A 142,174-nucleotide genomic window follows, 5' to 3' on the forward strand; every position below is an offset into this window, starting at 1 on the left:
GCAACGCCGCTCTGGGCGACCGTGACTGGATGCGCGCACGTGACCGATGGCGGCCCTCGGACACAGACCCGGCGCAGTCCCCTGTCTGCTGTCCTGTGGTCCCCGGGCCTCCTCCAGGGCGCCCCGTCCCCCTCCTTCCCGAATCCTTCCTCGCCTCGGGGCAGGGGGCGCGCCTCATCCCAGGCCGTGGTCCTGACCTTGTCAAACAAGGCCTGTCTCCGCGTTGCTGTTGAAATGCTAGGGATATAAAGGTGTAAACAAACCAAAACCCACATGTTCCAAGCTTCCAGACCGACCACTAGGACTGGGGTACATAACAAGCATTAGTACCACAGATGCTGGGGAAGCAAGTCGCTGGAACCGGATCTTCAGCAAAACGAACACACACAACACAACAGAACCTCGTGGGCACAGGCAACAGGTGGTGATTCCCGGGGGGAGGGGTGTGGAGGTGCAGGGGGTGAAGGGGGTCATGGTGATGGAAGGAGACTTGACTCGGGGGATGAACACGCAATACAACATACAGATGATGCCTTACAGAATTATACACTTGCATCCTTTATCATTTTATTAGCCAACGTTGCCCCAATCAATTCAATTTTTTTTTTTTTTTTTAAAGAAAGAAACGTTAGGTCTCTCCGGAACAAAATAATTCCATTGTCCTGCCGTACATGCCGGGCAAAACTTTCGGATGGTAAACAGTAGGACGATCCATTTCAAATAAATCTGCTTTTCTAAATACCTTCCAACATAACGGTCATCTAACTTTTACTGAGGCCAGAATTTCTGAAAGCTCATGAGACTTCTAAAGCTATAGGTATCCTTCATTTTCCCTTAACATTTAGAGATTAAAGTTAATTGTATACATAAATACGTGTTCATATACTCTACGCACAGGCTTCAAGTTGTTCATCCGCGACCCACATTCCAGCATCCTAAACTGTGAAAAGTCCGTCTGCGTGGACTTTCTTAAACTTTGACCCAACACGATTCTTTTTAAAAATAAATTCGTAACAGCAGCTTTAAATAGTTGTTGTCCTGTAACGTCAGCAGTTGTCCTGACCCGTTGCTGCCCTGCGGGTGCATCTTCAAGGAGGTGGTTTTCTAAACCGGCCTGACGAAGTGTCAGCAGTTTCCGGCATGAGAAACCTACCTTAACAGTAGGACGATCTGTGAACATCCACCGGTGTTAACGGAAGAGGGAGAACCATCACGTCCCTCTTTACAATCTACCTCGTTTGCGGAGAGAAAGAAACCGTGCCGACGTAAGTCCACAGAGTTTGAATAATGTTCGGTGTGTTCTAAATAATACTGATCGTGATCACCCTCCCGTCAATAGTGGGAACGTATCAGCATCGATTAGTGGCAACGCAGAGGGTCCCGTGTTCATGTCGCGTTGCCTAGGTCAGGATTCGCTGATGCTTCTTAAACTGTATTCTCTGTGCCCCGGGGGCGACGGCGGAGTCCCGCCGGCCGTCACGTCGTGGCAAACGACGCCCGGTGCCTTTGCTCACACACGTTGGCCGCGGATGGACAGGTTGGTGTGCACCGGAGGTGGACACGCCCCTTCCTCCGTCGTGCATGTACACGAGCGCACACACGTCCGCCACGGAAGGCGCACGGCTCACAATTGTCCCTCTGCGTGCAGCTAACCCTGACGTCTCCCCGGGGTCACCGTGGGCTCTGGTGGGGCCTTTGGGTGATAAGATTGAGAAAGGGTGCCGGTCCGAGGTGCTGGCCACCCTGGCTGCACAGTGACCCTGCCGACACCGTGGTGCCGAGGGAGGGGGAGCGGACACTGTGCGCCCCTCCTGTCCCCGCCGCGGCTAAGGGCTCCTTCCTCGGTCTGGCTGTTCGCGGGGACACTGGCAAGACAGGCCGGAGGACGAAGCACAGCACATCTGTAGCCAGGGCTTCCAGAGCAGGTTGCGCAGGGACAGCTGGTTGGGCACCTCCTGCACGGTGTGCGCGTGGCGGTCGGCGGCGTCCTGCATGGTGGCCACGATGTCCCAGAAGCGGGGCTCGGTGCTGGGCGTCACGGGGCTCCTCTCCCTGGGGTCTCGGGACAGGTCGAAGAGCAACGGCGGGTGATGGCGGGTGACGAAGTTCCCGTGACAGAAACACACGTGTGTGGGGAAGCAGCCGTTGGCGCCCTCGGGGCTGAAGTTGGGTGTGAAGAAAAAGGCCTTCCAGATGGACGTGCCTGGGTGGACAAGGACAGAGCCGTGTCACGGGGAAAGCGTCATGAGAGCCCCGCCCACCCGCTCATGCAGCGGCATCAGGACGGCCGGGCTTCCGCAGGGGACGCGGCCTTTCGACCACGGGCGCGATCTGGGCGTTTCTTGCACGCCAGGCGCAGGAGAGAAAACCCAGGCCTGCGATCCGGTGCAACCGGCCAGGAACGCAGAGGAAACAGGAACGCACAGCTCCTGCGGTGCACACCGCGCACGCCCTGGCTGCCGCATCGCTGCCTTGGCCCCGCTCACTCCCCCCTCCCTCCGTCTCTCCCCCTCCTGACTGTCCCCACTCTCTGATTTATTAAGCAATGCTTCGGGGGAAGAGGGGAAAATGCCTATTTGTTTCCCCGTAGAACTCAAACAGGATTGTCATTTCAGTGCCGTCAACTCTCCGCTCGGAAATGTCGAGTGGGCACTTGATAAACACACAGTGATTAAGAGGCTACAAGCTCCCGGCTCGGCTCCCAGCGGTACTCCAACGTCCTCGTCCTCAACGTACAGCCTGGGTTTCTGCTCGAAACAAGACGGGAGGAAGAGGTAGGCTCACTGCTAACGCGTACAACCGTGGATGTGCACACACGCACGCACACACGTGCACACACATGCACACACATGCACACCTGCATGCACACAAAGAAACACACGCACATGCATACATACATGCACACGCAAACCTGTGTGCACACACACGGAAATGCACACATACATGCACACCCGTGTGCACACGCCCATGCACACACACATGCACACACACACACATGAAAACACATGCACATGCACACATGGCCATCAGGAGCAATTGGACATGCAGGACCTCATTGAGCATTTCATTTTCTCAGCCATGAGAAAGCCCCAAGGTATCCAATCCACACCCTTGTGAGTCTGGGACTGTGGATGGGGGGCCCGCCCACTGCCCACCACCCGTGGGGAACAGACATGACCTTTGGGGGTGACACAGATGTTCTAACCTGAGATTTGACTACACTTGCAGAACTGTGTATGTTTACTGAAAGTTACTGAATTGGGCCTAACCGGTGTGGCTCAGTGGTTGAGCGTCGACCCTGCACCAAGAGGTCGCCGGTTCGATTCCAGGTCAGGGCACATGCCCAGGGTGTGGGCCCATCCCCAGTGGGGGGCGTGCAGGAGGCAGCCAGTCCATGTTCTCTCTCATCGATGTTTCTGTCTCCCTCTCCCTCTACCCTCTTCTCTCTGTAAAATCAATTAAAAAATATATTAAAAGTTACTGAATCGGAACTATATGGTCTGTATTTTATACCTTAATAAAGGTGTTAAAAATTCCAAATCAGGGGAATTTACTAACCCCAGAGAAGGACGGTTAAATTGTTTAGAAAATACAAGTTCTGTGTTCCGTGAAATCCCCGAATATTAAAATTCCAGAAAGATGTTCCAACCATTACGCAGTGACGGACTCATTTCCTGCATGTTCCCCGAAGTCCTGGCTTCCTGCCGAGCAGACCGCTCACCGAACACCCCGATGCGGGTGTGCACGCCGTGCCCGGGTGTGGAAACGTGGCGGACCACAGCAGAGGACACGCGTGGGCTGACGGCTCAGGGGCGGGGTGGAGTCTCTCCCACGCTGTCCTGTCCGGTTCCCACACACGTGCGCGGCCCCGCCTGCTAGTGCGCCCCACACCTAATTAACTCGCTTATGGCCACGGTGACTTTTATAATTACGGCTACGTAGCCGCCCATTGCCCCCAACACAACATGCATTGAGAGACTCAACTCCAAGCAATTGTCATGAGTGTGTGCACGGTCCCCAGACAGCCACTGGCCTCCCCCACGCGTGGAGCCTGTCTGGGGGTTTGGGGGAGACCTGGCCGGCTTCCAACAAGCACTGCGGATATTTTGCACGTGACTGCACCATGGGAGGCCCCCGGTCTGTGCCGGAGCGGATGGGGAGGCAGGATGGAGCGTCTGCGTCCATTTACGTGTTCAGCATGTGTCTCTCCTTCACACGGAGCCAGCGTGGCTCCCAGGCACAACTCCTGGACGCGGTGACCGTCCCCAGCAGACTTTCAAAGAGAAGCGGGTACCATTAACATTCCTATCGAAGCCTCTCGTCCCCCCCTGCCCCCACCAGGTGGGACTGATGTCCTCCAGGAGCCTCTTCTGCGGCGTCGCGGCAGCCACTTGGACTGTCCCTGGGTCGGGGTCGGCCGGGACACACCGGCACGCAGCTGCACGCGGGGACCCGCTCTGCCCTGGCCGAGGGCACCGCAGCCTGAGGGCGCTCGGGACTGGGCATGCATCACGTCCCGCTGCGTGTACAAGCCCGAGAGAGTCCCGGCTGCCGGAACAAATCCGTTTTAAGAGCTACTCTTTCCCTGTTGCTTTTGCAAGCGGTGCCCACGGATGCCCCCTTATCGAGTTAGCGCCCTGCTGCCTGGAGGGGACCTGGGGGGTGGGCTTCACCGCCAGCCGGAGACCTCAGGCACCCCGGCCCGGGAGGGGCCGGTGCTCGCTCCCTCGAACGTGCACAGAATGAACATCGTTTTCTGAAGAATCGTTGGGAAGCCACACACAGGTGTCGGCCTTTTGCATCTGCTCATTCGGGTTTTTAAAACGCTTTATAAAAAGACACAGTGCGGATTGTCTGTACGAGGGCCTCGGACCACTCGGGACGCGCTCGACAAGAGGAACGGGGCTGTGTTTTATTTTCATAGGGACCCCCAGAGAGGCGTCCTGCGATTCACCCGGAATCCCGGCACCCACGTCTTCAAAGGTGTTATTTCTAAGGAAAAACACCAAACCCCAGTTTTCGGATGAAACTGGACACGCCGCCTAATTCCGATAGACAGATTTAGTCCCAAAACTCTTTGCAGAACTTATTTCGCCCCGGGTTTCTCTCCATCAACAAGAAAACTGATTCCAAACAATGTACTTTTCTCTGCTCTACAAAGCGTGGCTGGCTGTTGGGTGGACACTGCATTTCCCTGCCCGTTGGTGTCCTCGCGGGTCTGGGGCAGTGACCAGCGTCCTGTGCACCGTGGCTCAGTGGCTGGTGTAGTAGAATGTGCTTGAACTCTGCCTGAGCTTTCACTGGCCTTGTACTGAGCTCCAGGGTCTGACAGTTTGGGGTCACGCCCCAGCTCTGCGATTTTCCAGCCGTGACGCTGGGCGTGCTATTACCTGCTCTGTGTTCTCGTCCCCTCGTCGAGGTGAGGACAATGGTACCGACCTCGGCGCACGGCTTAGAGGATGCACAAGCCCTTCCTGCCCCGGGCGTCTCGGATGGGGGCCAGGCGCGCAGGGAGACCCCCGAGCTGTGCCGCGTGCGTTCTCCAGGCCCGAGCGCCCGTTGCCGTGGCTTCTGTTCAGTTCGAACGGCTTCCACACCCTGCTCGGAGTGGACCCCTCAGATTCGCGTTTTTCTGGGGTCCGTGCTGGGAGCATCTCCCACGACAGCGCCCCCTGAGGTGCTTTGTGAATCCATCGAGGACTGTGGTCTTCTCCCTTTGCGAGAGACCCACGCCCCGGGACCCGAGGCTCGCCTCCCGTCACGGTGACCACTGAACGGCCGTCTGGGAATCCACGCCGTGGCCCCCCAGCCCAGGGGCCCTCCTTGCTTTCAGAACACGCCTCCAGCATCACCCTACGAGATCCCTTATCCTCAGGCAGCACCGCACACCGACACCCCAGGTCCTCTCTGAGACCCGAAGATCTGAGGCAGGGGCCCCACCCGGGGCCGCCCCTTCTCACCGGCGTCTTCTACCTCAGTGGCCACGGGACCCAGGGCGCTGTGGGGCGGCCCTCGTCGGGAGCCCCAGGCTCTTCCTCCCTGTTCCCGGGAGCCCGGACCCTGAACCAGCCAGCAGGGCCTCCTGGATCAGACCCCAGCTCCTGAGGCCGGCTCGGCCGGAACTCACGCCGCCGTGGTGTGGAGAAGCCGCAGGTGCAGGCGGCTGCGCCAGGGGCCCCCCAATGCACCCCCCGCGGGTCCCCCCACCCTCGCTGCCCCTGGTGCCAAGTGTCGGAAAACCCAGCACGGCCTTGGTGCGGGCTGGGCTTGCACACCAGGGAGCGGCAGTGTGCAGCCTGGCACAGCGTGGGTACACAACGCGGACCACACTCTTCCCTCCCCTTCTGTGTGTGCTCGGGTCCCCCCCGTCAATGCTTTCTGTGCACGCGATGGTCACTGGCAGGTGCTGGGTAAGTCAACAAATGAATGAGAGGATGGGGTGAGCAGGTGGGGCAGAAGGACAGGAATGGGGGGTCCTCGTGGGCAGACAGGACGCCACGCGCACCCCCTGCCGGTCCTCGGGGCCCAGCAGGACGGGGACACGGCCACATGGTGAGGACAGGAAAGCAGGCTGCTTGGAGGCGCCTGGTCATGGCAGGTGGAGGAACAAGGAGGTCAGAGACCTCGGAGACACCCTCCCCTCGGGGTCCCTTGCCATCGAAGCAGGGCAGGTGTAAGGCGGTAACGTGTGCGCACAGGGCATCTGTGCGTCCGGGCGGAAAGCCATTGGGGGCGCGGGGCACAGCCACGCCCAGGCGGCGGGCCGGGCGGCGGGAAAGCCAAGCTCGTGTCCCCGACGGCCGTGTTCGGAAAGATGACGTGGAGGGTCCTGCTCACGGTCCCCCGAGGGGCGGAGACACCCAGGCGGCGGGTGGAGAGCGTGTCGGTGACGGCAGTCAGAGCGCTGGCTGTCTGCGGGGAAGACGCTCTGACGAACCAAGGGGCCCACGCTGCAGGCAGGCGGTGCTGGGTCCAAACCCAACTTTGCCGCCGGTACCTGACCTCCAGCACCGGTGTCCCCCCGATGATGGGGACCTGCCTTCGGAGACACTGGGCCCTGCTCCCGGCCTGTACCCAGGCACCGAGAGCTCCCGGACACACGGGTCCTATAAAGACTCCACGCCCCTGTCCCTCTAGGCTGGGTGGGCGCAGCTGCCCGCGCGTGGGACACCATCGGGAGTCTGTGCGTCTTCCTCGGCGCATAACAGCCACACACCCTTCCCGGCTTCATTTCCATCCACTCGCCCGCCCTGCTGACCCCAGGCGGACACCATCATCACGGACCGCGAAGAAGACACGGCCGCGCCCTCCAGGGGTCCAGACACCCCTGGGGTCCGCCTCCCTGAGACTCCCGTCCCCGCCGGACTTCGCCCAAGAGGCCAGACACCAACTTCCCTCCGAGGTCAGCGGCTGTTAGTCTCCGTCGCCTGTTCCAGCCACAGCCGTCATCGGAGTCTGTTCCCGGGGCGGACGGGCAGAGACCCAAGGCCAAGTGCCCAGGGGTGACCTCAGACATGGACGGGCTGCGCCGTCCGGAGCTGTCTTCCAAGGACACACACGGCCTCCCCGAGGAGGGGACGTTCCCCAAGGACAGGTTTACGACGGCAAAGGGGGTGATGCCGATGGAGGGAGAGCTGGGGGGGCACGCAGGCGGCGGTGACTGTGACAAGCCGGGGTGAGAACAGAGGGAACACCGACCCGCACCTCGTGTCGAAGTCTACGACCAGAGCCGTGAACCCTGTTGTGGAAACACCAGCACAGCAGCACAAGCAGGGACGTGTACGGAGAAGGGCCGGACGCCTGACGCTCGGCAAGACCAGGGGACCGGTATGCTGAGCTCAGATCGAAACGTGTGCAGCGTTGGGGCACGCGGTGGCTTTTGTGTGTGTGAGTATTCAAGGAAAAAATTCCACGTTGATTATTTTTTGCTCTGTAAGGAGGGAGCCTCGCTTTGGAAAATTAACAGAGCCACGGCCGGCCCTGATTTCATCCACGATCTTCACGCCACGTTCGCGCAGACACGTGAACACCTCCGCAGAGCGTGGATGTCTATTTCCAAAGTGGTCTAATGCGGTTCACAAGGTGAAATGAGGGGTCATATGAAAATGTATGCGAATAAGGCCCTGGCCGGGTAGCGCAGTGGGTGACAGCATCATCTCGATATGCCAAGGTTGCGGGTTCGATCCCTGGGCAGGGCACATACAAGAAACAACCAATGCTGGTGTGGCTCAGTGGTTGAGCGTTGACCCTGCACCAAGAGGTTGCGGGTTTGATTCCCGGTCAGGGCACATGCCCAGGTTGTGGGCCTGATCCCCAGTGAGGAGCGTGCAGAAGGCAGCCACTTGATGTTCTCTCTCTCATCGATGTTTCCATCTCTCTCTCCCTCTCCCTTCCTCTCTCTCTAAAATACATTAAAAAAAAATTAAAAAAGAAAGAGAAACAGCCAATGATGCATCAACCACGAATGCATGAATAACCGGGACAACACATTTCTCTCTCTTCCCTCCTTCCCAAATCAATACAATGCAAAGAAAATATCTGTTAATAGACAAAGTCGGAGCAAACACAATCCAATTGTGAGCTTTTCCCATCGAAGGCAACGGTCGCCGGGTAGTTCAGCCGTCACTCAGAAGCTGACCGCGCCTGATGATGTAACCATCCAGTGCGTACGTATTTGGGGACTTGAGGAAAGCCCCCCAGTGGCACCACAGAGCAGACGTCGTCCCTCCGGAGTCCCTGTCATCTTCCTCTGTGCGCGTGAATCCCCGTTGATCCTGCTCAGGGGCCCAGAGGACAAGTCAGAGGCTGAAAGGGAAAAGCTGGGGATCACAGCACCTGGTTGAGATCCCAAAGGAATAGGAAATCCTAAGGCCGAGATCACCCTTGAACTGGTGTACACGTGTCCGCATGCGCCTCCTTAACTGCTACGGGAGTCATGGGGGGGCCAGAGCTGGTCTTTCTTTTTTAAAAAAACATCGACGTGAGAGAGACACATCGAGTGGCTGCCACCCGCACGACCGACCAGGGCCGGGGACAAACTGCAACCGAAGCACGTGCCCTTAGCGGGAACCGAACCCGGGTCTCTCTGGACCACAGGCCGACGCTCTATCCGCTGAGCCAAACCAGCCAGGGCTGGAGCTGGTCTTTCTTAAGGTCAGCTGCTTGTATTTGAAACCACGCAGTCCCGTCCAGCTTGGCATCCGCCTATTTCATTTCCGACCCTTCAGGCCAAGTTCAGGTCATCCGAGCAGGAAGGACGTCCAAGGAAACCCCACTGAAGTTGCAGACAGGACCAGGGTCCGGCCCGGCCCCGCCCCCTCACGCTGGCCCACCCAGCAGACATCAGCTCACGTGTTCGCATCGTCTCTCTTTTCCCGGGTGCATCTTAGAGGCGAAGTGAGCTCTGTACCTGACTGCACACGTCCAGCGGTCAGCACAGCCGGCCTTTGTCCCGCTCGCCAGGCCGGCGCTGTTCGGATCCGCAACCGCCTTTTCTCCCGTTTTGCAAAGACGGTGACTTTGAAAAAGTTGGGCGTGAACGCTGGTCTTTAGAAAAAATTCTTTCCTGGGCTGCTTTATCTTCCGACGGTTTTAAGCGATTTTTGTTTTGGTTTTTTAATCACAAGAAAAAATATATGTTTCCAACACACTCGATTCGGAGACAGGATTTGGGAGGTTCTGTGGATCCGGCACCAGGACGGCCACATCCGTGGACTTTTGTGGACCAGATGGTTGGCAGACTCCCACATTATTGTGAGCATTTATTTCACCGTATCGGTTTCAGGTGTGCAGCTCTGCAACACATCATCTGTGTATCGTCCTGTGCGTGCACCACCCCAGGTGAAGTCTCCTCTGCTCCTCCGGGTCCGTTTCCACGGGAAGGAAGAGATCCCCTCCTCCGGAATGAGGTCATCGGACCTGCTCAGACCGGTCAATTGTAGAATGACCGTGTGGCGGAGTTATCAGTTAGAGAGGGGACACTGCCCATCGGCGCGAAAAGGGACTCGTGTTGTAAACGGGTCCAAACGAACTCTGGCGACAGGCTTTGGAAAATACCTACATGATGCGCCTGCAGGTGTAATGTTAGGCCCCGAGCTGGCCCTGACGAGCTGCCACTGGGCCTTGGAAACATCTGCAGGCCCCCCGGCTCCCGGTGCCAGGAGGGCTCGCCCCCTCCCAGGCGAGGTGCCAAGTCCGGCTTGGCAGTGTCTGCCGATTGCCGGGGTGCTCGCCCCCCCAGCGTGGCGGACGTCGTGTTGGCACAGGTGTGGGAGCAGCCTGGCGTCCTCAGCACCGGGAGCTGGCGGCACACACCCCTGCCCGTCCGCAAACCCGGGTGCTCGCTGCTTTGCTCACGAAGCACTTGGGGTCCCATGGCAGCCGTCTCCTCCCTGAGAATCACAGACAGCGCCCCGCCCTGCAGCCCGGTGGTTGCTGAGCATCTCCCGGCAGAGAGACCTCAGACCTCAGCACTCACCCAGCCTGCCCTCCTGGACCGGGTTCTCCAGACGCCCGGTCACACCGGCCAGCGCGGGTCCCCCTTCCCTACGCTTCTGCACACTCAGCGCGCGGCATGCACGGCTCACGGCGCGCGGCCGTCTGTCGTGGGAGCAGCGTGGAGAACCCAGCAGCTCCTGTGACACTGCGGTGCCACCACAGGTGGAGTGGAGGCCGGACGTCAACCCCCGCTGCAGAGGACAAGGACCACTTCTGTTCCCTGGCAGACGTCCACCGAGCCCACGCACGCGCACCCACACCGTAGCTGCTCCCTGAACACTGCAGCGGGAATACGGCGTGCGGCTCGCTAAGCGGACCGCCCCGCGGGCCAGCCAAGGCAGCAACCTGGCACCGAGCCCCAGAGGGCACGTGGCCCCGAGACACGATCCATGAAACCGTGGTCTCGTGAGACCCGTGGCTCGGTCGGTACACCACCCCAGCATGTCGTCCACGACGTGTCCTCGGTTGCCGGTTTGAGGCAGAAGACCTGAAGAAGTGGCATTTGGGGAAATGACTGTCGAAAAAGCACAACCGGTCCCAGGCCGGCAGCCTGTCCAAGTGGACTCTCCCCCTTCCACTCGCTCCCGTATCCGTCTTCCTCCCTATTCCCTCCTCCCTCTCCCACACAGTAAGCTTCTCCGGCCCCCGTCTACTGGGCTCCCTCCGGCCTCCCCAGCTGGGGTGAGGCTGCCTCCTTCAACGCAAACCTGCACAGCTACGGGCACGATGTTCCTACTTCCGTAAACACCCGAGCGTCCCAGAAACGCGGTTCCTCCCAGCTTTCCCAGGCTCGGTGTAGACGGCAGTGGGGAGCAGCACGGCCCCCCTTGGCAGACAGCTCCGACCGAAATGTGCCCAGCCATGGAACGGAAGACACGGGATTCCCATGGGCCTTTGCAGCTGTGCACCCAGAGCTGTGACCGGTAAACAGGACATACCCCAAGGCCGCGCCCTCATGGAGGGTAGGAACCCTGCAGCCCAAAGCTGGGGTCCTGGGGTCATTCCCGCGGGGACTGCAAAGGGGGTCATGTTCCACTTGAGAATAACGAGAGGGAGTGATTGCAATAAGCCTTCGATAACTCGCTGGACACGCAGGGCTGGGAGCGAGACGCACCGCAAGCCACCATGAGTTTAAGAACGAGCCGTCGGTCGGGAGGTTACCAGATGTCCAGGCAAAGTGAAGCTCCTAGGAGCCGACCCCCAAACACAAGCGAGGAAAGGGGAGACTAGTTAACCTCTGAGGACTGACTTGACCGTCATCCACCTGTACACCAACCGCTCGGCCACACAGCAGTTGTCTGAGCAGATGCTGGGTTTGCACAGACTCCAGCTCAGTGACCGGGTCATGACCGAGGTTCCCAGCGGCAGCGTCTGAAGAAGGACCTGAGCCCCTCGGTGCACCTGGGACCACGTCCCACCCCACCGCCGGGCTCGTGAGCACGCATCTCAGACACCGGCGTCCGAAACCCACGCCCGCCACTGTCACGGACACAGCGCCGGCCTTGAGGAGACCCCCAGCATCTGAACGTGCTTTCCAAGACCCCCGTCCGGGAAATGCATGTCATCTGTGACGACACACAGAGGCCGGAGTCCTGACCCGCCCCCTTTGAGGTTCGGGAGAGAAAATGGGCGGAGCGTCTCAACGCCATTGAGCGCGGACGTGCAAAGCGACGGGGCTGTAGGGAGCTCCCGGGCAGCAGGCAGGGGGTGCCGTGTTCCCGTCGGTGTTGGGGGACCGATCAGCCCGATCCAGGAAAGAAGGAAAGGACAGCCCTTGGGGGGGACGAAGCTGTAAGCACACGTCAGCCACGCCCGGAGCAGGGCTGGAAGACACAGGGACAAGCAGTGGGGGAGCCTGCAGCTGGAGGAGCGGGAAGGAAGGGACCACCGGGCCCCGCTGAGCACCCGGAGCCTCGTCTCTGGAAGGCGAGTCCCCATGGGCAACAGGTGGTGAATGCCCAGGCCCGCTGACGTCCCCCCCGGACAGCGACGGGGCCCGGCGGAGTCGCGGAGAGAGCAGGAGTCGGAAGCAAAGCGCAGGTGCCCCTGACCGTGTCCCCTCGCGCACGCACGCCCCGCAGAGCCGCAGAGGAACGTGCTGACTCACTGTTCCGTGGGTGCCAGCGCACGGCGTTCAGGTAAAAGTTGCAGTAGTGGAACAGGAACTCGTGATCCGAGCGTTGGCTTTGTCCTTGAAGCAGGGGCATCAGGTCCCGCCCGTCGATGATCCTGGAGGGGGTGTGGAAACAGGGGTGCATGAGTGGCTACGTCGTCCTTGGACAAACCCACCCTGACTCCCGAGCTGTGCTTCCAACAGAGTCAAGCCAGACATAGCCGCCTTGTCATCACCAAGTCACCGATAGGAAAACCACCCACGGGCCTCTCTTGGGTACCACACGCGATGCGGGGAGGTCAGCTACGGCCACGGCTAAACTCACTGAGTCCTGCACCCAGCAGCACGAGCTGAGATCGTTGGTGTTCCCTAAGGATAAGACAGAGAAGCCGACCCCAGCACAAGGAAGGGACTCATCCCAGGTCCCTCCGCTAGCAAGAGCCCCTGGTTTCGAAATCCAGGTGACCGGGCGTCCGTGCTGTTGACAGTTTCTTCGATGCGTTTCCTGAGCCTCACTGGTGTGTTGGCGGACAAACAGCTGTACTGACGAACCCCAGGCCTATTGAAGACAGCACATCCGACAATCTGGGTTACAGAGAGAGACCATATAGGACGGGAAGACTCGGACTGCGCGGACGTCAGTCACAGCAGAATGAGTTCGTCGGTAAAGGATACAGAGCGTGACGTTACGCACCCCGGGGCGGGATGGCTCCCCCGTACAGACGCAGGTGACGCTTGAACACGTGGGCTTGTGCCACGCAGGTCCACTTCCACACGGACCTCCAGTTGGCCCCCACAGTGCGAGCCACCGGATTTCAAACCCGCTTGGTTCATAGGTCAACCGGCGGCAGCTGGGAGCCCATGATGACGAGGACTGACGGAAGCGATGCCCTCGTTGGCATGTGTGCAGGTGCTTGTCACCCCTGACCCCTGGGATGATGGTCGAGGGTCAACTGTACAGAGGGGGGCAAAAGTAGGTTTACAGTCGTACGTCCGTAAAACCCAGTGTATTCCTGTATTGTTATCTACTGATACTGCATTGTTTTCCCCACGGACAACGTGAAGCTACTTCTGTCCTTCCCGGTACAGGTGACGCGCGACATGACATTACTTGGAGCTGAGAGACAAGGGAAAAGCCTGCTATTTTGCGTCGAGTTGAGGCGACATTAAGTGGTCAATAAGGGAGCGGAAGTCACCGGCGCCAGGGGCCATCATCACCCAAACCAGAAGAGAGGTCCTTCGGAAGACTTCGTTTAACTCGAGGATTTTCTTCCTCTGATGATAAGCACCCTGTGCCTACGACCCCCGCGCAGGAGGGATTTGGAAGCTGGAAGTTCCACGTGGCGATATAATGGGGGTACGCATTCTTGAGACACCCCGGATCCCTCGAGCGTGGTGTGGTCTATTCCGGTGTTGCTAAGAGCCACGTTATGTCACCGTAGCCTCATTGCTTTGCCCTGCGTGGCCTCAACCCTCGGTACTAATCACGCCTTCTTCCGTGGACGTCCGTGGGCCGAAGATGTTCCACTATTGACAGTTGAAAATAAGAGCCAAAGATGGACTTGGTCCAGGTCCCCCGCCCGCATCCCGTTCGCCATGAGAGGGACGGAGAGATGAGGTGGCGGGCAGTTCGGTCCAGACACAGCTCTGTCCCCTGAACTACGATTTCCATGCCAGAACGGCAGGACCTGCGCCTGTTCCTTTCAAACTGCCTTCGAGAAACTCAGTCCTTAATGAGACGTGCTCCTGAGGGGGGCGGGGAGAAAGGCGGGGATGATGGGACGTGTGCGGGGACCAGTGTCCGAGCCCGAGAAGCCCAGGGGTAACAATGGACCCCGTGGATGGAGGAGGGCAGAGGGCTCAGACCCCTCCCCCACCAGCTTCCCCCAAGTGCAGAGAGGCCTGGTGTTCCGTGACCGCTGCAGAGTAAGAACGACTCCTTCATCTCACACCGGCTCTGCAACTATTCCTTGCCGCTGCTTTTTCTCGTCATCAGCCAGCATCATGCGATGCGTCATTTCAGAACATGGGGCCTCACGCCTGTCCTCGTGGCTCTCATCAGTAAATCAATGAGCAAGCGTTGGGGAGGGTGTGCCGACAGGGGACCCCTGTGCACTGGTGGGGATGCAGACCGCTGCAGCCACGGGGCAAAGCACTGTGGAGGTATCTCAAACATTTGAACCGGAAATGCCCTATGACCCAGCGATTCCAAAGAAACCCAAAATGCTCATTGGAAAAAATATAAGCAACTCCGCACACATGGCAGCACTATTTACAATAGCCAAGACATAGAAACAACCCAAGTGCCCATCAGCAGAGGGGTGAATAAAAAAGTGTGGTACAGCCCTGGCCGGTTTGGCTCAGCGGTTAGAGCGTCGGCCTGCGGTCTGGAGAGACCCGGGTTCGGTTCCCGCTAAGGGCACGTACTTCGGTTGCAGTTTGTCCCCGGCCCTGGTTGGTCGTGCGGGTGGCAGCCACTCGATGTGTCCCTTCACGTCGATGTTTCTCTCTCTCTCTCCCTTTCTCTCTCTCCCTTCCTCTCTATCTGTACAAAAAAAAAAATGGAAAAATATCCTCGGGTGAGGATAAAAAAAAAAAAAAGTGTGGTACATCTATACAATGGAATAGTACTCACCCATAAAAAAGGACGCAATCTTACCATTTGCAACAACGTGGATGGACCTAGAGGGTATTGTGCTAAGTGAAATGAATCAGTCAGAGAATGACAAATACCATATAATTTCACTTATATGTAGAATATAAAGAACACAAAAAACCAAGTAGAAACAGACTCATAGACACAGAGGGGGTTGCCAGAGGGTAGGAGAGTTGGGGACCTGGGTGGAAAAGGTGGAGGAATTAGGAGTACAGATGGCAGGTACAGAATAGTCACGGGGTGTGAAGCACAGCACAGGGAATATAGTCCATCACATTGTAATAACTGTGTGGTGCCAATGGGCATGGAAATATCGGGGGGTCACTTTGTAAAGGACACAACTGTCTGAGCACCATGCTGATCACCTGAGACTAATACAGAATAATGTTGACTGCCAACTGTACATAAAAAATAAAGTGCAATAAAACACAGGAGATGGCACTGCTTTCTCAGGACGAGTACCAGACAACTGAACTGGCTTCTGATACCATGAAGGGGGATCTCGTGACAAAGAGTAAGACGCCAGGTCTCACGTCATTTTGTTCTTACTTAAAAGCAAAATAGCTAAGATTTTTTTAAATGGAGGGAAGCCAAGTCTATTCCTCAAACTTCTCTTTCTTTTGATGCAGATAGATTCCCACCCCCCTTTTTTTCTGGGGTATATCCTAAACTCACGCACTCTTTCCTGGGCCACAAATAAATCACGCTGCTTTGAAAAGCCACCATGGGACAGTGGTCAAGAAATATGGGGTGTCGGGAAGAGGCTCATTTCTACCATGAAAAATAGGAAGTGACCGTATGGAGCTTTGAAAAGGCGTCTAAGCTCCCAAAACACTGGGGTAGTTTTCACCCCTTAGCCAGCCCCAGGCAACCGCGGTGATACCCAGAGACAGCTCGCTTCTCTTGGCTTGGGAGGCGAGGGGGTGTTTTCTTAACATCCCGATTTGCAGTCTCCTTCAAACCGACACCACGGAGCACCCTCTCCTGAGGGAATGATCAAACCGGCCTTTTCCGTAAACAGGTTCTAGTCTGGATACCAGGTTTGCCTGGATCGCCCTGCCTCCTAATTGGATCAGCTCTTCGTCGCGTCTGCTCGTTTCTGTCAAGGGTGTTCGCTGGAGATTGTTTTTCCTGTGGAAAATGGGGTTCAACCCTGGGGGGGGGTGTGGACTCGTGACAATCACAGCGATATGGACAATGTGTTTGCAAGGAGTGTGGTTTCCAAATTTCAGGCTGGATTCAAGAGCCGTTTTGTAGAACTGAGAGTATGCTTTGGGGACTTTGCTCAGGTCGCCACCACCTCTATGCACGTGCTGTCTCTCTCGGCTCTGAGCCAGGGACCTGTCTACCTGGACTGTCCTTCCCACCTGCCGGGGCCTGGACAACCTGGGAAGGACATGGGCATCACAGAAGCAGGGAAAGCTTTGGGGGTGCACAGAAGAGAAGGTCTGGGGGACTCACACAGAGGTTAGTTTGGGCCACAATATTTGTGTGTTCCCTGGGTGATATTCAAAATGAAGCAAAGGAACACAAAACACTAATTTGAAAAACTAGAAGCACCCCTATTTCGTGAAAGTGCGATTGACAATGGCCAAGACATGAAAGCAACCCAAGCGCCCGGCAGCAGGCACGTGGATCAAAAGTCACGGTAGACAGACACAATGGAATACTACTCAGCCAGAAGAAAGGATGAAATCACACCCTTTGGAACAACATGGATGGTCTAGAGCAGGGGTTCTCAACCTTCCTAAGGCCATGACCCCTTAATACAGCTCCTCACGTTGTCTGTGGGCGCATCTGCACGTGGGCGGACCCGCCTGGAGACGGACAGAGGAGCCGTGTCTCGGTTCCTAAGACCATGGGAAATATGTGTTTTCCGATGGTCTTAGGGGACCCCTGTGAAAGGGTCGTTTGACCCCCAAAGGGGTTGCGACCCACAGGCTGAGAACCACTGGTCTAGAGGGTACTGTGTGAAGTAAGTCAGGCAGAGAAAGACAAATACCGTGTGATTCCACTTACGTGTGCAATCTAACGAATAAACAAACAACAGAAACAGACTCTTAGACACAGAGAACAGACTGATGGTTTCCATAGGGGCGGGGGCTGGGGGGCTGGGGGGCGGGGTAAAAAAGGGAAGGGATTGAGAAGGACAGATGGGCAGGTACAGGAAGGTCATGCTATGTAAAGCACAGGGGATACACGCAATAATGTTGTCATAACTACGGCTGGTGCCAGGTGGGTTCTGGAAATACCACTTTGTAAAGCAACTACATGACTGCGTAACCAGTGCGCTGTACACCTGAAGCTAACCTAAAATAATATTGAAGGTCACCTGGAACTAAAAGAAAAGTGACATTTTTTTTGGTGTAGAAGTACTAGGAAAGGGAGTATTTTAGGAGAAAGAGTGTATCTTTAATTAACGGGACCCCAAGGATCTAGAAGTCAATTTTATGATGAAAAAAAAAAAAAACTGTTTCATTCATCCACATTGAACAGTGACTTCTGAACATAAAGCAAGATCAAGTATGTGCCTGCACAACATAAAGAGTTTCTTTTTTTTCTGCCCAACCGGTGTGGCTCAGTGGTTGAGCATCGACCCTGCACCAAGAGGTTGCGGGTTCGATTCCTGGTCAGGGCACATGCCCAGGTTGTGGGCCCGATCCCCAGTGGGGGGCGTGCAGGAGGCGGCCAGTCCATGTTCTCTCTCATTGATGTTGCTATCTCTCTCTCCCTCTCCCTTCCTCTCTCTAAAATCAATAAAGAAAAAATAAGAGTTTCGCCTTTTACCCTGCAAAGCGGAAGTGACTTCCGCGTAGGGATCTACTGAAGAGGTCGGTGCACATGGCTACACGTCAGCACCATTTAGTGGTACAACTGACTCCCTTCCCTGGTCTTCACGGGACAAAAGCAACATCGAGCATTAAAGTGACGATTTCTTTCCCTCACTCGAAAAAAAAAAATCGAATTTAATTTAAATTATGGAACAGAAAACCTATCTGGTTCTCGAGGGTGTTCGGACGCTGCTTTGCCCCTCCCGGCTGAATGGTCTCCGGCCAGCATTTCGATGTCTTCCCAAAGGTTTCACCAACCCGGTCACCGTTCCCTGCATGGTCACAGACTGGCGGTGAAAACGTTCAATCCGCTAGTGACGATGAGATGCACAGGTTTTTCCTTTCAATGGGTTCGTCTACGTAGGCCTGCTAGGCTTCCTTTGAGTGCGTCCCCGTTGCCTACATTTTAGATCCAAAAAAAGACTGCCCTCCTTTTCTTTCTGGAACCAGCTTACTGGAAGACACGGGGTAAGGATCTTCTGAACACGCCGGGGGTGATGACCACCGAGACTTCTTCAGAGCGGCGGTGTCGCCAAATCACTGACGTGTGCAGAAGGAACACCCCCTGCAGGGAGTCTCAGGGCACACCCCACGGTCGAATGAGACCATCCCTCTCACAGCGGCCGAGACCCTGCAGTTGAACCTCTCTCGTACAGAACCCCCCAAAACTACTCTCTTCACCCAACTCAGCGCCCTGCCTCGAAGGTCTTCTCCTTCCACCGAGCCCTGGCGGTCAGGGAGGTGCCCAGTCGTCACAAGAGGCTTCTGGAAAATTCCAGGTTGTAAGTGAAGATGCAGGGCATTCCGAACAGAGACCCTCTAGTGCCGATGAGCCACAGAGACAATGGTGAGGGCACCTGGTGAAGTGCCCCTCAAACAGCTCAGGTCCAGCCCTCCGAGTGCGTTTGGCCTCCTGACAGATGGAAATGTAACACTGTTCGAGCAAGAAGTCGGGGTCGCTGACCTCCACCCTCTTAGTGGGAGGGCGCAAGGCTGTTTTCCGAAGGGTAGATACCTGTGTATCACATTTGTCGATGGATGTATCTATGAGGATACTGCCCGCAGCTTCTATTGACACGCTGTGCTGAGGTCCCCCACCAGAAGAATACGTTCTCAACCTCAGCTCTGCTGACATTGCAGCCGGACCACGCTCTGCCGTTAGCTACCTTGCCCATCGTACGATGTCTGGCAGCAACCCTGACCTCCATCCACAAGGTGTCAGTGACGCTCTGAGTCAAGACCTGCAGAACTGCCTCCAGGCACTGGTCACTGGCCCCTTGGGGGGGGGGTAGTCACCCCAGGTGGGAATCATTGCTTTGGAAGTGCAGTCTCAGAACGATGTTTTCGGGACCTCCCTGGTCACATGATTAAAATGCAGTAGTACGTCATCATTTTTTTTTTCCACACAAGGGTCTTGGACATAGATTTCTGTTTTCCTATCTGTGCTGCTTCTAGAATGAGAGTAGCATTTTGTAGGTCCTTGGACCTCAACCCAGAGTCAACACCATTGGGTTGACTTAGGCCAACATGCATCATGAGAAGATGCATACACACATGCAGCCATGCACATGCATGCACACACATGCATGCACACGCTCACATGCATGCACATGCTCACATGCATGCACACATACATACACATGTGCAACACTTGGGTGTCGTGAGAGGCGGCCGCCTTCTTCTCTGATGGGGACGGTGGAGAAAAGCTGTGAGCCTCTGTCAGGTTCTTCTGGGTGGGTAGGAGGTAGCAGCCAGTTTCCTGCTTTGCTTGTGAACTTTTATTGCCTTCCTTTCCCCAGAAGGATGGGAAACCACTTCAAGACATCACAAAGCAAAGCATCGCAATGATTTTCCACGTGGTGAGCGTCGAGAGGAGAATGTGCTCCATGCAATTACCTGGGGCGGTGTGCGTGACTGGAGAACGGACACAGATCTACTCCAAGGGTTGGGATGGGGGCCAATGAGCAGACGGCACTGGGCGTTCGATGTCTGGCTTCAGAGAGGACTTTTGATGAGTTACTGCTACCAGCGATTTTGCCTGTCACTAAGGCAGCAGGGACCGTGGAACGAGGGCAGCTCTCACCTGTCCCGTCCGGCCCTCCTGTTCAGGCGATGCTGCGATCCTGGGTGAATAGTACGCACGGGGGAAGAAAGAATAGTGCTTCCTCGTGGACATCTCGGCTCTCAACGTGGGCTGAGAGAAACGGCAGACGATCACGCTCTCTGGGCTCCACTTTGCTCGCTCTGAGGCGTGGAATCCCCGTGGCCACCCAGCAAGGTCGGCGCTGTGACGGACCCACTGTCCAGACGAGGAAGCGAGGCCCAGCCGGTTCAACACCCACCAGCAGGAAAGCGCAGAGAAGAGCTCAAACGGGCAGCCTGTGCTCTGCCCACAGCACCTGCCAGTCTCTGTGGACCCCGAGACCCTTCCAGGAGGTCTGCAAGGTCACAACTCTTTCCACGAAAGTGCCACACGTCCTTTGACTGACGCACACCACCGTTTCTACAGCACACGGTGGACTTTCCGCGTGGCTCCGTGGCTGGTGCTGACGTCACCCGTCTGCTGGTCAATGAAAAGCGTGCTTGGGTGCTCGCGTGTTTTAACATTGCTTTCCAGGTTTAAATGCGACTACGAAAATCATCGACAGAGAGAACCCACAGCTACAAAAGATCTTTGGGTTCCCTGATCATTAAAGTGTGTCCATGGGTCTTGAGACCATAAAGTTGGAGCGTGGCTGACCTGTACAATACTGCCTTTCTTGTGTGTGTGCAGTTACAGGATTGTGTGCATGTATGCATGATTGCCCATGTGTATGTATGTGTGCATGCATGTGAGTATGTGCATGCATGTGTGCATAAATGTGCACGTGGGTGTGCATGATGGCATGTGTGTACACATGACTGTGTGTATATGTGTGCATGTGTGTGGATGATTACATGTGTGTATATGCATGTTTGTGCATACATGTGTGCATGCACGGGTGTGTATGTGCATGGCTGCATGTGTGTATGCGTGGCTGTTTGTATATGCAAGCAGGTGTGTATGTATGCATGGCTGCATGTGTGTATGCATGATTGTTTGTATATGCAAGCAGGTGTGTATATATGTATGGCTGCATGTGTATGCATGATTACACGTGTATATGTGTGTACATGCATGTGTGTATGTGTGCATGGCTGCATGTGTGTACGCATGACTGTATATGCAAGCAGGTGTGTATGTATGTATGGCTGCATATGTGTATGCATGACTGTTTGTATATGCAAGCAGGTGTGTATATATGCATGGCTGCATGTGTATGCATGATTACACGTGTATATGTGTGTGCATGCATGTGTGTATATGTGCATGGCTGCATGTGTGTGTGCATGATTGCGTATGCATATATGCGTGCATGCATGTGTGTGTGTGTGTGTGTGTGGAGGGGAGGCAAGCCTAAGGCAGGAATCTGAGAGCAGCAAATGAAAGTATACGCAAGGCCTAAGCTTGCCAGCCCTGGGAGGGGGCCTGACCTCTGCTGGAGTCAGCTCAGCTCGCTGGCCTGCGTCTCTGTCTCTGGGCCCCTTCCTCCTGCCCCCCGCAGAGCCTGGAACAAGAGCTGCCTCCTGCCTCTGCGACATCCGCCCCACCCGCCACCGAACTCAAGAAAACACTCCATCAGCTTCACTCGGAACTGTTCCGACGGGTAACGGCACTCGACAAGCAACCCTTGGCAGAGTCACAGGAAGTTGCATTTACATTTAAGAGAACGACGCCTCGTTTAGCACTTGCTTGGGGACGTGTGCTGGGAATGGGGGCCCTTCACTGGGAAGCCAGCTGCGCCCCTTGTTGTTGAGCCAAGAGCTGCGGAGGGGCCCCAGCCACCGTGCGGGTGAGACTGGGGGCTCAAGGGCCGCATCCCCGCTGCCCCAGCAGCTGGTGCTGGGCATGGCCGGGGGCTCGGGAACGGCCGGGGGCTCGAGGGGAGTGGCCGTTACCGAGCACCGTCCACTCAGGGCCGCGGTTCTGTCCCTTCCCTGCAGCCGGGTTTTACGAGGGTGGACCCCCCGGCAGCCCCGTCCCTGGAGGTGGACTAGGCGCCCGGCCGGGGGCCACCCGCGGGGAGAGCACCATGCCGGGGGGACTCACGTACCTGTCCTCGGGCAGCGCAGCGCCGGCCAGGCTGAGCAGCGTGGGGAACAGGTCCATGTTGCTGGTGGGCTCGGCGACCTCCAGCCCGGCCTGCAGCACCCCCGGCCAGCGGAGGAGGCCCGGCACCCGGATTCCTCCTTCCCAGTTGTTGCCTTTTCCCCCTGAAAAGCCAGAGGGGCAACGAGAGGTGAGCACAGCCTGCTCAGCGGGGTCCCCCGAGATCTCCCGTCCCCGGCCGGCCAAAACGGGGGGGGGGGGACATCAACGCATCCCACGCTCCCGCCAGCCGACACCGGGCAGCAGTGCCCCGTGACTGCCACCAGGACACTCGGGTCCCTGGGCCACAGAGGGCGCACGTCAGCGGTGCAGGGGCCGCGGTGCCCGCCGCAGTCAGCACAATAATGGCACCCCGGTCATCCATGCCCTGCTCCCCAAAACCAGGGGGGGACATAACCTCAATGGCAAGAGGGGCCACTGTGTCCGAGTGTCTGAGTGGCTCCTGCCACCCCAAGGGGGAGAGTGGCAGGGGGGCACGGGAGAGCAGAGGCTGTCCGCAGACACACGGGGCACAGGCTGCGGGGCGGGGAGCGTGGGGGAGGGGCCGGGCCCAGGAACCCGGCTGCCCCCAGATCTCGGAAAACACAAGAGAACAGGTTCCCCCGGGATCTTCACAAAGAGACCAGCCCCGCGACCCCGGGGTCCGAGCCCAGCGTCTTCGCTTTCGACATCGGAACTGCAGAGGATGAGACAGTAAACGTGCTGCTCGGAGCCCCCCCAAATCTGCGGTGACCTGCGACAGTGACCACGGGGAGGGGGAACAGCAGCTCTGGGGTCCAGACAGCTGGTCACCTGCCTGCGCCTCACATTCCCAGCAGGTTCGGAGTGAGTCACACGGGCATCGTCCCAGGTGCCAAGGGCCGTTCTGGGCAGACAGACAGCAGGGGACACGGCCGTGATGATCACTGCGGGGTGACTGTTCGCTGAGCGAACACGCCGAGTCCACACGCAGGGACTTGAGCACCGCGGAACAGAGCCGCAGACAGCCCGTCTGTCCACCTCTGAGCGGTCATACACGCCGATCAATGCAGCGTACTGTGAACATGGGCAACACTGCACACACACGCACACACACACACACACACACACACACATACACGCGGCACACAGTGCCCCAGCAGCCCACAGGCACACAGGGGGTGCGTCCTGTTTCCAACGCCACACACCTGCTCTGCGGTGGGGACTCTGCTCCGACCAGACGTGCAGGGAAGGGACAGCCCCCCGGCTCAGGTGCAGCCACTTGGCAAACTCGCCCGGCCGTGTGGCTCCGAGGTTGAGCGTCGACCCTGCCCCGAGGGGTCTTCCTTCCTTCCGAACTGGGGGAAATGACCGCTGCCGCTTCTACTAAACATTTACTATTTGATACTTAACTGAAGTCTTTCTTGGTATTTCCGCAAAAATGAAAACCTAAAGACTGTATCTCAGGCTGGACCGTGAGGCCAGCCACGTCCTGACTGGTGCGCCCTGGGCTGGGTGCCCCAGCAAACAGCATGTTCTATGTGCCCTGCGGACACGCGGTCATCTTTCTGCTCAGACGCGTCTCTCTGTTCCCGCACAGCTGGGGCACTGTCATCACAAGCCAGGGTACAGACCGTCCATAAACGAAAGGAGCACCTTCTCACTATCAAACACCCAATGAAAAGAAAAGCTATTTTTTATTTGAAAGAATCAGCCCTGTTGTTCCTTTGTGTCTTTCCACGGCAGTCACCATCCGAGCTCAGACGCTCACAGGGAGGCGGCCAGGAGGACCGGGGGGCTGGGCTCTCGGGGATCCGTACCTGCGATTCACACCTGGAAGAGCCTCCCTCCAGGTGCCACACGCTCAGGTGTGAGCTCTACGCTGTGCACCTGAAATTCTGCACCTGGGTCCCTCCCCTCCGCCTCGGCCTCGTTCTCCTCGGGGCTGCCTGACGACCGATCCCCCCCACAGCTGTCATCCCCGCGGGGCCAGCAGCACGGACAACAACCTCTGGCTCAGTGTGGAATCACCCGAAGCATGCGGTACGCCACCTGCACCTAACCGTGGCCCGTGTATTTAACAAATGAACGCAACAACAGATCATCGATGAAGGGTATGGCTGAGGAGAAACATAATCCCACCTATGAGTGTGCTGATACACTCCTGTTTCCAACCTTTTTTTTTTTTTTTTATCCTCACCTAAGGACATTTTTGCATTTATCCTCAGATAGAACATGAGGGGGGAGAGAGAGAGACAAACATCGACGTGAAGGGACACATTGAGTGGTCACCACCCACACGACCCCAACCGGGGCCGGGGACAAACTGCAACCGAGGTACATGCCCTCAGCGGAAACTGAACCCGGGTCTCTCTGGTCCGCGGGCCGACGCTCCAATCACTGAGCCAAACCGGCCAGGGCTCCAATCTTTTTTCCCCCTCGCCAAACTATTAGGGTTCTTAGTCCCCCTCCTCCGTTCCACCGTAGACCTTGCGTCCTTCAGAGCATCACCGGACCTCAGTTTACCCAGCGACGCCTCCTCCACACTTCCCCCCACTTTGTGGGCAAACCCCTTCAGCCTCCTTCTCGCACGGACCACAGGGGCCACGTGGCTGCCACCTGCTCTGCCTCCAATGCGAGGACCCCAAACCTCCACGCACCCCGCAACCCCCGCCTTCCCAGACGGCTTTCTCAGCAAGGGGCCCGGGCTCGGCGACATGTCGCCCTGCGGTGTGGCCACAGGCTTGGCCACGTAAGACCCGTGCAGCAGGTAATTCTGTCCCAGCATCGTCCAAGAGGGAACATCCAGCCCTCCGATGACCCTCTTCACGGGACATCCCAGTCACTGCAGGCGGTGCTGAGATTTCCGGGGTGCTCACTCACTGTGTCCTGTCCACCAGGTCCCTCCGACCAGCGCAGACCACGTCGACGCACCGTTTCTTCTCGTTTCTGACTTTCATTCACACGTCTCTGGTAGGACACTGACCTCCAGCTAAAACCCCTCCCGGCTCCCCTAAACCTAGGCCCCCCAGGACCCTCCGCTTCTCAGTGGCCTCTGCTTCTCCGCCGTCTCGTGGTTCAAGTTCACTCGGGACAATAACTCCTCCCGTGACAACCCCTCTGTCCCCTCCCTGCCAACACGAATTTCACAGAAGCCTCGGAGAAGGCTCTCACCTTCCACCCCTTCCATCCGTCCGTCTGCCTCGGCCCCTCCGTCTCCTCTGAAAAGCTGCTTGTTAGGATCACGTGTGTGAGAGATCCGACGGCCCCTCAGTCCTCGTGTGGCTGCTTATTGGCTTTCCTTTGCCCTCACCTCGGCCCACCTGCCCCTCCTCCTCCCCCGAGTCTGCTCGTGTTCCCAATCAGTCTCCCCTCTCCGTTCTCAGGTCATCAGGCTGCACCTGGTCAACTCACAGGTCCTCGAGGCTCGGCCCGGCCTCTCCCTTCCTACCAGACAGGACCTCCTACCCCTGGGCACCGCCCACCCACGACGGGCCTGATTCTCAGGGAAGCCTCTCGCCTCCTCACCCCACAAGCCGGGAACACGAGACGCCTTGCCCCGAAACCCAACATCCCATCCCTTGCCCATACCCATGGATTTCCCTTCTCCATCCGCCGTTCCGTCTCAACCTGAACTCAAGTATCCTTTTTCACGGATGTATTCAGTACAAAGGATGCCTTAAACCTGGCGGGCACTGGTCTCGGGCCGGGGATACAGGTGCGAGGAGGAGGAGACATCTCTCCTGCTGGGTCTCCTGGCGCGTGGACCGCGGTAACACGGGCCACCTGAACGCAATTCCAGTCCCCTCACGACTCTGCCCCTTCATCATCTCCACTGTCCTCCACGGGACGCCTACCACAGTCGAACGCGGAGGTGGGGGCATCACCCAAAGCCAGTGACAGCTGAGGTGTGCGCACTGGCAACAAGAACGAACTCGGGGATAATGGTCTACCAGTTCCCTCGTCTTTATCTGTCCTTTAGAAACAGGGACCAAAAAAATAGGGGTGTCATGATGCCCTCACCCCCATAATAGTCAGTCACGATCTTTCAGGGGCCGACGACAGCCTGATCGAATGTCCCCGTGACTAAGAAAGAGAAGGACCTGTTGCAATCTGCAGAAGGGTGGTTTGATCGGCGCCAATCAAATTGGCCATTGATTTCATCGGCGTCAAATTGGCCATTGATTTCATCGGCGGAACAGCTGTGAAGGGAAGGATGGTGGGATCGTGGAAAGAGCGTCCGGGCATCAACCACGAGAGAGCACTCGAGGCCCAGCTGGTGTGGCTCAGTGGTTGAGCATCGACCCTGCACCAAGAGGTCACCGGTTCGATTCCCGGTCAGGGCGCATGTCCAGGTTGTGGGCCTGATCCCCAGTGGGGGGCGTGCAGGAGGCGGCCAGTCCATGTTCCTTCTCATCCATGTTTCTATCTCTCTCTCCGTCTCCCTTCCTCTCTCTCTAACATCAATAAAGAAAAAAACAATTTAAAAAAAAAGAGAGAGAGAGTGCACTTGAGGTCTCAGCTTTAGAGAATCCGGTACTTGGACACTCTGGGCTGCGTTAGTGAACGCGATACTTCGGCATTTAGGAGCCTCTGGCCTGGCCCCCAGCCGGAAGGAAGCTGAGTCTTTCTCGGCGCTGCACGTTGACCACGTCCCACGGCAGACCTGACGTCCACTGAAGTGGACACAGGGGTGATGTCCTGCCTGACAGCCTCGGCGGAGACGACACAGGGCCCACGGGGATGGGGTCTCTAGCACTCAAGCAGAACTGGGACACATTTCCAACATCTCGATACATTTCTTTCAACACAAGCCAACCTCGGAGATGTGGGGTGGGGGGCGGGGGGAGATAAACCAGAGAACTTACATGCAGAACCGATGGACACAGACAGAGTTTGGGGAACGCAGGAGGGGGTAGGAGCAGGGAGGAGGGGCGTCAGTGGGGGACCAAGGGGGGGACACCTGTAATACTTTCAACAATATAAAAAAAAAACAAAAACTAGCCCGGCCGGTGTGGCTCAGTGGTTGAGCGTCGACCCTGCCCCAAGAGGTCACCGGTTCGATTCCCGGTCAGGGCACATGCCCAGGTTGTGGGCCCATCCCCAGTGGGGGGCATGCAGGAGGCGGCCCGTCGATGTTCTCTCTCATCGATGTTTCTCTCTCTCTCCCTCTCCCTTCCTCTCTCTAAAATCAATAAAGAAAAAAAATTAAAACCATTTTTTAAAAAAAGAAAAACGAACTAAAACATTAAAAAAAAAAACAACAGAAAATCTGTATTTTCAATAAAGACAAGACCCCACACCAGAGTTGCTATGGGCGTGCTTTTCGGATGTGTGAGCACCATTTCCCAACACCCTTCGGGTCCCCGGACGCCGTCTCTGACCCAACCGCTCCCGTCTGTGAAAATAAATCCAGTGCCCCCTCCTCCCCCCATCAGCCTTCCTCAGAGGCGTCCGCCGGCAGCCAGCTGGCCACTGCCCCTGAACAGCACCTGGATGACCTTCCTGAAGGACGCACCACGTCCTAACCCCCTGCAAGGCTGCGACGGGTGGACACGTGTCACCCGCATCCGCGAAGCGACGTCAGAACCCAACAGGCCTTCGCGGAGAAGCGTGGCCAGCTGAACCAGGGCGTGAGGCGCAGTGTGAGCTACGTCTCTGCAGACGGTCATCTACGCCAGAAAAGCAACGAAGCTCTGTCCACGCAGGCCACAGCCTGTGGGGATCCGATGGGAACCCCTCCGTAGGCGGGCAGTGCTCACTGCCAGGACCCCGAAACAGGGCTGTGCACAGGGAGGGCTGCCCGCCCCCATCAAACACAGCTTCATCGTGGCCCCAGGACCGGGTGTTCGTGCTGCCGAAGACGCCCGTGCAGAGGGAGGAAGACCTGTGACCTCCCACTGTGAACAATCACAGACCGAGCCCCTTTGGAAGGGAGCGGAGCTGCGTCCCCAAGGACCCACCTGGCCCGTCTCAGGCCTCAAACCTCTGGACATTAAACAGACAAAGTGACCTCTGCACGGGGCCTGACTCCCTGGGGTCCCCAAGAGCCATCTGCAGAGATGATGGGGAGCAGGTCTGAGGACGACGGGACGGGGACCCCAGGATGGAGGATGAAACACCTTGTTCGGAGTCCGCGCCTCGGGGTCCTGGTATCTGCACCCGGAGCAACGCCTTCCTGCGGGGACGTCCCTGTCCCGTCCTGTCTCCCAGACGCCCATCGCCTGTCTCCCCATCGCAACCCCGTCTGGGCCCCGCCTGGACCCTGCTGCCCACAGCTGTCCTTCCTGACCCCAGAGACACGCTGCCGCCTGTCACCTCGAATGACCTTGGATTTTTATTTTATTTTTTTATCCTCAGTCGAGGACACTTTTGCATTTATCTTGAGACAGAGCAGGAGGGAGAGAAGGGGAAAGAGAGAGAGAGAAACATCGATGTGAGAGAGATACATCGATGTGACGCTGCCACCCGTACGACCCAACCAGGGCCGGGGACAAACTGCAACTGAGGTCCGTGCCCTTACAGGAACCGAACCCGGTCTCTCTGTTCCACGGGCCGATGCTCTAACTGCTGAGCCAGACCGGCCAGGGCAGGGCCTGTTTATTTTAAGTGAACACTAAGAAGGTGTCCAGACCAGCACTGAACAGAAGCCCTTCTGGGGTCAGGTCCAGGTGACCAAAGGTGTGAGAAATGGTCCCTGCCCAAGGTGCTCAACACCAAAAAGAGGTCCAAACGGAAGTGTCACCGTGGCCCGGTCCCCACGTCGCCACGGCACGGACAGCTGCCCACCGTCTGTCCCTCCAGCTCCCGAGCTCAGGCATGTGTGAGCACGCTCTGCTCCGCCCCTGCAGCTGGGGGATGGGCCCCCTGCCCGTCTCCTGGCCCCCAGCACGGTTAAAGACGGCGCACGCCGGGAGGGCAGAAACGGCGAGGAGAACGCGACCGCGACACACGGGGCCTCCCTCCGTCCGCGCCTGGCCTGCTTTGGGCCGGTTCTTGGGCCCCTTGGCCGTCCGGGGCTCCCCTAGGTGTTTTCCCTCTGGTATTTTGGGCAAACAAGTGCTGATGCCCTTACTAAGCGGCAGGGCCCCTCCGGGCTTCCCACCCCATGCCGTCCACCCCCGTCAGCCGCTGGCCACAAGGTCCTGCAGGGAGGGACAGCATGGTCCGCTTGTGTCGCCTCTGGCCCCACGCTGGGCGCGCAGCTCCATCCCTGCTTTAAGTGAGCTGAGGGGAAAGCATCCACACATTCGTGAGCACGGTCTCGGGCGGGACACGATTCCCCGACGCCCCGGGCACCCAGGAGGCTCCTGTACAAAACACAGCACAGGGCACCTGGCTTCACCCCTTCATGGGACCCACAGTCGATGGCCCCAGGCTTCTCTGTGTTTGCGGCACCCCCCTGCCTTGCTCAGGGGCCCCCACTCTCTGGGACCCCACGGTCCGCCCTTTGCACGGTCACCTGCACTTGCCCGCCCTCACGCACGTCCGGCCCCCGGGCACTGTCTGCGAATGGGTGTCTCGGTCCTCGGCATGGACGGGCCGCTACGGACACCGCATCCCAGTCTGGGAGACGGGCCCGGTTTCCGTACAGGGAGGCGGGCAGGTCGCGTGTTCTCACAAGCGCCCTGGGGGCGGGGCGGGGTCTCATCTAATGTTCCCGAGACGACCGTCATGCCGGCTCCATCACGGTGGGGGCCCGGGGGACACTGTGAGAAACGAGGCCTCGGCCCAGCACGCTCCGTGGGCGGAGGGCGGCGCCCCATGGCCTCCCAGGGACGTGCCGGTGTCACCTTCCACCCCTAACCAGTTTCAGGCGTGGTTAAGTTCCGGGCCTTGAAATGGGAAAACCACTGGATTATCTGGGGGGCCCCCGCTACTGAGACGTATGAAGGTTTGACCTACGATGTTTCCACTTTTCGATGCTGCAACACGGACACCTGTTCGGGAGAACGGAGCTCGGCCTCGGCGTCCGGTAGGTCGGACGCATGTTTGACCTACGATGTCTTCTACTCACAGTGAGTTTCTCGGGGTATAGCCCCGGCGCTCGGCCGAGGGGGCCCTGTCCACAGAAGTGTCCCCCGGAGAGGGAGGGGGTGACGGACACGGGACCGTGGTGCAGAGCTCAGAGAGGGGCAGCCTTGAGGTTCTGCACCGTCGGGCTGACAGATAGAAGAAGGGGTCTGAGCCCAGGAGAGCAGGTGGCCCCCCAAAGCTGGAAAAGGCCAAGAAGCGAACCCTCCCCCAGACCTGCAGGGGTGGCAGACCAGTGGGACCCATTGCCGACCCGTCACCGGCAAACCTACAAGCCAACCGCGCTGCGCTGCGTTACTCCACGACCTACTGTTGCCCTGTCCCGTGGCCGCCGGTCACTCACTCACGGGGAGGGGCTCATGTTCTAATCAGCCACACACCGGGGGGCTGCGTTTACATTGAGGGTGCACGGTTTTCATCCCCACATCTTGACAGAGTCTGTGTACCTTAAGTTCCATGGGGACCCAGCAGAAATGGCCACTTCCGCCCTCCGCCTCTTCAATGCCCCGAGGCCCCCAAGTCCTGAACGGCGCCAAGTTTCAGGAGACCAACGCTCCGAGCCAAGGAGAAGGGGACCCGGGCTGAGCGGGGACGCCGGGGCTCGTGTGCAGCTCACCTTTGTAGATGCCGTTGCTCCCTCCGTGGCGCTCTCCTTTGGTGGTCACTTCCTCCACGTGGGCACCCTGGTCGGACGTGAAGTACACGAGCGTGTTGTTCGTCAGCCCGAGCTCTTCCAGAACGTTCAGGATCTGCCCTGCAGGGGAGAAAACAGTCCAGTTTGAAACAGTTCGCCCGTGTCCGGCCGCTGTGGCTCAGAGGTTGAGGGCTGACCCTGTACCAAGAGGTCGCCGGTTCGAATCCCGGTCAGGGCACATGCCCAGGTTGTGGGCCCGATCCCCAGTGGGGGGCGTGCAGGAGGCGGCCCATCGATGTTCTCTCTCATCAATGTTTCTCTCTCTCTCCCTCTCCCTTCCTCTCTAACATCAATAAAGGGGAAAAATTACAAAATAAAACAGTTCACCCTTTTCAAGACAAAAGGGGAATGTTTTGCCCACATAGACATCCATCCATGCCCACTCCTTGGGGTGGGAAGAGATGCCCCTAAACACACAAGGAGCCCCCACGGCCGATCTGAACAGAGGATGTGATGTAATCAGGCGGACAGACTGTGGCCGGTTCTTGGCCGAGACAACAAGAAGATTCAGTCATCGAACCGAGTGGCATCTCTAATCACCATCTGGGACACTCGGCATCCTGCAGGGACTCCGCAGAGACCAGATCAAGTATCTACAAGAAGGAGGCCAACCGGTCCGGAGTCACCTGGAGGAAGTTGCCAGAAGAGGCTACATTGTTGCCACCAGCAGCTGGCCACGGTCCTCAGGTCATAAAGAAGCCTAGCAATGGTCCTTGTCGACTGGGAAGAACAAGCCATGTGTGTCCCTCAGGTGTGAACCAGTCTGTCTACAGATCGTTTGTGATGAATGACCTCTTTTAATACAGTAGGTCATGGCCATCTCTCGGCCTGCCGGATCAGTGCAACGCAATGAACCTACAACCACATGCTCGTTGGAGTGAGGGGGAGCTTTGCAAGAGAGCAAATGCTACAGTTCTCTGGATGCAGTCCCATTTATTTGCAGATTGGTATCCCCGGGTCACAAGTGGATTTAAATAAATTAGTTCCTTGAGATGGCATTACTGCAAACATACACCCCAGCTCTGTCTCTTGCTTTTTACGGGAAGAGACCTTAAAGCCAAAAGATAACAAACCCTTATTACATGCAAATGAAGCACCTGGGCCAGCCCCCCCCCCGCCCCCCCAGGATTCCGAGAATGCATTAACACAAGGTTGAGAGTGCTTAACACAAGGTTAAGAAACATCCATCTTCCAACCCCCCAACCCCCCAGGTCATCACATCCAAAACTGTCCATTGTGGGTATCAACAGTCCTCACACTCTCTTTGTTCTTGCTTCACTTTCTTTCCCAAACCGGACACTGTATTCCATCCCGGACAACACTTCCCAGCAATGACAGTGTCCACAGCACTGAAGATGACCGCGACCATCACCTGGACACTGTCTACACACAAAGGACGGTATTACACGTTCTTTCGTTTAGACCACGCTGGACCCTGCGAGGAAACAGGTTGGTCATCCACCTGACAGATGACAGCAACCAGGTTCTGCAAAGAGAAGTCCTCTGCTCAAGGTCACACAGTGAGGCGGTGGGAACGACAGGAACCACCAGCGACGTCTGGTTCCCAGGCCCAGACCCCCAAACCCTGCACAGTCCCGTGGATGGACTCGACGAGGATGCATTGATGAGGAGGAAGAAAGACATCAGAGTTGCGCACTGAAATACCCGTGGACACAATGACCGGAGGGCCGCTGTCCTCTTCCGATTCGTCCCGGACGAAGGGAGGATACGGTTCAGGTGAAAGAAGTGTGCATCGAGGACACAGGAAGGGTTTCGAACTTCTCTGTCTATTCGTACGTGTGTCTAAAATTCTCCATACGGAGAAACAGCCGCCAGTCGAAGGTACAGAAGGGGCTGAACACGGACTCCCCGATTTGGAAGCTCTCCCCGGCTGTCCCGTCGCAGGAAACCGATGCTCACGCTGGAGAAACACCGTGTGCAGTTCCCACGGAGACCCGTACACTCCTAGGGTGCTGGTTTCATTGAGTAAGTGAGCGCGCACAGCTACACTTTGGGGTACTGGGGTCTGACTCGCTTTTTTTGATGGGTCGCTGCTGAGAGATTTTAAGCCTCCCGTCCCCTGCTCTACCTGTGCTCAGTCAGCGAATGAGAAAATGGGGGTGCTCCCCCTGTGGTGTCTGTGAAACCGGGGAGCCCTCATCCACGCCCAGCTCCTGCCACCGTGCAGCTGAACCGGTGTCCCTTCCCATCCCCCTCGGCCAGTTCCAGGGCAGCTGGGAGCTGCCCACTCTCCTGGGACAGCCGCCCCCCACGAGCGATACACCTGTGCCCAGCCCCTCGCTGTGGCTGTGGCGGCGTCGGTCTCGACGCGGGCCCCGAATCGAGGGTGCCGTCCTTGTCCTCACTGTAGGACGACCCCGCAACCAGGATTCTATACACGCAGGTGTCCTGTGCCGCCGAAATCATAGCTCAAGACAAGGGCACCCTCAGCAGGCCGGAGGCCCCCCAGAAGCGACATTCCTGCAGCTGGGGGGGGGGGCGCCCTCGCCTATGGGCCCGGAGAGGCCCGCAGGAAGGGAGCAAACCCTCCGCGGAGGTGGCGGAGATGATTTCTGACGCGGGAGCAAGGCCAAGCCGTTTCTCAGAAGATGCATTTGGGCCGTTTCTCGCCGGCGGCAGCCGCTGAGGGATGTTCAGTCTGTCTCCATTTTTAAACTCCCGGAACCGATGTTGCTGGAAGGCCCATCCTCTACGTAAATGTCACACGCAGAACCAGAACTGCCGAGCGCGTGGACCGTCGGGAGATGGGCCCCGTGATAAGTCACCGCGCTGGTGGTGGGGCGGCGAAGCGGACCACCTGTGTCCTCGGGCTTGGCCTGTTGGCCCCTGTCACTTTGGAAACGGTAATTAGTTTAATGAGTTGAAACAGATGAACCAATCCGGCAACAGGACCCTCGCTTCCGTTTGGAAGGAGAAACACCTGCTGTGGGGCATAGACTTTCTCTGTGAAGCGACAGGCGAGACGAACAGCAGAGGATGCAGGGTCTCCCCTCTTTGGGGTGCAGGCGGTGTTCCACCACCACCCACGGCCCTCGCTCCGAGGAGATCCACCTCGCCCACGTGGGCAGGTGTCTTGGCATGAAGGACACCCGCTGAAGAAATGCCACTTCGGTGATGACGTCTATGGAACCCGCAGGCCAATGTCTGCGGCAGGTTGGTTGCCAACTGCCGAAACCTTGGAGGCACCCCAGACGCCCTGCAGTGGGTGGGCGGGCACGGTATGTACAGGAAGACCACGGAGGGGGACTCGTGACGGGAACGAAGATAGGGAGGACAGACATGCATAAGCAGAGGGAAAGAAGCCCATCTGAGTCTGCCTGGTGTGGCTCAGCGGCTAAGCAATGACCCTGCACCAAGAAGTCGCCGGTTCGATTCCCGGTCAGGGCACAGGCCCAGGTTGTGGGCCGATCCCCAGTGTGGGGCGTGCAGGAGGCGGCCCATCGATGTTCCCTCTCATCACTGTTTCTCTCTCTCTCCCTCTCCCTTCCTCTCTCTCTCTCTAAAAATCAATAAAGAAAAATAAAATTAATAAAAAAAAAAAAGAAGCCCATCTGGAAAGGTATATACTGTGTGATTCCAAGTGTAAAACATTCTGGAAGAGGCAAAACAGTGGAGACGGTACAAAGGTCAGTGGTTGCCAGGGGCGTGGGGGAGGGTCGGCGGGAGAGATAAATAGGCGGATAAGTAGCATTTGTCCAAACCCACAGAACGTACAATTCGAAGAGTGAACCTTAATGTGAACAGGGCTGTTAGCTGATTACATCATGTAGCGATATCGGCGCATCGGGGTCAACAGATGCACCTCACTATTACGGGCTACTACCAGGGGAGTCGCATGCAAAAGAGAACACAGGGTGACTCTGTGTACCCTACGGTCAGTTTTCCTGTTACCCTAAAGCTGGTGAAAATGTAGTGCACGGGTACATCCGAAATGCCTTTCAAGTGCAATGTTGACTCTGGACTTCCTCATGCATGCCTTCCATGTGTCTCTGCAGCCTGCACTGAACACGGCTGTGGGCTCATGCATGCCTTCCCATGTGTCTCTGCAGCCTGCACTGAACATGGCTGTGGGCTCATGCATGCCTTCCCATGTGTCTCTGCAGCCTGCACTGAACACGGTTGTGGGCTCATGCATGCCTTCCCATGTGTCTCTGCAGCCTGCACTGAACACAGCCGTAGGCTCATGCATGCCTTCCCATGTGTCTCTGCAGCCTTCACTGACCACAGGCTGTGGGCTCATGCGTGCCTTCCCATGTGTCTCTGCAGCCTGCACTGACCACAGGCTGTGGGCTCATGCGTGCCTTCCCATGTGTCTCTGCAGCCTGCACTGAACACGGCTGTGGGCTCATGCATGCCTTCCCATGTGTCTCTGCAGCCTGCACTGAACATGGCTGTGGGCTCATGCATGCCTTCCCATGTGTCTCTGCAGCCTGCACTGAACACGGCCGTGGGCTCATGCATGCCTTCCATGTGTCTCTGCAGCCTGCACTGAACACGGCTGTGGGCTCATGCATGCCTTCCCATGTGTCTCTGCAGCCTGCACTGAACATGGCTGTGGGCTCATGCATGCCTTCCCATGTGTCTCTGCAGCCTGCACTGAACACGGTTGTGGGCTCATGCATGCCTTCCCATGTGTCTCTGCAGCCTGCACTGAACACAGCCGTAGGCTCATGCATGCCTTCCCATGTGTCTCTGCAGCCTTCACTGACCACAGGCTGTGGGCTCATGCGTGCCTTCCCATGTGTCTCTGCAGCCTGCACTGACCACAGGCTGTGGGCTCATGCGTGCCTTCCCATGTGACTCTGCAGCCTGCACTGAACACGGCTGTGGGCTCATGCATGCCTTCCCATGTGTCTCTGCAGCCCACACTGACCACAGGCTGTGGGCTCATGCATGCCTTCCCATGTGTCTCTGCAGCCTGCACTGAACACGGTTGTGGGCTCATGCATGCCTTCCCATGTGTCTCTGCAGCCCACACTGACCACAGGCTGTGGGCTCATGCATGCCTTCCCATGTGTCTCTGCAGCCTGCACTGAACACAGCCGTAGGCTCATGCATGCCTTCCCATGTGTCTCTGCAGCCTTCACTGACCACAGGCTGTAGGCTCATGCATGCCTTCCCATGTGTCTCTGCAGCCTTCACTGACCACAGGCTGTGGGCTCATGCATGCCTTCCCATGTGTCTCTGCAGCCTTCACTGACCACAGGCTGTGGGCTCATGCATGCCTTCCCATGTGTCTCTGCAGCCTGCACTGAACACGGCCGTAGGCTCATGCATGCCTTCCCATGTGTCTCTGCAGCCTGCACTGACCACAGGCTGTGGGCTCATGCATGCCTTCCCATGTGTCTCTGCAGCCTGCACTGACCACAGGCTGTGGGCTCATGCGTGCCTTCCCATGTGTCTCTGCAGCCCACACTGACCACGGGCTGTGGGCTCATGCATGCCTTCCCATGTGTCTCTGCAGCCTGCACTGAACACGGCCGTAGGCTCATGCATGCCTTCCCATGTGTCTCTGCAGCCTTCACTGACCACAGGCTGTGGGCTCATGCATGCCTTCCCATGTGTCTCTGCAGCCTTCACTGACCACAGGCTGTGGGCTCATGCGTGCCTTCCCATGTGTCTCTGCAGCCCACACTGACCACAGGCTGTGGGCTCATGCATGCCTTCCCATGTGTCTCTGCAGCCTGCACTGAACACGGCCGTAGGCTCATGCATGCCTTCCCATGTGTCTCTGCAGCCTTCACTGACCACAGGCTGTGGGCTCACGCGTGCCTTCCCATGTGTCTCTGCAGCCTGCACTGACCACGGGCCGTGGGCTCACGCATGCCTTCCCATGTGTCTCTGCAGCCTGCACTGAACACGGCTGTGGGCTCATGCATGCCTTCCCATGTGTCTCTGCAGCCTGCACTGAACACGGCTGTGGGCTCATGCATGCCTTCCCATGTGTCTCTGCAGCCTGCACTGAACACGGCTGTGGGCTCATGCATGCCTTCCCATGTGTCTCTGCAGCCTTCACTGACCACAGGCTGTGGGCTCATGCATGCCTTCCCATGTGTCTCTGCAGCCTGCACTGAACACGGCCGTAGGCTCATGCATGCCTTCCCATGTGTCTCTGCAGCCTTCACTGACCACAGGCTGTGGGCTCATGCGTGCCTTCCCATGTGTCTCTGCAGCCTGCACTGAACACGGCTGTGGGCTCATGCGTGCCTTCCCATGTGTCTCTGCAGCCCGCACTGACCACGGGCCGTGGGCTCATGCATGCCTTCCCATGTGTCTCTGCAGCCTACACTGACCACGGCTGTGGAATCATGCATGCCTTCCCATGTGTCTCTGCAGCCCGCACTGACCACGGGCCGTGGGCTCATGCATGCCTTCCCATGTGTCTCTGCAGCCCACACTGACCACGGGCCGTGGGCTCATGCATGCCTTCCCATGTGTCTCTGCAGCCCACACTGACCACGGGCCGTGGGCTCATGCATGCCTTCCCATGTGTCTCTGCAGCCCACACTGACCACGGGCCGTGGGCTCATGCGTGCCTTCCCATGTGTCTCTGCAGCCCACACTGACCACGGGCTGTGGGCTCATGCATGCCTTCCCATGTGTCTCTGGAGCCCACACCGACCACGGGCGTGGACTCATGCATGCCTTCCCATGTGTCTCTGCAGCCCGTACCGACCACGGGCGTGGGCTCAGCGCTGACCCCGCAGAGTGCTGGGGGTGGCGTTCCTCCCCAAAGCCTCCTGCAGACACGTCCCCTCTGCTGACACAGGACATCTTACCCCGCCTTCCCATCGGGCTGTCTCACCTCAGACACACCTGCAAGTCCCTTGAGCACAACGGTCCCTTCTCCTAAAACACATGCTCTGTCCTTTCTCCCCAACCCCGCCCCGGCCCCTCCACACTGCTGCATTTCAAATGGCCACGGGGGATGTTCCTTCTTGCACCCTTGGTCTCTGTATCCATCGCCTCGGGCGCTAACTGTCCCTTTGACCCAAAGCCTCACACCCCGCCGGGCTGGGCTCCGACCCCAGAACCTAGCCGAGCCATCCGACAAACGCTGACCGATTTGGCTTCATGTGCGTGGAAATTGTCCGATTTCCTGTTTCCTTTGAGTCCTTTTTTTAAAAAAAATTTGCCCCGAAAGACACACTCTGCACCCCCTTCTGGGTAGATCCTAAGCCCGAATCTCATTGATAAAGCCCAGAGCCCCATCACCGTGTAATTCCCCTAAGACTGATCATTCGGGGTGGGGAAAAGTGGGTTCGCGCTCGTTGGGGTGGGAAATGACACGGTGATGGGCCCAGAACAATACAAGAACAAAGTGAGTTCCTTGAACGACTGACCTATTTCTCTGCAAACAATCGGACCAGCCTCCCCCGGCAGCCACGGCCCTTCTATTATCCTTGCCGCCGGGCGAGGCCCGAGGTCCGCCAGTATTATTGTGCAGGCAGCTTCGCCGGGTGTGATGATACCAATTTATACCCGATGATAGTTTTGAATTACCGAGGGTGGGCTGCAGGGCCGTTTGGAAATGAAATGTTTTATGTCCAAAGCTCTCTCATCTCCTCGCCCGAATGAAACAGACAGGAGAAATAAGCCATTTCGAGAGCGATGTGTTATCGAACCGCAGACCACAGGAGCAGGCTTGTCAAAAGTGGGCACGTCCGGGCCAGGCTGTGACCCTAACTTGGAAACTTGGAAACGGGAAACCCTGGCTCCCTGGCGTCCCGGGCGTGGATGTGGGGTGCAGAGGGGGACGCAACCCCACACACTTCCTTCAGGCATGCGGTCGTTCCACCAGCCAGTGTCCAGACACGACGGAGAGTCAGCCCTGTGACCGGCTACCAGGGCTTGGGAGGCTGCGCCATGCACAGGGGGACTTGGGGCGCCGCCTGCAGGGGGCGCTGCCACATAACACTAAGAGCTCCAACTCGGGCTTCCGGGTCCCCCCTGGCTCCCTGGGAACAGTTACCTCTCCGTTGGAGATAATAACCCACAATAGATCGCCACCAGGAGAAAGAAAGGGGTATTGCATGCAAAACCCTTAACCAGGACTGTCGCCCATCGAATGTCGCCCATTGAATGCGCAGCACCCCCGAGCTCTTACAGGAGATAAACAAGCCACGCGGGTCCCCACTCACCAGGGAGATCGCTGTGTAAGTCATACACCCGTCTCATCACCAGGTTGTACCCCTGAAACTAATGAACATACTGTTGTCAACGGTCGCTGAACCTTTTCTAAGACTGGGAGAACGTGTCCTGCCTCCTCCCAGCCTGGTGATTTGCACGTTCCCTTGGCTTCTCCAAAGCACCACGAGGGTTGGTGCAAACGTCCCTGAAGCATCTGGCTCAGGAAGGAAAACCGGTCTCCTCCGGCCCCCCACCACCCACCGCAGACAACGAACAAAGAATCCCCCCCTGCTCAAGGGAATTCCAGGGACCGTGGCAACTCCAAACGTTCCGCTAAAACTATGTGAGCAAGTGTCTGATCGAGAGGTTGCGGGTGGGATGGAGAGACGTCTGCCCAGTTGGAGGTCTTGAAGCTCAGTGATGAAATCTAGTTGTAGCACCTGGCGGTGGCCACGCCTCTCCGTGGCCACGGGAAATGGTCCCGGAAGCCGGCTTTTTAAAAAATTAAGTGTAGACCGGCGGGTGTGGCTCAGGGGTTGAGCGTCGACCCTGCACCAAGAGGTCGCCGGTTCGATCCCCGGTCAGGGCACATGCCCAGGTTGTGGGCCCGTCCCCAGTGGGGGGCATGCAGGAGGCGGCCCATCCATGTTCTGTCTCATCGATGTTTCTCTCTCCTTCTCACTTCCCCTGTCTCTACAATCCATAAAGAAAGAAAAACGAAGTGCATTGGGGTGACATCGGTTAATAACATCGGATACGTTTCAAGTGCACAGTTCTGTGCTACATCACGTGTATACTGCCTCGTGTGCCCACCAGCCAAAGTCAGACGTTCTCGCGTATCGTCAGTGTCTCCCAAATCGGTTATGCAGTGGGGGGCAGAGATCCCCCTCACCAGCCCAGGCCCAGCAACCCTTCGAGGATTCGCGTAGGATTCGAGGCCTAACCAACATCCCTCGCATCCTTTGGAGTGTGAGTGTCAGTGTGCAAACAGATTGACTGTCTCCAGCGGGCAAGGGTCCCTTCGGGGCAGGTGGATGTCATGGGCCCTTCTCCCTGAAATAAACGACCCAGATTCCCTCAGCTCCGGGCCTGATCTGCCCCGCGACACACAGCTCAAGGGATCCCGCGGGTGGGACGTTCGGAAGCCTGTGAGTTATCTACGGTCTGACGTCAAGTTGCAAAGCCCACGCATAACAGAAAAATGGATGACCCAACGTAAAAGTCCCAGGAGGAATTATTTATCTGCATTCCAGGGGTCGGCCCGGAGACCAGAACACATGTGCTGGGTTATGGGGGGTGTGTGTTGGGGGGTGCTGTGGTTTGCTCTGGCTCGTCATTTATTATTTGACTTCAGGATATTGTTAGAGAGAAGCAAGCAGAAGGCTGTAGGAGTTACTCAGGGGACATAGTGTCCTGCCTACCACACTGGCGTGTTGTGTACACTTTGGACGAAATGCTGTCCGGGACGTAACTTTTCAGATGCCACCCAGACATCGGGGTTCAGGAAGCCCCGAACATCAAACTTTCGCAAAATGGCCCTGGCCGGTTTGGCTCAGAGGTTAGAGCGTCGGCCTGCGGTCCGGAGAGACCCGGGTTCGGTTCCCGCTAAGGGCACGTACCTCGGTTGCAGTGTGTCCCCGGCCCTGGTTGGTTGTGCGGGTGGCAGCCACTCGATGTGTCCCTTTCACATCGATGTTTCCCTCTCTCTCTTTCCCTCCTACTCTATCTGAACAACAACAACAACAAAAAAACCCTCTTGCAAAATGTTCTCAGGAGCGAAAATAATTGGGAGCAAGGGGACGAACTCGACACTGCATGGTGTGTCCGCATCCTGAGTGGTGACGAGGTGGCTTCGATCACCGCGAAGGGCGGAGTGTGGACAGAACGCGTCCGACTTTGTCACTAATGATTTACGTTGCAGGCAAGCCGGCCGGCCTGAGCCGGTGACAGCGGAGGTGGCAGCCACGCGGACACCTTCAACGCCAGGACACACCGTGCCCGGACAGCCACGGCGGACTTCCACGCCACCACCCCTGCGACTCCCTGCATCCACTCATTCCAGGGTCATGCTCACCATCTCATCCCCTCCCTGACTCCGACACTAACACGACAATGTCCGAACGGGCCTGGAACTAAGAAGCCCGGATTGTTCCGCAAGGAGTTGTGGGGAAGTGAGCACACGTGATTCGGGCACTGACCTGGCGACTTGGGCCACCCGGTTCGGCCGTTCAGAACACACGTTCCCTAGCGTGTTCCCACGACGGGCCCGTGTCCCCGACATTTTAACGGGGTTTGTATGTCACGGAGACACAAAAGCTAACGTGCAGATTCTACTTCAGAAAATCTCGAGTGAGGTCTGAGAACCTGAATTTCTAAGAGGCACCAAATTGGCCCGGCAAGTGTGGCTCAGGGGTTGAGCGTCGACCCTGCACTGAGAGGTCGCGGGTTCGATTCCCGGTCAGGGCACATGCCCAGGTTGTGGGCCTGATCCCCAGTGGGGGGCGTGCAGGAGGCGGCCAGTCCATGTTCTCTCTCATCAACGTTTCTCTCTCTCTCCCTCTCCCTTCCTCTCTCTCTAAAATCAATAAAGGAAAATAATAATTTAAAAAAACATTCTAGCAGAGTCAAGGGGGCATGTACAAAATAACCCCCAGGTGATGGGTCCATAACTGGCCAGAACACGCCAGAGGCCTCTCTGGTGTAGCTGTTGTTAGTAAATGTTGGATTATTCGGGTGGCTAGGATACGGTTCTATCATTCAAAGTATTGAGATGCTACGACCTCGCGTATCCTGTTTGAGTCCCCTGAGCCACGAGGCCTCGAGGAGTCACGATGCCACCTCCTTGATGGAAACACTTTCCAGAACAGTGTTCAAAAACTAAGCGTTTTACTTTGAGACGTAAATGCAGGGTAAGATCACGGTAAGATCATACCGGTCCCGGGCTCAGGACCGTGACATTAAGCTCCGGCCCTTATAGGATCGGCAGCATCATTACACAGTCTGTGCAACCCACAGGTAGACGAGCCATACGCTAAATTAATCGAGATGGCCCAGATCAATATGCTACACAACGAATTTCCAAATACACATGATGCCCCAAAGCGGGGGGACCCCCCGAGCTGCCCTGGCTCGGTGCCCTCTCCCTAACCGCTCCCTCTCTCCCTGGGCACTGTTTACATCTCCAGGCTAAGGGCGCAAACATCTCCTCCTGCAGAAAATTCGCCGTGTGCTCCTGAACACGCAATGATCGGAAACTCCCATTGAAAAACAAAACGAACAAGAAGAGAAACGGACAGGAGAAAACACACGTACGCAGTGTAGGCTTCCTTCAACTTGCTGTCCTGCCACTGAATGTCTGGCGCCCGGGGGAGGGGACGCTGGGCCGGTGTGCACCCCGACGCAAACGCAGACTCCAGAACGCGCTGGCGGAGGGAGGACGCGAACTGCTGAAGGTGAGGATTCGTCTGCAAGGTGCAGGGCAGCTCAGAGCTGAAGGGTCAGCACAGGGTGCGCTGCGGAGCGGAGCTCAGGTGGGCTGGTGGGGCGGGGGCGGGGACCACCGGGGCGGACAATGACTCCAAGCCAACCCCCAAGACAGGGCCGAAGAAGAGGGGCCAGGTTCTAATCTTCACGTCCCTGGTGGCCATACGCCGCCTCTGTCCTTAACCACAGTTTGGTTTTAGATGCTCCTCTGCATCGAGACTTCCGTTCTCTGCTCTTTGCGGAGAAGCCCGACGGACACGTTTGAGGGGTCCCGCTCGGTGCGCACGGTGGTTCAGCTCAGACACTCCCGGGGCTGCCAGGGGCACGGCTGTGTGACAGGGCAGCGGGGACCCGGCCAGGTCCGCAGAGGCGAGCTCGGGCAGTCGGAGACCTGGACGTCGGTCCTCTCTCCCCGGAAATAAATGCGTCTCCCAACCCCTCCGCGGCTGCGTGCGGAGCAGAACCAGAACCAAGCAGCGGGCAGACAGCGCCGTCAACGGCGCAGGGACGCAAAGACGTCCCACCCGGGTCCTCCGTGCCCAGTGTCAGCAACGCCGTCCGGCAGCAAAGAACAGCGGGCCTTCGAGTCCACAAAGGCTCTCTCTCGTGGGACGTGGCGCGACTCCCAGCCAGGACTTGCAGACCTGTGCTCCATGAGCACGGACCGTCCTGCAGGGAGTGCGCATTCTGAGGGTGCCCAGCGCGCAGGTGGACGCAATTCTATCGCGTGGAAGCCGCCCCTTCACACGCACACTTGTCTTACGTCCACGTCTGCTGCTCTGGTCGAACAGCCCCTCACTTGCTCCCAGACTTCAGGGCCCGCCACCCTGCCTGGGCGATGCTGTCCGAGCCGGGCACCCGCCCGTCGGGGAGAATCGAACGTCCTGTGAGCGCAGGGAGAGAATTTCCGAGATGACAGCATCGACCTCATTTGTGAACCCGTGAGTCTGATCATTCCTTCCCTTTCGAAATGAACTGTCCCGCCCTCTCCTGTCTGTCCTCCCCGTACTGCCTGCCCCGCACGGCCGCGGTACACAACTCCCCAAGGTCACGTCCTGGACACAAGGCTCTCCCTCCAAGTCCCGACTCCAAGCGCCGAGGGTCATGCACGGAGCTGGTTTGCCGTCACCGTTCCCGTTCCCGGGACACGGCGTACTGACGGGCTGTCACCGGCGTCAAGGCGTCCCCGGGACGGCTGCGAGGGACGCACTTTGGCAGGCGCGGAACAGCAAACCCAGGAAGTGTCCTGCCTGCCGACAATGAAACTTAAGAGACGGAAAATGCTGTCATTCGGGCATCTCTGTTCCCTGCTGCCTCCTGTCTTACCTCTGAATGAGAACACACAACGGCGACACTGTTCTTTCCGTCACGATGTGCCACGAACACGGGCAGATGTCCCATTTGCCCACGACAGACTAAAGGAGCTGTTGCCGCTGAATGTCGCCGAGCACGGGCCGTGCCGCCGGAGTCACCGATAAGCATCAGACGCTGTCTCCTCGGCCCGGCTCCAGGGTGTGCCCGCTGCTCCCGGCTTCCCACAAACGAGCCTCGGTGCCCAGTTAACCCACAGCGCCCGATGGGGTCGCGTGGGTCGTAGCTGGGATACGCCCTGCACGAGGCCCTTTGCATGGGCGTAACTTACAGACGTACACTACTTCCTAACCCGGTTTCACGTGCGGCCACTGCGTGGGCCCCCCCCCCAAAAAATAACAGTCCCGAAGAGTCCTGCCATCAACCAGCGTCCTCCCAAAACACGATGCACAGTCCCCAAGAAACCCAAACCAGGTCGACCAGGACCCAGCGAGTCCACCGCGGGGTGTTTATCTGAAGAAAACGAACACACGGATTCGAAAGGACATGTGCTCCCCTCCGTACACTGCGGCGTGACCCCCAACAGTGAAGCGAGCTGGGTGTCCGTCACAGGGGCGTGCACACAGGTGGGGAGCACACCAAGGCAAGTACCATAGGGGTCCATGTATATGTCAAATCTAAGGGAGAAAATGTACAAACAAAACAAAGACCAAGTCATAGAAACAGAGAGCGGAAGGGGGTTGCCCGACGGGAAGGGGTGGGGGTGGTAAAGGGGGAACAGCAGCAGAGTGGATGGTTCGTGACGGGTGTGCAGCGTGACGGGACCGCTGGAGGGAGGGAGGGTCCGCCCCCAAGCCCCTTGCTGGCCGTCGGAGCACAGGTGCGGCCACATGGTGTGAATGTCCTCCAGGGGCCCCTCTCCCGTCTGCCCTCCTCTCGGCGTAGAAACCCACGCTGTGCACTGGTTTCGGAAGATTCTGGACACACGGAGGTTTGACCCCAGTTTCAGCCCCTCCCTTCTCCCGACTCTTTGCACAGCTGAACAGCTAACCCAGACGCAACGTAACGGACACGTGCCCGCGGAGGGCAAGCAGAGCGGGGCCCTGGGCACCCACCTGGAGCTCCCGGTGCAGGTGCCACACGCACGGGCCGGCGGCTCCCTCCGGGCTGCCCGGGAAGGCACTGGGGAGCACAGCACGAACCTCTCTCCTGGGGGTGTCTGGCGTCAGCCATGCCCCATAGTGATCCGAAGGCTTTGGGCTCCTGGCCAGGTGGGACAGGTACAGGAGGGGACGGCCGCTATCCCTCCTCCACTAAGGGGCTTTGACTCCAACCCCCGGTGGAGACAAGACAGCTGAGACCTGATGACCAGTGTCCACGGCCAGGGGAGACTTGCCTGCTGATCATCCCGTCTGGTCAGCTGGACAGAGACGCTGGGTCAGGCCACCCGCCTAAACGTGGGCTGCACAAAGGGCCTGGGCTCATGTCCACTGCCCAGCCCCAAAGGACGGCGTCAGGCCCCCCAAATCCACCTCACTCAGCTTCCGAGAGGGCCTCCAGCCACAGACGTGCAGACCAACCAAGGCCAATCTCCAGAGCACGGAGCAAAGGGCACGGACAGGTGGACTCTCTCTCCCCGCCAAGACACCAAGTCTTCAAACGCCCTTTGGGCATTTTCAATGCAGACAAGCACCAGGGTGAAGAAACATCTCATCCGTGGCTGGAGTTCACTTCTACTCACGGGGTCCTACACGTCTAGGGGTTCAGAAATCACAAGCACTGGCTGAACGATTCACCGACACGTGGACACGCCACACAGGTGGAGCGGTCGTCAGCGGACACGCGTCCAAGCTTTGGCTGCCCTGTCTCGGGTCCTCCTTGGAATATGGGGCTTTGCACAACCCGCTCACCCCACCTGCCAAATGACAACGCAGTTCTTTGTCGGATTAATAAAGAAAGAAACGTGTCTGACCTTTTTGGTGATCAATAGAACGTGGTGTATGTCACTTCTCCACAGAGATACCCTTTCACTCATCGTATTACCAAAGGTATTTTTATTATTAATTTTTTTTTTGGAAATCCTAATGCTCGAGGCTAGCAAATGGGTATTGAATCGGTCTAATACATTGGTACAACCAATTCCCCTTTCTGGTCTTTATCTCTGTGTGAGTATCTTTGTACAGATTCTTCTACATCTCAAGGGTTCCCTTCATGTTTTACCTACGTGTTGCCCGTGCTTTTCCACGGGTTGGTCACTGGTCTTTTTAGTGTATCTTTTTTGCTGTCAAGGAATTTTAGAGATTGTGTAATTAAATCTAGCAAACTTTTCCTTTATTAATTTGTTTTTATGCTTAAAAAAAGACCTTACTGGACCATACATCAGATAAATCAGTCCCAGTATATTGTCTTGCCTTCTCGACAGGTTCATTTTGCAAATTCAGTCTGTACGGGGAAGTGACTCAGATACGTGGGAAAGGGCGGTACGGCATAATATGCAGGACAGAACCGGATTAGTGTCCTAGGCAGCTTGTGCTGTCTCCCCGGCTCAGGGCAACACAGTGTAGTTTGCAGGATTTCACTTCCTGGGGAAATGGGCTTCTTTGTCTTGACCATCACCACTTCCTTTGTCCTCCTCCTCCTACCATCTTTGCTGATTTGATCATCACCATCATCATCACCATCATCACCATCATCACCATCATCAAGATCATCTTTCTCACCATCATCACTACCATCATGATCATCATCACCATCATCAAGATCATCTTTATCATCACCATCAGTACCATCACCACCATCCTCATCACCATCTTTATCATTGCCATCATTATCACCATCATCAAGATCATCTTTATCACCATCACCAACACCATCATCATCATCACTGTCACCATTATCACCATCATTAGGATCATCTTAATCAACATCACCATCACCATCATCACCATCATCATCACCATCACCACAATCATCACCACCATCATCACCATCACCACCACCACCAACATCATCATCACCATCATCATCACCTCCATCATCACCATCATCATCATCACCACCATCATCACCATCACCACCATCATCATCACCATCATCATCACCACCATCATCACCACCATCACCACCATCATCACCATCACCATCATCATCACCACCATCATCACCATCACCACCATCACCACCATCACCACCACCACCATCATCACCATCATCACCATCATCACCACCATCACCATCATCATCACCACCTTCATCACCATCACCATCATCACCATCACCACAATCATCACCACCATCATCACCATCACCATCACCACCATCACCACCATCACCACCACCACCATCATCACCATCATCACCATCATCACCACCATCACCATCATCATCACCACCTTCATCACCATCACCATCATCATCACCATCATCACCATCACCACCATGATCACCATCATCATCACCATCACCACCATCATCACCACCATCATCACCATCACCATCATCACCATCGCCATCACCATCATCACCATCACCATCATCACCATCATCACCATCATCATCACCATCATCAGGATCATCTTTATCAACATCACCACCACCATCATCATCACCATCACCACCATCATCATCACCATCATCACCATCGCCATCACCATCATCACCATCACCATCATCACCATCATCATCACCATCATCAGGATCATCTTTATCAACATCACCACCACCATCATCATCACCATCATCATCACCATCGCCATCACCATCATCACCATCATCATCACCATCATCACCACCACCATCATCACCATCATCACCATCACCATCACCATCACCATCACTATACCATCCTATCTCTTAACGGCATGCAAAACACTCACCACCGTGCCAGGCACCAGCACGGTAACTACACTATTCTCTGGAAGGTTTAACCCTCATTCACGTGCCATGTATTCTCAGCCACCTGCTTAGAAATGCCACCTTTCCATTTACACGAGAGTCTCACATTTAAAAAAAGGTCCCATTTATCAGGAATCAGAACGTTTGAAAAATGCAAGATAGGAAACAGATACACGGAGTCCCAAGGGCAATACACACCGGGCTGAGATCACATTCTGTAAGGAACAAAAGGACAAACAGAACCCTGACGTTGCTTTCGCAGGTCCTGCAGTGCTAGCAGTGTTGGCGAGGGCGTGGAGAAAGGGAACCCCCATACGCGGCTGGTGGGCATGCAGACTGGTGCAGCTGTCATGAGAAACAGTGTGGAGTTTCCTCAAAGGATTAAAAATAGAGCTGCCATGTGACCCAGCAATTCCGCTTCTGGGTATTTCTCCAACAACACCCAAAACCCTAATTCAAAAAGACGTGGGTACCCATGCAATTACTGCAGCATTATTTATAAAAGCCAAGATAGGGAAGCAACCCAAGTGCCCACCATCAGATGAGTGGATAAAAAAAAAAGGTGGTACATCTATATAATGGAATATTACTCAGCCATGAAAAAGAGTAAAATCTGACCAATTGCAGCAGCAACAGCATGGATGGACTTAGAGGGTGCTATGCTCAGTGAAATAAGTCAGACAAAGACTAAAGCTATCTGGTTTCACTTGTCAGTGGACTCTAAGGAACCAAATAAACAAAACAGAGACAGACTTACAGACTTACAGACACAGAGAACAGCGACGGTTGCCTTGGGTGATGGGTTAAAAACAAAACACCCGAGGCTCACAGTTTTTGTTTGAAAGCGAGAATCTCACGGAAGCCGCCGGGCCCCAAGCCTCAGAGGAGGCAGGACCTTGTCCTTCCCATCGCGAGACTGGCTCTGAGGCAGACTTTGACTTTGGCGTTCGCCTTGCGGCTCACGACCTTCACCTGTCTGTTGGGTGCAGACGTGCTGGTCTAACACCAGCGACACTGTGACTCGCACATCCTTTGCCTGCCTCTCTCAGTAGGTCAAACACAGGCTGGCTGCCTGCGGATTCCGCCGGCAGACGGGAGCCCAGGGCGCGACAATTGTACAGGCCACCGACACGGACCCACTGGCGGGATTGCCCTGGGCACCTGCCCCTCTGCCGCCCACTCACAGTGTCAGGTAAATGTCACCCCAGTTCCAGAAAACCCACTGCAGTCACACGCCCCGAGGCTACTTGGTGTGCGTTTGAGCTGTGGATTTTATCCACCTCTTCCTGCCTACGCGCCCCAGCTGCAGCATGGAGGGGTCTGGGCGTCGGGCTTTGCAATGGGGACACGGCTGCCCAGAGGGTGCGAGGGCCGTCTGACCTGCTGCGATGATCCGGTGCGTCCTCTGGCCCCACATGCCCACCCTTCCCGTCTCCCAATTGCTCGAGTCCTTCCTCGACACCTCCCTCGGGACGTCCGTCTGTCCCTTCGTCCCTTTCCGGATCTGAAAGGATCTCAAATGCCTTTGCAGCCCCTGCATTCTAAGTCCCATCGTCATGATGTCTCTGCTCCCAGAAAAGCCCCGGCGCGCCGTGAGCATCCAGAAAACGTCACGGGTTGGGGGCGCTGTGTCTCGGGGACGCACCGTGGACCACACGCCTCTGTGAGGTGAGGGACGGACTCGAGTGTCTGCTGGGACATCTGCAGTTGAGTTCCTGCCGTCCCTCTGAGTCCCGTCACCCGAGGGGGGTGCATGAAGCCTCGTGCAAGCCCCCCCTGTCCTGCCCAGAAGGGGAACGGCGGCCAGGCTTCCCGCTGCGCCCTGTGGTCATGTGAGGCTCTGGGCAGGTGCCGGGCATACAGGTCACACGCGCGATCACAAGACAACGCTGACCACACCTCGTAGCGGTCAGCCTTTCCTTGGCCATCACGACCCTGTGAGATCAGCCACACGCAGCCCGAAGGAGGCGGTCAGCCAAACAGGGGCGCTGGAGTTGGCCCCGGCCGACAGTGAACCAAGACAGGCCCTCTGTGGCGAACACGTCTTTACAGGGGCAAAGGGACCTGCGGGACAGGCCGCACGGCCCGTGACGCCACCTGCGAACTGTCTGGATGGCACAGAGGTGCTCTCGGGTCCCACGCTCCTCTGCGAGCTGTGTGGAGCGCCGGCCGCCTGTCCCGTGAAGCGCATGTCCCCATTTCATTTTCCTACGCAAGGATCCGCGACGCCGCGGCCCGACTCTGCGTGATCCTAAAAGGGTCTCGCCCGAGACAAGGGACATGCCTGGCAGGACCCACCGGGCTTGGATCCGTGAAACAACAGAAACACCCTCACGAGCTCACATCACGGCTTCGGGGAGGGACTCAGGTTTCGGCAAAACAAACAAACAAACAAACAAATCCAGCCGCCTATTAATATTACATCAGGCTGCAACGCAGCTCACGGAGTCTGGGACACTCTCTCGCTTCTAGTCTGGAGGGACCAGTCGTTGTAAAAAAAAAAAAAAAAATGAGAAGTCAGACTTTGAATGACTCAGGGCAGGTTTAGGCGCCATCATAACGAACGACAATTGAATCGTTAAATAAAACAAACGTACTGCGCACATGTGGTTCCGCCACCACGGCCCTGTGGCCGCCCGGCCGACGCCGCAGACTTTTGCCGAGGACGCTACGTGCAAACCGGCCCTCGGTCCAGAGGGGCCGAATCCAGCAGTTCACCCTGCGGCGTACGCCTGTGATCTGTACCACGCGGGACGGGAAGCGCACAGGCCGTGTGTGAAGAAGGGGAGACGGAAGGCGGCCGGCTCAGATCGGTGTCTGAAACGTCCCACCCCGAACGGGCCCGTCTGCATCTCATCAGGACCCAGGCTTTGTTTTCCCTGGAACTGTCCACCTGCACTTATTTCTGTGGTGTTCTGGAATCCCAGAGCCGCCCTGATAAGATAAAGAAGCATAATAAAGAGCGACCACAACACAGACACTGCCGCACCTGAATTCTCCGCGCGCTGATGACGGACGGGAAACCGAGAGACGTCAGACGTCTCTCGAGTTCACAGAGACGGCCGAGGAGGGCTAGAAGCCAGGATAAAAACAGTCTCCTGCTTCCTAAGACGGTGCGCCTTCCTCGATGTAAACAAAGCAAAAGGCAAACGGAAAAAAGACACGGCAAGCAGAGGACGTGGCTGTCGCCCCCACCACCGCAGGTGGCCACCCGCACCTTCCGTCCGCTGCAGAGCCCGAACCCCCGGCCCACGACGGCTGAACCGCTACGCTTTCCGTCTGAGGCTGAGACACAGGAGCCGATGCTGAACGTAACTGAAGGACGACATTGAAAACAACTGCCGCCGACAACAAAATCCACGTGGCCGTGTTCAGACATTTCCATCGCATCGGGGGGGGACACCGTGAAACACAGTCAAGGGGGCCACACACAGTACGGACACCAAGAGCGGACAAAGGGGAAGGAAGCAGACATACAAAACCCTTAAGCAACCTGGTGCACCGGTGACCTCTGGACCCTTCTGTCCGGATGGGCCAAGCGGCATCAACACAAGACGCTGTCCCCAGAGGAGGGAGGACGGACTGGCGAGAGTCTCCGGTTTTCCATCCTGCGCTGAACCCACAATTCTCGCCTCCCCGACACCGTGAGATGCAACCAAGACTGCTCATGCTTTCTCAGACGGATGACCAGGACACGTTCTTAAAACAAAGCCTGGCCCTGGCCGGTGTGGCTCAGTGGATGAAGCGTCATCCGTGCACCAAGAGGTCGCCAGTTCGATCCCCGGTCAGGGCACAGGCCCAGGTTGCAGGCTCGATCCCCAGCAGGGGGCGTGCAGGGGGCGGCCCATCGATGTTTCTCTCTCCTTCTGTCTAAAACTCAATAAAAAACATTTAAAAAAGAAAGAATCTTTGAATGAGAAGACTTCCAAGTACCTCTGAAAAACAAGAAAAGGGCCCATCGCTGAGAAATAGTCATTTTGTCCGGAGGAAGGAGCCGGGACATGGGGAACGAGGGACTGCAGTGTCCTCAGAGCCGTAGTGAGAAGGAACAACTCTACCAGAAGAAGGCACGGTGACTGTGGCGGCGATGACATCCGCACCCATAATAAGAGACCCTGGGGATGTTCGTCAAGGCTGCACCCGGCTGCGGGCTCCCCTTCCCCAACCCGCCCCTGGTGTAACTTTGCAAACGGCCAAGTGCTGCCCACGTGTCACTGTTACTCGAATACGCGGTGACGAGGACTCACCAATCACCGGCCCAGCGACCCAGCCTGCCCCTCAGGGTGCGCCTACAACCATGGGCCACCCCCATCCTGACTTCAGGGCTGAAGATGCTTTCCCCACTCTGGTGACCTTTCAGAATCAGCGTCTGTTCAGTGGGGGGCAACAGAAGCACATTTCCTGCCTATAAAGGTGCCAGGAATTTGGTGGAAATGCACAGGGGTCCGGCTGGGAGGAGGGAAGGACTCGGCCACGTTCAAGGACACACTGGAGGTGGACACGTACCGACACCCCAGTCCATCTCCTCGGCGGCGTCCCCGTAAGCTCCGTGTCGGCTTTTCCCGGCGAAGTCCCTGGACGCGAAGAGGGCCGTGTGCACTTGGATGCAGGAGAACACCAGCAGGAAGGGCGTGTCCGCGTTCCTGGAAAACAAAGGCCCAGGGTCAGGTCAACACCGCTCTGATGACCGCGGGGAGCCGCCGGGCAGCTCGGAGACAGTGGGAAGGATGCCAAGGCTGGCCCTCGTCCGCTCAGGGACAGAGGGGTCTGCAGAGGGTCTCACAGGCTCCCTGTGTGGGTCAGCGAGCTGAAGGGCCAGCAAGATCCCTGAGACGTTCTCCAAGGCGACACCGTGTGGTGCAGAACACCCTGCTTTGTTCCTGCATTCGGCTCTTCCCTGAGTGCTGATGACTACGAAGTCCACACCTTGAAGAACACACACACACATGCACATGCACACACACACACACACCCCGTCCTGTGTAGCCAAGGCAACATCCTAACTTATCACCTCTTCCAGCAACATCTTCCTAATGTCCATTCAACTCCACGTCCTGCCAGATGCCAACCTCCTACAGAGGAACAAACCCCCCAGAATCGACATTCCATTGTCAATGTGGACATGTCGGGGGCTCAATGGAAGATCCTTTGAACTGGCTCAAATCTGCAATCTAGACAGATCCGTGTCACCACGAAAATGTTTTCTAGTCCTGAGTGCTCCTGGGTTTACTTGGTTGTCACTGGTGACAACACACGGGCTCCGCAGTCGTAAGTCCCTGTGCACGGTGGCCCTGCGGGCGACTGCTATGAGTTTAGTGACTACGGGAAGGTCTGGGCCTTTGCATCCTGGTCCCTGAAAGGGGTAGAAAGGGTGTACCACTTCCGCTTTCCATGTGACTGCGTTTCAGCTTCCCATACGGCCTCAGCCGTCACCTCGGTGTGGGCAGCCTCCTCGATTCCTTTACCACTACAAGGCTCTGCTGAGCGAGCACCATCTGAGGGCTGTCGGGGCACAGGCCAAACTTTAATTCGATGTGGTACATAGTCCCAGAGATGGATTCCCATGCACAGGGCACCGCCTGGCCTGCCAGGGTGCTCAGTAGCATCCCTGGCCTGCCGGGGTGCTCGGCGGCATCGCCAGCCTGCCGGGGTGCTCAGCGGCATCCCTGGCCTGCAGGGGTGCTCAGCAGTATATAAGTATAGATATATAGATGTAGATAGAGATAGTCTGCAGATGCCTGACCTAAGCCAGAAGTCTTGTTCATTTTGCCAGAATCAACCCAAATGTTCTACATCCAGCAGAAGTTCTAAAGAGATGCTCTGTTTCATTAAATCAACATTGCTTTTATATCGTCACTTAATACTTCACTCCTCATGATAACCCCACACCCCGCGGGTTTATTCCTGGGTCTTGCCTTCCAACGGCTGTCCGGCTAACAGGTGCCCGGGTGCACACTTTTTCCCATGCATTTCATTAACGGACACGATTCCAGCTTTGGTCCCTTCGGCCCTCAGCGCCCGGCGGGTGAGCTGAGACCCACCGCGCACCCCCCTTGACGTGTGAGGTGGCTCCTTGCCTTGATCCACCCCTTGTCGTTAGACACAGACCAGAGCACAGGCACAGAACACCGCCCCGAGTGACAGTGAAGCCAGGCACCTCTGCTCTCGGAGAACACCTGAAACTGAGCAAGCGACAGACCCCCGCAGTTTCAGAGTTCCCGCACGGGTGACGGGCGCTGCCGCTGTCCTCTGTTCCGTCCTTTGAAAGAACGTAAAATGAAGGAATGTTGTAATTATTTCACAACTAAGAAAGCAAAGAGAGCCTGGCCGGTTAGAGTGTCGGTCCGCAGACCAGAGTGTCCCAGGTTCGGTTCCCACCAAGGGCACGTATTTCTGTTGCAGTTTGTCCCCGGCCCTGGTTGGGTCGCGTGGGTGGCAGCCACTCAGTGTGTCTCTCTCACATCGATGTTTCTCTCTCTCTCTTCCTCCCTCTCTATCTGAACAAAAAATGCAAAAATGTCCTCGGGTGAGGATAAAAAAAAAAAAAAAGGAAGCAAAGACAGAGAAGCGGCTCTAAGTGGCCAGTCCCAGCTGGGCCGGGAGCTAGAACAGAGGGCCTGAGAGACAGGACCATCCCAGATGCGCGCCAACACGCCGCCACGTCTCAGAAAGAAGACAGCGTCAGACGCTAGCACTGGAACGCCGGGCCTTCTGACGACCTGCCGTGCGGCTCTCGGCCAAGGCTTTCCCGTGGTTACTTCCCAGACCTTAACGAGCCTGGAAGAGCCGCAACGAAGCCATCAGAAGCCTTTTCGCACAGGGCCGACCACTCCTTATTCACGGGAAGGTGAGTCACCTGCCAACCTCATGCCTGCTTCTCAACACACAGAGGATGGACCTAAACACCAGCGTAGACGCCCCCAAATAAACTGACGATGACAGTCTGTACTCGTCCCTAAATAGACAGCCGCATTATGCATTATGCATGGGTTCAATTCCCCTCCCATCTCTCCTCCCATTTATTTTTAGATTTAAAGTTAAGGGGGTAAAAAATAAAAAGTCCATCTCCCAAGCATGTGGACCTACAGGATGACGGACAGAGGGGCGGAGCTGGGGAGCTGGGACCCTGACAACTATGTGGAGGGAAATTTAAAAAGGTGAAGAAAGAAGCCGTCGACATCATTGGCAGGACCCCCTGATCGAAGCGATTTAAAATGGGAGGTGAGAATAAAAACAAGTCGGGGAAAAGGCTGTCACATAAGGTCACAAGGCAACCCCGGGAAACGCTGTTCACGGGGAGCCTATAAGCGCGGTGGGGTGGCGTCGGACACGCACCACGTTGGAGGTCAATCAAAGTCGCGGATCATGACTTCAGCCTGGACGGCAGGGAGACCCCCGGTGGACGGGGCGAGCCCAGGAGAACACCTTCGTTATAAAAATGCTCACGTTTACCGGAGACCTTTTCTTCCTTCCTTCCTTTTATCTTTATTGATTTAGAGAGAAAGGAAGGGAGAGGGGGAGAGACAAAGAAGCATCGATGAGAGAAGGACACATCGACTGCTTGCCTCCCGCGTGACCCTGACAAGGGCCACAGATGAACCGCAACCAAGGGACGTGCCCTGGACCAGAATCAAACCCGCGACTCTTTGGTCCACGGGCCGACGCTCTAACCGCTGAGCCACACCGGCCGGGGCTACAGGAGTCTTTTCCCATCATCTTTACAGTACAGCACCTGTTCCTTCGGTAGAACAGACGTCACAGGTGCAAGATGTCACAGGTGCGAGACGTCACAGGTACCAGACGTCACAGGTGCGAGACGTCACAGGTACCAGACGTCACAGGTGCGAGACGTCACAGGTACCAGACGTCACAGGTGCCAGACGTCACAGGTACCAGACGTCACAGGTACAAGACGTCACAGATGCGAGATGTCACAGGTACCAGACATCACAGGTACGAGACGTCACAGGTGCCAGCTGAGGGCCTGGGTGTCAACGCAGACTGAATAGGTTTTACACACAGAAAACAAAGCCTGGCAGCGTAGACAAGCGTGCCCAGTGAGCAAAGGTACTGCACCGCCGGAAACAGGCCGGGGCCCAGGCCCAGGCGGTGGGCTGATCCCCAGTGGGGGGCGTGCAGGAGGCGGCCAGTCCATGTTCTCTCTCACCCATGTTTCCATCTCTCTCCCTCTCCCTTCCTCTCCCTAAAGTCAATAAAAAAGAAACAGAACTCTACGCCGGTGCCAAATGCTGGACGTATTTGCCAGTAGACCTGGTGCCGAGCACACCTCAGCTGCGCCCTGTGTAGCTTCCCCGAATATCAGCAGCGTCGATTTCACATCTAGCCGTGGCCTCTTCAAGTCCCCACCCCCGTGTACTGGCGGTGTCGATGCCTGGCACGTCCACGGGGCCTGGAGAACCCCGTGCCCACGTCCACGTCCTGTGAATTCTGAGGTCCACTGACCGGATTCCACGGACCACACAAAGGATGTGGTGTGGATACAGGAACCTTGTTCTTGGAAATTCCCACTTCAGAGCCCCGTGTGGGTGTTGGCAGGGACGTGCCGTGTGCGTCTCGGTCCCCTCGCTGGCCTCACGCTGTTTTACCTGCGGCCTCCACTTTTGGGGGGATGGAATCGGTTGCTGATTTCCCACCGCTGCGGAACCTGCGTTCTCGTCTCCAAAGACCCGGATGCGTCTGCCTCACCACGGCGATGCTTGTGCTACCGACTGCGGAGCTTCTGCGGAGTGACCGGGACACCGGCTCCCCGGGACTCTCCGTCCTGGGCGCCCCATTCGGAGGAAGAGTATTGGGGCATCTGTCCAGTTTTCCACGGTTGGCCCAGCTCACCCCACTCGGACCTGATTAGTATGTCGGCCGAGGGGACGGTCCCCTTACGGTCCTCTCTGCCAGTGAGGAGCGGCCTCGGGGTGACAAGTGGTCCTCAGTGCGGACTCGCCTGCTACTCTTGGGGCTGGGGCTGTTCTCCCCAAAGTTCTGAGCCCCCGAGTCCTCCACAGGATGACACCTCTTTACTCGTCTCAGAAGGTCTTTGTGCAGCATGAGAAGGTGGTGGGTGTGAGGTGGCCCCGCTCACGGATCCACGCCCCATGCCTGACGTACCCCTGGAAGCCACGGGTCCGTGGGACGGAGCCTCGTGGGAAAGGAGAAGGGGGCATGCTGGGAACGGCCTCGTTAAGGACACCTGGGCAGGACACCTGGCTCTCCGAGAGGCCTGCAGTCCCCCCGACACACAGCGAGCTGATTGCTGACTCCTCGAAGCATCTCCCCAAGAGCGATTTCGTCCCGAAAAGAGCACATTAAGGTGCGGGCTGGCGGAGTCCATGATTATATCTTCCAAACCGTCACCTCCGCGACTTGGAAGACGCCCTCGGGTCCCGGGACACGTGCCAGGCTGGGCTACGCAGCCTTGGAACGGATCTCACGAGCGCTCTGGTGGCTCTGACCGCGTCTGCCTCTGACTGCCTGCGACCGCGTTTCTCACAAGCGTGGGGGTACCTGCCGCAGTGACTCGAGGTACTCTGCACGCGACGCCTGCGCACGTGTCTCCCGACCCCTGAAACACGGGTTTGTGACTACGGTGGTGTCCGCAGTGCCACGATCCCCGGCTGACACACTGAGGCAGCTCTCTCGAGACTGATGGAGCTCAGCGGATCCGACATCTCACGTAGCAGGACGATGACGTGGCTTTGCCCACGTGGCTTCACCCGGTGCCTCCAGGCTGTGTGTGTCCAGGTCACGCGTGTCAGGAGCTTCCCGTGCCGTGCAGTGCGGCGCGCGAGTGTAACCTTCCCACCAGTACGGAGGGCGATGCTCGCGGGAGAGCCCCACGGGGGGCCGGGGAAGTCCCTGAGGGGCCAGCACTGAGCTCCCATCAGTGCAATGCCGCCAAGGCAGCAGACGAGGGACGGGCTGTGCCAACCGTGCGCACACCGACCTGCGGTCCGGTTACATTTAGTGCCACAACCAGAACTACTACACCGGAACAACAGGAAGGGAAGTGGCGGAGGTGACCACGCTGGAGGGAACAGAGCCTCCGAGGACAGCTCATCAACCTGCTCCTCCTTGATCGGAAATGAGGTCCTAACCTCGCAACGTCTGTCCCCCAGCGGCTGCTGCTGCACCCAGCACCCGGCTGGGGCACTGAAGACCCAACGGTATCCCCACCACATGTCAACGGTCACTCAGGGTTCAGAAGCACGAGGGTGGCCCTCCAGTCCCGTCCTCCGCTCGGAATCAGGGAACACATCCATCGCCCTTTGCCGGGCGAGGGCCCCAGGCTTGTCCCACAGGCGGGCCGGGTGGACCACCCGCTGTGTGGCCTCGGCCGGTGAGCACAGAGGCCAAGTCTGGGTTCCAGACGAATGTCCCTGTTTCTCTCTCCCCCGTCCCCTGAGGTGACCAGTGGAACAGAACGGTTTCGTCTCTGGTTGTTTTTTCTGTTAATCCTCACCCGAGGACTTTTTGTCCACTGATTTTTTTTTTTTAATCCTCACCCGAGGACATTTTTCCATATTTTGTTCAGACAGAGTGGGAGGGAGAGAGAGAGAGAGAGAAACATCAATGTGAAGGGACACACTGAGCGGCTGCCACCCGCAAGACCAACCAGGGCCGGGGACAAACTGCAACCGAGGTCTGTGCCCTTAGCGGGAACCGAACCCGGGTCTCTCCGGACCGCAGGCCGACGCTCTAACCACTGAGCAGAACCGGCCAGGGCTTGTCCACTGACTTTTTAGAGAGAGTGGAAGGGAATGAAGGAGGGAAGGAGGGAGAGAGAAACATCAGTGTGACAGACACATCGACTGGCTGCCTCCTGCACACATCCCAGACCGGGCTGGGGATGGAACCTGCAGCCCGGGGACGTGCCCTTGACCGGGAATTGAACCCGTGACCCTGTGGTGCTTGGGCCGCCGCTCTAACCACTGAACCCACCGGCCAGGCCACTTCTGCCTGTTTTAAGTCAGTCCTGACCCAGCCTGTGCTCCGCCTGGGAGTCTGTCGGGCAGGTGAGGGCCACGCCCTTGGCTCACAGCAACCCCAAAATGAGGAACCCCAAGGGCCCTCCCGGACCCCGGAGAGATCCCTTCCTTGGCCACGTTTATTCCCAGACGGGTTGCTTTTCTTGGCTCCGAAATGTGCGTAGACTATTTTGCATCTCGCCCCCATGAGCACAACGACCTCCACAGTCAAACCGCACGCTGACCTTTGTCTCCGGAGGTCACGCTGGACCCTGACGCCCACGACGGTGTCGGTAGACACTTTGGTGGCATGGCAGTACATGCACGGCCGTGAGGGACCCTGGTGAACCCCGTCTCGGGTGAGCCCCCACACCACAAGGCGGACACCGGCCCGTGCCGCGTCCCTCTGCCCCGCCCTCCAGCGAGCCCGGCAGGCCCATCCAGGCCACAGGGAAGGGGCGGTGGTCCCAGAAGGACCCTCCGGGTTGTCCCCCCGCCGTGCCAGCCCCCCGAGCCGTTCCCCGGCCCCACCCGGACGCCCGGCGACACTCACCGTCGAACAAACTGCACGGCGTCCTCGGTCAGCCTCTGCGTGAGGTTGTCGTAGGACAGGGGCTGCTGGCTGACGTCGCGGCCCCGCATCAGGAAGCAGTTGAGCGGCCGGAACCAGTGCAGGAAGCAGGCCAGCGCCCCCAGCAGGCCGGCGCCCAGCAGGGCCAGGCACACCAGCAGGGCGACGGGCACCTGCAGCAGCCCCAGCCCCCGCAGGGCGCACAGCGTGAGCAGGGCCAGCGCCAGCACCTGCAGCGGCACGAACACCAGCAGCCGGATGCCCGAGCCGAACACGCTGCCCTCCCCGGCCTTGCAGTCCCGCAGGTTGGTCACCGGCAGCCCGTGGAAGTAATCGAAGCCGTGGCTGGACGGGTGGTGGCAGAAGTCGGTGTTGTTGTGACAGTGCGTCCCCAGGTGCCACTTCCCTGAGGAGGAGACGGGGAGCGTTCAGTCCCGGGGCACCCGGACGGGGCGGCTTTCTGCCCGGGGATGAGCCAAAGCCCCGCTCCCAGGAACCTCACGACCTTGTGCTTCCTCGCCACAGACACTGGGATACTAACTTGTTCCACCAGAAAACAAGAGACACTTTAGTGACTACAAGGGGAAAAAAAACACAAAACCTAGACCAAAACAAAAGACAAAAACCTAACCTATTTACTTATGTTTTCTTTATTGACTCGAGAGCAGTGGTTCTCAACCTGCGGGTGGCAGCTCCTTTGGGGCTCGAACGACCCTTTCACAGGGGTCGCCGAAGACGGAACAGTCGCCAAATTACAGGGATGACGTAGCAACGAAAATAATGTTGTGGTTGGGGGTCCCCACAACAGGAGGAACTGAATGAAAGGGTCGCGGCGTCAGGAAGGTTGAGAACCACTGCTCTAGAGACAGAAGGGAGAGGGAGAGAGAGAAACATCGATGAGAGAGAACATCGATGGGCCACCTCCTGCACGCCCCCCACTGGGTTTCGGGCCCAATCGAACCAGTGACCTCTTGGTGCAGGGTGGATGCTCAACCACTGAGCCACACCAGCCGGGCAAAAACCTAACATATTTAATGGGCAGGAGAGGTAACTATACAGCATGTAACTATATACAGATGTCACTATAGGTGCCCTTCTGAGATGGCTGTGTTTCTAAACACATTTCCTTAAAATTAAATCTTGGGACCCTCCTGCCTTTGTTCCCCGAATGTGAACACGGGACATGAACACTTCCCCAAAAAGTGCCCCTGAGGCCCGCGGACATCACGCTCATAACTCAGCAGTTAGGTTAAGTACCTGTGACCGTTTCTGATAAAATGTTAACGACACCACTGAATCAGGGAGTGCCTCACACAAAAATGATGACGGTTTTACGACAACACGTGTGGGGATGAGAACGGTCACTGCTCCTACGAGGTTTTCCAGGGTTCGCCCGCTGACCTGCTTGGGCCCACGCGTGTCCAGTAAAACAGGACAAGGCGTCATTCACGGCCGTGCAATAAAATCAATATGGGAATATCAACCGAGACAGATGATGAGACAATTTTAGTACTAAAAAGTCAAATAAAAATATGTATCAATAGCATAGTGTGCCTATGTGGTTTTGTATGCTCTGTGTGTATAATTATGCCTATTAGCCATCATCCATCCAGCGATCCATCCATCCATCCATCATCCATCCATCTATCCATCTACCCATCCATCCATCTATCCGTCCATCCATCCATCATCCATCCATCTATCCATCTACCCTTCCACCCGTCCATCCATCCATCCATCATCCATCTATCATCCATCATCCATCCATCCATCCATCCATCATCCATTCATCATCCATCCATCCATGCATCATCCATCCATTATACATCCATCCATCATTCATCCATCTATCCATCTACTCATCCATCCATCCATCCATCCATCCATTTATCCATAATGTATCCATCCATCCATCATCCATCCATCCATCCACACGTCCATCCATCCATTCATCCGTCATCCATCATCCATCCATCCATCCATAATCCATCCATCCATCCATCCATCATCCATGCATCCATGCATGAATCCATCCATCCATCCATCCATCATCCATTCCATCTATTGCTCTATCTACTCTTGTCTGTCTCTATCACTTATATCATGTATCTGTCAATCTGTCCATCCATGCATCCATCCATCCATCGTACATCTCACCTATTGATCTATATATCCTATCTCTGTCACCTACCTTATCTGTTTTTTCCTCTACTCATACATCCACTTGGTGTATCATTCTGCATGCCTATCATTATCTATCATCTATCTATCTATCTATCTATCTATCTATCTATCTATCTATCTATCTTCATCTATCTATCTATCTATCATTATCTATCTATCTATCTATCTATCTATCTATCTATCTATCTATCTATCATCTAATCATCTATCTATCATCTGTATATCCATCTACTCATCCATGCATCCACAAAGACACATGCATAAACACACACACACACACACATGAACCCAGAGCTACACATTCACATAACCCAGGTAGGGGTATTGTGCTTCAAATCAGTACTGGATTCATTTCTTCCCTGTTTGAGGTTGTGCCCCTGTATCCGCGATGCCAGCCCTGAGCAGGAGGCTGTCCCACCCTCCCCAGCTCCTGCCGCCTGCGCCCCGGCCCCAGCTGCCATACCTATCAGAGCCGTTGCGTAGCCTTCCTTCTTGAGAAGCGTGGCGAACGTGACCTCATTGTTGGGAAGTCCCCCGGAAGAGGCAGAGAACAGGAAAACTCCGACTCGAGACTTGGACGCCATCCCTGCAGCGGGAGGAGTCGGCCATTAGGGCGGGGGCACCTCAGGGGGCGCAGGGAGGGCGTCCCGGAGAGGGCGTCCCGGGGCACAGCGGGGAGTACCTGATCGGACGGGGTACCGGCCTGTCATGAAGGCTGCCCTGCTGGGCGTGCAGAGGGGGGAGGCCGCCAGGTGCTGAGTGAGCTTCACGCCCCCTCTGGCCAAGCGGTCAATGTTGGGCGTCCTGGAACAGAGGTAGCTTGTCACTCAGGATGACTCTACACATTTTCTCCGCGGCTCTGTGACGAGTCACCTCTCAACCACCCAGGGACCGGGAGGGCTGGGGCTCTGTGGGGTCGTGTGAAGGGCAGAGAGGGTCGGAAAGGACCCGCAACCAAGATTCCGAGTGAGGAAGCAGGGAACCATGCTGAGGGCGAATGACCCGGGTCCAATGTGTTAGGGGACCCCCACATGCCCAAGTGGGCTCTCAGCTCCTGTTCCCTTGGCCCCAGCTCAGAACAGAAGAACGCGTCTTAAAAATGAGCTACTGTGAAATGGGGGTGAGATGGGCCAAGCCTTACTCCCACCCCATGCATGTGTCCCCAGTTACCTCTGTGCCCCCGAACAAGAAAGCTCAGGGGACAGCTTGCCTGTGCCTCCAGCCACAGCCCCGGTGGGCCCCTACCCAGCAGCTCTCAGCAGCCTCGGCCCTCCGGGGAGGGGGAGGAGCGGGCCACCCTGGGGGTTTACCAGTGAATGTCACAAGTGGGTGAGCCCGCCAGGAAAGGGTACGCGCTAACGTGAAAAGTCACCTTTCCGTTAAACCCAGTGGCCCTCCAACTGTTTCTTCCGTTGTCAGTTTTGTCGGGGAGAGGCGGGCTGAGAACCCAAACACTCTCCTCCGTCCCTCAGTCTGGCTGCCAGGGCATTTGGTCGCCCCTGCAGCGGTCACCCTGGCCCTCGGAGAGCTCGGGCGTCACCCCACGTCACGTGGGTCCCGGGGACGTGTGCCCCAGCTGGGGTGGCTGGCTGATGACAGAGGACAGCGGGACGAGAAGGGGGCACAGGTATGCGGGTCAGAGTGGGCGGGTGACAAGCTTTGGCGGGACGGGGCCACCACAGCGGCCGAAGCAAAGGCAGAGGCCGAAACGAGACCAGATACAGGACGCGAGCTGACGGGAAGGGGACAACGAAGAAGGAAATTGCATCCCAGGGGTGGGCAGTAGGAAAGAGTGACTGAGTGTCCTTGCCATGACCTCTGGCTCTATCCTCTGCGTCACGTCCACGTCGGTACGTGTCTGCGAAGTCGCACAGCGCGCAGCGGGGAGGGGAGCCGCCCTCCCACGCGGCCTGCGCTCTGGTGCCCACCGCCCCCGGACGGCTGCCTGGAACGGAGCCAGGTGTCTGCATGTGGCCGGCGCAGAGCCTACCTGAGGGTCTTGTTCCCGTAGCAGCCAGGGTCTCCAATGCCGAGGTCGTCGGCCATGATGAGGACAAAGTTGGGCTTCGAGGCTGCTCGGCTCTGAGCCTCACTCAGCAATGACAGCAGCAGCAGCAGCAGGAAGCTCATCATCTTCCTGCAAGGGCGCAGAGGGCGGCATGGTGAATGGCGCCCGAACCTGGGGACGCCCCTTCCCCGCCTTCCCTGGAGCCTCCCTCCCTGCTCCCCCACGTGGCCCGTGGGCACAGACGCGCTGTCAAAGACACCGCGCACTGAGAACTGAGCCCTGTCTCTCCTGCGTGTGTTTGCAGACAAAGCTTTGCTTCTCCTCCACAGTGACCACCTCGGTAACGCCTGGCCCAGGACACAGGCTCAGACGAGAGAGGGAGCCCACAGCGCCCGCCCGCCATGTGGTGTGGGAGGCGGGCTCCGTGCTCAGCCAGGAGCTCTGTGCTGCAGCCCCGGGGGACAGGCTCCTCCCGATCTGTTTCGGTGCCGGAGCCTTTCTAACATCTGCTGTCTGTGATGCTCGGGCAGCTCTTTAAAGGGAAGCAGGGACATGCAGGCACACCTTGGGGAACAGGAGGGACAGGAGGCCTGCAGCCTGGGAGCTGGCTAGGAGGTCGGAGCAGACGCCCCGAAGGGAGTCCATCCGGACGGCGTGGCTGTCATCACGGAGAACACCCTGGACACAACCCCACTCCTAAAAGAGTGACGGCTGGAGGGAGTCGGCGGGCATGGTACTGGGGTGCCCCCACTTGAACCCCCCGTCTGACGATCTCGGAAACTGAGAACTAAATACCAGAAGAGGAAGTGGACTTGCAGACAGAGGACACCCCATCGCCGCAGCTGCCCAATGACAGGATGGGACCAGAGAGCCAGGCCAAGGGATGTGCCCACTTCAATGTAGTGCCCACCCTGGGAGAACATGGGACCTGGGCCTCAGGAGAAGACCTTATCAGAGCGTCAGGAGAAGACCTTATCAGGGCCTCAGGGGAAGACCTTATCAGGGCATCACGAGAAGACCTTATCAGGGCGTCAGGAGAAGACCTTATCAGGGCGTCAGGAGAAGACCTTATCAGGGCGTCAGGAGAAGACCTTATCGGCCTCAGGAGAAGACCTTATCAGGGCGTCAGGAGAAGACCTTATCAGGGCGTCAGCAGAAGACCTTATCGGAGCCTCAGGAGAAGACCTTATCAGGGCGTCAGGAGAAGACCTTATGGGAGCATCAGGAGAAGACCTTATCAGGGCGTCAGGGGAAGACCTTATCAGGGCGTCAGGAGAAGACCTTATCGGAGCCTCAGGAGAAGACCTTATCAGGGCGTCAGGAGAAGACCTTATGGGAGCATCAGGAGAAGACCTTATCAGGGCGTCAGGGGAAGACCTTATCAGGGCGTCAGGAGAAGACCTTATCGGAGCCTCAGGAGAAGACCTTATCAGGGCGTCAGGAGAAGACCTTATGGGAGCATCAGGAGAAGACCTTATCAGGGCGTCAGGGGAAGACCTTATCAGGGCGTCAGGAGAAGACCTTATCGGAGCGTCAGGAGAAGACCTTATCAGGGCGTCAGTAGAAGACCTTATCAGTACGTCAGGAGAAGACCTTATCAGGGCGTCAGGAGAAGACCTTATCAGTACGTCAGGAGAAGACCTTATCAGGGCGTCAGGAGAAGACCTTATCAGGGCGTCAGGAGAAGACCTTATCAGTACATCAGGAGAAGACCTTATCAGGGCGTCAGGAGAAGACCTTATCAGTACGTCAGGAGAAGACCTTATCAGGGCGTCAGGAGAGGATCTTATCAGGGCGTCAGGAGAAGACCTTATCGGAGCGTCTGAAGACCTTATCGGCCTCAGGAGAAGACCTTATCAGGGCGTCAGGAGACCTTATCGGAGCGTCTGAAGACCTTATCGGCCTCAGGAGAAGACCTTATCAGGGCGTCAGGAGAAGACCTTATCAGGGACTCTTGGGGCTGGGAGGGGGCTATATGTGTGTGTCCCCTGGGAGCTGTGGAGCTACGCATGGGCCACCGCGATCCTCTCTGACATGAAGCAGTCAGTGGTCGGTGTCCAAGTCTATGAGCAACAACTGTGGACAATGCCCATGGGTGGAGGCGTGCAAGGTGACCTCCTCCTACCTGGACCACGGGCACCGCAAGGGCGGCAGCTGGTTACACCACACGCAACAAAGACCCGATGCCGACCCCGTTGAATGGAAAATGCCTCACGCTAACCCGAAAAAGACACAATTGAAACAAGGCATGAGCCGTTTTCAGAGGGTTGGAGGGTTTTTCGGGTCGCAGGTGGAGACGTGCGTTGGCCCCCATGTCTAAGTACAGTGAGATGCACGAGAGCACCTGGAGGTCAACAAAGATGCCCACCCGTCCTGCCTGTGGAAGGCTGAGGGTTAGCACATCCGGGGTCCCCAAGTGGGCTGCAGGCTGTGCCCGCCCACCGCTAATGCCAGCAATACGTGAGCGAGTCTGCGTAATGGTCCACCGCCCCGTGAGATGCCATTGGGTGTGACAGCTGGGGTGCGGTGGGTGCGTCTCCAGCCAGTGACACCATGTTTTATGGAACATAAAAAACAATGAGCACAGACTGTCGTTGCAGAACTAGTTTTCCGGTGCTCAGTCCGTAGCGGGCACTGTCAGACGTGTGCCTGCTTCTTCATCAAATTTCCTACCTGAAGATACAACATCAGGCCCGGCCGATGTGGCTCAGTGGTTGAGCATCGACCCTGCACCTAGGGGTCGCCGGTTCGATTCCCGGTCAGGGCACATGCCCAGGTTGTGGGCCCATCCCCAGTGGGGGGCGTGCAGGGGCAGCCAGTCCATGTTCTCTCTCATCCATGTTTCCCTCTCTCTCTCCCTCTCCCTTCCTCTCTCTCTGAAATCAATAAAGGGGAAAAAAAAAAAGATACAACACGGGAATGGCTGACGTCAGACTTCAGTGCTTTGCTGGGGTCTGTGCTGTTCAGTGAAGACTGTTTGGCAGCACCCCGACCTCTTCATACCAGCGCACCCTCCTCCCCCGAGACGTGACACCAAGAATATCTGCAGAAACGGTCCCCCGTCCCCTGGGAGGCAAACTCAGCCCCAGTGGAGAAGACTGACTCAGGACCTGCGTGTCACCCTTCTGAGCGTCCGCCGGGAGACCACCTGTGAAATCCTCACCTCCCGCCCACAACACAGTGACCAGTCCCTTCCTTTGCTCTCGCGTCCGGGCAGCTTGGCCTCTGTGGAAACTGCGATCCACCTGAGCAACCGCCAGTTTCTCCAGGGCACCCACACGTCCATCCACAGTGCGGAGGGATCGTGTTCTTCAGCGGTGACACGGCCCCCGGGTTTCAGAAACCCCTAAACGCCCTGGCACGTGGGCGAGGATCTCGAAAAGGCTCTTCAAAGAACATGTGAGGCTCCGAGCGTTGCTTCACCTGTCTGCTTACCTGCTGCTCACCTGTCGCTGGCCGACAGGGCCACCCTTCCCCCCTGCCCTTCCATCAGCATTTCCCCTTCCGTGCTCCGGCCTGCTGCCTTCTGAACCCAGACCCGAAGGTCATTTCCCCCGGCATTGACCCTTTGGAGAAACACCCTTCTCTGTCTCTTGACCATGACCTTCTCCCTCCTCTCCTGCTCAAGGATGTCACCTTCTCATACTGGGTATTTTTCTGGGAGTAGAGGGATGACTAGAGAATGGAGAGTCCCAGCCATGAGGCTGTGGCCTCAAAGCATGAGCACACGGGTCCCCCTCTCACCCACTTCCATCAACATGCTGTTTCTGCCACAGGGAGTCAACAGACATGTGGAGACCATGGTTTCCATGACAGCAAACAAGAAAATATACCTGCAGCCCATGTCCGCTTCAGCGCTGTTCACAGGAGCCAAGATACGGAGACAGCCCAAGCATCTACTGACGGATGAATGAGAAACAGGATGGTGTATCGATACAATGGAATACTACGCAGCCCTGAAAAAGAAGAAAACCCTGATCAACACGGATGAGCCTGGGGAGGATTATCCTAAGGAAAATAAGCCAAACAGACAAAGACACATACTAGATAATCTCACTCATGTATGGAATCTAAAAAACAAAAACAAACAAACACAGAAACTCAACCAACCAGAGAAACAAACAAAGAGTTGTACTCAGAGAAGCAGAGAGGAGAAGGCTGGTTGCCAGGGGCTGGGGAGGGAAAACGGGAAGATGTTGGTTCAAAGCTACGCATTGAGACTTATATGATGAATAACTTCTGGGGACTGATGCCGAGCACGATGATCATCATTAAGGATGCCACGTCGTATGCTTGAAATGCGTCTAAGCGGGAACTCATAAGCATCCTGACCACACACACAGAAATGGTACCTACGCGATGTGACGAAGGTGTTAGTGAACTTGATTGCAATCATCTCATAACCTACCGGTGGGACACACATCCTGTTTTCCCTTCCAATGTGCACATGGCTGAATGTGTCAATCACACCACAATGAAGCAGGAGGAAAGAACACCCCTCTTTCTGCCCTCCCCCCCAAATAAATAAACAAATAAAAGATTCCCGAAATGATTGCGTGACAGACAAATGTCACTTGTCCGGACAATTTTCATCTGTTTCTACCTTCCCAAGTAATGCAGTTCATCCAAATCCATTTCAATCCAACCTACGCCGCTCTGTCGGCATGTCCTTCTGGACAATGGGCACAGCCCTGATCACAGCTCACACGTATTACGGTGAGGATGAAGTTTCCTGCTCCGTGCTCCGACGTGGTAAGGGAAGCACGGGTAGGGGCCGGTACTGGCTAGCCGGAGTCGCTTCCAGCAACGTGGTTACAATTTCACGTAGACAAAGTACAGCAACGGACTTTTGAGCAGCGACGAGGCAGACAAACGAAGAGAGGGCCCCCGGACCCCACCCTCCGGTATTCACAGCTTGTACGATCCCTTCCCCGGGAGTTCCGCTGCACCTTGCGACTTGGTTCTGAGGCACAGAACGCAGAGATAGGATGGGGCGTCATTGCTGTGATCAAGTCATCCAAGACTAAGACGCCCGTCTCGCTGGCGGACTCTGCCTCTCGCTGGTTCCGATGGAGCAGGTGCCACGAGAAAGCACAGAAAGATCCGTCCAGCCGGCGGCCATCAGGGACATGAAACTCTCAGGCCCAGAGCCTACCGGAACCGCCCCTCCCCCACAACCACCTGACCGTGCCCACAAACACTTCCTGCCTCTGTCGAACCTTCAGATGAAACCACCACCCTGGTCGGCATCTCGAGTGCAGCAGAAGAGCCAGCGACGGTGCCCAGATTCCGACCAGCGGAGACCGTGAGGTGCCGGATGTGTGTAGCTCCCAGCTGCCACGCTCTGTGTCCTCCGTGCCAGGGTGGCAGGCTCGGCTGTGTCCCTGAGGATCTGAACAACCTCCGCCGGTGGCGGCCCAGAGCGTCCTGCCGGACGGACGGACACAACCTGTCGCATTAGCAAGGAGCCGTCAGAGTTCCCGTGAGCCACTGAAAGAGACGCTGCTCAGCTCGCCAAACTCCTGCCAGTGTGCTTCCCAAATGAAAGCCGAAAACACCAGAACAGGAAAAAGCATGTAGGAAACAGGACTGAAGGGCAGTTTTGAATGGGGCAAACTCAGGTTCTGCGGGAGTCTCAACGTTTCGCAGAAATTCCAGTTACTCCGAGACCTACTTGGGGCTACTGTGCCTGCGTGGAAAAGTCAAATCTGATTTTCCCAAGCGAATTTTGTGTTGCTGTGCTTTGCCTTGTATTCTAAAGATGCCGTATTGTACACGCATACGTAAGTAAGCCAACGGCTCAGAGAATCTCTCAGGGGACCGGACCCCTTCCACCTTCCTTTTTCTGGGCAGGTTGCGAAAGTGGCTGACGCCGCCCCCTCCTACGACCGCGTGTCCTGCTTCTCGTTTGCTTGACTGCTTTTCCCCGCGAAGCTCTCCCTGCGAGGCGGAGGAAGGCCTGAAGAAATCGCGGGGTTCAGACGCAGAGAGCGCTGCCAGCCGCCACGGACACTCTTCATCCCGAGTGATGGGTACCCAGTGGAGACTTTAACCGGGTGTGACGGGTCTGTTTGATTCGCGACCGCGGACGCTCAGTGTCCTGCCCGGTGGCAGATGAACGGGGCAGAGCCTGGAGTGGTTGCACAAACGCCAGCCATGACCCCACGGCGAGGCGGGTCCCCCGACGAGCTGGGGGCAGCAGGACAGGAGAGCAGCATCCACTGGGGTGCCATCTCTAGAATTTGGTCCTTGACTAGACGGGAGAGACGGGGCGATCAATGGCGCCTCAAGCTTGCCCTCGGAGAAGAGACTGGGGCCATTCGCTGGGAACAGAAACGATGATGACAGCAAACATCTGGGGTGACGAGGACGGGTCCCCTCCAGGCCAAAACACCAGGACAGCCCCGCCGGGCTCCGCCGTGCACACGTACGCCCCCTGGAGGTAAAGCACCCCGGTTTCCTGGGCTTGGGGGCCACAGCATAGCTTTTCTATGGGAATTCAATCCTCAAAGCCCATTAATAATGATTTACACCGACGTTAATTTCTGAAGCACCCAACGCTTTTGCCTGGCGCACAGCGACGGGTATCGTTAATTACACCTCAAAATGTGCCTGGGGTGCATACTAGGAAGTCCGGAATACCATCTAGCCCAAATTAAGAATGTATCAGAAAGTAAATTTGCTAACAGCTACTAAGAATCTCCCTGCATATATATTATTACCATCTGAGGCAACCAGACTTTGTTTTCGCCCGCAAGCATGACTTAGAACAAGGTGTCAATAAACGTATTTTAAACTCTTGAAACACAGTTAGTCCACAAAAGTACTTCACCGTTTAATGAACATGCTCCAACATATTAAAAGCATGGGACATTAACTTCTGAAAAACGATATAATTCCCCCCTCCCCCTGAAAACGCCCGATGGTTTGTCTGAACCAACTTGATTTGGCCAAAAAGCAAGATGAAAAACTATTTTGAGAAAGTGTCCCTTCCTAACACGGAATTATTAGGAAGGAGCGAGACCAAAGGACATTTTCATAACCCGAGATGTAATTACATTAAATGTGTTCATTAAAATAAAATTCCCACTGCGCTTAGAGCAGAGAAATTGTACCACGGCCATGATGATGTTACAGATCGATTTGGTGGATGGCAAAAAGGCTCACCTAGAATAGGGGAAAACCCACATTACAAACCGCATTTTGTTTAGGAAGAAAATGCAGCTTTTGTCAATTCACACTATGGATAATAAATGACCGAATAGATGTCCTGTGTTAAACTCAACTAGGAAAACAGTCTGATATGTGGGCAGGAAAAACCCATCTGAATATGCATTTAAACAGGTGTCTCTATAGATTTAAACACCGATTTAAATCGCCTGTGGTTTTTCTCAGATGAATATTCATGTTCTTTCTATTTAGCGAATGCTCTTTGTATCGGCTGTGAATGGTAGCTGGTGTTTTGGCCGTTGTATTTCTCCACACACCTACCATAATTGAATCAGTTAAATTCCATAATTTCTCAATCACACCTACCATAATGGAATCAGTTAAATTAATTTAGGAGTATTAATAAAGAAAATGTATTTTTTAAATCCTCACCCGAGGATATGTTTCTGTCGATTTTGAGAGAGAGAGAGAGAAACATCAATGTGAGAGACAAACATGGATCGGTTGGTTGTCTCCTATAAGCACCCGACCAGGGACCAATCCTGCAACCCAGGAATGTGCCCTGACTGGGAATCAAACCCACCAATTTCTGGTGAATGGGATGATGCTCCAACCCACTGAGCCAGCCAGCCAGGGCCAAACAATTATTTTTTCAAAAAGTAAGCCCCACCCAACCCCTTTGTTTATATCTGACATCCTCAGAAGACCTTGCTGAACAGAAGAAAAGCTGAAAACTAACCAAATTAAAATCCAATGAGGAGACACATATGCACATTTTTTTTTATCCTCACCCAAGGACATTTTTGCATGTATCTTCAGATACAGCAGGAGGGAGAGGGGGGGAAAGGGAGAGAGAGAAACATCGATATGAGAGAGAGACATTGACTGGCTGCCACCCACACAACGGGGCCAGGGACAAACTGCAACCAAAGTACGTTTCCTTAGCGGGAACCGAACCCAGGACTCTCCGGTCCATGGGCCGACGCTCTAACCGCTGAGCCAAACCGGCCAGAGCCATATCCCCCTTTTTTTTTAAGAAACATGATCATCGGCAGGAACACACTGACCCTAAAATGAGGCCTGATGGTGACTCTCGAGAAGAATATTTTCACCGCCAACAGAGCGTTAGCCGGGTGAGCGGCAGAGTGATTTGAAACCGCCGAGATGAAAATTAATTCTGTGTTCGTACATACTAACAGTGACATGTGCTCAGACAACGAAGGTGAGTTTAACTGTCCCCACGTCCAGCCACCGCTGAAAAAGTTTCCAACTCCGATCACTACTATTTAAGAGAAATAGATACCAATTAGCTTCCGGGCGAAAGAACAAAGAAGATGTTGAGGCTAAAAAAATAAAATAACACGCTGCATAGGTTACCGCGCTGTTTCAGGAATTGGTAACGTCGGACCGCACATAAGGCCTTCTGGTTGTCTTTCGTTTGCCTGAGTGGCCGTCTCCAAGACAGGAGAGATTCAGCTACTGTCTCAGGGGCCAACCTAGGACAGTGTCCCAAATCAGGAGCCAGCTGCCAGACCAGGACATGATCAGCTTGTCCAACCCCATCTCCCTCCTGCCGTGACCAGGCAGACACCGCCGGCCCATCTGTGCAGACACTGCCGACGGAGTCCTCCTCGCAGACGTAGGGAATTTGAACATTTCGAGTGCAATCCTTCCTAACCAGGGGATCAGCGCACACACAAACGCATCCTGTCACACACTGATGCAGAAATGAACATCAGCGTCCAACCCGGCAGGAAAGGACCCCGACCCGACGAGCAGCCTCAGCCCTTTTCGAGGTGTCCCTGTGTGCAGGGTGCTCCCTGCTCTGTGCGCCAGCCCTGGGAGGAGACCTCCTGATGAAACAAACTCGATAGGAACATGCTAATTAACAAATGTCTTGGCAACCTAATTTAATGATGGGTCATTTAAGTGTTTTGAAACAGTCATGAAAACGATTTGCATCTCACTAATTAGGCCCATTTATAACCCCTTCTCAGCCTCCCCTCGTTAGCCTCCCAGAAAATCATTATAATCAATGGAAACTACCGAGCAGCAACAGACTTTACCAACGAGGGACACAATGATACTTGTTGACAGAATACCCAACACGAGCCAGGCAGCTGCCCGTGACCTGGGCAGCTTGGTCAGTTTCATGGTTAAAGCAACCAGCCAACCAGTCAACCAGCCAAGAAGCCAACCAGCCAACCAGCCAATGAGTCAACCAACCAAGAAGCCAACCAGCCAATCAGCCAATGAGTCAACCAGCCAACCAGCCAACCAGCCAATGAGTCAACCAGCCAAGAAGCCAACTAGCCAACGAGTCAAACAGCCAAAAAGCCAACCAGCTAACCAGCCAACAAGTCAACCAGCCAAGAAGCCAACCAGCCAATCAGCCAAAGAGTCAACCAGCCAACCAGCCAATCAACCAACCAGTCAACCAGCCAACCAGCCAATGAGTCAACCAGCCAAGAAGCCAACCAGCCAATGAGTCAAACAGCCAAGAAGCCAACCAGCTAACCAGCCAACAAGCCAACCAGCCAAGAAGCCAACCAGCCAACCAGCCAACAAGCCAACCAGCCAAGAAGCCAACCAGCCAACCAGCCAACAAGCCAACCAGCCAAGAAGCCAACCAGCCAACTAGCCAACAAGTCAACCAGCCAAGGAGCCAACCAGCTAACCAGCCAACAAGCCAACCAGCCAAGAAGCCAACCAGCCAACCAGCCAACAAGCCAACCAGCCAAGAAGCCAACCAGCCAACTAGCCAACAAGTCAACCAGCCAAGAAGCCAACCAGCTCTCACTGTCTCCAAGGCATCGTGAAGTTCCACCCATTGTCCGGGATGTGAGCTGATGGTGGAGGTAATACCAGCTTCACTCTGTTCTGGGTTTGTGCACCAGCGAGAGTTGAATAAGCATCTTCTCAGAAAGGGCCTTGTCCATGCAAAGAGGGCCTGTCAAACCACGTCCTGGCAACCCTGTCCAATTAAACCCTTCCCGACAGCTTGCTGTGCGGCTGGGCTTGGCCCGTGGGACGGCCACGCCGCCAGGGCATGCCCAGGTAGACGTTCTCTTTCTGCCCCCTAGCTTATGTGCTCCCTTTCGACTCCACCACAAACGGAAGACGCTGTGGTTGGGTTGAAATCATACTACGACCTTGGAAAACAGCAAGACTTAAGCAATGCTCTCATATCCCGGCTGGCTTGGCTCAGCGGTTAGAGCATCAGCCCGTGGACCGAAGGGTCTCAGGTTCGAATCTGGTCAAGGGCACGCACCTCGGTTGCGGTTCTGTCCGTAGCTCTGGTCAGGGTCAGGTGGGAGGCGACCAATTGATGTGTCTTTCTCACATGGATGTTTCTCTCTGTCTCTCTCTCTTTCTGTCTCTCTGATCCTCCCTCCCACTCTATCTGAAGATAAATGGAAAAATATCCTGGGTGAAGATTAAAAAAACAAAAGACAAACTCTCACCCTGTGTGCTCTGCAAAACGGTTGACTGCGAAGCATCCCCCTCGCCCACAGGACTCAGGTGAGCCTCACAGAAGCCCCCAGGCCAACAGTCAGGGCCCAAGGCAGGCCTCCCCACATATCCCAGGACGGCGTGTTGATTCCTTAGAAGGACAGTTACTCCGCAGCAGGCTCAGTCCTCTGGTCAACAGCTGCACTCAGCTTAAATGACCCATGTGTGCCTGGGTGCTAGCTCTCCACGCCACCTCCCAGGGAGCAGATGTTTCTCCTTAGGGCAGCTGCGCACAGCCTGGGAGGGCTGAGAATGGGCTCCCACTTCCCAGGGGCACCAAGGAGGGCCAGAGTCAGCCCATGTCCCCGCGGGAGAGAGAAGACGCACGCAAAGCGGAGACACGCGGGGGCCTCCAGCGAAATGACGATGAGCCTGGGGAGGGCGAGGGACAGACAAGCCAAGGGGGGCCGTTGGGTCTCAACGCTCACATGCTTCCCATCAGTGTTTCTGTTTCTAAAAGTGTCTCCTAGGAAAACAATGAGACACACACACGTGCTTTGTCAATATATCCCACCGACAACTCAGAAAGGTGTGAAGCTGGGATTGGGGGGGCACTCCATAAACTGCAGAGTGTGTCCTGGGGTCACACATCTGTCCACAAAGTGTACAGGGTTCAGAGACACAATTCTGTAGCACACCATCCGCACACATATTGTGGCTCAGCACCCAGGCAGGTCTCCATCCATCCCATTTGCCCCCCTTCACCCTCCCCTACCGCAAAAAGGACAAAGAAAAGTTACATAGTAGCATATTATGCAAACCTTCAAAATTCCTGATTTTTGAAGAATACTTTTTTAATTAATTTATTTATTTTTGTTACAGATGTTTCTCCTTTTCCCCCCACTGATTCCCCCCCTCTTGAAGAATATTTTGTTATGAAGAAAACCTGCAAGCTATCACTTTAGGGTGGAAAGGGCCGGATCTGACATTAAATTCCATGGCTAACTTAGGAAATATATATTTACCAAAGGATATGCACGTTTTCTGTGATGGTACATACGCATGTGTATACTGGAAAGAAAGATGATATAGTTTGATTTGTAATGAGTTTCAGGGGATGGGGGCTGCTGGTGAGTTTATGTCCTTCTTTACACATTCTTGTGTTTAATGTTCTAGTTATGTGTATCATCAGAAAATAGGACAGACTTGCCTGGCCGGTGTGGCTCAGTGAATTGAGCATCGCCCCATGGACTGAGACATTTCTGTTCGATTCCGGGTCAGGGCACATGCCTGGGTTGTGAGCCGGATCCCAAGTGGCGGGCGTGCAGGAGACAGCCAATGGATATTTCTCTCTCATATCAATGTTACTCTCTCTCCCCCTTCCTCTCTCTCTAAAAGATCAATATAAACATATTTTAAAAAAACAAACAAACAAAAACAACAGAGAAAGCCTGCAAAGTACAAATTAATCATAAAACTTGTTGCAATGGAGACAGAGTCATAATCCCATATACAGAACCCCTCCAACACGCCCCTCGATACTAATGGGAATAAGAAGAAAATGCAGCCAGCTTGCATTTGGCCCAAAGAGACCCGCATCTACCCAACTTCACTTTGATGAGCTCTGCCTTCTCCGTCCTGTTGTTCTAGCAAATACTCTGCAGCCGGCCCTGGTCACATAATCACAAAGAACAAAAACAAGATCCCTTTTCCAGGGAAATCTTGCTAAGTCCTTATTCTTTGAGCGCAAAGGCAGGGACGTGCTCAGGGAACGCTGTTGCAGGGGATCGCGGGAACCGAACACGCAGCGGCAGACGCAGACCTGGGACTCTCTTTCTCTGCCGTACCTTCCAACCTTCCCCAACAGGTATCGAGGTCCGGGTCTTCCTCACACCCGCTTTTATTACATTTAGCAGGGGAAAAAAAAAAGAAAGACCACCCAAGAACCTGATTCAACCAGAGAAGTCTAAGGGTTCCCGGAGACTGCAGGTGATTTCTAAAACTGAAAGATTCATGAAAAAAAAAAAAAAATCTACGTTTCAATTTATGATAGGAAAGGATGAGGAAAACATGGCATGAAATGATCAATTGCCATTATGTTGCCACATCCATTGTTGCTTTTCATGAAAATAGAGATACAAAGTAATACAGTTTACGATAGTACAGAGACAGTGATACAATAGTGTCGGTTTAACAAAAAGATACAGAGTGGCCCAGCTGTATCAGTTAAACCAGTATTACGGCCAACCAGTCATCATCACCCATCTCTCAGGCTGCGCCTGTAAATTATAAAATCAATCTCATCACCGACATAGTATTACTGTCTTCCAGCATTTCACATGGAAACACGAGGAACAATTTGAACTTGCTATGATATAATTCCCCAACTCCCTTCCACGAGGATCCTATTTGATGGTTGGTACGACGTAACAGACTGTCTTTCCGTAGGACGCGGCCCTGAGGTGAAGGGTTTAATAGGGGTTTTCTGCAGACAAAGACGGCATCGCAAGGAGAACACGCCCCCGCTTGGGGAAACTCAGGAGCTGCTACGTTTCGTGCTCACTGCCTCCCAGATGCACCTGTGCGTGGAAATGAGCCACAAACTCTCGACCTTTAGTTTAACATTTCCTTTTGGTCTATAAAGAAACAGGCACTGCCCAGCGGGTCTACTGTCCTAAATGGCTTCACTAGGATGGACATAAAGCTCCCCAATCCAGGGCTCTGCTGAAGTGTGCCGATGGATGTCCTCACAGTAAAGGGACACATCCCTCAGGCATTTTCACAGGCCCTGTGAACATTTGTGGATAAGCTGTTGGCAAAGGGGTTATATCACGTTCCTAAACGTTTAATTAGGCTACTCCCTTAAGATCACCACGAGCAAACCTATGCTCATGCTTTCTCGGTTTAGAGAAGAAATTCAGGTCCTAGTCGTGAGGAACATTATGCATTCCGTTTTAGTCTTCCAGATCCCACTACCTTCAGATGGACTTGCATTTAGAGGAAGGTCCGCTTCGGAGACTAGTCTGGTCATTTGCGTTTGTAACCTTCACGTGGGGTGAATGCTACCAATTCGAAATGAGGTTCAAGAAAGGAAAATGCAAATTTTAACATTCCTCCCTCTGACAACTAAAATTCTGAAATAAAGCCCTGGCCGGGTGGGCTCAGCGGTAGAACATCGGCCCGTGGACCAATGAGTCTCGGGTTCGATTCCCGTCAAGGGCACGTACCCGGGTTGCGCTTTGTCCCCAGCCCTGGTCAGGTCATGCGGGAGGCAGCCAGTCAATGTGTCCCTTTCACGTCAATATTTCTCTCTCTCTCCCCCTAACTCTAACTGAAGATAAATAGAAAAAATAGCCTCAGGTAAAAAGAAAAAAAGAAAAAAGCAAAAACAAAAATCCAAAATCAATCCATTTCTATAAAATTTTTTTTACGTTCATGACTTCAATGTCAACCTTCTCCTTCAAAGACTCACGTTCTTGTCAAATTTGTTTACATAGAGAAAATCTAGGTTGCTCTAACGGAAGAAGCAAAGCCCCAAGAATCAATCACAGAAGATGTGGGATAGCACAGGATAATCGGAAACGTAGTCTTTTATTTTTTTCTTTCCCACCCCTGTATTCCATCCCATTCATCAAATCCAAACACACAGAGAGTCCATGTATAGCTGATGAAAGTCCCATGAAGAGACTCTGCTTCTACATTGTCCTGCTTAAACTATATTTTTATTTTATTTTATTCTTTATTGATGTTAGACAGAGAAGAAGAGAGGAAGGGAGAGGGAGAGGGAGACAGAAACATGGATGAGAGAGAACATGGACTGGCCGCCTCCTGCACGCCCCCCACTGGGGATGGGCCCACACCCTGGGCATGTGCCCTGACTGGGAATTGAACCGGCGACCTCTTGGTGCAGGGTCGACGCTCCACCACTGAGACACACCGGCCGGGCACGTCCACTTTTTCAAAGCACATCTAGTGCGTTCCAAACATTGTTACTCTCCTCTCTAGGCTCAAACGACCAGAAGAAAAAAAAAAACAAAAACCACTCAGAGTGTCTCCTCTCCAAACGTACAGTTAACTTGCTAGAGGAATCCAAATAAACTCCACTTAGCCGGTGCTCGGGGCTTTGCAAGCTGGGCGGAAAATCACAGCCGACGCAGGCAGGCATTCACAGGAGCATCGGGGAACAAATTGCTCTTGAAAACCCTCGAAAAGTTCGTTCCTGCGACAGCGGAGCAGGCAACCCTCCCTCCGAAGGAACCGATCACAGGAATCAGCGGAAACGGGTCTGGGAACGCGGCTGAGCGTCAGCGGGCGAAGCGGGGGCTGGAGGCCTCCTGGATGGGCGGCCAGCGGGGGACCCAGCACGCAGCGCTGTCCATGGGCTGGGGAAAGACACCCCAGAAGGCCATCCTCGTCCTCTCCCCCTCACCCCCATTCTAACGCAGCGCCCTCAAAATAAAGGGGCGTCAGCTCTTCTAGGGAGAAAGAGAAGATGAAGGTCCTGTGTCCTGGGCAGATGGACCGAGGGCAGAAGAGCTCTTTGGGGTGGGGTCTCTCTGCGCTCGCACAGGGCAAGCAGCACCCCCGGCCGCCACCCTCTAGAGGCAAAGCCCCTCCAAAGTGAAGACACCCCAAACGCCTTCAGACGTGCCCAGTTCCCCTGGAGGGCACCGTCGCCCTGCTCCTGGTCTGTCATCAACAAGACCACAGTACCCCGTGTTCGGAGAGCTAAGAACCCCGTGCTCCACTTCCATCACCTCGGCGGGTGGGCAGGCTCATGCAGGCATTCAAACGTGGCCCCAAAAAGGTCATGAGCAAGCCCCATGCGTCAGGAGCATCCTGGCTGGGCGGTTCATCAGCTTCCTGAGGACAAAAGGCCGGCGGATGGCGCGAGGCCCGCAGCCGGGGTCTCTGCCCGCACGGGGGCTCCGCCCTTGGAAGTCTTTCCTCCCCAACGCGAGCCGCGGCCTTCTCTGCTGGCAGCCTCCTCCCAGCCTGGCGCTCTGGGGCGGGGACCAATCGGGGGACCAGCAGTGCCCACGTCACACCGCAGTGGCTCAGACACACAGGTGTGGCCCCTGAGAGAAGAGGGCTTCCCCAAACCACCACATGCCGCCTCCTCCAGGAAGTCCACCGGCCTGCCTGCCGTGTCCCTCGGGGAGGGCTCAGCGAAGCAGGTGGGATCCGCAGGCACAGCAGGAGCCTCCCCGTGCCACGGGTTTGAGGCCGGGCTGACTGACGTAGCGTCCCCTCCAAGGCCAAGGGGAGGCATGAACCCCCTTTGAGAATCGCGCCCCCTGCTTCTCCAGGGTCCCATCCGCACAGCCTGTGCCACCGTGGCGGTGTGCGGCCCCCGTAGGAAGTCGGCTGCCCCAGGACAACGCGTGTGCCCAGTGCCCCTCCGTTGAGAAGTCCGTTCTGAACGCAGAGCACCTGGGGCCCATCCCCGTGTGTGATCCCTCTAGCAGCGCAATCTCCCCAAACACCACGACACAGGGCGCCGGGGGGCAGGCCAGCACCCTGGGGCCGCACGAGGAAATTCCCGAGTGTCCTCTAGTAACGCCGATCACAAGCTGGAGACGCGGTTGTCCTCAAAGGTCGTACGTTACGGAAACACCATGTGCACAGACGCCAGGGGGCATCGGGCTCACCCTGCGGGTTCGTTAGAGGGCGGGAATCACACGCGGCACCAGACACGCTGAGCTACTCAAACCAGCTCCTTCCTGCCTCATGAGTCCCTGCTGCCCCTGCTCTGCCTGACTCCCGGTCCTCTGTGCACCTCAGAGTCGCCACCACCTCCGGGAAGCCCACCCGGTGGCCCCGTACAGAGCAAGCACATTCCTCCACTGTAGACTCTCACTGTGCCTTCCTCCCCCTCGGACCCATCACCACGATCTGCAATGACGCATCTATCTGTTTTCTCATTATTTGATAACTTGTAAACAATGAAGAAGGCGGGAGGCATTTTTCCCCTTTGCAAGCTCTCTATAAATATTTTCTTTCTTTGTTTTTTGAATCCTCACCTGAGGATACTTTTCCATTGATTTTTTTTTTTTTTTTTTTTAGACAGAGTGGGAGACAGGGGGAAAGAGAGAGACAGAGAAACATCAGTGTGAGAGACACGCATCAAGCGGTTGCCTCCCACACGACCCCAACCAGGGCTGGAGGTGGGACCTGCGACCCAGATACGGGACCCTGACTGGGAATCGAACCCAAGACTCGTCGGTCCTCAGGCAGAAGCTCTAAGCGCCGAGCCAACCCGGCCAGAGCTACAGAGGTTTCCCAAACAGAGCAGGGCTCACACCGGCATGCAGGGCTGCCCGCCCTGTCCATGCCTTTCTGTGTCCACGCAACGACAACTGTCCGTTGACATTCTGAAATGGTGGCGGGAAGACTAGTTTGTGGCGCGCAGAGCGACGCGCCGTTCGACGCCCGTGCCCGGACACACAGGGCGCGGGGACGCCGCCACCCAGCGCTCGCTCACCACCCACCCACGGAGCTGCGGTGGGAGGGTCAGACCTGGCAGTGATGACCGATCGTTTGGCCCGAAAAGCTGAAAAGGTTTATCACCCGGCCCTTCACAGAAGTGTTTCCACCTCTGCTACGCGGACATGGAAAATGAGCTTAGAAAAAGCCATAAAGCCCGGCTGGGGTGGCTCAGGGGCGGAGCATCGACCCTGCACCAAGAGGTCGCCGGTTCGATTCCCAGTCAGGGCACAGGCCCAGGTTGTGGGCCTGATCCCCAGTGGGGGGCGTGCAGGAGGGGCCAGTCCATGTTCTCTCTCATCAGTGTCTCTATCTCTCTGCCTCTCCCTTCCCCTCTCTGTAACATCACTTTTTTTTTTTTTTTAATCCTCACCCGAGGACATTTTTCCATTTTTTGTTCAGGTAGAGTGGGAGGGAGAGAGAGGAACAGAGAGAGAGAGAGAAACATCAACGTGAAAGGAACACATCGAGTGGTTGCCACCCGCACAACCGACCAGGGCCGGGGACAAACTGCAACCGAGGCACGCGCCCTTAGTGGGAACCGAACCCGGGTCTCTCAGGACCGCAGGCCGACGCTCTAACCGCTGAGCCAAACCGGCCAGGGCTCTAACATCAATTTTAAAAATTTTTAAAAAAGAGAGCTACAAAGATTGCTTTGAACCTACACACATACACACACACACACACACACACTAGTTTTCAGTCATTGACATCTAGACACAACCTATCCTATGCCTTGAAACAATGTATTGACGTCTGCATCTATCGTTTATGCTTTTAAAATACGCAGTATACTCCCACCTGGTAAACAATGTTCACGGAGAACATGACATTAGGGAGAAATGTTGCACAGATGTTTGTAAACGCAGATCTTGCTTCGTTGAAGGTGAGCTTCCAGCAACCACGTCCCAGGGTCAGTCCGTGTCCCAGAAGTGTTGCCCCCTCCCCGCATTGATTGCAGGAACTGTGCCCCTGTAATCAATCTCCCGGCTTCTCCTGGCCGATTCCTGTGGGCATGGGGTGGCGCGCCGTGGGCGGGGAGGCTGCGCCCCAGAGCGGCGAGAACACACCTGCCGGGTGGCTCACCTGTCCTGCGCCTTCACCCCGACCTTCCCTGGCACCGCTAAGAGCCCGTGGGTGTGGATTTGAGCAGTCGGCCGACGCCCCTGGGAAGCACAGCAGACCCCGCTCCCTTCCCTTGGCCCCCAGCTTGGATTTACAGAAAACAGACCCAGGAGACCAGCATGGACGCCCTTTGATGGACGCTGGATATTTTGTGCTCAGTGCCCGGGGGTTAGAGGAGGAACAGAAACCACGCGGAAAGGCATGAAGTTGCAATGCCCAGGGCCGAGGGATCGGCCGGGAACACCGCCTGCTCCAGGAACGAGGGAAACGCCAAAGCCCGAGCTCAGAGGACAATTTTCAAAAGAGGATTCGAGCTTCTCAGCCAGGCTGCCCTGGTCCCACAGGGGTCATCAGGCAAGGTCCGGACACGTTTCTGGTTCTCGGCTGGGTGGGCATCGCTGGCATCCAGGGCCAGAGGCCGGGAGGCTGCTAATCTCCTGGGGTGCACAGGAAGGGGCCCACTGCCCAGAAGCCCCCCGCGGCCCCGCCCCCAGCGCCACCAAGCATGAGTTGGTCTCCAACCCTCTCCTGCCACGGTTTAGAGTCAACGCGTTAGACCACGGGTGTCATCATCACTCCTGTGGCTGCGATCACAGGGACACCCCGCGGATGGGGGCCGGGGCTGGCACATCCAGTTTGCTCTGACAATCCCCTCGGCCAACCGGCACGGTGACCACTGTTCCTGTGTTAAATTGCAGAAAACACATCTCTCCAGACTCAGCGTCTCCCTGACAGTCAGAGAACAAGGAGATGAAGGGGCTCTGGCTGCCTTGTGCCCGGGCCCGGACCCGGGTTAGACGGTGAGCCCAGAACCAGGAGTGTGTCCCCTCAGCCCTCCCAGGACGTGCTCGTCTGTAATGGTCCTGTCGGTCATTTTCCTGGTCTTTCTTCGTCACAGTCCTCACCCCCCACTCAGGGAAGCTTGCAGCATTGCTGAAAAGTAGTCTAAGGATGAAGTTAGACAACGCCACCCCTTGTCCTTGACTCTGACACTCGGAAAGGGCCGAAAAGCAAGATTTTCGTGAATTCCGATTTTTTTAATTGGGTAGCAAAACCCCACGTGAAGTCACGGGAAGCCTGTCTCATCGGGGCCCATCAGCCTCTGCCGTGGGCTAGTGCCGGCGACTCGCCAACGACACAGGGGTCAGCGGCATCGACCCCCAGGCACTGCAAAACCCACCTGGAAAAAGAGCTATAAAGCCCAGCTGGTGTGGCTCAGGGGTTGAGCGTCGAGCCTGCACCAAGCGGTTGCAGGTTCAATTCCCAGTCAGGGCACATGCCCAGGTTGTGGGCCTGATCCCCAGTGGGGAGCGTGCAGAAGGCGGCCCAATGATGTTCTCTCTCATCAATGTTTCCATCTCTCTCTCCCTCTCCATTCCTCTCTCTCTAAAATCAATAAAAAAAAAAAAGAAATTGTGGGTGGCAAAGCCAAGCGTACGCGGAACATCTGCTCCCGCCCCAGAGCACTGGGGACACGGCGTGTGAGTGGGGGATGAGGAGGAAAGTGGCACAAGGGGGTTGAAAAAAACAAATCACGGGCACACTGAGCTTCAGACCCGGTATCGTCACAGTGTGCTCCCTGTTGGCGGTTGGCCTGTGGCTGTCCACTCAACGAGAGAGACTGCTCAGAGACCAGTCTAGGCTGACCACGTGCTTGACCATGAAAAGACTATTTTATTTTTTGGTTTTCTGTCTTCTAATTCAGGGCCCAGGAATATGAGGACGTCACGGAGGTAGAAAGAAGTGAGCCAGCTGGGTTTCGTGGGCTCAGGAAACAAGTTATAGAGGCAAAAGAAGGGAACGTGGTAGTTAGGAGAAAGAACGGTGGTAATGTGCCCGGGGGAAGGAGGGGGAGAGACGAGGGGGTAAAGGGGAGGGAGGAAGGTGGAGGGGAATTTGAAAGGTCGTTTTTCACGTGACCATTTTGTCCTTGGAAAACGGTGTTCCCTGGCCATACTCCTATGAGCAGCTTGAGCATCCTGAGATTATGAACATACACGACAGATACATGTACAGGTCTTTTATGTGTTTTCAATTGGCTATAGGTGATGTTTTACTTAGAAATGGAAAGTCCTCTGGGGTATTGACGGTCCATCATCATACAATTACCTCCTCCTCCTTATCGCTACCCAAACACACTTTAAATGAACGATGATCACCCTGTGGCCTCCAAGCCGTTCCCTAGGAGCAACAGCCTAACACTTTCCTGCAAGAATATTAACAGGTGGGATTCCTGAAAGCTGCCCCCAGCTGCTGAGTGTCCCCCCCGAGATAAGGCCTAGACGATCTTTCTGAAACAGGCGTAACTCTGAATTGCAATGCAGACCTGTCTCCCTGGGCCTCCGACGAGAAACCTTGGATGGTTATCGATACTCAGCTTGCACCCAGAACTCCGGTTGCCTGGGACCGTGGGAACCTGGGACCCGAGTCACAGCACATGCCATGATGTCGCTCCATCCACAAAGAGCATCCAAATCTCCGCACCAGCTCACACAGGGGCCTGGCTAAGTCCCAGAAGCCCTTTCCTAAGGAACATGCTCCATCGGCAACGTGAAATGACCAAGCACCTGCATCAATGTGGTGTTTCTGCATTTCGGGTGGCGGAAAAAACAACGCTACATTGTTTAACAGTTGAGTTTAACAATGTAGCTGGCTTTATGCCTGACAGGTCACCGGGTCTGAATTTACCACACAAAACCAATTCCTTGAATCAGCTAAACACCATAATGTCGACTCAATGAGGGGAAACAAATTACAGCCACAGGAGTCTCTCTGTGGCCACGGGGGTTGTTCCAGTGTGTCCATGAATCTCACTAGTACCGTCTTAGTTCGGCGGCGGCCACGTTTTGGCCTGCGGTGGACGGGCGGGTGGTTGCCGCTTTAATTGATACTAAGGGCATTGCAACTTTCCAGGGGTCCCCTGCTGACTTGGCATGTCGGATGGAAGGCAGCTAGAAGGGAACGTGCTTCTTCTCATTCACACGCCGCATGGTACCGGCCTCTGCGTTGGGAAAATTGCGTGGGGGATGGAGTTCCACTGCGGTGAGCCATCCATCCGGACGGCTGGGTCCCCGCCCATCAGGGCCTGGGCCGAGCTCATCCCGACTCAGGCCCTGTCCTCGGATGTGTATGTTGACACCCCACGAAAGTGACCGCCCCCGATGGTTCCCTAAAACCGCCTCTCCTGTTCTTCGCCTTTGATGGCACACCCTCGCCTTGTGAACCCGTTTTCTTGATCACAGTGTCAACAGGTAGGGTGCAATTTCACCCTGGCCCTCAACAGGTGGTCTTCATAGCCTTCACATTTTATGCTCAAAAACGAGAATGTATTGAATCAAGAAAGGGTGTGCAGAACCTTAAAAGCATAGGTGGCTGAGATAACTTGTGTTTGGAGGCTTTACCAGGGGATGAAGTCCCCTGTTCTTTGAGCGGCAGACCACTTGGCCCTGCTGACTAAGAAATGAAGGGTTTTCGTGCCCGGCCGGTGCGGCCCAGTGGGTGAGCATCGACCCTGCACCAAGAGGTCGCCGGTCAGGGCACATGCCCAGGTTGTGGGCCCGATCCCCAGTGGGGGGCGTGCAGGAGGCGGCCAGTCCATGTTCTCTCTCATCCATGTTTCTATCTCTCTCTCTGTCCCTTCCTCTCTCTCTAAAATCAATAAAGAAAAAAACGGGGGGTCGTAATGGACGACAAACTGTCCCCTCTCTGAAGGGCCGGGTTCCGGGGAGGGCGCCGGGAAGCAAGCCTCCTGGAGAGACACGGGTCTCCGGCCCCCCTGGCTGGTGGTGGTCTGATAAGTGCCGTCCGACGTTCCAGGGAGGTTTGTCAACGTTTGAGTGTGCGTTTTAAACTAGGATTTACAAGCGGACTCATAATTACTTGCTTTCTGCGGAAAAGTGTTCGTCTCGGCAGCTGGGGGAATTTACGGTGTGGACGGCTCTCCCAGGGGCAGATTTTATAAATGACCCGCGAGCTGGCACACAGGCCCTCGGCCCCTGGCAGGGCAACTCCATTCAGGAAATCCACACCTTTAGGGCCACAGGGACGCTGAGGACAGGTGATCTCCGAGCTCAGCCTGGGGGCGGGGACAAGGGGAGTGTGACCCCAACCTCAGGGACGACCCCAGAGTGCTGGAGGAACCCCGTCGAGGAATTAAAACCCCCAGACCTCGGTGTGGATGGGATAGGGTGGCGACCACCTCACCCTGTGCCACGGGCCACAGCACACCCCCCGCAGAAGCCCAGGTCTCTGATCCCCGGGTCTGCATTATCCCCACTGCCCCAGCCTGACTCGCCCAGGGTCAGAGTCTCCTCACCCCCGAGACACAGCCGGTCACGGAGTAACCAATCGTGGGGGACTTTCCGGCTCTCTCACAAGCAACTGGTTTCAGAACCCAGAGTCCTGGGGCGACATGTCTGTGCCACCCAGGGTGGCCTCGTGGATGGGGACGAAACCGGAGCAAAGCCCTAGAGCAAGCGCACCTTGACTTCGGTGAGAAGTTTGGCAGCAAAGGGAAGGGACAGAATGGAGAAGTTTCAGCTCAGGAACTCCAGGGCCCGAGGCCGTGGCACGTGGAGACGCCCGGGCTCAGACCCCACGACCAGGCGGGGCCAGCTCTCCTTGCAGGCGAACAGGCGGGCAGGAGCCGGGCCCCCCTCGCTGTGCCTACAGCGGGGCGCTGTCCCCCCAGACGAGGCTCAGTGAACAAGGATGAAACCAAGGCTCAGAGGCAACGCCCCGCAGAGTCGGCGCCTCTGAGCTCGGATCCTCCGAAAGACCAGAAGAGCGCAGACCTCCTGGCTGCTCTTTCGCTGATGCTCGGCGGTGAGGATCGTTCTGAGTGTGCTCACGTGGGTTGTGTTCACGGAGCACAACGAACCCGTGTGTCTCTCTTCACCCGGCAGAGGCCTGCGGACCAGCTCAGCACACTCTCGGGAGACAAAGTCTCCCCCGGCATCGGTGCAGGGGGTCCGGCCGCTGTGGCTCAGCTGGCTTTGTCCCAGGCACCGAAGGGCGGAGGGGGGCACATGGTGAGGGACGGACACGCGGGGTGGGGAACACCCAGTCCAGGGCACAGAGGATGCACCACAGAAGGGCACTCCTGAAACCTATGTAATTTCATTAACCAATATTGCCCCAATACATTCAATAAAAAAAAAACAAAAAAAAAAAACAAGAGGTGCTACATATATACTGAGTAATATTCCTCAGCCATAAAAACGAGTAAAATCCTAGCATTTGTGACAACACCACGGACGGAGCCAGAGAGCATCACGCTCAGTGAAATAAGCCACTCCGAGCAACACACATCCCTCGTGCGCTCCCTTGTGTGTGGAATCGGATGAAAGAAACACAGGAGCCAACAAAACAGAAACAGACTCGCAGACGCCGAGAACAGACTGACGGCCGTCGGAGACAAGGGTGGGGGATGGGGTGAGAAGAGGAAGGATGAAGACGTACAACTTGAAAGTTACAGAAGCATCACAGGATATAAAAGCACAGCACAGGGAGGAGAGTCCCTGACATTATATAATAACTACGTAGGGCACCGGGTGGATAGCAAACTTATCGGGGGGGAGGGGTCCTTTGTAAAGAAACTGACTATCCAATCACAGTGCCGTGCACCCCAAAATAATGCAGAATAATATTGAATGTCCACCGTCACTGGACATTAAAATGGCCCAAAAGCAAATTCTATGCATCGGTCACGGGCTGCTGGCACCATTCCAAGCATATCGATGAATAACCAGCTGCTACACGGATGGGAAGCTGGGAGAGCCACCGGGGTGGCTCCTGATGTCCCCGTTGCGAATGCATCGCTGGCCTCTCTGGCCTGGGTCACTCTCTGAGCCCACTAAGAAGGTGCGGACGTCCAATGACCGAGCTGAATGGGGACATCGCAGGGATCAACATTCTGCCTCAGAACGCTAGCGACGGCCGTGTCGAAGGTCGCCGGGTGCACGCAGAACTTCCGCAACCCTTTAAAGGTCGCCAGGGGGCGCCACACGGACCTGGCGACTGTGCATCGAATCCGTGCACCGTCAGGGATGAGCCACGGAGCACGGGGCCACGGGGCGTTTCCCGGCGTCATGAGTGGCTGGGCAGTGGCCAGGAGCACGCACGGTGGGAACATCAGTTCTAAATCCCCACTGTGCCCTCCTATGGCATCACGGCTAGTGGGTCCCCACGCCCATAACGTGTCAGCCATAACTGCATTTGCTGAGGGTGATAACATGGGACTTGCAAGGGCGATGTAACTTGGTCCAGTGAATCCAAAGACAACGGCTCCTGATGCCTTTGGAGTTCAGAACTGGCCTATAGTGACAGGACACTGGCTCCCTGCCCTGCACCCCAGGCCCTCCAGCTGCGGCTCAGTCCAAGGCGGGGTGGCCTGTTGTGGGTTGAGCTGTGCAGAGAGAGGCCAGGTGGTGAGAGAAAAAAAAACGTGGGCGCCCATCCTGGAGAGTAGGCAGGCGGAGGGGCCCGCCCAGCAGAGCCTTGGCTCTTGGCTCTGCGCCCAGTGCACACAGGGAAGCAGGCTCAACGCACCGACTACCCCTGGGGCGGCGGCCAGCCTCCTGCACAGCCTGCCAGCCCGGTGGACGGGTACAGTCCTCGAGGAACTTCCCGGCCTCGGAAACCAGCCAGAGACGTTTCTCCTGCCCGAGGAGCCGCAGCAGCACCCGGACAGGCGTGACGGCCCATCGGGACCCGCGGGCCAGCCAGAGGCCCCTGCGGCCACTTACCGCCCCGCAGCCAGGTGCCCCTGCCATGTGATCAGCTGACCTGAGTCAGCGCGGCCCTGGCCAGGGCTCTTCCCCACATGCTGCAGGGCGGAGAAACACAGGCCATCAAATGCTGATGTAGAAGCTGCTGGCCTGCAGGGGCACCTGGCCAGGTGAGCACATTCCTCCCGAACACAGGTTGTGACAGGACGATATTACCATTTGCCTCCCGGGGCCGCAGCCTGAGCGGAGACAAACCTCCAAGCTCAGCACCTCGGAAATGAGGAGGGAGGCAAGCGTGCGGTGGAGACGGGGTGGGGGGTCCTCCGTAGGTGAAACAGTGACCCCGGCGTGACTCCCGGCAGCCCCTCCCACGGGTGCTGGCTCACCCACGTCCACGGAGGCGCTCTTCACGGTTGCCAAGAGGTAGGAACGCACCAAATGCCCACCAGAGGGCGGATGGACACACACAAGGTGGTCCATCACCACAAGGGAATATTACTCAGCCATGAACAAGGAGAGCTGCTGGGGACAGACAGGCCATCGTGGGTGGTCCTTGCAAACACCAGGGTGAGTGAGGGCAGCCAGACACAAAGGCCAAGCGCCTGAGTCCATTCACACAAAACGTGCAGGATGCACAAATCCGTGGAGACCCAGAGTGAGTGGTGGTTGCCGGGCTGGGGGAGGCGGCGGGGGCGTGGCTGATAAAGGGCGTGGGTTTTATCTCCTAGGGGTGACGAAATGCTCTAGAACTCGCCAGGCAGCGGAGGAACATGTGGCTGAATGTACTAAAGGCCCCTGAACCGCACACTTTTAAAAGGGTTAGTGTATGTTACAGGAATGTCACCCCAATGGGAAAAACACAAAAACAGAAACAAAGAGATCAAATGTGTATTTTAAAAAGAAGACCACAGTGCTCTCTGCTCCCACGAGCATGATGTGACCGCCTCAAACTACACCTGGTCAAATGCCACAACCCCCCTTGGAGAGGAAGCTGGCCTCCTGGTCCCCGACAGGGGTAGAACCCACGGGCTCGGTTCCTGGGAGCGTCCTGTGTACGCACAGGGTGGGTTCCTACGCACGTCCCCAGCCCCTACAGCCTACCTTCCTGAGATTCCCTCCCTCTCGAGTGTGCATGGGGTGGGCTGAGGGGTCCTTCTAACCAACAGCACCCGGGAAAATGAAGAGACACCGCACATGAAACTGACGTCCCTCATGTCACTGAGCTGTGCTCATCGGAGCGGGCCTGGCCTGCCCATGTGCTGAGGCCCAGGAAGCTGACTCCGTGCACAAGCCACACTCGTCTGCTGGCCCGGATGAAACAGGAAGGGGGGGCCCTACCTGCTGAGGCCTCAGTCCTATAACCATAGGGGCTAGAAGTGGCCAGTGTATCGAATGAACTTGCAAGGCGACCCCAGTTGCAGAGGGGGACACGAGCCCAGCAACAATGGTGCACCCTGCTAAGACCTTGCAGAGAACCCTGCTGAGCAGTGCCCAGGATCCCGGCCCACGACACTGAGAATCAAGGGGGGCCATTTCCAGCCCCCGAGCTTGCGGCAGTACGCTCTGCGGTGCGGTGTCAGCACGCCCACTCCCCCGTGAACCTCAGACGAACCCTGTAGTGTGCAAGCAGCTTGCGAAACCAGCTGTTTTCAAACACAGTGGTCCCGCCTGTCAGCGGCTGGAGACAGCAGCACGGGCCACGCCAATCACGCTCCCCAAGAATTTTGTCCTCAAGGCAACCAGCCCCGGGTCCCCGGGACTCAGCCTTTGAGTCTGTGAACATCCCTCAGAGGCAACCGGAAAGTCCCTGTCTGTGTTTGTGCCAATGTCACCGAGGTCCCCGCCTTCCGACCAGGAGGCGCACGCCCCCTGCAGCTCCGGGCACCCGGGCCGCAGCCTCCCGGGTGAAGGCATCCGTCACTGGCACTGATTTGCCATTCCAAGTTCCTGAAACCCGGTCACCTGGCTGACGCTGGCTGCTGATATGTCAATCATCGGACGTGACCCAGAACACCCTCAGAGGCTTTCGACACCCCCGGGTGAGTCAGCCGTGGATGTGTGGACGTGTGGCTGGGCAGACAAGTTCTGGACGGTGACACTCTGTAAAAAGCAGGCTTGGTTTTCCTACCGGTGAAATTGGACTCCTCAGACAGGACAGCATGGCCTGGCCCAGTGCTTGTATGCTCGGAGGGACTTTGCTTGCCGGGGGACACTTGGCACCCTCTGCAGGTATCTGTGGTGGTCACATGTGGGCGGCGCTGTGGCATCGGGTGGGGAGAGGCCTCGGATGCTAATGAATACCCGATGATGCAGGAGACATCCACCACAAGACAGCGACGGGGACCCACGTCAGCCGTGCCGAGGTGCACAGTCCTTCTCCAAGTCAGGGCTGTGTCTCACGCACTTGCAAATGCTTCTCTACACCCGTGGTTGTCAACCAGGGGCAACCCTGTTGTCCTGTGCCCTCCCCAGGAGACATTCCACAATCTCTGGAGTCCTTTCTATGGTCACCATCGGGCGGGTGCCCCAGGCATGTCGCAGGTAATGCTGGAGAACGCGCTTAAACATCCCACTGGGTACACGACCCTTCTCCCGCCAAGGGGTTCTCCCCAAGCAAACCGTGCCACTCCGAGAAACCACCACCTAGGCGCACACACGCCCCCAAACAGTTTGCCCCTCTTCTGCACCAAAAACGGACTTGGGTGTTTCTGTTGGTTTGAATTGAATTTATTGGGGTGACTTCGGTTAATAAAATATGTTTCCGGTGTGCAGCTCTACAACACATCATCTGTATGTTGTATCGTGTGTTCACCACCCCGAGTCAAGTCTCCTTCCGTCACCACTGATCCCCCTTCACCCTCTCCTACCTCCCCACCCCTTCCCTTGGGTCATCCCCACGCTGTTGTCTGTGTCTATGAGTTTTTGTTTTTGTTTTTCTCTGCAGACTGCATACCTCTTCTGCTTTAAAACAAAAATGCAATCACATACTTGTCTTCTCAAAAGTCAAGACGTGCCTTTGTCTGTCACAGCCCCGGGTCGCAGAATTCCCCGCTGGGCCACCGGGGCCCCAGTCGATTTCAGTAAGCGGCAGACAGGAGCAGGGCTGAATCGACGGGGTCACAGTGCCTCTGTGCCCTGGACGGCGAGGCTCAGCTGGTTGGAGCATCGGGCCACGCACTGAAAGGTCGTGGGTTTGATTCCCAGTCAGGGCACATGCCCAGGTTGCAGGTTAGGGTTAGGGTATGGGTACGGGTTAGGGTTAGGGTACAGGTTAGGGTATGGGTTAGGGTTAGGGTTAGGGTACGGGTTAGGGTATGGGTTAGGGTTAGGGTACAGGTTAGGTTATGGGTTAGGGTTAGGGTACGGGTTAGGGTTAGGGTACAGGTTAGGGTACGGGTTAGGGTTAGGGTACGGGTTAGAATTAGGGTTAGGGTTAGGCTTAGGGTTAGGGTTAGGGTTAGGGTACTGGTTAGGCTTAGGGTTAGGATTAGGGTTAGGGTACTGGTTAGGATTAGGGTTAGGGTTAGGATTAGGGTTAGGGTACTGGTTAGGATTAGGGTTAGGGTTAGGATTAGGGTTAGGGTACTGGTTAGGATTAGGGTTAGGGTTAGGGTTAGGGTTAGGGTTAGGGTTAGGTTTAGGGTTAAGCTTAGGGTTAGGGTTAGGGTACTGGTTAGGGTTAGGGTTAGGATTAGGGTTATGGTTAGGTTTAGGGTTAGTGTATGGGTTAGGATTACGGTTAGGGTTAGGGTACAGGTACGGGTACGGGTACGGGTTAGGGTACAGTTTAGGATTAGGGTTACGGTTAGGATTAGGGTACGGGTTAGGATTACGGTTAGGGTTAGGGTTAGGGTACAGGCTAGGATTAGGGTTAGAGTATGGGTTAGGGTTAGGGTATGGGTTAGGGTTAGGGTATGGGTTAGGGTATGGGTTAGGGTATGGGTTAGGGTTAGGGTTAGGATTAGGGTTAGGGTTAGGGTATAGGGCAGGGTTAGAGATGGGGTTAGGGTTAGGGTACGGGTTAGGTTTAGGGTACGGTTTAGGGTTAGGGTGAGGTTTAGGGTACGGGTTAGGGTTAGGGTTAGGGTATGCCTTAAGTTTAGGGTTAGGGTACGGGTACGGGTTAGGGTACAGGTTAGCGTTAGGGTATGGGTTAGGGTATGGGTTAGAATTAGGGTTAGGGTTAGGGTACGGGTACGGGTTAGGGTACGCGTTCGGGTTAGGGTATGGGTTAGGGTTAGGATTAGGGTTAGGGTTAGGGTTAGGATTAGGGTTAGGCTTAGGGTTAGTGTACGGGTTAGGATTAGGGTTAGGGTATGGGTTAGGGTTAGGGTTAGGATTAGGGTTATGGTTAGGTTTAGGGTTAGTGTATGGGTTAGGATTATGGTTAGGGTTAGGGTACGGGTACGGGTATGGTTTAGGGTTCGGGTTAGGATTAGGGTACGGGTTAGGGTACGGGTTAGGGTTAGGTTTAGGGTACGGGTTAGGGTTAGGGTTAGGTTTAGGGTACGGGTTAGGGTTAGGGTTAGGTTTAGGGTGTGCATAGGGTTAGGGTTAGGGTTAGGGTTAGGATTAGGGTTAGGGTTAGGGTTAGGGTTAGGGTTAGGGTTAGGGTTAGGGTTAGGGTTAGGGTACGGGTTAGGGTTAGGTTTAGGGTACGGGTTAGGGTTAGGGTTAGGTTTAGGGTACGGGTTAGGGTTAGGGTTAGGTTTAGGGTGTGCATAGGGTTAGGGTTAGGGTTAGGGTTAGGATTAGGGTTAGGGTTAGGGTTAGGGTACAGGCTAGGATTAGGGTTAGAGTATGGGTTAGGGTTAGGGTATGGGTATGGGTTAGGGTATGGGTTAGGGTATGGGTTAGGGTTAGGGTTAGGGTTAGGATTAGGGTTAGGGTTAGGGTATAGGGCAGGGTTAGAGATGTGGTTAGGGTTAGGGTACGGGTTAGGTTTAGGGTACGGGTTAGGGTTAGGATTAGGGTATGCCTTAAGTTTAGGGTTAGGGTACGGGTACGGGTTAGGGTACAGGTTAGGTAGGGTTAGGGTATGGGTTAGGGTATGGGTTAGAATTAGGGTTAGGGTTAGGGTACGGGTTAGGGTACGGGTTAGGGTACGGGTACGGGTTAGGGTACGCGTTCGGGTTAGGGTATGGGTTAGGGTATGGTTTAGAATTAGGGTTAGGATTAGGGTTAGGGTTAGGGTTAGGGTTAGTGTACGGGTTAGGATTAGGGTTAGGGTATGGGTTAGGGTTAGGGTCAGGGTTAGGGTTAGGGTTAGGGTTAGGGTTAGGATTAGGGTTAGGGTTAGGGTTAGGGTTAGGATTAGGGTTAGGGTTAGGGTTAGGATTAGGGTTAGGCTTAGGGTTAGTGTACGGGTTAGGATTAGGGTTAGGGTTAGGGTTAGGGTTAGTGTACGGGTTAGGGTTAGGGTTAGGGTTAGGGTTAGGGTTAGGGTTAGGGTTAGGATTAGGGTTAGGGTTAGGGTTAGGGTTAGGATTAGGGTTAGGGTTAGGGTTAGGATTAGGGTTAGGCTTAGGGTTAGTGTACGGGTTAGGATTAGGGTTAGGGTTAGGGTTAGGGTTAGGGTACGGGTTAGGGTACGGGTTAGGTTTAGGTTTAGGGTTAGGGTTAGGGTTAGGGTTAGGGTTAGGGTGTGCATAGGGTTAGGGTTAGGGTTAGGGTTAGGGTTAGGGTTAGGGTTAGGATTAGGGTTAGGCTTAGGGTTAGTGTACGGGTTAGGATTAGGGTTAGGGTTAGGGTTAGGGTTAGGGTACGGGTTAGGGTACGGGTTAGGTTTAGGTTTAGGGTTAGGGTTAGGGTTAGGGTTAGGGTGTGCATAGGGTTAGGGTTAGGGTTAGGGTTAGGGTTAGGGTTAGGGTGTGCATAGGTGGCAGCCGACTGATGTTTCCCTGTCACATACCAGTTTCTCTCTCTCTACCTCCCTTCTTCTTTATAATCAAAATAATAAAAACAAAACAACACCAAAAAAAACAAGGCAGTGGCTGAGCACCGGGCACAGAGACCAAAACGCAGGGTTTTTCTTTCCCACCTGGACTGAGGTGTCTGACTGTCCCCCATCATTGCAAAGCAGAGCCGGGATGAGGGGTGGGCTCTGCAGCAGCCTGTGAGGGCTTGGAGCCCACAGGGGCCCTTTCATCGGGGGACCAACCCCTCACGTTACTGTCCCCCGCTGCTCGAAGTCACCTGGCTTCAACACGAACCCTCTTCTGATGGCAACCACACGTCTGGCTCCGTCCGGCTCCCGAATCTCCAAATGGGGCCTTTTGGGGCCAGATTTTTTTCAATTTTTGCAAGTCATGACTCTTTTAAAAAAAATAAAATCAGTAGAAATGTACTGAACGTCTTCAGAGACCGCCTCGAAGTTCGGCTGCCTTCAGGGCCGGTCTTGGGACTCACGGGGATGCTGTCGGCTCCTGCCCACACTCAATCTGTCCCACTCGCCACCTCAAACCCAAACCCAAACCCAAACTCACGGGGCAGCTCTGAGAGCTGACGGGCCATCACCAAGCAGACGGGGTGAACGTTTGCCAAGGTGCCCACCCGGCGCAGCACCAGGTCGTGACGTCAACTGCACACCCATCCCACACGAGTGCTGCCGCCAACGAGGCAACTGAACACACAGCTTTCCGGTCTGTGTCTTGTTTCCTCCCTTACGTTCCGGACAACGGCTGTGGGTCTGCACCTCGGACGGCAGGACTTGGGAAGGAGAAGTGAGTTCCTGGGCGAGGCCATGGTGCTGCTGAGGACCTTGGCCAGGTCCCTTGAACGGAGATCACCCCAGAGTTTTGTCACATAGGAGGGAGGTGCCCAGTCAGGACCCAGGCAACCCTCATCCGATGACCCAGGTCAAACGAGCTGGGGCACCTTCCAGCTTCAGGAAGCGCTGTGTGGGCAGCCAGGTGCACCTGAGGACAGGACGCTGGGGGCCACCTGGACGCCTCCTCCACGCTTCCAGATGCTCACCGGGGTGGTTTCACTCTCTAGGAAACGTGTCAATAGCTGGAGAGTGTCTTGGGTGCGGTGGGGGTTTGCTAGGGCCTTCCGCGGGGAGATAGGCTGTCAATATCCCACAGGACACAGCTCAGCCGCAAACCATCCCGCCACACACACTTGCTTATTCCACGTCAGTGTCCACTGCCGTTGGAGGGACATCGGACGGTTTGGACACAGGCCTGGTTCTTGCTGCTTAGAAGGGGTCATGCTGGAACCTCGTGGGTCCCTGCTCACACGTACACCGCACAGGTCAGTCGTAAACACCGGGAAAGCCAAGTGAGGGATGAAGGACAACCCCCCGTCCGCTGTCTGCCTGTGGTCAAGACAGTCCCGATCTTGGAACGACCGACAGCAGCAGGGGATGGGGACCCCGGCTCACCTCCAGGCTGCCGGTCCGAGTGCACAGCCCAAGCCTGCCCGGCGGGAGCCGGCACCCAGGGTCTGCCCGGGAGTCCTGCCCTGCAGAAGCCGTGCTATTGCTGCCACTCTGACTAACACCGAGGGGGTGTTTTCCTTCCTGCACGACGTGGAGGTGGGACAGGACCTTGTTTCATCACTGCTGCGCCGGTGACTACTGGACCCAGAGGTGTGGGCTTGCTGAGTCAGTGCCCGAGTTTTACGGGGCGAATTTCCAAACAAGGCAGGAATTTTAATGAGGAGACAGATGCAAACAAAACAGCGGATGCAGACAGGCCCGCAGCACGCGTCCCAGGGGTCCCCCACCACCTTCTAACCCTTGTTCTGCTCCGCCTTGCACGGGGTGCCTGAGGTCGGCTGTCTAGGTTTTTATGCAAATAAAAAGAGGCTTTTCTGATGGTTGTTTTGTTTTTGTTTTTTTCCCCGGCACTGAACACTTTTACATATCTAGATCCTGATATCATCTGCAGTTATGCTACAACCTCGTGATCCATGACTACTGGGCAATCTCTCCGTCGCGAACTATGCACGTCACCGGGGACAGCAATTCCTAGGGACAAGCCGTCAGGTCGTGTCACGCGTTTAGCGTGACAAACTGCGTATTGTGAGTGGCCATCTGGTGGAATCACCTTTCAATCCAAGAGTGTCATCATTTCTAGTGACATCATCTGCGATGACAATGCTCTTTCATCACCCAGGTCACGCGACCTGGGAGGTGAGCACAGAGCCCCCAAATCAACGTCGCCATGGAAAGAAATACCGTTCCTGGACCGGAGGGGAAGTGAGCGAGAACCGGACCCCTTGATTCACTCGCGCCGTTCACGCGTGATCACGGCCGAGGGTTCACCTAAGAAGAATCGCACCATCTCTCTCTGGGGAAACACAGACCATCCATTGGCTTGGGTCCTGGTTGGCAGACTGGCGATGGCCAGCCGTACGCTGCCCCAGACGGACATCAATTGTCAGAGAGACGGGCTGACTTTGGACCCACACTCTTGCTCCCCTAGCACATCTCCTTTATGAAAACGGCCCACGCGGCCACACACAACGCGAGGAGCAAACGCCCGTCTAACATAACCAGCGCCTCCTGCCGAGAAACCCGGGGTCCAAGGAGGCCACCGAGGTCCCCGTGCCTGCCTCCCCGTCGGGCGAAACGTTTCTTCTGTCTCCGCTTCCCGGGGACCCTTCAGGGGGGCTCGCGACAAATTCTGGAAACGTGTATGAGGAATGAAAAATGTGTCCGTGTCCAAAAACGTTTGAGGAAAGAGAAACGGTTCCTCGTTCCCTCTCCGACGGACCTCTTAGGAAAGTGTCTCTGGGAGCTGAGAATCACTGTCCTTCGGGGAACGGATCCGACAGCCAGGACATCGAAGTTATAGCCACGGCGTCCGCCTTGGAGGCGGGGGGGTGTGACATTACGATACGCAAGTTTAATTACCTCGGTTTCCCTTCAGAGTGAGCTACGGGTGCAGCAAAAGGTGCTGTTCACTGGCCCCTTCTGTGTCTCTCTGCGCCTGCAGTTTTCTCAAGTTTGTCTTTGCCAACGACCCCTTTAACCCAGAAACCTCACACCACCACTGGCTTGTCCCTAAAGACCCCGTTTCTGGGCAAATGGACACATAGAAACATCCGGAGCACCCACGGTGGCAGGTGTTTTTAAACGTGTTTGAACGGCGCATCGGCACAGGTGAGGATGCGCCACCTTCCTCCTCCCCGGACACTCGGCTCGTTCGGTTTCCAAAATTAACCCTTCCTGCGCACACGCCTCGCTCCGCAGAGAAGCAAACACAAGCCCGCCGCCGACTTCTGAGGCAGAGCCCCTCAAGGAACTAGTCCCCGCCGCCTCTGTCATCATTTATCCCCGGGTCTCAGCTTCAGAGAGAGAAAGAAACGAATCCAACTCACCAGTTCCCACGAGGTGTCCGACGGGGCTGCTCGCGGGGGACTCAGACACCCCGCTCTCCTGCCGGGATCTCACACAGAGGCTTTTCCAATGAGCACCCCAGCCCCAACCTCCTGGGTGTGAGGACCCATGTGGCAGCCCAGGCAGTTATATGGCCCATCACCGGCTGCAAGGTCATCCCTGGGTAACCGGTGCATCTATCATAAAAAAGTTATTCGGGTGCGTGTGTGTGTTCCCCTGGGCTTCCCTCCCACCCCACGTGCTTCAGAGATCAATCAGAGCGCAGCCGGACGTCCCGCCCCGAGTGATCACCCCGGGCGGGCGGACCGACCGGTGCATTCCTTCCCCGAGCTCCCCTGCCATCCGAATTTGCCCCTGGGCACCTGGAGTGGGGGAGGGACAAACACAACAGAAAAAAATCTACAGGGGGAAAAAAAAAGCAACTTCACCCGGAGCGTTTTCTGTGTGCAGAGCAGAAAAACAAGACAAGCGTTTGTGAAGAGCGTGGGGGGGAGGATCCGACGGTGGGGTGTGCCCCTGTGGGGGCCGGTGGGGACCCGCTCATCAGCCGGGAACTGGAGTCCGCGGCCGGTTCGGCTGGGAAGAGCAGGGATGTTTCCAGGGCCCTGGCCTGGGGCAGGAAGCCCTACGCGCCTGCAGAGTGAGTGACGGCCACATTCACCGCGCACGGAGCCCCGAGGAAGTCATTCTGGGTCAACACCCAGGCCCAGGCAGTGAGCAAGGCCACCGGGCAGCTTCCTGGGCGGGACACGGGAGCTAGTGGCTGGTAAGTCCGGCAGGGAGTCGCTCCCACCCCTGGGAAACCAACATCCATGTCTCCTTGACTCTGTACCCCAATGTCATTCGTGTGGCTTTGCTGGTGGGCGGGGAGCCCCGCTCTGCATCCGTGTCCGGGAATCCACTTCTGTGAATAAAAGTTGCTATTCTCCAGTTGCGCATGCCACGGGCTCCGGGGGGCGGGGCACTCCAATAATGAACCCATCACACCTGGGCTGCTAACAGAGTTTCCATCCTTAGTGGTCGCCTGGGATGATAACGTGGTGGAGCCGAGAAAAGCATATTGTGGCATGAACAGGGTGACGGGGGTTGCGTCAGAAGACAGCGTCTGGTCTCCCAGGTCCCGAGCATACGTGTGCACTGCAAAGATGTTGGACGCCGGCCAGCGGGCACGACCGCAACGCACCGAGCCTGCTGCGCACCACCCGCTCGGAAGCTGCAAGCGGAGGCCTCCTGAGATACTAGGCTTCTGCAGGTTTACTTCTGGGTGCGGGGCAGCCCCGCACGGTGCGGTCCGGGTGGTCCTGGAAGGTCATTCCCGGGTGCCCCCACACGTGGACGGAGACGGGGCCGGGGAGGCAGGGAGCACCCTGGCGTTGCTGCAGTGAGTTCATTCAGACACGAGGCCTCCTTCAGGGCCCCGAGCACCCTCTGAAGGGCACCTTCACTGCCCCTGGGAGCCACCCCCTCGGTGCCACCCACGTGCCCCTCCTGGGACACGGGCGATGGTCCTCCTCCGTCGGAACCCCCTTCCTCCTCCTCCTTCAAGGACATCTTCTGAGCACAAGTCCAGATGGCTGCAAGGGTCCTCCCTGTCGGTCCCCAAGGGTCCCAGGTCACTGGGTGGTATGTCTTTGTTGGAGCAGATCTGGGGTGCAGCCTAGACCAGCAGAACCCCCTTTTCTGTGGTCCCAGGCACCCAGCCTTCTCCGGAGGATTAGGTGCCAGCCCCGTGTCCCTGGAGAGGAACATCCGGCCGCGTCCTCTCTGTCAGAGCTGCTGGGGCACCGTCCCTGGGCGGCAGAGACCAGGACACCACCCCTGGGGCAGAGGCAGGGGCCCAGGCTGCGGACACTGCATGGCAAATGTCCTGCTCTCTCCTGTTAGACCCCTGCTCATGGGGCCACACAGCACACAGGGTCCTGGTGCCTCCACCCAGGGTTCCCCCAGGGCTGCATTTCTCAGCCTGTCGGCTAACACTCCAGACTTCGTACCCCATTTCAGGACACAGTCCCCCCGATGACGGGGCTCCGAAGTGACTGGAGGCCTCTGGGGACGAGGACTCAGTCCCCCTGCGGCCCCGCGCTGGCTGCGTGACCTCAGACATCCCTGATCGTCGGTCCGCCCGGCAGACGGGGGCATAGTTCCCAGGCAGGGTTACTGATCACAGGTGGTGGCCCGCGGCAGCAGGCTGGGCACCTAAATACACGTTCCTCTTCGGCAAATTTCAGACTAGAGGATGAAGATGAGGATAAAGATGCCACTTAATGGAGGTCTGTAAACTGCTGCGCTCTGAGGTCATGGACGACAGGTCTCTCCTCTTCCCCGCGTGGCTGCTTCGGGAAGTTTCTCAGGACGGAACGTAGCAGGTGTCCCAGGAGGGTGGCCCTGTCCCCTCAGGGGTGCCACGGGGCCCTCACGCTGAAATCGGGCCCGCCGTCTTGCCGCGGAGTCTGCGCAGAGGAACTCCCACGGAGAGACCGTCGGTGGGAAATTCTAGAACCCCACACAAGTAGGACAGGACGCGGTCATTCGGGCATCAGCAAGCCAAGACTCATCCCGCAACAATGAGCAGGAAGACAGTCGACCGGTCACTAGGTCACTGGGGCTTTGAATCAAGGAACAAGCATCTCCGGGCACAGCGGGTTCACACACGGCTGCTTCTCTTGGCCACGCGGAGGGGACAGGCCTGCAGCCCGGGGACCGCAGCCCGAGCGCGAGCATCGTCCACAACCCTCTTCCCGATGCATCTTCTGCAAGGTCACGATCACCTGCGTAGCTCCGTAGACACCCAGGATGGACTCAGGTGTCTTCTCGAGCAAGCATGGGCTGCTTCAAGCATCTCAAAGCCGCCTATCGGTCTCATCCCGAGACCCTCCCTGGTTACCAGGACGGCCTCTGAGCAGCCCGGGGTGAAATCCCACCAGCAAGCCCCTCCGCGACACTTCCTCCGTCTGTGAGCCGCACCCGGTGTGGACGGGGTCACCGCCCGCGGGAGACGGACAACGCCAAGCAGGTGTTTTGGGTTGTCTGTGGCTTTTTAATTACGCACCAGCCGGGCTAATGACCGCCTTCTCCTTGACATACTGCATGTTGGGGTTTGAAGTGAGAGGCTTATTATTAACCCCACATAAAACCCTTGTAAATGACCCCCCTTTAAGTGGCAACCTGGCCTGTTCCAGACGGCGGGAGTCCTGGGAATTGATGGTTTTTCATGGGACACTTTCACGACCATCTAAATGGTCCTAGGCGTTGGAGTACATGCTCCTGACGCGTTGTTTTTTATACACTAATATCACGGCAGCCAACATTCAATGCAGGTGTGCTCACGAGACAATAAAATACATTTATTGTACCTGTTTAATTCCTCTGCTTCACTTAACGTAGGATACAGCTCTCCAACCCCTGCACATATGTGTACACATTGCATACATAGATGTATACAAATATACATTATATGAAGACCTTTCCTGTTCAGTTTGTTCTTCTTTTTTTATTCCTCACCCGAAGACATTTTTGCATCTATCTTCAGATAGAGTGGGAGGAAGAGAGGGAGAGAAACAGCGATGTGAGGGAGACACATCGAGTGGCCGCCACCCACACGACCCAACCAGGGCCGGAGACAAACCGCAACCGAGGTACGTGCCCTTAGTGGGAACCGAACCCGGGCCTCTCTGGTTCGCGGACCGATGCTCTGACCGCTGAGCCAACTGGCCAGGGCTCTTAAGTTTCTTAAAGCCGCACACACAAGTTATTTATGTAGACTATATGATGTGCATATATGTCAAGTGAATGTTTAAATTGTTTATAATGCCTTTCCTCTTAAGTTCCTTAAAACCACGCACACAAGTTATTTATAATGCATCCTATACACGTGTGTGTATGTTAGAGTTTATAAAATTTTGCATAAAGACCTTTCCTCGGGTTTCTTCGAATCATACTCAAGCATTCGCATTTGGAACCTGTGTGTGTGTCCGTATCGACACAGATGCAGATACAGGCATTTCATTCCTGTTCATCCTCACGGTTTGGTACTTAGGAGTCTCATTCCGTTCCACTGGCTGTGTGAACCTGCTTTGCGATTTCAGCACAGCGTGTCCCCGTGCCGTCGGGTCCCACAGGGGCGCCCAGTGGTCACTGCCGGTCAGACAGGACGTGAGGGTCGGGCAGACCCTACCCGCCCAGCAGCCTAATGGCAAGTTAACCCATCTTACTTCTCAGAGGGTGCGGGGGCGTGGCCACAGATGAAACAGAGCAGAGCCGGTGCTGCACAATGGCTGGGCCCAGCGCACCTGTGTGGGGGGAGGGGAGCCGGCTGGGGCACCTCCCTTTCCTGGCGCGTCACCGAGGGGAGGGAGCAGGCCAGCACAGGGTGACTGTCCTCTCCCACACGCTTCCTTCGCCCACTCACATATTCCAGCCGCGTCCGCTCTGGGGCGTTATTCACACCCCGGCTGTGGAAGGAAAAGGTGGCTGCTTCTGGTTTCTCTTTCAGACCTGACTTTTATCTCACCGTTTTCCCCACTGGTACACACACACACACACACACACACACACACACACTTGTTTTTGGTACAATCATGACCGTATTTCATTTTCACATTTGTTATCTGTCAGGGTTTGGTTTTGATCACTCACCCACCGTGGGAGACGTTTCAAAACACGGAGAAGAAGATAGAAATGGAGAGCTGTGTCGGTTGGTTCTGCGACCGGCAGCAAGACCCCTGAGGCTTGGGCCGCCCCGCTCCCGGTCAGCTGTGTGACCTGCGCTTGTCCACCTCCCGGTCCCTGTTGGTACAGTGAGAATCGTGACATCACACCTCGCGAGGCCTGGAGGGAGTGCAGGGAGTGATCCTTCCCGAAGCTGTGTCCTCATCCTCGGACGGCTGGAGGCTATGACTCCAGCTGTTACGAAACCAAGGGCCAGTCTTAACCTCGGACAACACGTGGTTCTTTAAACGGGACCCTCGCCTCCTGGCTGGAATCGGTATGTCCGAGAACTGACGGGGGGCCCGTGCGGCTGGTCTGTGGCTCCGCTGGCGGCCAGACCTTCCCCATGGCCCAGGGCCTCCTTCCTGGTGTGAGTGCGCGGTCCAGACAGCTCTCGGCCAGGTGAGGTCCAGCTCCAGCTCTGCGGGAGGCCGCAAACTCCGCACAGGGGGCCCGGGGAACCCCTGCGTGTGACTCTGGGCAAAGAGACGGCAGCGCTCCAACACGCCAACCTCTGTCCGTACGTCTGTCCTGGGCACCACTGCCCCTAGCAGATGCTGGGGGGAGGAGGCCCTGTCGGAGGGTTTAGCCAGACCTGTTATAACCCAGTAATTCTCTATCCCCTCAAAGAAAGAACTTGTCCTATCCTTGAAACCGAGTTGTTTTTGCAAAAATTCTTGAAGAGGAAGGTACGCATCAGCCAGGACCACAAGGGTATTGACCATGAGCTTCACTCATCAGGAGATGCCGGACGGGGCGATGAGACATTCAAGGCTGGGATCTAGTAAATGTGAAGAAATATAAAATAAACAACGTGTGCAGCTACTAACTGCTGATATCTGCTTCTGTGCACGCAGCTTGCTTGCTCTGCTAAACTCTTGAGTAACCCCTGCCCTATATAAGCAACCCTCCCCCTGAGCTCGGGGCTGCAGTTCACCTCAGTGTAGGTTGGCTGCAGTCCCTGCGCAGGTCATAAAGCTCCTAATATTCAAAATCACTTGGTGTCCGAGTGAGGTTGACTCTCCTGGGTTCCAACAAGACCCACAACGTTCGGGGCAAAGAAGAAAGGAAGAGAGAGGGAGGGAAGAGGAAGAAAGAAGAAAACGAGGAGGAAAAAGGGAAGCAGATGGGGTTGCTGAGGGTGAACGGAAGGGCTGGGACAGCTTCCAAAGGTCACCTCGGCCAAAGAGGCTTTCCAAGCACAACAGGTAAAGCAAACACTTCTCGGAAGAACTCGAGGACCAAGACAGCAACGAGCAAGCTGCCATCCCCAGGGCTGTACTCACAGCAGCTGTACCTACGGGCCTACGTGTACATCCGGGCGTCCTTCTGTCGTTCGATAAACGGCGTTTACGTTTACACACGGGTGAGACATTCTCGTCTTTCGATGGGTCTCATCAGTGGTTACTGAGCTGCCCAGAGCTGGACGTGACAGGTTTCTGGACCCTCTCGGTTGCATACAAAGCTGTCAAAAAAGTAAGCTGTTGCCCCAGGGAGGGAACAGGTTTGCAAAAAGACATCGATTCCTGGAAGAAAATCCATCCTGGCTCTTCACAGAAGAGACACTTCACACGAGTTGTCCATCTTTGGCTGTTGGAATTATGAAAACCTAGAAGGCATCGAGTGAGCTGCGCAGGCCCGTGGAGAAGGAACACATGGTCACGGATTTCCACTCTAGCTTGCGGCCAAGAAGCTTTAGAGTAGTCGGTTTTGTTTGTAAGTGAAGGGGTGACTTCCGCCTACGCGGGATGTTTGTGAAGAGTGTGGAAAGGGACTTCAGGAAGTGAACCACGCCTCCACGGCTTTGGGGAGCAGAAGTACACCGGCTTGGCCCATGCATCTCTTCCTCCATCCCCATCAGGTTTCGGCAGGTCAGCGCAGAGGAAGGGGCGCTCCCAGCCGGCACCTTGGTTCCTGTAAGTGAACGCAGTGGACTCCCCGACAGCCAGGCCCGACCTGCTGTGGCCAAAACAGAGCCAGGGGGACCCTCTTCAAGGACCCCTGTCCCAGCATGCCTGACACCGTCATCACCCGCAGCTCTGTGTTTGCTCCGAGTTTCAGCCATCTCCGGGAGGCTGCAAAACCCAGGCACCTCCCTACGCGGTTTACCAGGCACCAACTCTGCCCCCCTGGAGATCCACTAGATGCATTCGAGATCGGCTATCACATCCGAGTCCTTGTGCAGGTTCTAGTTCCTAGTCCTAGCGCTGCAGCTCTTAAGCCTTTTTCAAAAGCACTCCTTTTATCGAAGCAATCAATAGAAATGTAACGTTGTTGCAACGGCAAAGAAAAACAGCTGTCTAGTGTGCACATACAGTGGAAGGCAACTGGGAAGAATTCTAAAGGCCCAGCAGGTGAGGCCTGAGATAGCCCAGGTACTCCACCCACCTCTGTGTGATGAACCTGTAAGGGGTTGCGCTGGGTGCCCCCAGCAAGGTTTGTTGGAGTTCAAACTCCCAGGACTTCGGAATGTAATCTTATTTGAAGACAGACTCTTTCCTTAATCAAGTTAAAATGTGGTCATTGGGGTGGAGGGTAATCAGTTATGACTGCTGTCCTTACCCGAGGGGGTAAATTTGGGCACAGAACTAGACACGTTGAGAGAAGACAACAGGAAGAGACAACTGGATAAGAAGGCTATGTACCAGCCAAGGAGAGTAGCCTGGGAAGAAATGAACTCTGTGGACACCTTGATCAAGACTTCTGGTCTGAACTGTGAGACAAGACGTTTCTCTGGTTTAGACCACCCCGTTCGTGGTCCTCTGGGTCACAGCCTCGCACCTTGGGCCACAGTTCCCTAACTGGCTGACGAATTCCCCTTTCCGAGGTCCCGTCCTCCGTGAAGAATCACGACTGGGTTCAATGGGGGGAAGTTCCTTACAGCCACAGATCTAAAGACATAAATTAATGGGACACATTTTTGCAGAACTAACCTTGACCTGCCTCCTCTCACTTAGCACACAGCCTGCTATGCACGGGGAAACTGAGGCACGGAGGTTTCACGGCCCTTTCCGTTGATGAGCTTGCTGAATCCAGGTGTGTCCCCGAGCACAGGTGACCCACCTCACCTGACATGCACCCTCACCTTTTAAGTCTCTGGGGTTTTCCTGGTTCTGTCTCTTGAAAGGCCCTGTCTTGGTGCTTCAACGTGCATCTTTGCAAGTCAACGAACATCAGTAGAAACGGGGACAGAAATGTGTTTCTAACAGCGGGGTGAACATGCTCTTCGGGGTGCACTCAGGAAGGTTGGTAAAAGGGGAGCAAAGGCTTATAGAACAGAAGGAAAGGCGGCAAGGCATGGAAAGCATTCTTATCATTGTGTTTCCCACCACACTCTGGCCTTGGGGGTTTGCCCGGGGACAATGCACCAGCCCGAGATGCTGGGGAGATGCTCCAGGGACACAGGTGCCAAGACCGCAGGCCCGCGCCCCTGCGCATGCGCCCGGGGGGCTCGGAGGAACCCCCTGAGGCTCCCGGGACCAAGGCCACTTGCCCGCACTGCGACCTGGCAGCTCACAGGGACGCCAACACGAGCAACCTCTGCACCCCTCCCCCAACATCCCGCGCTCCATCCTCTAGGCGTCCCCTGCTTCCTCACATCGCGCCCTTTCCAAAATCAGGCCATGCATTTGCCCCCAGACTGGGAAATCGGCTCCGCGCGGCCCCTGGACTGAGCAGCCCGGCCCTTTTACAGCTGTGAAGGGAGCGGAGGTGGATGCCGGCAAACTTGTCCCGCTGGCGGCTGCCCCAGCCGGGCTCCAACAAGAACAGCCGAGGCGCGCGTGCGCGGGACATGCCCGCGATGCCCGGAGCGCGCGTGCGCGGGAGCAGCACAGGGCGCGTATCCGAACGGGCCCAAGAGGCGCGTGCGCGGGCCGCCTCAGGGCGCGCGGTTTGCGGAAGCCCTGGGCGCGCGTGCGCAGCGTGGGTTTGGAATGCTGCGGGCAGGCGAAGAGCGCGCGTGCGCGGGATCGGCTCCGGGCGCGAGCTCCAGGAGCAGCGGGGCCGCGCGTGCGCAGAGCGTCCAGGGCCGCGCGGCGAGTCCCGGAGCGCGCGTGCGCGGGCCAGCGGGCGCGCGTCTCCTCCCCGCCCCCACCTGCGTGAGACGGCGGCACAATGGCGGCGCCCATGCCCTCACCACGGCCTGTCACCCACCTACTCTTTGACATGGACGGCCTCCTGCTGGGTGGGTAGCCTCGGCCGCACCCCGCGAGGGCTGTCCGGGGGGGCGCGGGCAGGGCGCGTGGGCTCTCCGGGTCGGGGGCGCGCGGCGGCCATGCCCCGGACCCCCGAGCGGGTGGGCAGGCGGGCGGGCGGCGGGGCCCAGGCGTCGACGCCGTCCGGGGCGCCCACTTCCGGGTCACGGCGCGGGAGAGCGCGGCGCTCGGGGGACCCCCGCGCGGGCGGGAGATCGGCGTCGGGCCGCGGGGGCCGCGTGCGCGCGCCGCACGGCCTCAGTGTCCCCGTCTGCGCCGGGGCCGAGGACCCCCGCCTGCCGGCCCCGGGGCCGGGGCGCCGAGAGGCACGCACCTTGCCTGCAGCATCTTCCCGAGCAGCTGTCCGCCCCCGCCGGTTTGGGAACATCTGCAGTGACCGGAGGCATGAGAAGTGCCCTCGCTCGAGGGGGTGGGGGTGCTGTCATCCGGGGGGTGGAGGCCCGGGCGCCTGCCAAGCCTCCCGCAGTGCACACGACCGCCCCACCCCACTCCGCACTGTGCAGCCCCAAAGGGCCGCGGGGCGCAAGTGCAGCGGCCCTGCTGAGTGTCCTGGCTGCCGGGGTGTCCTGCAGCACGGGCCCCCCTGGGAGCTGCCCGGAAGTGTAGAACCGGGGCCCCGGCCCACCGCTGCCCGCTCACAGTGTGCATTTGAGCTCGAGTCTGGAAGTTTGAGATGCACACTGAGTTAGGGATTTGACAGCCTTGCAGGCCTGTGTGTGCACTAAACAGCCCAGAGCCCAGAGCCCAGAGCCCAGGCCTATGTGTGCACTAAACAGCCCAGAGCCCAGAGCCGAGCGGGGTAGGCCCGAACTTCCCTGTCCAAGGCGCGTTCAAGTACACATCAAGGGGCCACGGGCTCACTTTATAAGCCACAGAGACCTTTCCCGGAGTGCCACCCCCAAGCCTCACCCCATAGCCCCCGGAAGGCGGCAAAGGACTTGAAACACGCCCGCGTATTTTACAGAGAGGACTGAAACTGCCCCGGCGGGGCGTGCATGTTATTTCTTCATCTCCAGTCCTGCAAGGCCACAGGAAATCGCGGCAGCGACTCATTAGAAACCAGAACACTGCAACTCAGGAAGCGAAAGTTCCTTGCCCGAGGTCGCCCAGCTAGCAAGGAGCAAAGCTGAGAAAGGATTCCAGATAGCTCTGCTTCTAAATATAAGTGCTGTTCTCATCTTACATGGGGAGTGTCACCTTGTCCCCTGCTGATCACACTGCTTGCTAGGTGGTTCAGTGGTAATGAGACTGGTTTTTTTTTTAAAGGTACACAAATTAAACAGCCTCTTTACTTACGGACGCCGAGAGATAAACGGATGAATTTCTAAGCAAAACAAAACCGAACCATAGAGGTCACTAAGTGGAGAGAACAGTGTATGCAGCCACTAATTCTGCCGTGACTCAATGTCACCAAGCTGCTGGGATTCACGAGTGTAGTTTGTAGACATGAATTTTCCTGCTCAGGTGGTTGAGTGGTGAAATTGTCCACTTCCTTACCCACTAATGGAAGGTCCAGAGAGCCTGCTGTGGGAGTCACATGAATTTTAATGCAAACCGAGATGTCTCATGACAATTACATTTATTAGCGTTCTAAATGAGGCGGTGCTTACTCCAGGCTCTGGATTCTTTAGCCTTGCCTGAAGCCATGCAGTGTGACGTAGGGGCCATACCTGCAGGCTGCTATCAGCCTCTTGGCTGGTTCAAGCAAGTTGAATCCTGAAAACCAAGAATTAGTGGCATTTGGGAAGAGGAGACCTAGCTTGTTACTCACTTCCTGCCCCTTTTTTACCTTTCTTGCCCAGGCCATTCTTTGAGGTAGTAAGGCCTTGCACAGATTTCTCAGCAGCTCACCTTTGTTTACTCTCTTCTCAAAACGCCTCGCTTAAAACCCTACGTTTCGAAGTAGGCTAGTTTATCTCATTTAATCTACCCAATTATGTGTGCTGGAATTCTTAAGCGCCTCATTTAAGTACATCTGTTGTTGGCCTAACAATGTATCATCAGTTTATAATGAGTTCTTTTGCAGCAGGTCTGCCTTTCGGGGTTTTGAATGCCTTTCCCCAAGCAGCTCTTTCTGTGACTGTAGCCCCTGCGCTGGGTTTTCAAGGCAGCGACACCGAGTGCAGTTTCACGGAGCGCTCTGCCAGGGCCACGGTCTTTCCTCAGACAGATCTCTGCGGGAACGTTTCGGGGCACACCAGGTGTGTTTGCAGCGGACGATGCCATCGTCCCTTCAAACAGAAAGGACAGTGTGGGATTCAGTTTTTGTTGACATGAGGCAGCAGTCGGCTGTGATCCAGGTAATCTATTCGGCTTTCACTGTCATTTAGGGAAAGAGAAAAGGGGACTGAGGTTGTGTCTGGACCAGGACAAGACTCTGGAGGAGAAAGAACAGTGGCAGGAATTCCCAGAACCTCAGCTCCTGGGTAGGGAAGGTGGTCTAGTTTGTGAATAAATGAAGGAAGGGGCACAGGGATGGGCCCTTCTCTTTAAAAGACAAGGAAGTTTGCCCAGCCGGTGTGGCTCAGTGGATTGGGTGTGGTCCCATGGACTGAGAGGTCCGGGTTCGATTCCCGGTCAGGGCACATGCCCAGGTTGCAGGCTCGATCCCCAGTAAGGGGCGTGCAGAAGGTGGCCAATCTGTGTTTCTCTCTCCCATCAATGTTTCTCTCTCTCTCTCTCCCTTCCTCTCTCTCTCAAAATCATTAAAGAAAAATAAATAAGTAAATAAATGACTGAAAGAGCAGGCAGCTGGTGGTCTGGAGCAGGCCTGTTGGAAACACCACCCTAGTTTTCTACCAGCAACAGACGCAGAAATGAAAGGACACAGGCGGCGCTTGAGCGGGACACGCTTTTCTGTCCTACAAGCCAGAGGTTGTCGTTCAGCCCGTGATCGGCCTCACAAGTCATTGAGGTGTTTGTTGTCTGTTCGTATTTGATAGCCAAGCTTTGAAGTCACACTCATAGTCTGTGCACGTCACACTCAGAGCTGGTCTGAGGCGGACGTGGCCGCATTTCCCGTGCCCAGCAGCCACGATGGGCGGGACAGCGGCTACCTCACTGGGTGGGACAGGTCCAGACCTTTAGGACGCAACCCCTGGCGTCTGCTGTTGAGAATGGGGCCAAGCAGAGGTGGCTTTTAAGAATATGCCGAATTGGGAATTTGGGTATATGTAAAACGTGAGACAGCGTCCAGTGTGTTTGCCGGGTGCCTGCCTGACTCGGTGACTATTTAGACTCTAAAAAATATCAGCCAAAAGAAATAAGCTTATTTCCAAATTCACTAAAAGAAATCAGCAGAAAATACGGTAGGTCTGTGAGGGGAAGTCTTTGCAGTGTTCGTTGTCGGTTACCAGGTCTCTAAGTCCAGGGGGGCTGCAGGATTTTAAGGGGTGACCCACGCCTCGCCCTCAGAGCGGAACGGAGGGCCTGCTGTGCACCGGTCCGCACTCTCGCTTCCGGCCTGCCAGATGAGAGCACGTGAGCCTGTTTGGAGGTGTCCGTTTGTCTGTGTGGGGCCCACGGTACCCCACGGGCTGCTGGAGGGTCTGGGCTTCGCGGTGCTGCAGCAGTTCTGTCTTGTCCGGTCTGTGCCCGGAAGCCCATCTCACACGGTCCGGCTCACCCTCCTGGGCTCCCTTCTTTAGACTGGGGGACATCCATGCAGCAGGTGACAGAACCAGAATGTGACATAGTAACTGCTCGTGCCATAGTTACCTTTCCCAAGACTCAACAGACAGCCCGGGCAAAAGCAGGTGTGGGTACCTGAAACCCGGACTTCCTTCTGGCACTATTGTTTATCGGTTGTATTACTTCCCTAGGAAGGACTGTACATCGACTTTGGCCCCACCCAGTACGTTGTCATCAGACCTCGTGTAATACGTGTGAGGGTTAAACGTGGAGCTTTTCCGGCGTCTCTTGGTACTGCTCACATGGTGCGATTGAATTTGTGGGTTCCCAAAGAGCCCTTGCGCTTTAGGGCGGCGGGACAGAGAAAGGATGCTTGGGGGTGTCCCCTAGGCAGAGACGCCAGTTGGTGTGACAGAATGCTCACGCCCTCCGTCAGGGAGGCCTCTCCACCTCTGCTGCGTGCATTCTCTGCTGGGGGTCTCATTCAGCTGTTGTCCGCCCTGGGAGCCGACGGCCCGTGCTTGGTTTTCTGTCCCCTTGCCCGGTGAGACGTGGTCCCGTCCACCTTTGTAAAGGAGGCGGCTGACCTTTGCAGGTCGGCGTGAGGCCTTTGGCCTGAGCGGGGCCCACCCTGAAGGGGGCCCTGACTTTGAGTTTCTCAGTTTACTGTACTTGATAAGAACTGTTGTATGCGGAGGCTGGGACGGTGTCTGGAGTCCGGCCTAGAACATGGAGGCGTCGGACACCTGGGCTCACTTTCAGGGCCAACGAGACTTGCAGTCAGAGCTCTGGGGGTCAGGAAAGGCAAGAGCAGGCTGTGCTGTATGTCAGAGACAACTCGCGTGTGATCGGGAAGCATCAATCATGCCGCGAAGTGGGCGGGTTCAGCGTCCTGGCTCTGCCTTCTGGTCGACCTGAACCACGTCGGCCTGGCGTCCACTCCCGTCCTCAGGGAGTCAGTGCTTCCTGGTCCACAGCTGCTCCTGTAACCGCCACGGCGGTGAGGGCAAAGTGCAGATCAATGGGACTTTCGTCCGGCTGGCACTGGGACCCGAGGGCTGAGCGGAGCCCTGGCGGGGCAGGTGCACGTGGCCTCCCCCGGGCTCCCCAGCTCCCTCTCCCTCGCAGTCTGGTCTCACCTGGGGTGCGAGCTGCACAAACTGGGTGCCGTCGTGGGGAGCACGCACTGTTTTCCCCTGAACCCTTGGTTTCTTTGCTCCTTGCCTCTCCTTGAACAGTGGTATTCCGGGTTCAGGGGTCCCTTTTGTCTTTCTGGTTATCGGCTGTTTACTTGTTGATGTTTTCTTTTCTAACTGCCATACTGTGAAGCTCAGCTGTGCTCTGTCGGCTTCCAGGGGTAGATGCGATGTCATGCAGTGTACCAGAGCAGGGGGCCCCCAGGACACATCCCCCGACACCCCCATTACACAGATGCCCAGGGGCCTGTCACGTCTTAGCACGCGGTGCTTGGAAAGTGATGGGCATACAGCCTGTGGCTGTGCACACCATGCCATGCCAGAATGGATCGCACCTGAAAATCAAGTTTCTGACGCGGGGCGTAGGTGAGAACTCGAGACCGGTAACGACCACGTTGGCCCTATTGAAGCCTCCACTTAATTCCGTGTCAGCAGGAGGGGCCGGCCGGGCTGTAAGGTGCCCATGCCTTGGTTTAAAATCTTCCTCGGGGTGTCTGACGAGAATTGTCTTGAAAACATCATAATTGTGGCGCATAAACATTTCTGTTTCAGACACTTTTTTCCCTCTGGCTCTGGTAAAACAATCAGGTGGAAGACCACACGGGTACCTGACCCACGGTCCTCCCTGCACTGTTTAACATGATTCTGCAAAACAGATGTAATCATCCGAATACATTAGGCAGCCTTTCTTGATTCCATTAGTGTTTGTTATTGAATCAAGTAAAATAATATCCCCACTCAGTGAGCGGATGGCGCTTCGGGGAAGTCGCCTGGAGAACTTACACCGTTCCCTAATTGCAGCTGTAGTACTGCAGCGTCCAGCACCGCACCTGCCCTGATATCCACGATGCTTTCTTTCTGCCCATGGGCGGGAAGAGACGGGGCCCTGCCTTTGCGGCTGGCCGCACCGCTGCCCTCTTCACCCCTGCCCTAGCTTGGGGTGAGCTCCCAGGAACCCGTAGGCGTCACTGCGTCACTGCCTCCTTGCCGTCGGGACGAAACGGTCCCCTGGGATCCTGGCCCTCCTTCCTCCGGGCAGGAAGTGCTTGTCCTTCGCTGCCCAGTGTCCGTGGCTCTGCTCTTTGTTCCTTTCTCCCCCATGCGTACACCTCTCAGCGTACAGTATGCGGACCCTACCCTGTACACCGCAGCAGCAGTGCTGCTCCAGCCCTGCGTCCCTCCGTGGTCTGTCTCCCTGTGTCTCCACCCTCGGCCACGCTTCTTGAAGAGGGAGGTGCCATTCCTCCCTGCTCCGTGATGGCCCTCTCCAGCCTCCCCGCAAGGTGCCTTCTGCCCTACAGCCCGGGGACGTTGTGTGGACCAAGGGAGCGATGCCTGCCCTGCCCCAGTGGGCACTGTTTCCTTACATTTCTGGAGTTTTCTGCGTCATGAATCCTTCCCACTGTCCTTGGGAATCCGTCTCCTTGGCTTGCCTGACCTTTCCTCTTCTGTCTCCCTCATGCCCTCCGCTTCCTCCTGGCTTCTGTTCGTGGCCCCGTGCCTGTGCCTTGGACACCTCTGTCTGGGAGATCGCTTGTGAGCTCACGGCTGCAGCCGGACCTCCTCCTCCGACAGCCTCTGCCCTCACCGCTCTCTCGAGCTCCATCCACACCTCCTGGTCACCACTGGGCCTTCCTACCCGACAGGCCGGGGCAGCACCGTGAGTCTTCCGTGCCTCCCCTGCTCCCTGTCCCCAACATTCTAATCTGTCACTCATTCTGAGCATTTCCGTGCATTTTCCTGTCATTCCACTGTCTGTCTTCAGGCTCTGTCTGTCTGTAGGCTCTGTCCGTCTGTAGGCTCTGTCCGTCTGTAGGCTCTGCCTGTCTGTAGGCTCTGTCTGTAGGCTCTGTCCGTCTGTAGGCTCTGTCCGTCTGTAGGCTCTGTCCGTCTGTAGGCTCTGCCTGTCTTTAGGCTCTGTCTCCAGGCTCTGTCTGTCTGTAGGCTCTGTCCGTCTGTAGGCTCTGCCTGTCTTTAGGCTCTGTATCCAGGCTCTGTCTGTCTGTAGGCTCTGTCTGTCTGTCTCCAGGCTCTGTCTGTCTCCAGGTTCTGTCTGTCTGTAGGCTCTGTCTCCAGGCTCTGTCTGTCTCCTTGTCAAGCTGCAGGGAATAGTTATTGAGAGATTTCCCGGGCGTCCCGTGGGTGCTGAGCACTTGGCCTGCACCCCCTCATCCCGTCAGCAAGCAGACGGCACGCAGTCCTGACCACCATTGCCCATTTCACGAATGAGGGGACGAGGCTCCCCGAGGCCAAGCGACGTAACTCCAGAGGCCGTGACTGGGACATGGCCTCTGCTCACAACCAAAGCCAGGTCTTCCCAGCGCAGCTCCAGAAAGGCCCGTGGCGGCGGTTGAACCTGGTGCTCAGTGGGTGAGACGGCGGAATTGTAGGGCCAGGTGCGTTTGCGTGGAGGAGGCTTTGCGGAGAGGGTCGGCCTGCTGGGCACTTCCCCCTGGGGTGCCCCAGTGTCCTTGCTCGGGGGATGGACGGCGCTGTCCCTGAGGACTCCTGACATCTGTGCGTGCGGATACAGTGGCCCTCAGCGGTGCCTGTGCACACTGAGGCTCTGTGCGTGCTGGTTTCTCCTGCTGGCCCGTGGCCGCGCACAAGCCGTGAGTCCCCTCGGGCAGCCCGGTGCAGCCGCACAGCTGCTTGTGTCGGGGCGCCCAGCGTAGCCCAGCTCCGGTCCGTCCAGTTGTGCCAACGCCGGGGACGGCAGCTCCTCCGCTCAGCCGCCATCGCCCATGGCTCCCGGAACCCGCAGGTGCCAGCCCCCCGGGCAGTGCTGCCGCTGCCTGCTGCCGGCTGGCGGGCGGCCCGTCCAGAAGGGTGGCGCTCTGCTGCACCTCTGCTCGGTGCCCGGCGGTGTGGGGAGGGCTTTCAGCCCAAAGCCTGTGAGAAACGCAGGGTGGGCCGGTCCTGGAGAGCCCCGAGGGGGCGGGGGCGGGGCCTAGGCCTGGGGGGCTCCCAAGGGGGCAGTGTGCAGGGCCTAGGCCTGGAGGGACCCAAGGAGAGGGTGGGGTGCGGGGCCTAGGCCTGGAGGGCCCCCAAGGAGAGGGCGGGGTGCAGGGCCTACGCCTGGAGGGCCCCCAAGGAGAGGGCGGGGTGCGGGGCCTACGCCTGGAGGGCCCCCAAGGAGAGGGTGGGGTGCGGGGCCTAGGCCTGGAGGGCCCCCAAGGAGAGGGTGGGGTGCGGGGCCTATGCCTGGAGGGCTCCCAAGGAGAGGGCGGGGTGCAGGGCCTAGGCCTGGGGGTACCCAAGGGGGCGGGGTGCAGGGCCTAGGCCTGGACCCCTGGCTTCTGGAGGGGAAGGTCTATGGCGTGCCGTCCAGTGCCAGGTGCGGGGGCAGGTGCCGGGAGTGGCAGGACTCCCTCTGCTTCCGGCTGCAGGCAGGGTGCCGGGACTGGATCGCCGGGTGTGCGCTGCGAGGCAGGTGTTCTGTGCTCCCGCACTGCCCTGGATCTGCCGCGCTGACCCAGTTTCCCTCCTGCTGGAACAGGGCTGGGGCCCAGGCTCCTCCCCCGGAGGCTCTGTCCTGCGCCACGCAGAGCCCTGGGAGTTGCTGACCTCGGCGAGGGGGAGATGCTGAGGTGCCGGAGAACTGAGTCCCGGGTGACGTGGGTGATGTGGGTGACTAAAGCCAGACCCCAGGAGACTGGCAAGACTGTCGCATTGGACGCGGGTTCTGGGGACTGTGCAGCCCTGGTGTGCAGATCGGGGGAGGACTGCACAGACCGCTGACATTCCAGCACGCGGTGGGCACAGGGGCGGGCCCAGGATGCTTGGCCGCTCCCTGCTCCGCACACTGGGTTTCCCTTCCCTGCAGCCCCTGTGAGGAGAGGACCAGGCATGTGGTTTGATGTGTGCCCTGTGACCCGCGGGCGCTACTCCTGCTGTGGATGAAGGGTGGGTGTGACGAATCCCGTCCCGGCACCTGTGCCTGCACCTGCATTCGCTCTCGTCACGTCCCGGCACCTGCGCCTGCACGCTCGCTCTAACTATGTCCACGGCAGCGGCAGCCAGGACATCCCCAGGCCAAGGCCCTGCCCTGCTGCTGGAGGACGGAGCTCACATGCCTCGCACCTCAGCAGACAGTCGGGCTGCGCCACACGCAGTGACCCCTCCTACACAGGTGCATTAGAGAGGAGAGGGCGGGGCCGCGGCTGGGACCCTGCAGTCGTGGACATGATGCCTGCTGGTTCCTGGGATGGTCCCCTGGGGCTCTGTTCTTCCTTGAGAGTTGGGCTCCCGTCCTCCTTCATTCACCCCCACACTAGGGTGTCAGTGAAGGGCCTGAAGGGATTCAGGGGTGTAGTGCGCCATCGACTGGAACACATTTGCCCAGAGAGACGGTGTAAACACAAGCGAGATCCCCAGGGCCAGGCTGGTGAGACCCTCCACCTGCAAGGCTGTCTGGTTCCCGAGGGCCCGCCTTCCTCTCACTGGTGACAGTGAACTTCCGGGTGCCCTCTGGAGCTCTGGGCGCGTGCTGCTGCTCAGGGCCGCGCCCTCGGGGCACCCTGGTGCCAGCCCTGCTCGCTCTGCTCTGGCGCAGCTGACAGGCCCAGCGCAGACGCAGCACACGCGCGAGTGTCCCGTGGACACGGCTTCTGTCCCGAGGAGGCTGTTGTCCTCCCTGGTCAGAAGCTCATCGCCGCTCGCGGGGAGGTTCCGAGACGTGCCCGACCCTTCAGCACCCGAGGTCTCGTTCTGTTCACGCATCTCGGCGATGTTCACCGCCACCCCGGACGGGCATCGTGCAGCTCGAGGGCGCGCACGTGTCCACCAGCCTGCACGCCTGTTTGCTCGGTAGGCCGGTGCGCACAGTGACTGTGTCCCTTGCTCAGCCCGCCCCCGGACGGAATGCACAGCCCTCCTGGACTCGGCAGGGACCTCAGTCAAGGCCTTCCATGAGGGACGGACTGGGGGCTCGTGGGGCTGGGCCGGCAGACCCCGCGATGTTGTCCGTTTCCAGCGGAGTGAGCCACGTAGGTGTGCGTTAGTCTGTTCACAGGCCCGTTGCCCAGCAGCCACGTTCAGCGAAGGAGCTCGAGTCAGAAGAACCTGGAACACGGAAACGTGTTCACCCGTCGGCCCACACGCACAGACATCTCGGAATGTCCGGGAGCCAAGCGGGTGCCTGTCCCCGAGGGAGCACCTTCCCTCCCTCCCGCCGATTCCATCTCGCTCCTCCTCACCAGTCATCTCGGACCCTCAGGAGAATTCTGCACTTGGTCATATCATCCCCCAGTCCACCCAGTCCTAGCGACGGCTGTTGCCCTGACATCCATCGAAGGCCGGCTGTCTTTCCTGGACTTTGCCGAACGGTGACACCCGAGAAGGCCCCGTAGCAATGGGTGAGGGAGTGGACGGGGAGGCAGCTCAGAATCTGTGCCAGGAGCCTCCGCCCGTGCACAGCGAAGGCGCTCAGCGCTGTCCCGGCCCTGGAGCTCCGGGGTACAGCTCAGAATCTGTGCCAGCAGCCTCCGCCCGTGCACAGCGAAGGCGCTCAGCGCTGTCCCGGCCCTGGAGCTCCGGGGTACAGCTCAGAATCTGTGCCAGCAGCCTCTGCCCGTGCACAGCAAAGGCGCTCAGCACTGTCCCGGCCCTGGAGCTCCGGGGTACAGCTCAGAATCTGTGCCAGCAGCCTCCGCCCGTGCACAGCGAAGGCGCTCAGCACTGTCCTGGCCCGGCTCTGGTGCTCCGGGGTACAGCTCCGCCCGTGCACAGTGAAGACCCTCAGCGCTGTCCTGGCCCTGGAGCTCCGGGGTACAGCTCTCCAAGGACGGGGGGGGGGGCATTTCCGACGCCTCCTCTCGGCAGCCCCCAGGGAGGGCGTGCCTGCTCAGCCACGCTGTACCTGCGCCCACCAAGTGTCCCTCCTCTGTTCAGGAACACTCCCACTCGCGGTTTCAGGGCCTCAGATACTGTGCGTGGGACGAGAGACCCGCACCTTACGGCTTCGGGTTGTTTGTAGAAACCTTGGGTAGAATGACATAAAACTCAAGATAAGCAAATGAATTTATACAGGTACACACATGTTCTTCAAAGAGTGCTTGGATCCTTACCTCTGGGTGACAGTGTTCGTCCCTCCCCCAGAAACAAGACACAGGGTCATTGTCACTGGCTGCCCGAGCCCCGGAGGGGCAGAAATACTGAGTAGCTGGAGGTCTGTGCCCAGTGTTTTGGATGGGACTGCATCTCCCCCAATCCATAGGACCTGAGAATGGGACTGTGTTTGACAGGCGTCTGTAGAGGGTGATTACAGGACAATGAGGTCCCTGGGGCGGGTCCTGATCCAATGGGACCGGTGTTCGTACAAGAACAGAAGATGAAAACACACACGCACACACAGACCATGTGAGGACACCGCTTTCTACACGCCACGGAGAGAGGCCTCAGGCGGAACCAGCCTGCCCACACCTTGATCTCTGATCTTCAGTCCTGCGTATTTTATAGCTGAGCCTCTAACATTCCTCTGCCCACCCCCACAGACGTCACTCCTGCCGTATTTTATAGCTGAGCCTCTAACATTCCTCTGCCCACCCCCACAGACGTCAGTGAGCACACGCACCCACAGCCGCCAGAGGACGGCTCCTGCCGTAGCCCGTGCTGCATGGAGACCATTTGCGCTGTTCTGAGCTCAGAGCGTTGCCTCGGCTGCGGCACGATGGGCGTCGCTCTCCGTGAACGGCCGCTGCAGGGATGCATCCAGCAGGCCCTCGGCATCGCAGCGCTGGTCCTGGAAGCAGCGCAGTAGCTGGAGGGGCTGCGGGAGGGGGTCTGGGACAGAGGGCGCTGCGGAGCGGTGGGGGACCCTCTGGGCCCCTTCCCTGATTTGTAGAGGACAGCTGCTGGCTTCCGTGTGTCGAAGGCGTGGGCTGCCTGCGTGCGGCGTCCATCCCTGGTGCCTGGGACGGGGGCGCCGCTGCTGAGAGCCGGGAGCGAGGCAGAAGAAAGGAAGGGCCAGGAGCTCCATGCGCACTGGCCTCTGAAACGCGAGGACATTCAAACTGCTGACCTTCTGTAACCGGAAATGTGGCGATGGGTCAGTCCGCATAGCGACGCCCTGGCCGGTCTGGCTCCCCGGTTAGAGCGTCGGCCCGCGGACCAAACAGCTGCAGTTCCAGTCAAGGGCCTGTACCTCGGACGAGGTTTGTCCCTGGTCCTGGCCGGGGTCCTGTGGGAGGCAACTTAGTCGCTGTGTTTCATCCCAGGTTGATGTCTTCGTCTCTCCCTCCCTCCCACCCTCTATCTAAAGGTAAATGGAGACATGTCCTCCAGTGAGGATTAAGCAAACGCAGCGATGAGTAAGCTCCCTGCCTCTAACCGTGATGCAGGGCGACAGCTTCAGCCTGGGCGGGCCTCCGCGCCGGTGGGCGGCCTTCCACAGGGGCTCAGCCTGCTCCTGTACGCTGTCCGCAGCTGTCCACCTTCAGTGCATCGTCACAGCACCTGTGAATGAGAAGGGAAGAAAGGCTCATTCTTTTCTCTATCTGCTTGAGTCCCTGTACAATTAGAAAAAAAGAAAAATGAGTGGTTGAGAAAATGCCTTACTGTGTGACCTGTCTATCGAGGTCCCAGGCGGACAAAGCCTGGGCTTCAGGCAGCACGGATGTGTTAAGTGGCATTTCTGGAGGCCAGCAGTGGCCCCGCAGCCCAGAGGGCAGACACGGAAGGGCCGGTGCCTTCCGCAGGCCCGAGGGTAGGGGTGGCTTCCTCGTCTTCTCCAGCCTCTGGAGCTGCCAGCCTTCCGAGCTCACAGCCTCTCGTCAGACTCGTCCACGTCCACCTCTGACCACCTCTTCCCAGGCGCCCGAACGCACCAGCGGCCCGTAAGCACGGCTTCGTTTCATCGACAGGCTTTGGTTACGGTGCGTGCTGTCTTCGTTCATCCCCAACCGGCTTCTAAGGTTCCTTGGTCATGATTTCTTTGACCAGCGCTTGAGGAGTTAGGTTTCTTTCGTGTAATTTCCACATGTTTATGAGTTGTCCAAGGTTTTTTCCGTTACTGATTTCTGATTTCATTCACTGTTGAGTGGGGAAACACTCCGTAGGAGTCCGGGTCTGCATAACGGATCAGTGCTTGTGTTCTGGCTCGCTCTCGTCTTTCCGAAAAGCACGCTGCATGTGCACTTGAGTGCGTGCTTTGCTAGGGCTGGGTGGAGTGTCTGTGGCCAGCCGCCAGGGCTCGGTGGCCAGTGGCATTTGTCCACTAAGTGGCTGAAACCAAGTGCTGTGTTTCCTTGTGAGTTTTCTGTCTTCAATCCATTTTCTTTTTCTTTATTGATGTTAGAGAGAGAGGAAGGGAGGGGGAGAGAGAGATGGAAACATGGATGAGAGAGAACATGGACTGGCCGCCTCCTGCACGCCCCCCACTGGGGATTTGGCCCACAACCTGGGCATGTGCCCTGACCGGGAATCGAACCTGCGACCTCTCGGTGCAAGATCGACGCTCAGCCCCTGAGCCACACCAGCCGGGCTGTTCTGTCCATTCTTGAAAGTGTGGTTAAGTTCCGGCACGTCTGCGGGGTCGTACCTTGCTGGATCGGCCTCTTCATCACGACGGTGTGTCTCTGTGAGACGCCGGTGTTCCGTTCCTGTGAGAATGCCTCTGCAGTCTGTCTTGGGCGGCACACCCTGTCTGGCCCCTTGCAGGCCCCGTTTGCCTGGGACACTTGTCCCGTCCGTTCACGTCAAACCTCTCTGCACCTTTCCATCCGAAGTGTATCCTGCCGCTCGCTCATGTTTCTCCTTCCTTTAATCCTTGTTGCCAGTGTTCCCTTTTAATTGCGCTGTTTCACCACTTACAGTTGACCCTTCAACAGCTTGGGGGTCGGGGCACTGAGCCCCACATCATGGGGAAGAGCCTAGCGATCGACCACATCAGCAGTCCGTGACCACATCCCCATGTTACGTGCCTTATATACTCTATCCTCGCAATGAAGGGAGCTGGACCGAAAGTTAGGGAATCGTACAGAAGAGGAAACACATTTACATTCCTCACTGACAAACGCCCGCCTACGAAAGGGGCCCCTGCAGCTCCGAGGCCTGTCCCGAGGGTGCCGTTCCTGGTCAGGTGGCGGTCTGGAGGGCATTGTGTTCCTTGTTCTCTCCCGTGTCAGCGCTTGAGCCTTTATCCCTCCCTGGCTGCCTCTTTTACGTCAACTCGCTGTTTCCTACCGGGCCATTTCTCATTCCCTCGTCATGTCTTCTACCGCCTGCATTTTCAGCTGTTGTCTGAGTGGTGGTTCTGAGGACGACAGTGGACGCCCCGTGACAGCCTGGCGTGCGTGAGTGAAGTCAGCTTCGGTGCCATGCGGAGCCCAGTCCTGTGCCGGCTCGCCCCCTCCCTACCTCCTCGTGCAGCGACAGCCCAAAGACGATGTGCGTGCGCGTCGGCAGTCACTCAGAGTCACCGCGGCTTGCCGCTGTCCTTACACGAGGAGACACTAGCCTGTGAAGGCAGACACCACGTGCGAGTGTCTCCTCTCTCCACTGGACACAGTCCCCCCCCCGGTGAACCGTCGCGTTGAGGCACTGAAGACACAGCAGACAGCCTGGCCCTCGGTGCTCAGCATCAGCCCACGCACTGCGGGTCGGAGGGCCGTTTGGTCACGGGCAGGTGTCTGGGTTGCTGGTTTGATCCCAGCCCAGTCGGGGTCGAGAGGGAGGCCACCAAGCGATGTGTGTGTCTCACATCCATGTTTCTCTCTCCCTCCTTCCCTACCATGTTCAATGAAAGTCCACGGGAAGATATCCTCAGGGGAGGACTACAAAAATATAACGTGAAAGCATCGCTCTTTTTTATCTCATTTGGAAGTAACTTAGCATCCTTTAGAAAGATTGCCAGAGAAATTTTTTTTTTAATCCTCACCCGAGGATACTTTTGCATTTATCGTCAGATTGTGCGAGACGAAGAGAGAGAGAAACATCGACGTGAGAGAGACACATCGACTGGCTACCTTCCCCAGACGCCACCAGGGCGGGGATGAACCGCAACCGAGGTCCCTGCGCTAGCGGGAACCGAACCCAGGCCTCTCGCTCTGGGGCCGAGGCTCCCATCGCTGAGCCGACCGGCCAGGGCAGGAATTGTACTTTGACTGTTTCCGGAGCTTGCTCGGTATCTTCCCAGACCCGAAGTAACCGTCTACATAGTTCCAGTGAGAGCGTTTAGGGTTCCTGAGCTGTATGCAGACACTGAAGCAGGCCCACGGAGAGGGGACACCGGCAGACCCGTGTGCGGCTGTGTCACGTGGGCTGCGGGGTCCGCGGGCCCGCCAAGTCTGCGCACGCTCTCTAGGGGTGCCTAGACTCGCAGTGCACACACGCAGAGCCGCCCCAGGGAGGTGCCAGGTCCCCGGTCCTGCCCGCTCAGTCTCCTGGCTTGGGCTGGCCCCGCGCAGAAGCGGCCGCAAGGTGCCGTGCCCACGGAGCGCAGACTGCAGACGGGGACACGTGCTTCCGTGTACTACCTCTGGGCCTGCACCTCCGAGACTGTGGTTCAGGAATCCCGTGGGACACAGACGTCAGGGCTGTAGGGAAGCGAGGGGCCGTGGACACCGGGCAGCAGGACAAGTTCCCGGGGAGGTGACCTGCTGCTGACGTGTGCGTTCAGACACTCACAGGGGTACAGATCATGTCGCAGCATTCCGTGTCCAACCAGGATCCACCCAGCCCTTTCCACTGTGTACGCCAGCGTCTTGCGCACATGGATGCAAAAACATCATTCTGACCCCATTTTAATCTGTAGGACTGGGTTCACTCTCCTCTGGCCAGTGTGACCTAAAGGTCCCATAGGTCTCTTGAAGGGACAAATGCAGACCAACACTTCTTCCTCCTCCCACTGTGGTCCTGAGGCACAGGGGAGTGCAAAGGACCCGCTGTCCTGTCACCAGCACGGACCCTCCGCTGGCCAAGCCCTTCCCCTGCCTGCCTCCCTGCCACCTGCCTGTGGGTCCCTCCGGTCCGCGGAGCTGCACTGTGTCTGCGGATGACGCAGGCTGTCACCCCGGGGCCAGGGCTCTGCTCTCAAACGCCCCTCTTAGCCCTCCTCCCCTACAACTAAAAGCACCTGCTCGTCGCCGGACAGTGTAGGCGGCAGGGACACTCTGGAAACTCCCCGGAGCCAGGGCACCGTCCTGGGCCGGCTTTCCAATGTGTGACTTCCCCCTCCCACCCGGCGGGGGCGTCTGCAGTCTCCAAGGGGCGGCTCTGCCTGTGTCCAGGACCAGGGACACAATCTCGATGGAGCCCACAGGCCTCAGCAGCGGGAGAGGCGGCCTCCTGGGGGAGGAGAGTGAGGGGCCCAGGAAGCTTTCCTCGCGTGGACTGCGGGGTCGTTCCCACGTGCACCCGGGCACCCTCCGCCTGTCCTCACCTGCCACAGCACCATCCAAAGCAGTGGTTTCCACAGCTCCTGAGGGCTCCACGAACCCCTCAGTCCTGCCCCTTTCCGCCCCATCAGGAGGGAACGTCTAGTTGAAAGACAGCAGGCTAGTGAGTCTGAGAGTCGTGCGTGCGCGCATGTCAGTGAGCTGGTCTGCTCCCCCCTCGTCCGTGTTCCTTGCACGCCTTGCGTTGCTCGTGGCCAGGTCCTAGGCGTGTGCTTCCTTCTGAAAGAAACCTACACTGTTCTGCAAAGTGCTTTCTGTGTTGCACTGTGTATTCGTTTCTCACGTCTGCTGTAAACACGATCCCACACCTCCAGGTGTGGACACCGCACCTTGTCTCTCGCAGTCCTGCAGGCCAGGGGTCTGCAATCCGGCCGACGGCTGCGTGCTCTGGGCGCCCAGCGCAGTCTCCGTGCGGGCTGGGCCAGGGCCCCGCCTTCCTGTGGCCCGGCCCCCAGCCTCTGCTCTGCCCTTCACGTCCTCTGACTCTGACCTCCTGTCTCCTCTTAGAGGGACCTGGCAGCTACAAGGGACTCGCCAGGTACCTTGTCCCCACCACCACATCTCACCTTTGGCCACAGAAGGGCCCATGTTTGCAGGTTCCTGGGACTAGACGTGAGCATCTGGGAGACTGTCCCTGGGTCTCCGACAGGTTCTCTCTCTAGGCCCTGAGGTGTCAAGTTCAGTTCTCTAGTCTGGGTGCACGCCGTCTGGTGTGTGTGTGTGTGTGTGTGGTGTCAATATTTCCTCCATCTGACTTCCTCTGCTTTCTGACGGTGGTCCTGTGATTTTGAGGACACCCCTTGACCCGTGTGTTCTGTGCCCTGGCCATTGTGTTCTATACCGGGATTTCGTACATCCCATGGGGACCTCATACGTTCCGTAGCCCCACAGATGTCTGCTTTCCTCCACACCTTTTAGAGTTTGGTTCTACGTGGAGGTGTGTGATCCTAAACTCAGTCTCCATTTGTTTTCCCGACGTACACAAACGTTTCCATACAGCTACGTGTGATCTACCAACATTTTAATCTTTAAGATGAGGCTTTAAACCTTAGTCTGGTTACCCGGAAAACATTCTTAGACCCAGTGCCCGTGGCATTGGCAATGCCGGGGAGTCACGTGCAATGCCCACCCCGTGCCCGTGCCTAGTAAAGGGGCATTGGTAATGCTGGGGAGTCACGTGCAATGCCCACCCCGTGCCCGTGCCTAGTTAAGGGCATTGGCAATGCCGGGGAGTCACGTGCAATGCCCACCCCGTGCCCCTGCCTAGTTAAGGGCATTGGCAATGCCGGGGAGTCACGTGCAATGCCCACCCCGTGCCCCTGCCTAGTTAAGGGGCATTGGCAACGCTGGGGAGTCACGTGCTCACCCAGGGTTTCTGTCTACAAATGACCGCTGCACTGAGGGATCATTACCCATATTTAGTTCAAGCAACCACATTTATGGGCTCGCAGACCCTGGAGATGATCCATTCAGCACATGCAGGGTCTTCTCTGAGACTGTGAGCTTCTCCCGAGAAGCAAATCGTACCCAGCGCGTAATTTCATGCTTGTTAATCACTCATTGCAGGCTTTCCCACTCCTAAACGCAGGGAAGCCTCCCTCGGGCATGCCCGGCGGTAAACCGCGCAGACAGCAGTCCCTCCCCTGTGTCAGGCCCTTGGAGTGGGGGCGTCCCAACAGGCACCCTCTCCTGTATCAGGCACTGGGACTGGGGGCGTCGGAACAGGCACCCTCTCCTGTATCAGGCACTGGGACTGGGGGCGTCGGAACAAGCACCTGTGCTCTCAGGGCAGAACCTGCAGCAGAGGTCCCGCCCCCCTTCCTGTCACCTGAGGTCCTATCCTCCTGTCTGGCCAGAATGCTGTCCGGCGTCTGCCCGCCGTACCCTCTGCCTGGCGTCTGCTTTTACCTCTAGGATCTCACGTCGCGGAGCTTAGCCGATGGGTGGTCCCGCAGTTCTTCCTCCGAGAAAACCCTGACTGACCAGCTGGTGTTGTCCCCAGCGCTCACCGCTCTGCAGGTCCCCTCAGCAGGGTCCCACTTCTCCGTTGTGTTCGCCGCTCATCCGTGAGCTGCTCGGTGCTGCTCCCTGGCTGAGCCACTTGGCCAGGACGACGGGGCGTGCGAGACCGCGTCTCTCAGCGGCTACCCCGTAGCACGCATCCAACACGCTTGCTGCATCGCTGCTGGTCCGGGCTGGGCCAGGTCTGCACCAGGACCGCTGTCTGACTGCTTCGGGCGTCTCCCGTCTCGTTCCGGTCGAGGCCATGAGCGGTGCTCACTGGGAACACGGGACGTTTCCCACATGCACATCTATACACATCTGTGCACATTCTCCCGGGAGCCTCTGTGCTGTCGTTTGCATCGTCAGCTGAACTTGAGTGCGGGTCGGGAGCTGCATTTTCCGTTGGTTTGTGTTCTAGTTGATACAGTGAGGCACCTTTTGCAGTGTCCAAGTATAAGAAATGACGTGCCTACGGCAGGTCAGGGATCGCTGGCAACAGTTCGGTGCCCACAGGCACCCCCCATGCGGGGTAGGCTGGGCCGTGGGGCAGCGCAGCGGGAGGTGCCCGGGGCTCTGCGCCCTGTCTGCTGGACAGCTGTGCTCTGCTGCGGTGTGCTGGGGCCCACTCGGCTGCTCTCGGGCCTGCTCTGCAGCGTGCCCTGGGGGCAGTGTCCGTGTCAGCGGGGGGGACCCCTGCTTCGGACCCTGGCGGAGAGGCCCTGTGCTCCTGCAATCCTGGGGCTGGCCCCTGTGCACTGCAGGCCCCGCCCCGTCCCTGATCCCTCCGCCCTCATGCAAATGAGGGCTCCCGGTCCTCGCACGGGATTGGTCCAAGAGGCAGGCACTGTCCGATTGGTCAGCGGTGAGCTGCTCTGATTGGTTGGTGAAGATACTGACCAGGATGTAGCACCAAGGCTGGGTTGTCGGGGAGGCCCTCAATGGGGGTTCCAGGACCTCCTTCCTTAGGAGAAGGGGGAGCCCCGTGGCCATTCTGGATTACATGTAATTTAAGCCAAACAAGCAGCCGGTAAAATTAAATGTTAAATAAGGTGGTTTCATGTGCGTGGTGGTTTATCAGCTGCGACTTGTTCCTGGAGAGTGTGTGTGAAGATCCGTGCAAACCTGCAGGGGAACACGGTCCCTCCTGCGCCTCAGGTGGCGCCCGTCCCCACCGTGCTTGCTTCCCTCTTTATCTTGTTTTCCTTTTCCTGACACATGCTTTCCTCTGAGGTTGGTTTACACCCCCCGGGGCTGTGGTTTCGGGGCGTTTCCCGTCAACCGCACGGATTCTGGCTGTCTCCTTGTGACCCCGCAGGGCAGGAGACGGGCGGGAACTGGGGTAGGAGCAGCCCACGCACGGAGCAGACGGCCCGAAGCAGCCTGTCCAGCCCACGGAGGCCAGGCGAGTCTACACCACTGTTTGGTTCCCTGACTGTTCCTCTGGAACACGTGCTTGCACGACACAGGTTCTTCTTCTGCGGGGGCGGCGTGGACACGATTTCATCCTCAGTGGCCGTGAGCCAACGGGGCGCGTCCAGGCTGACGGTGCACGTGCGCCTGTGTGGAGAAGGTTTCACCTGGAGAGCCGAGCGAGGCTGGCAGGGCGTGGGGCCCGGCGCCAGGCTGGAACTGGCTAAGGCTCTGGTGGCGGCGTGGCCGGGAGAGTGGGGCCCTGGCAGTGTCCACCACGCCTGTGGGTGCAGCCTGTGGCCCAAGATGCGTGACTCGGGACCACGTGCTCTCCTAGGGGGTGCATGTGCGGGGTGTACCAGCATGGCCCACTGCTACGCAGCTTCCCAGGCGGGCACCTGCGCCTCCGCCCGCCGACACTGCCGCGGCCGCTGCCCTTTACCCTGGAAAGCTGTCCCCCGCCCCGCCTGGTTTTCAGCCCCTGCCCAATGCAAGGGACGGCGGCCGACTCCTTTGCTGTGTGAGCTGGGCGGGAAGGACGGCCTCCGCATGTCCCGTCTGCCGGCCTGCCGACTGCACACCGCCGGGCGCTTGGAGCAGGGCTGGGCGTCGGGAGGCCGCTTTCTTCCCTGTGTCCTTCCTCAGCGTCGGGGCCCCCTGTGCTCCTGTCTCCTGCAAGTGGAATGCCTCTCTTCTCCACCTCGGCTGTCGATGATTTTAGCAGATGCTCTCTTTCAGCCCACAGAGGTCGTTGGGGTGGGCAGGCTGGCAGATGCCCAGGCAGGCTGACCCTGGCAGGGAAGTGCAGGAAGCCACCCTGAGCCAGGGGACAGTGCACGGGCGGGGCCGGGCTGTGTGCTCACTGTGAGCCAGGGGACAGGGAGGGGGCAGGGCTGTGTGCTCACTGTGGGTCAGGGGACAGGGCGGAGGCGGAGCCCAGGCTGTGTGCTCACTGTGAGCCAGGGGACAGGGCGGGGCCGGGCTGTGTGCTCACTGTGGGCCAGGGGACAGGGTGGGGGCGGGGCCTGGGCTGTGTGCTCACTGTGGGCCAGGGGACAGGCTGGGGGCGGGGCCTGGGCCTGGGCTGTGTGCTCACTGTGGGCCAGGGGACAGGGCGGGGGCAGGGCATGGGCTGTGTGCTCACTGTGGGTCAGGGGACAGGGCGGGGGCAGGGCATGGGCTGTGTGCTCACTGTGAGCCAGGGGACAGGGCGGGGCCGGGCTGTGTGCTCACTGTGGGCCAGGGGACAGGGTGGGGGCGGGCTGTGTGCTCACTGTGGGCCAGGGGACAGGCTGGGGGCGGGGCCTGGGCCTGGGCTGTGTGCTCACTGTGGGCCAGGGGACAGGGCGGGGGCAGGGCATGGGCTGTGTGCTCACTGTGGGTCAGGGGACAGGGCGGGGGCGGGACCTGGGCCTGGGCTGTGTGCTCACTGTGGGCCAGGGGACAGGGCGGGGGCAGGGCATGGGCTGTGTGCTCACTGTGGGTCAGGGGACAGGGCGGGGGCGGGCTGTGTGCTCACTGTGGGCCAGGGGACAGGGCGGGGGCGGGGCCTGGGCCTGGGCTGTGTGCTCACTGTGGGCCAGGGGACAGGCCGGGGGCAGGGCTGTGTGCTCACTGTGAGCCAGGGGACAGGGCGGGGCGGGGCCTGGGCTGTGTGCTCACTGTGAGCCAGGGGACAGGCTGGGGGCAGGGCTGTGTGCTCACTGTGAGCCAGGGGACAGGGCGGGGGCGGGGCCGGGGCTGTGTGCTCACTGTGAGCCAGGGGACAGGGCGGGGGCGTGGCTGTGTGCTCACTGTGAGCCAGGGGACAGGGCGGAGGCGGAGCCCGGGCTGTGTGCTCTCTGTGAGCCAGGGGACAGGGCAGAGGCGGGGCCCGGGCTGTGTGCTCACTGTGAGCCAGGGGACAGGGCGGGGGCAGGGCTGTGTGCTCACTGTGGGCCAGGGGACAGGGTGGGGGCGGGGCCTGGGCTGTGTGCTCACTGTGGGCCAGGGGACAGGGCGGGGCGGCGGCGGGGCTGTGTGCTCACTGTGGGCCAGGGGACAGGGCGGGGCGGGGCCCGGGCTGTGTGCTAACTGTGGGCCAGGGAACAGGGCAGGGCGGGGGCGGGTCAGGGCTGTGTGCTCACTGTGGGCCAGGGGACAGGGCAGGGCGGGGCCGGGGCTGTGTGCTCACTGTGAGCCAGGGGACAGGGCGGGGTGGGGGCGGGGCTGTGTGCTCACTGTGGGTCAGGGGACAGGGCAGAGGCGGGGGCGGGGCTGTGTGCTCACTGTGGGCCAGGGGACAGGGCGGGGTGGGGGCGGGGCTGTGGGCCAGGGGACAGGGCGGGGTGGGGGCGGGGCTGTGTGCTCACTGTGGGCCAGGGGACAGGGCAGGGCGGGGCTGTGTGCTCATTGAACCAGGGGGCAGGGCAGGGCAGGGGCGGGGCTGTGTGTCACTGTGGGCCAGGGGATGGGGTGGGGCGGGGCGGGGCTGTGTGCTCACTGTGAGCCGGGGGACAGGGCAGGGCAGGGGCGGGGCTGTGTGCTTACTGTGGGCCAGGGTATGGGGCGGGGCGGGGCGGGGCTGTGTGCTCACTGTGAGCCAGGGGGCAGGGCAGGGGCGGGGCTGTGTGCTCACTGTGGGCCAGGGGATGGGGCGGGGCGGGGCGGGGCTGTGTGCTCACTGTGAGCCAGGGGACAGGGCGGGGGCAGGGCTGTGTGCTCACTGTGAGCCAGGGGACAGGGCGGGGGCAGGGCTGTGTGCTCACTGTGGGCCAGGGGACAGGGCGGGGGCGGGGCCTGGGCCTGGGCTGTGTGCTCACTGTGGGCCAGGGGACAGGGCGGGTCCCGGGCTGTGTGCTCACAGGGGAGCAGTGGCACTGAGGCCCTAGCGGTGGTGACCTTGCAAAGCAGTGTGTGCCCCCAGCTTCTAGGCAGAGTAGGGAGTAGTTGCCATCAGGGTCCACCAGCTTGGGGCAGGCACCGGTTCCAGGCGTAGGCGTGTCCGGTGGCCGGTCTCCGGGCTCCTGGGACGCGCCCCTTTTGCAGGCTCACCCCGTCAGAGCTCGGGGTGGGGGAGCGCATTGCTGACTCGGCACCTTCCCGGGCACGCTGCCTTGGCTCAGGGAGCTGGCCTCCATGCAGCGGGAGAGCTTTCAGGACCTCAGGGCACGGCGTCTGCGGGAATGAGCCCGCAGCCAGTGTGTCAGGGCCGGTAGCCGTCTCAGAGCAAGACACCCACATCCCTGCCACTTCGTGGCTCACGGGCCAGGACTGGAAACCCTTCTATTTCTCCGTGTCCACGCAACAGGGGTGGCCCAGGAACCCCTCCTGTACAGCGTGTGCTCCACCTGTCTGGTGTTCCACTGTCAGTACGTGTTTCTTCTAAAGAAACGCTGGCTTATCAGCTGTCTGTCCAGGCTGTGACCTGGCTCGCCCGTGACGGCGGGGTCTGCTGTTCCCTGGCCGTCACCTCTCAGGAGATGCCGTGACACCCGGAACACTTCCATTGACCAGCCGCCCCAGCTGACTGCGGCCCTAGCCGAGACCCACCTCGAGAGCCTGGGGCCGGTGAGAGACGACCTATTTACGTCTGGCTTTCATCAGTCAAGCAAGGGACAGAAGACACAGTCCCTGGGTTCACTTCTAGGTGGGATCAGAAAGAGAAAATGAAAGAACCAAACAAAACAGAAACAGACCAGAGGAATGGTGGCGGGGCTCGGGGGGTAAAAGGCATCAGGGGACATAGTCTGTGACACTGATACGTGTGCACAGTGACAGGTGGGGACTAGAATCGGTGGGGGGCTCCATTGAAAGTGATAATCATGTCAAGTCACTGTGCCGTACCCCTGACCCTAATATTGCCAGTATAAGATTGCATGCCAACTACACTTGACAGGAATCTTGCTTCTTCACAGACATATTAATATCAGTCTGAGTTGGGAGTGAGGGAAGGAAGCAGGACAGGAAATGACATTTTTGCCCAGCCAGTGTGGCTCAGTGGTTGAACGTCGTCCCATGGACGGAGAGGTCCCGGTTCGACTCCTGGTCAGGGCACATGCCGGGAGTGTGGGCTCGAGTCCCAGCAGCGGGTGTGCAGGGGGCAGCTGATCGGTGTTTCTTCCTTCCTCGCTCTAAAATATCAGTAAAAACATATATATATATTTTTTAAGTGACAGTTTAAGAGTCATGGATTAAATGGAAAGTGTAAATATTGGACTTAATTTCATAGGTTCCTTTTCCTTTCATTTCTGCAAATGAATCTCCATGTGGGATCCTTCAAGTTGAGATTTCCTTGGCTAACGGCCAGCCGTGCCTTAAAATCACTCCTTGACAGAGGGTGGGGCTTGACTTGAGCCCATGCCCAAAGTGTCCCCGCAGAGCTGGCCCGAAGGTGCGGGTCCAGGCAGCGTGCGTGGACGACCAGTGCGTGAAGGGACCCAGGTGCAGAATCTTTTAGGTCAACAAAACCAGCACAGACAACAATGCAGGGGGGTGGGGGGCGGGATGGAGAGGAGGGTGTCTGAGAGGGGGAGAGAAACATCTGTAACAAAAATAAATTAATAAAAATTGAAAAATAAATAAATACGTAAAATTATATCCATAGTAAAAACAAAACAAAACACCAAAATCTATTGAACAATTGTCAATTACCTCCATACTATCAAAACAGCTTGCAAAAGTGACCCCGGCACTTTTATCAAAAGGGGCTGTGTGCTGACATTCTTTTGGTTATTACAGCCATTCCGCCTTGAAAATAGCTCGTTCCCACCACGTTCCAGAACCGCTGTGTTTCTGGGGAGAGAGTGTGCCGTCGGCCGCTCGTACCCCAGATGCGACAGTCTGATCTGAGCTCACGCTGGCCCTTCCAGCTGGAAATGGATTGCATTTCATCTCTCGAAGGCGCTAACCTCTCTGTCTCAGAACGCAGCAGCTGGAGATGGAACCCCCCTTTTGTAATTGGAAATGATAAAAGTAAGACTGTTTTCAAGGTATATTAACTTTCGAGAAAAAGCATTCAATTGCTTTGTTCAAGGTGCACATGATGAGCTAGGTGTGAGCGTAATCAGTGTGGCTTCCGGACTCCTGCAAAACCCGGGCGCCAGCTCCATTTACACGTCTCAGGTTATTACTTTGAATAGGCATTAGACCAGATATGTCCCATGGTGCCTACAGTTCGGGGGCGGGGCCCGGGGCAGCCCTGTAATCCAACGCGTTGGTATTTCTGTAGGCAGCTGGCTGATGTTCATGCTAAGTGCGATAAATATTCATCAGTAGAACCACCTCCCGGCCGTCCAGACTTTGGTGCTACGGGGGAGCTTTTCAGTGTCGGGAAGTCTGGGGGTTGCGGAATCGGGGACGAGGTTGTGTGTTCCTGCACAGGCCGGGCGGTTCGTGACGCAGTGTGTGACGCTTGTCTGTGTCGGGGCGCAACACCTCTGTGCGTGAGCTCTCAGGTGCCCAGGCCTGTGCTGCGCCCTCCGGCACAGCGATGCCTCGGGAACAGTTTGATGAACGTAACCTGCACGCTCTGCCTTTCCCGTGTGGGAACCCAGGGTGCCGCTCACGGAGACCGCACCAGCCCGTGGGCCAGGGCCACGTGCCAGCCCGTCTGTGCCCATGCTCTCCGGGCGCCCCGAGCAGGCGGCACCCCACTGCTGCTGGGGCTCTGCGACGCAGGGAGGCTGGCGTTCCCGGGGACATTCCTCCAGTGGCCGGTGGCTGCCTGTGACCTGCCACGCCAGGTGCCCCTGATGTGGCCCCGGAGGCCAGTGCAGACCTCGCGCTCCTGAGCAGGCGGGCGCGGTCAGCCCCCAGCCTGGCAGGGCTGCGAGGCGCCTGCCTGTGAGCTGCCGGGGGCTCGTTCCCGTCCACACGCTGACCCTCCCGCGTGCACGCCCGTCATCCGCGGCAGGTGCTGAGGGCTCTTGAATGACTCCTGAGGGCCGCCCTTGGCCTCGGGACGGGTGACTTTCCGTGGAGGGGGGAAAGTGGCGGTCGGTGGTCTCCGAAGGATTAGCTCCCGCAGCTCTGTCTTCTCAGGGAACAGCTGGGACAGGTTAAGCCTTCCATAAACACTGGTTAAAGCACTTGAAACAATGTAGCTTTTTTCCTGTCTTTGGAGCTCTTTTTTTTTTTTCACCCTCTTTCTGTCCACCTGTTTCACCAAGAGCCCTGCCTCGGTACCCACACTGCCCGGCCGGCCTCTGCCCCCTTCCAGGTGGCCGGTTCTTCATGTGTGTCCCTCTCCGGGGCCGGGCTTGCTCGGATTCTCAGTGGAGAGAGGAGGACTTCACACCGTTTCTGTATTTCTGTCCCTTGTGGGAAAAGCAGTTACAGCTGTTGAAGGCACTCAGCTCCTTTCCCGAGCCGGTATTGGCTGCGCCGGACCACTTCCGTCTACAGTGCGCTGTGCATGTCGCTTCCTGACCCGCACGGCCGCCCGATGGCCAGTTAGCACCGGGTCAGTGTCCTCAGGGCAGCCGAGCAGACGTTGTCGGTCTGTGCGTCCGTGTTCCACCCGCGCGAGGACAGCCCCGAGCGTCACCCCCAGGCCTCGCTGAGTGTCTGCGTGGGACGGCCAGCCCACAGCAAGGCCACCCACCGTCCTGCGTGTCCACTGGGGGCGCTGGGCGGGTGGTCACAAAAAGCGAGGCCCTGTGTGGCTTCCCTGGTCTTGGAGGGGTGGCCTGTGAGACCCTTGACAGTCCTCCGTCTCGGTCTGTCACAGACGCTGTCTCTAACAGGTCACTGCGACACGGGCCGGCTTTCTGTATTGGCCCGTCTAGGCTGATGCTCTCGGGGACAGCCACCGTGGGCCACGCTGCCCCCGTCCCACTCTGTCGGTGAGCATGCGCTTGGCTTGTGCAGGAGAGTCCTTGCGGTCGTGCGGACCCGGGACTGTCCGCAGTGCAGTTACCGTGATGGTAGCCCGGACACGGCTACGTACATACTCAGTGCAAGTCCAAAGAGGGAACACGTAAATATAAGGGAGTGTAGCACCGCAGTGCTCACTGCCCCGCGTACCACTGACTGTACCACAGATCCGTGGGATCAGCACACGTAAATATAAGGGAGTGTAGCACCGCAGTGCTCACTGCCCCGCGTACCACTGACTGTACCACAGATCCGTGGGATCAGCACACGTAAATATAAGGGAGTGTAGCACTGCAGTGCTCACTGCCCCGCGTACCACTGACTGTACCACAGATCCGTGGGATCAGCACACGTAAATATAAGGGAGTGTAGCACCGCAGTGCTCACTGCCCCGCGTACCACTGACTGTACCACAGATCCGTGGGATCAGCACACGTAAATATAAGGGAGTGTAGCACCGCAGTGCTCACTGCCCCGCGTACCACTGACTGCACCATCGATCCATGGGATCAGCACGCGTAAATATAAGGGAGTGTACGCACAGCAGTGCTCACTGCCCCGCGTACCACTGACTGCACCATAGATCCATGGGATCAGCACGCGTAAATATAAGGGAGTGTACGCACAGCAGTGCTCACTGCCCCGTGTACCACTGACTGCACCACAGATTCGTGGGACCAGCACGGTGATCATCAGTACTGCCTCCTGTTCGCCCCCTGCCCCCTGAAAAGCAGGACCAGCTGGGTTTCCTCGGTTCCCTGGGACTGGACCTGGAAGTGCCCGCCGGGATCTGACCCCGAGGGCGGCCCTGCAGCACTGCTCACAGGGCCCTGGGAGAGCACAGGGAATGGATGTTGTCTCTGCCCTGGGCCTGGAGCCCTGCGGCTCCTCAGTGATGAGACAGCGGGAGCCTGTGTCCCTGCGTCTGGTCTGTGGCCCTGCTTGCTGACAGCACGCCGACATGTCCTGGGGCCCCCTGTGTGACCGGGCCATCTTTGTTCTGCACCGAGACTTTGGTGGGGGGCGGACGGGTTCTGCATGGGGCTGGTCACCTCACCAGGAAGGTCAGGCCATGATCGGAACCTAGGGGTTTTCACTTCAACTTTTAACTGCACATCAGAGCCCCAACGACTGTCCAGCGAACAGAGCAGGTGCCCAGAGGTTGCTTTGTGTGGATGGCCTGCAGATGTCCCCGCCGTGTCCCTAGGTGTCTATGAAGGCTTTCTTCTGTGAGCGTGACCTGCACCGAATGTGCGTGTGTGTGTGTGATGTATGTGTGTGGAGAGTCACTGCTGGAGGTACTGTTCCCGTGGCAACCCCTAACACCTGTGCATCTCCATCTCCCCCTGTTTCTGCAGACACCGAACGGCTCTACTCGGTGGTGTTCCAGGAAATATGTGGCCGCTACGGGAAGACCTACTCCTGGGATGTCAAGTCCCTCGTGATGGGCAAGAAGGCCCTGGAGGCGGCCCAGATCATCATCGACACCCTGCAGCTGCCCATGTCCAAGGAGGCGCTGCTGGAGGAAAGCCAGGAGAGGCTGCAGGACCTGTTCCCCACGGCCGCGCTCATGCCAGGTGCGTGCCCTGCCGTGCCGAGGGTCTGCTCGCGTGCCCGTCCCCAGGTGCGCGCCCTGCCGTGCTGAGGGTCCGCTCGCGTGCCCGTCCGCAGGTGCGCGCCCTGCTGTGCCGAGGGTCCGCTCGCGTGCCCGTCCGCAGGTGCGCGCCCTGCCGTGCCGAGGGTCCGCTCGCGTGCCCGTCTGCAGGTGCGCGCCCTGCCGTGCCGAGGGTCCGCTCGCGTGCCCGTCCCCAGGTGCACGCCCTGCCGTGCCGAGGGTCCGCTCGCGTGCCCGTCCCCAGGTGCGCACCCTGCTGTGCCGAGGGTCCGCTCGCCTGCCCGTCCGCAGGTGCGCGCCCTGCCGTGCCGAGGGTCCGCTCGCCTGCCCGTCCCCAGGTGCGCGCCCTGCCGTGCCGAGGGTCCGCTCGCGTGCCCGTCCCCAGGTGCGCACCCTGCTGTGCCGAGGGTCCGCTCGCCTGCCCGTCCGCAGGTGCGCGCCCTGCCCTGCCGAGGGTCCGCTCGCGTGCCCGTCCCTAGGTGCGCACCCTGCTGTGCCGAGGGTCCGCTCGCGTGCCCGTCCCCAGGTGCGCACCCTGCTGTGCCGAGGGTCCGCTCGCCTGCCCGTCCGCAGGTGCGCGCCCTGCCGTGCCGAGGGTCCGCTCGCGTGCCCGTCCCCAGGTGCGCGCCCTGCCGTGCCGAGGGTCCGCTCGCGTGCCCGTCCCCAGGTGCGCACCCTGCTGTGCCGAGGGTCCGCTCGCCTGCCCGTCCGCAGGTGCGCGCCCTGCCCTGCCGAGGGTCCGCTCGCGTGCCCGTCCCCAGGTGCACAGTGCTCCTCTTTTATTCTCATCCTCACCCGAGAACATGGTTGCATTTATCTTCAGATACAGTGGGAGGGAATGAGGGGGGAAGAGAGAGAGAAACATCCACTGGTTACCACCCACATGACCCCAACTGGCTGGGGACAAACTGCCACTGCGGTACATGCCCTTAGCGGGAACCGAACCCAGGACTCTCTGGTCTGCAGGCTGACGCTCTAACCGCTGAGCCAAACCGGCCAGGGCCACAGTGGTCTTTGTTCAGACTCCCAGGGGCTCCACACACAGACGCCTGGCGCTGTTCTACGCTGCGGCTCCATTCTGCCCTGTGCAGGCTTCTTAAAACCCTCCGCCTGGCTTTCCCTGGGCCCTGGGGTCCGAAAGCATTCCGACTTTGTTCCATGAAGATGGCCTGCCTGACAGAGTCGCTCAGGGTGTGGCTTCAGGGCGTGGCTTGGCCTGTCTCTTTTCCCTTGGGTACAGGATGAATGTTTCAGCAACAACTTGAACTCCAGCTGATGGAGGATGAACAAGCAGCTCCATCTCCCCAAAGAAGCTTTTATTTCACTTTTTTAAAGTGAGAGGCATGATTTATGTTTAATGGTTCTGTTGCTGTGTGTTTGCCCTCTCTTTGCTGTTTTCCACGGACGGAGCGTTGACTGTTGTCCCCCGGGGCTTGTTAACTGCAGATCGATCAGGATTGCCCGCTGTTTCTTGCTAAGAGTGAGAAGGTCAAGAATGTTCTAGAGGACAAAGCCCAAAGATGCTTAAAAGGGAATACTAGTTTACGATTCTTCCAGGGAGGAAAGCGAATACTCAGTCTTTGGAAGTCCTGGTGAGAGCGGAGAAACACTGTGCCATTGTAGCAGTGACTTTGGATTGAACACGTACGGCTGAATCGCGGCGGCTTCTGAATCGATGTTTATATCTGCCACATAGATACCTAGTTGCCTCGTAGGAGCAGGAGTGGGTGATGCCGTATCTGTTCTGTGCTGGCTCCTCCCTGAGCAGCATGTCCTCCCGCTTCGTCCGTGTCGTAGCAGGTGTCGGAACGTTCTCCCTTTCCGCCGCTGAAGTATGTCCGCTGGCCGGGTTGACCACGTTTTCTTCATCCGTTCGTCTGCGGAGAGACCCGTGAGCAGTTTCCACGCCCTGCTTGCTGCGAGAACGCTGCTCTGGGCATGGGAGTGCGGACGCCTCTCTGCGACTGCTCTCGGTTCTGAGTGTATCTGCAGAAGCGGGCTTGTGGGTTACAGGTCAGGGTACTTTCAATCTTGCGAGGGACCGTGGCCCCCCCTTCCACTGTGGGCGCACCATTTCATCTCCTGTCCGGCCGTGCCCTGGGCTCCGGTCCGCTCGCGTGCTCAGTAGCACCTTCACTGTCTGTGTTTTTCGGGTGGTGTCCTAATGCATGTAAAGGGGTTTCTCACTGTGGTTTGCATTTGGGTGTCTCTGATTATTAACAATCTGAAACATTGTTCTGTGTGCTGTTGGCCCGCTGTTTGTCTTCCTTGGAGACGTGTCTGTTCCAGTCCTTTGCTGAATTTTTTAAAAAAATAGGGTTGTGGTTCTGCCGAGCTGGTGTGGCCCAGTTATTGAACATGGATCCTTGCACCAAGAGGTCGCCGGTTCGATTCCCGGTCAGGGCACATGCCCAGGTTGTGGGCCCATCCCCAGTGGGGGGCGTGCAGGAGGCGGCCAGTCCATGTTCTCTCTCATCCATGTTTCTATCTTTCCCTCTCCCTTCCTCCCTCTCTAACATCAATAAAGGAAAAAAAAAAATAGGGTTGTTGTTTTCTTCCTTGTTGAATTCTAGGACTGTTTATATAGTCTGGATGTAAAGCCTACTGTTTATATAGTCTGGATGTAAAGCCTATACCAGATATAATTTGAAAGTCTTTTCTTCAGTTTCATAGGCTGCCTGTTCACTCTGTTCAGTGCCCTTTGATGCCCCAAACTCCACGTTTAATGTGGGTCCATGTGGGTGTTTTTGCTCTTGCCTGTGTTCTTACTGTCGTGTCTAAGACACCGTGACAAAATCCACCACCGTGAAGCTTTCTTTCTCCCTATGTTTTCCTTTAGGGATTTCATAGTTTTCGAGTTTAAGTCCAGGTCTTTCACCCATTTTAAATTCCTTTCTGTGTATGGTAGGAGGTAAGGGTCCAACCACATTCTTTTGCCATCAGTACCTGGATTTCCCAGCACAGTTGGTTGAAGAGGCGTCCTCTTATACTTGCATGCTCTCGCTCCCTTGTCGAATATCGTTCACCATCGATGGAGGGATTCATTTCTGGGCTCTCTGTTCGGTTGGTCTGTATGTCTGTCTTTATGCTGCTTTGTTCTCTGTAGCTTTGAATGTGTTTTAAAATCAGAAAGTGTGAACCCTCCAACTTCGTTCTTTTTCAGTATTGTTCTAGCTATTCAGGGTCCCTTGAGAGTTCCTGTACATTTTCAGATGGACTTAACAATACCAGCTCTTGCAATCCACGAACAAGGGATGTTTTTCCATTTTATTTGTATCTTCTTTAACTAGCAATGCTTTCCAGTTTAAGTATACTCGTCTCTCACCTCCTGGGTTAAGTTTATTCCTTTTTGATGCTATCGTGAATGGAATTATTTTACGTTCTTTTCAGATTGTTCATTGGTAGCATGTAGAAATGCAACTGATGTTTTTGTATTCTGCAATATTGCTGGATTTGCTTACTCATTCCCACACTTTTTGTGTGTGTGGAATCTTTAGGGTTTTCTGCTTATAAGACCGTGTCATCTGTGAGCAGAAATAACTTTACTTCTTGCTTTCCAGTTTCGATGTCTTTCTTTGTTTGTTTTTCTTGCCTAATTGCTCTGGCTAGGACTTTCAGTACCATGTTAAATAGAAGTGACAAGAGAAGGCATTGTTATTCTGTTTCTCATCTTAGAGGAAAACCTTTCAGCCTTTTTCTACTGAGTCTGACATTGGCTGTGGGCTTTTCATACCTGGCCTTTGTTACGTCGACGTAGTTTTCTTCTCCTCCCAGCTTGAATGTTTATGTCAGGAGGGTTGTTCAGTTTCCTCAGATGCTCTCCCTGCATTGGTTGGGGGTGGTCATACAGCCTTCTCCCCTCATTGTGTTAATGTGGCATGTCACGGAGTTTCCCGGTTGAACCATCCTTGCATTCCAGGAGTAGATCCTGCTTGCTCGTGGTGGATGGTCCTTTGGATGAGCTGCTGGGCTCATTTTGTTCGTATTTTGTTGTGTATTTTTCCACCCGTAACCGTCAGAGGCGTTGATCTGTAGTGTCCTTTTCTTGTAGTGCCTACATCTGGGCTTGGTATCAGGGTAACACTGGCCTCACAGAACGCGTGTGGGAGTGTGCCCTTCTCTTCAGTTTTTTGGAAGCGCTTGAGGGATATTGGTGTAAACTGTTCTTTAAGTATTTGGTGGAATTCTCCAGTGAAGCCATCTGGTGGTGGACTTTTCCGATTACTGATCCAAGCTCTTCACTCGTTGTAGGTCTGCTCAGGCTTTCTCTGTAGTCTAGATGTGACCTTGATAAGTCGTATGTTTCTACAATGTATCCATTTCTTCTGGGCTGTCCGATTTCTCGGCATATGCCTTTTTCATATTCTCCTTTAATTTTTTTAAAGTTTTTGTGGCCCTTTCATGTTTCCCCTTTCACTTCCGATTTTGGTTATTTGAGTGTTCGGTCTTTATTATCTTAGTCTGTCTGAAGATTTGCCCAGGTTACTCTGTGACCTGGAGTCTCATGACTTCACACACACAAAGCGCCCATAACATATCCCACAGGCAAATGACCTTTCCCTTTCTCATCTTCCCATGCCTTCCACGGGGTTCTCCCCCTAGAATGTGTGTCCTGTAGTCTAAGACACTTGTTGACCTATACTCCGCTGCAGTTGCAAGAAAGAGGACACCTTATCCAGCTGGTCCGGCAGTTTGGGTGTGATGCTAACCAGTCTGTGGTATGAAATGCACCTGCTGTTCCAGTCAGTGCAGGGTCCTGCGTGGATGTCAGTCAAGAAAGCTGCCAATTATAGATGACCACACACAATAATTAAACCCGAAACCCCCCTTAGGAGGGAGCCAGGAGTGAGTTCTTCCCAGAGAGGTTCGTCCTGCAGAACTTCCCGGGACGACACCTCTTTCTTCACCCCTTCCGGACCTGATCCCCAGCAGAGGGACGAAGGAGCTGGGGAAGTCTTTGCGTGGGCTGCACCTTGCATTTTAGCATAAGACGTGTGTCTCACTAAGCTTCTTCTGGTCTTACAGATGAGAGTGAGCGCTTTTCCGTCATTCCAAAGCCAGCCTCTGAAACCTGAGGTCATTTCCACACACCACACACGTAACTGGGAGGTGGACACAACGTGGGAAGACTCCAGGAGTCTGAACAGAAAGCCGCCATAACACCAGAAGAGCGCCCACTGTCCTTCTCGGTCCAGGTGCCTGTCCAGTGCACTTCGCTTTGTTCCCGGAGCTACACTGTGCATGAGCCATCATCCTCCACGTTCCTTTCTTCCCTTTCTGGAGCTGCCTTCCTGTTGGGTATTTCAGACTGTGGAAGTCACCTTGACCTCCTTAGAAAAAAAGGTGACATTAGAGAGGGTGTGTCAATTCAACACCACCTCCTGGGCCAATCCCCAGGGAAGCAGTCCCTGATAGGAGGCGGGGCATATCCCTCCTGGGCCAATCCCCAGGGAAGCAGTCCCTGATAGGAGGCGGGGCGTGTCCCTCCTGGGCCAATCCCAGGAAAGCAGTCCCTGATAGGAGGCGGGGCGTGTCCCTCCTGGGCCAATCCCCAGGGAAGCAGTCCCTGATAGGAGGCGGGGCGTGTCCCTCCTGGGCCAATCCCCAGGGAAGCAGTCCCTGATAGGAGGCGGGGCGTGTCCCTCCTGGGCCAATCCCAGGAAAGCAGTCCCTGATGGGAGGCGGTGTGTCTGTCCTATTAGGATGTGGTGTGTCTGTCCTGAGCCATCAGGCATGAGAGTGGAGGCTGACACATGGGCCTGACTGAGCCTCTTGGTGGCAGCGGATGGCTCAGTGCTCTGGAGCCTTCTCTCCATGCATGTCCGGGTGGAACATCCTTTAACCATGGTGTGGTATAGGCGTGTACTATGTGACGTCATGGGGAAATGTAAATTGTAGGTCATCCACAGGTTTCATCATATTCAGAAAAGAGGCGTCTTTTCCGTTGTGATGGAGAACGCCCAGGCAGAACACAGGTCTTTCTTCTGTGTATAAACTGCAGCAGAGAGACGTCAGCTGTCCAGGGACCAGGAGCATGGAGGGTGCAGAGACCCCTGGAGATGCCGGGACCCTCTGCCCCTGCGGACGCTCCGCCTGCCCCGCGTCCCACCACCGCCCGCGAGGTGCTGGCCACTCCTGTGCAGGGACACGCTCACCTGTACCCAAGACGCGCGCACCGGCCCTGCCAGGACCCCAGCAGAAGGGTCGTGCAGGGAACCAGTCCTTTTCTTTCAGGCTCCCCCCGGGGCCCCAGGCTGGCACGAAGGTGGGCTCCTCCCCGCCCCCTGGCTCCGGGCTGCAGGTGTCCCTGGGCTCACGGCTGCGTCCCTCGAACCCGCATCTCTCTTCCTGCGGCCGGCTTTCTCGGGTTTCTGTGTCCTCTCCTCATGTGGACGCTAGTCACTGCCCTGAGGGTCCCCCTGTACGTCCAGGATGGCCGCATCTCCAGGTCCTCAGCTAAGGACACCCGCAAAGACCCTGTTTCCAAACAAGCTCACTCTCTGCGGTCCCTGTGGCGTGAGTGTGCGGGAGCAGGGCACACCCACTCACTGTACCCAGGGGCAGCGCGGCAGTGCTCCGTGGAGGCCGCACTGGCAAGGGGGCGTCCCTGTCGGGTGACCGTGTGTAAATGTGACGTGGTGAGGAGCCCTTTGCTTCGGGCTCACCTGGCTGTCAGCACCTGAGGGTGCAGTCGAAGGGCACGGCCCTCCCTGCCCAGGTTAATGAAGGGGAGGCTGACTGTAGTACTTCCAAGGGCTTCAGTGCGGATCCTGTGGTGATGCTTTCGCGAGCTTCACTGTCTGTGCTGGGCTGCTGTACCAAAACCACAGACTGGGCGGCTTGAAACAGACGCAGTCCTGGGGCAGCTTGAAACAGATGCAGTCCTGGGGCAGCTTGAAGCAGGCACAGACCTGGGGCAGCTTGAAACAGACGCAGTCCTGGGGCAGCTTGAAACAGGCGCAGTCCTGGGGCAGCTTGAAACGGGCGCAGTCCTGGGGCAGCTTGAAACGGGCGCAGTCCTGGGGCAGCTTGAAACGGGCGCAGTCCTGGGGCAGCTTGAAACGGGCGCAGTCCTGGGGCAGCTTGAAACGGGCTCAGTCCTGGGGCAGCTTGAAACAGACGCAGTCCTGGGGCAGCTTGAAACAGGCGCAGTCCTGGGGCAGCTTGAAACAGACGCAGTCCTGAGGTTGACATCTACAGGGGTGTTAGCACCGCCAGGTCCTGGTGAGGGTTCCCTTCCTGGCACTTGATGGCTGCTATCACTGTGCCTTCACAGGGTGGGG

The 142,174-nt window shown here is 57.1% G+C and overlaps 2 protein-coding genes across 2 annotated transcripts in view; one reads left to right on the forward strand and one right to left on the reverse strand.

The window, feature by feature from the left end:
- Positions 1-1,638: 1,638 nt before the first annotated feature.
- Positions 1,639-67,504, reverse strand: STS (steroid sulfatase). The gene is made up of 10 exons (XM_036271191.1): positions 67,387-67,504; positions 63,536-63,682; positions 62,228-62,349; positions 62,009-62,131; positions 59,344-59,767; positions 52,318-52,454; positions 30,895-31,032; positions 22,231-22,390; positions 12,605-12,726; positions 1,639-2,203 (listed from the first exon to the last, which is right to left on the reverse strand). Exons 1-10 carry the CDS (start codon positions 67,395-67,397, stop codon positions 1,827-1,829), a joined length of 1,761 nt encoding a protein of 586 aa, XP_036127084.1. The 5' UTR covers positions 67,398-67,504; the 3' UTR covers positions 1,639-1,826.
- A 39,168-nt stretch (positions 67,505-106,672) lies between these two features.
- LOC118636566 (pseudouridine 5'-phosphatase) overlaps positions 106,673-142,174 on the forward strand; it is a 41,837-nt gene continuing 6,335 nt past the window's right edge. Inside the window, exons 1-2 of the mRNA XM_036271702.1 lie at positions 106,673-106,754; positions 134,635-134,853. Of these exons, the coding sequence (XP_036127595.1) occupies positions 106,685-106,754; positions 134,635-134,853 (289 nt within the window). The 5' untranslated portion in view covers positions 106,673-106,684. The remainder of the gene's footprint in view (positions 106,755-134,634; positions 134,854-142,174) is intronic.

The sequence above is a fragment of the Molossus molossus genome, unplaced genomic scaffold (genome assembly GCF_014108415.1).
Source record: "Molossus molossus isolate mMolMol1 unplaced genomic scaffold, mMolMol1.p scaffold_m16_p_2, whole genome shotgun sequence".
Lineage (NCBI taxonomy): Eukaryota > Metazoa > Chordata > Mammalia > Chiroptera > Molossidae > Molossus > Molossus molossus.

What these genes read in the sequence shown, in the direction of transcription:
- STS (XM_036271191.1), bottom strand. An exon ending in GAGCAACGGCATCTACAAAG is followed by an intron (nt 22,391 to 30,894) that starts GTGAGCTGCACA and finishes CTGGCTTTTCAG; the next exon opens with GGGGAAAAGGCAACAACTGG. An exon ending in GCGCTGGCACCCACGGAACA is followed by an intron (nt 2,204 to 12,604) that starts GTGAGTCAGCAC and finishes TTGTCCACCCAG; the next exon opens with GCACGTCCATCTGGAAGGCC.